Here is a 121,896-nt window from a genome sequence, read left to right as displayed (position 1 = left end):
ATAAAAAAATTAAGGATGATGTTCACAATAAGGCTGTTAACTTAATTGAGCTGTTGAAAATTTCTAGCTGAAACATTTTTCCTTTGCTGCTGTCACTTGTCTCCTGTATTCCTTGGTCTCTTCTGGGGTAGCAGACAATTTCATGTATGACTGTCACTCTTTCCTTGTGTCGCCTTTCCTCTTGAATTCATATTCTTCCTTTGCTAACGAAATAAAAATTGCTTAGAGGATCCCCTCCCCCCATTTTACGATAATCTGTTTTATCTCTCTGTGGCATTTTCCCTTTTTTTTGATAGCTCTTTCATTTTTCTGCTTTTCTTCTTTGGCCTTTTATTTGGCATTGCTTTTTTCTTCTTGTGCGCAGGGAAGTCAGTGATTTTTCATACATTCTGCTATTTCTTTTCAAGTTGCCCTGTCTCTGCTCTCTGTTTCTCTTTCTTTTCGTCCTCTCAGAACTTCTTTTCTGTCTCTGATCTTTTCCTCACTCCTTTCCTTATTCTTTTTCAAGTTTTCCAATAGACCCATCTTTCCCCCTTATAATGATTTCTTTTTTCCCTTTCTTACTTCTTTTATTCTCACTTGGTTCTTTAAAGAGTAGCATGATTTGGAGGTTTTAACCATTGTCGAGGAAGGACACACCCTCTGCCTCTGCCTACCTAACAGCAGCAAAAGAGGTGCTGGCTTTGAGCTCCTGTCCTGCCAACTTGGTCTAGGGATGACAGGCACGTGGGGCCTTCCTTTTTAGCCTGTATGCAGTTGATAGCTGCTTACACTCGTCTTCAAAACATGGAAAGTGTCTCCATGGTGGAGTGACCTACTCAACTTTTCACATTCACGGTCACATACCTTAGTTTTTCCTCAAGTGTGGATGAGGTGACCGAGGCAGAGGCAGGAGGAGGAAGCTTCCCAAGACCCCTCCATCCTGAAGAAAATCCACAGACAGGCCCCGAGGGGACAGGAACCCGGAAGTCTGAGCTTCTGCCTGCCCAGGGAGGCTGGTGTCCTGTGCATGTCCTGCAGCTTGCCCTTCAGCAGACGGTGCTCCTGGCTCTTCTTCCTTGTCCTCCTCGTCCTCATTCTCATCCTTGTCCTCATCTTCATTGCCGTCGTCCTCCTCCTTCTCTCCTCCTCTTTACTGGGTTGACAGCTCAGAAGAGGTATTTCCCACAGAGCATCATTTGATGTGAGAGCTATTGCAATAGGGCTTCCCACTGACCTTGTTAATTCCACACTGGTACCCCCCAGTGAGGGAGGATGAGATTCTACTCTGTGACTGGTGAGGCAAGACTATTCATTTTCACAGATCCTTCTGGAACATGGGATGCTGTCTAGGGGTACTGGTCCTAGAATTAAGAGGCAGAAGAGTAGTGAAGAGAAGTAAAGCAGTGAGCTTGTTGGACATGAAAGTACAACAATACAGACTCTGTAGAGAAGGGTCTCAGAGCCAGAGACCCTTGACGTCCCCCAGGGAAGTGTCCTTTATGCTTTATTCCTGTCCTTGCACCCCAGGACATGCTTCTTCAAGGACATCCTCTCTGTTCTGGCTGGGCTGAGCCCTTTGTCCCAAATTCTGGCCCTTGTCATGCTCAAGAATGTCTGGATTGTTCAATATTGTTAAAGAGTAGAGTGCCATCTACCCAGCAAGGCTAGCCAAGACCTCATTTTAAGAAAATCTAAACCAGAGTTGGAAGAAACTAGGAAGACTTACTTATGCAGACTTAACTTTCCCCCAAGCCGCCGACTCCCGCAAGGGCCTTGCGTCATTTTCAGGGAAGACAGTATTGGGAATTGGACAGCAGAAAGAATGTTAGGCTATTGCAGTCCACCATTGTGACTTCACCAACACTTGGCAAAAGCATAATTAACCCCAAATCCCCAAGCCAGGCCATGCTGGGCTCAGCCTTCCATGGGCAAAAGTCCTTTTATATCTCCTCCTGAGCACCATTGTCATCTTAATTGTTAGTTGACTTGCTTCTTGGTCTATTAAGTTAGGACAAATGAGGTATTGGTTCTACAGCGGAAGGACTATATTTTTCTCCCTTTCTGGGGGGCAATTTTTATCTTCAATGTACTTTCCAAACGTGAACTAATCAATCTACTTGACAGTATCCCATTGACCACTGGTACATGTTATATGTTCGTCAATGCTTACATATTTTTTATTGCTTTAATATTTAATTTCTGTTTCTTTGCTTACACGGACAGGGTGTTCTGTGTTCCACACATGACTCTCAGAGCCTGGGAATCCATCCTCTCCCAGGGTAATTGGTATAATGCACACTTCCTTGTGTGCGTTCTCTTCCACGTGCCTATAAGGAATTACATCTGCCAGTTTCCTGGTCCCATATGTAGTCTTGTGAAATTTTCACAGTTTCCTCTGCATCAGTGGCACAATATTTCATTACTGAAAGAACTTAGCGTCCTGTGTGATCCTGAGGATTTTGTTATAAACAGTCTCTTGTTACATCTTGGCATCCATCTATGAGTTTGAATAATTGAACAAATATGTCTCCTTGACCTTCTCTCCTCTTTTGGAGCCAATGTCGATTCTGTTCTAAAATAATATAGCTAACAGAATTTCACATTTGGCTCTGAGTAATGCATGGGAAGAATATTAAAAGTGAGTATCTCTGGTTAGGGAGATTACTGATGACTCTGATTTTATTCTTGGACTTCTCTGTGTTTTCCATCTTTTCTACAAAGACCAAGCATTGCTGTGCTTTTTCTTTTTTTTTTTTTTAACTGCTGGTACTTGGGCTTGAACTCAGGGCCAGGACAATGTCTCTTTTCACTCAAGACTGGTGCTGTTCCATTTGAATCACAGTTCCCTTTCCTGCTTTTGTTTTTCTGGTTAATGGGAGATAGTCTCCTGGACTTTCCCTGACTGGGCAGGCGTTAAACCTTGATTCTCAGACCTCAGACCCCTGAGCAGCTAGGATTACAGGAGCCATTGCTTTTGTAATTAGAAATTTTATATAATGTGCATAAATGTTCACAGAATTTTATCCAAGCCAGAAGAGACTTGCTAAATTCTCATTTCTCATATACTTCTTTCAAACTATTATGGAGCTGGGCACTGGTGGATCATGCCTGTCATCCTAGCTTCTCAAGAGGGTAAGATCTGAGGATCACAGTTGGAAGCCAGCTGGGGACAGGAAAGTCTATGGTACTCTTATTTCCAATTAACCACCCAAAAGTCAGGAGTGAAACTGTAGTTCAAGTGGTAGAGCACCAGCCTTGAGTGAAAAACTTCAGGGACAGTGTCCAGGGCCCAAGTACCAGCTCCAAGATTGGCACACACAATACCAACTCCTCCCTCCCTAAAACCCATGTAAAACACAAAACAATAACAAATCTACTAGGGAGCAATCCACATGTGCTAATAAAATATGCAAAAAAAGAGAACATAGTCTCCCCTTCAGAGATTGATAGTGATTATCATCAGCCTTGGACTCCACTCATCCACTCGGTCCCATTGCAGTTTGCCAGCATTTCATTCCATTGATTTTTTTTTTTCTCTACAAGTTTCAGTGGATCCAAAATGTCACCCTTGAGTTTCTTCTAAACTCTTGGGTGATGCTCATTTCTTTCCAGAGACTATTCAATTTTGGGAGAGCAAATTGTGGCAGAACACTTGCTGACTCAACCCAGAACAGGTAGCTTATTTATTGCTATTTGATTTTGGACCTGTGACTGATCTCCTTCAAAAGTTAATTTACAAACGACAATGTCACTAATGCTTTCCTTTATAAACGGATTCATTCTGCAATCTCCTTTACAGACCTGCATGACTTTTTTTATATCCTGACCATCAATCAATTGGTCTTATTGATTCTTTTGCTGTCTTTCTGTCTTCTAGGCTTCTGATAAAGATTTTTTTTAATGATGATAAAGATTTTATAACTGGAATTGGTTGCTTAGAAATGTTCACCAATTCTTTTTTTTAGCCTTATGTATTTTTTTACTTATATCTGTTCTTCTAGTATGATATTTCTTCTGTTTTTTTTTTTTCATTTGGCCACATTTGCTTTTATTATATTGCTCTTTAAAACAATATCTTTTCTTCTTAAACTTCACTTAAAAAAAGAATACAGTTTTGTTGTTATTTTTTGTTGAAGTTATTTTTGCATCATGGCTTACAGTTTTCCTAGGTTTCCAAAATGCGTTTTATGAAATTCTTGAACTTTCAGTTATTGTTTCAATTTTCTTACTTTTTTTTACTGATGCTATTTTTGCATCATTTTCTTTCTCTAAATTAGGGCCCATATATCCCTAATATATTTATATATCTATATATCTATATAATACTGATATATGGGAAGTAAGTGTGTGTGTATATATGTGTGTATGTGTGTATATATACACTATATATGTTATAGTTTACTACTCTTTGATTTAGGTCTTTAAGTATGACTGTGATTATACCATATTTTCTTTTCCCTCAAATTTTTGCAACTTGTTTTTGTTTAAGATGTCCTAAAATATGAAGACTATATACACCACATTCTTCCTCTGCAGTCTTTCTGTTTGGCAGCAAGAGACTAGCTGGTTCCATACATGCTAATTATATGACAGCCCTTGATCATCGCCAAGTGCTTCCATATGGCCATTTGGTCTGGTAAGTCTTTAATGTTTATTTGACACAGTTTCGCATAATGGAGTGGTCTCTTACCATCTCTCCCATCTATTAGTTCTTAGATTAGGGCATTCTTGTTTTATTACCCTTGTTGATTTCAGATATGTGTTCTATCCCTTTTCTGATGGCTTTGTGTCCATCTTGAATAGCCTTGTATATTGTTTCAACTATTTTCTTCCATTCATTTCTTAATTTTAAACTTTGGGAAACTCAAAAAATATCTTTTAACAGCTTGGTGCTATTTTACCTCAGATGGCAGCCTACTTTCTCTCTACATAGGCTCTATTTATCCCCAAACATATCCTGGTTCTTGACAAATCTACAAATCTCTTCTTTCAACTTGTCTATATTTTCAGACCCTGGGAATCTGCTTATCTCTAAAATCCTTCAAAGAATTTACTTCAGGAGTTTGGACTAAAGTCACTTGCCTTATAACTTAACTTTTGCTCAGGCAGAATTCAAACTGACTTCATAGAGTTGTTAGCAATTTACCCTCCCTGACACCAGCCATCTGTTGGATGGACATGACCATGGATTAGGACAGACGCTTGAGCACATGGAACGGGGTCCACACAGCCTATTTATGAGCTAACCTAACGACTCTCATCCCATAAACTCACTTTCCCTGTTCAGCAGCATCTCTTGTTTGGCAGAGGTTTAGTTGGAGAAAGATGACTCTAGAATCCTCTTAGGAGTTGGATTCTAAATAAAATCCAATTTCCATTCTCACTATTTAGATATATATTTTTTCCTCCATTGGCATGGTGAAAACAGCTCTGAAATAAGTTTTAAGAAATTTGAACTTTTATTCTGGCTCTATGACTTTAGCCAAGGGAGTTGGACTACCTAGAGCTTAAGTGGACAAACAAAGACTTTTCAGTGGTTGATCTTCAAGACATTATAACATGCAGAGTCTGTATAGTCTCTATGAGAAACGATGATACACCCCTGTTTTGATATTTGGTACATGTCATTTCTGGGACATGACACTTAGATATGAAGCAAAGTGTTGCTGTGGTTTGGATGTTTGCCTCCACTCAAACTCTTTCTGATACTTAATTGCTGTGGGATGGTCACTGGAGTATTGACCTTGGAAGATGATTAGGTCAAAAAGACTTGGTCTCCTTGGTAAAATTAGCAACATTACATAAGGAACGTCTCTCCTCTTACTGTCTGCTCTCCATTTTCTACAGCCATGGGATGTGGGAACAGCCGGTTCTTACCAGGTATCAGCTTCTAGGTCTTGACCATCTCAGTCTCCGGAACTGTGATCCTATAGATTTCTGCTCATTTTAAATTACCCAATCTATATTTCATTTCTTTCATTAAACACAAGGAAAATACAGAAGAAATCACACTTACATTCAATGGGATTCCATTTACATTTGGCTCCGGGATTTCTGTTGGTAGAAATGAGATGATTAATTTGAGAACTATGATTAAGACACTCCATGAGGGTGAAGTAATTAAAATGGGGAACATGGGCTCCTTTTGCACCATGTCTCCCACACCTGGAGTGCCTGGCGTGTGGTGCTCAGCCTCTGTCCCACAGTGAACTGCAGGACTCCAGCGGCACTTTTGAAACTCACAGTGGTGAGCCTCGCTTCAGTCTTCACTAGTCTGCCATGTTGATGGCCTGCACATCTCTACACCCCTGGCTGCTTACTTTTGACTTTCTGAGTCTGGACTTTGGACCCTCTCCTGGCTGTCTGCTACCCATTAATACTACATGCTACCCACTGATACTACATATAGGAAGCTTCCAGAACTTAGCTCAGAATGACCTCCAACTTGAAAATTTGTTAACACTAAGACTCATCTAACACCCAGTTCTATGTCTATGAAAATATATACTAGGTTATATGCATATTATGTAAACATCTTGCTAAAGCAAAGTTTCACAAGAGAGGATTGAAATGGTGTAACTCCTCCAAACAAATCACTCACAGTTGAACTAAGTGAATACTGGGAAGCGGAGATATGTTCTCAGGAGTGGGGGAGGTCTCTAGTAAGAGGAAAGGTGAGAGAATAAAGTCATATTCAACGTAGGTAGGTGAACACGTCAGCAGGAGACTTGGGGGGATGGGCGGGGCCGGGCGAGACGTGCAGAATGCTAGAAGGAGCAGCATCGATCAGGGTGCATTGCACTCGTCCATGGATAGGATGACCTGAAACTCCTTTGCCAGCTCCCTTCGCAAACAGTTCTAGAAACCTGGTTTGTAATGATGCCCCACTTAGTTTATTTTCAAACACCACACAGAACAGAAATCCCGAATCAAATGTGCTTTCCTAAAATGCAGGTACGTCTAGGCATTCATGTCCTCATGGGTCAGGACAGAATCTGTCCACAGGCAGGACCTGGGAAGGCGCCCACCTCAATAGACAATTTCAGACATTTGCTCCTAAGGTATAAGGAAGTGGACCGTACTGTGCCCCCACTCCAGGTGAACTTTAAATGTAAAGTAGAATAGAGGGGAGCAAGACATGGCTGTTTATTTTGATACTGGAGGATACGGATTACAAGTGATGATGTGTACTTCTACTTTTGTGGTGGTTGTTTGTTTTGTGCCAGTCCTAGGGCTTACACTTGGACCCAGGGCACAATTCCATGCTGATTTGCTGAAGGCTAGCATTCTACCACTTGAACCATAGCTCTACTTCTGATGTTTTTTTTAGTGGTTAATTTGAGATCAGAGTCTCAAGGAAAAGGATATTCCTTCCCCAGGCTGGCTTTGAACCTGGATCCTCAGATCTCAGCCTCCTGAGTAGCTAGGATGACAGAGGAGAGCCTCCAGTGTCGGGCTAAACTTCCATTTTCTGTGGACCCATGTGCCCAACTACCACAGGCAGCACCGCAGGCTCGCCATTCAGTCGTAGCATGTGGAAAGTGCATGAGAGCTTCTGTCTTTCATAGGCCAGGGCTGAACTGCCCAGCTCCAGTCTCAATATGGCAAAGCAAGGCTCAAGTCTCAGAAGAGAGTAAATGAGTGAAGAGAGATTGGACAGCTATTTCTCACCTCGCCCTCTTCCTTCCCCAGGTCAGGATCCTCCTGGTCTCTTCCTCTCTTGTCTCTTCCTCTCTCTTCCATTGCATAGTTCACTGGTCAACTCCTGAGCAGTTGTGTTCTCTGTGTTGAGCACAGAGATTGTCACTCAGGTCCAATATTAATAGGCAGTTACTGTGGCAGGAATTCCGATAACACACATCATTCTTTTAAATTTTCTTATGACAGAAAAGTGGAAAATTGGAGTAAGAATTATCCACAGATGCATCAACTGCATCTAATAACTAGTGACAATCTGCCGTATTTGTATATCTCTTTTATTTTTCTTTTTGGTGGAAGTGTTTTAAACCCGGTTACAGATACAATGCCATTATTCTCCTAAATGTTTCCATATGTACCTTCTTCTAAAAAAAAAAAAAGGACATTTACCACACAATTGTACAGTCATTATCATTCTTGACAAAATCTAATACCCAGCTATAATCAAAATCCCTCAATTCTCCCCAATGAATGTCCTTTATAGCTCATTTGCTTACGCCAGAATCAAATTGAATGTCACATTAGGTTATAATTTTTCTTAAATATCTTTTAATATAGAAAAACACTGATATTGCTTTTAGAAGAAAATCATAACATTGTCCCTCTGCCCAGTTGTGGGCATTGTCATGCTTGAGAAGCAGGTACGTTATCGTAGCCACTCTACAGGACCCTTTTGTGTAGGTTACTTATGAAGTAGGTAGGGTCTCCCTTTATGCCCTGCTGGCGTGGTCTATGGCCCTTCTGTTTCTGCTCCTCCCTGTGGCTGCATATCAGGTAGCTCTATCTCTTCTGTCTCCCTCTCTCCACTTTTCAAGTAGCTGGGTTTACAACCTGGAGCTATCATGATTGGCTAAGATATTAGCTTTTGAAGAGACAGAACTATCCTTCATAATATCCCTCCTACAGCTGTCTGATAGCCTCCTGGGGTGTCATTTAACCTTTGTCTCTATCCCCTGGAATGGAGCCATTGCAGCGATGAATCATGTGGTTGGGCAAATGAGTCAGTCTTCTGGTATCTTGGTTTCCTAGTCAGGGTCATGATTCTTGCCTCACAAGTATGTTATAAGGATGGATAAATTAATGATTTCCTGTATTTGTCAAACCCCCTCTAAGAGGATAAATAGGACGTCTACAAAATTGCTGCTCTGGTGGGACTTAGGCGAATCAAATGAAAGAATAGGTGAAATGTAAGGCCTGGTTCTAGCCCATAACCAAAGATCAGAAACATGATTTTCTTTGTTCTCCTTTGTACCGCAGTGCCCAGGACTGGTTCTCACCGGGCACCGTGGAGCCAATGACAAACTTGAATTTGAACTGTCAGTGAGGATACCTGAGGGGTCACAGGGAGCACCACAGGGAGGGGCAGAGACAAATACATATAGACTATGTACTATATATCATATAGTATGTTGTATATATTACATATGTACTATATATATACACACACGACCATTTCAGCAACTCGTCTGATTTTTTTCTCCCCTGCTATTCTAATGTCTTTTCCACATTTGCTTTGTCTGCCCATTTTGACGGCAAGATTCTTGCGGACAGCACGGCTGTTTATACACTTTACCCTCCATGGTAGAGTAGTCATAACTCACCTTTAGGGAATACTGAGGCTGGAGTTCCAATAATGGCCCCCTGAGCACCCTGAGCACCTCCGTGTGGGTCAGCATTTCCCCACTGCTGATGGGCACGCAACTTCCACAGCAGATACGCCTGCCGCCCTCCTTTACGTTTTGCATTTGGGTCACACGTTGCTGTTCCATACCTTCGAGCATTTTCTTTTTTTCTTTTTCTAAAGGAGCTGACTGAGCAAACACATGAAGATGTTTTTCATTTCCTTTATGGAGCATAATGCTTTCGTTCATGAACACAATAACACGGTCATCACACATACACTTACAGTGTTGTGGTGGTGGTGTGCTCAGCCGCACTCCCTGCCAGCCCAGAAGCTCGAGTTCTCCCTTCCATTCTCACCTAAATGATGGACACAATAAAAAAAAAGAGTTTTCAAGCAAGGTAAATACAAATACAATTTCCTACATGGCTTTTTTTTTGCCAGTCCTGGTACTTGAACTCAGGCACTGTCCCTGAGCTTCTGTTGCTCAAGGCTAGCACTCTACCACTTGAGCCACAGCGCCACTTCTGGCTTTTCCTGCTTATGGAATCGAACCCAGGGCCTCATGCATGCAAGGCAAGCACTCTACCACTGAGCCACCTTCCCAGCCCCAAGGTAAATACCATTTCATCCCAGCATCACATCTTTCCCCTCCTCTTTCTCCCCTCACCCCTTCTTCTTCTTTCTCCTCTTCCTCTTCCTCCTTCTTCCTCTTTTTCTTTTTGTTTTAAATTCCTTTCCTTTTACTCTAGGTGACTCACCTTGATATGCCCAAAGTTGTCCTCTGGTGGGACTAACAGCCTTGCTCCTTGATGAGCTATAACAACAGCTCTAAATGCATCTCCTGTAACATACCTCTGTGATTTGCAAAGACAAGAATAAATCAAAGCAAGGAAGAGATGCCAAGTTAAGCCAGAAGCTAAATGTTACATCGTGTAGAGCGAGGCTGGGGGAAGGCAGGGCCTGCTTTTCCTGGCAGCACAATATCTTTGTGCTCGTTACCTCTGCCACAGCCCCATTAAAACAATCATTCTGAATCTGTGGGAAATTGTCACCTTTTTCTTTCCTGCCACAGCAGCTGGTATTGGAGGCTGCAGACATTGCTCATTCCCTTCCCTTCAAGGTTCTTCACACACACACACACACACACACACACACACACACACACACACACACACACACACACACACACACAGATGCTTAATTTATTTAAAAAAAAAATAAAGTGTCAGTTTACCCTCAGGCTCAGCACAGGCTGAGGGTAAAAAAAGGAAAGGAGGGAGGGAAGGAAAGATAAATACCTCTAGGTGAACTGGCACCGGCTGTAATTCTGCCTTCACTCTGTTGCTTTGATGTTCACACCACATTAATCACGCAGGATGGGGGGAGGCATTTCAAAAACTTAAGCAATTTTGAAACAAAGACGCGCCATTTTCAGAAGCCAGTAGCATGGCTTTACTGTGAGATTCTTTCTGAGTACCAAGGGCGAATTTGCAAACCAGCGCTCCCGATGGGGAGAGTACAGGTAATGGATGTCAGGGTCAGGAACAGGTGGGTGAGGTGACAAGACATAGAAGAACAGGTAGAAGAGGAGCCATGGCCCGCTGTCCTCTCCCACTCAGCTGAGCACACAGCTGGACCAGGCCTTCCCATTCCCCAGAAGCCTTTCCTGTTTCTGGGCTCCTGGAGGGGTTCAGACAACAGATGGACAGTCTTTAAACAGCTCCATCTCCCGCTCTCAGAGCCACGATGCCCATGGGCACCTGTGGGCTTCTGCTCCCGAGAGCCCAGCTCTGCTCGGACTTGCTTGTCTTACTGCTCTGACTTGCTCACCACCTTTACACTGCTGTCCCTGCAGTCCGTGGCAACCTGATGATGAAGCCACGTTCTACCCTCGACCCAGCATGCGCGCTCTCCGCTCGCTGCATCTTGCTGGGCACTGCCCATCTCCACGAGAAGCCCGCACTCTCACATCCACCCTGACGTCCGAAGGAAATAAATAACAGAAGCAGAGTAAATGCTTCAGCACTTAATATGGTGTGACTGTGCCCAATGTATGAGTACTAGCAAAGAATAGCTTCATGGATTGGAGTATTAGGGGCAATCCTCCTACAAACCTGAATCCCAGAATGATTGAGAGTTGTGTATGCATGGCTCCTTCCCCTACTTTCTGTGTGTTGAGGGACAATAGGAATAGGACAGGTGAAGACAATCTGAGTCTTTTTCACTGTAGGCTTCTGGAAAGTCTTAAGACATCCCTCATGGGGGCTGGGAAGGTGGCTCAGTGGTAGGGTGCTTGCCTTGCATGCATGAGGCCCTGGGCTCAATTCCATAAGCAGAGAAAGCCAGAAGTGGCGCTGTGGCTCAAGTGGTAGAGCGCTCGCCTTGAGTTGAAGAACTGAGGGACAGTGCCCAGGTCCAGAGTTAAGGCCCCACGACAGGCAAAAAAAAAAAAAAAAAAAAAGATACCCCTCATTGAGAGAAAATCCAGGCTTCCATTGGCCAGTGTATAAAAATTCACCTATAACTTGCAGGGTAGATTCACACGATGCAAATGGCGATAAATGGTGCTCACAGCAGCTCTGACTTCATCTGGAATGTCAAGGCCTCTCTGCTGGGTGAGCTCACCTATCACAGGTTCTAGGGCTCAGGACATGGACATCGTCTGTGTATGGAGGGGGCATGAATCTACTTACCATGGGCCTATGGAGTAAGTTCTTTCTTTCCATTGGTATATATATATATATATATATGTATATGTATATGTATATGTATATGTATATGTATATGTATATGTATATGTATATGTATATGTATATATGTATATAGTTTGAACTCAGGTCTTCACACTGGCCAGGCCAGCACTCAGCCATGCTTCCAGCTCTGTCTTTCACGGTCTGTTTTCAGGTGAGGGTCTTGCTTTCCACCTATCATATACAATCTACCTACTCTAGCCTTTAGTAGTTGCTGGAATCAGAGTATCGCCACTGTGTCCGGTTTCCCTTTGTGGAGATGGAGTCTGGTGGACTTTTTTGTCCAGGTGGGCCTGGAATCACCAAACGCCTCTCAATCTCAGCATGACAGTGCATCAGCTAGAATTTTCTAATCACTTTCAAACTCTTTGTCCAATATTTATTTGTGTCATCTTGATGTTGGCTTTCTTATTCTAGCTAAGGTTTTCTAGTTCTTTGTAAGACAAAAAAAATCTGAATTATATGTACATTTTGAGTAAAACATTAGTCCTATTTAGATCTTCTATTTTTGCCAGCAGTTAGCAGGTGTAGGTTCAGAATACATATCCTGGCTTGCTTTTGTGGCTTGTGGCTCAAATACCATTTTAGCTTTCAAAGACTTTGCAGTGCTATTTTGGTATGTTCCACTTGCGTGTAACCCAGCGGCCCATCTGAATCTCGGAAAATCCTGCTTTCTAGAGTTCAAGTCTCAAATCATTGGCTCTGTTGGCTTGAGTTGAGCACATACTGTCCACCCAGGATTTAAGAATCCTGTCCTTCATTTCCCTTCTCTCTATAATCATCTGCAATAGATGCACACTCTCTCCAGCTCCTGCAGGTGTTTCCTGAGTATAGGGTAGAAATGGCTGACAGGTCTCCACTGCCTTTGAGGGCAGTGGGAGGATGGGGAATAGCAAAGAACTTATAGCTCATGGTAGCAGGGATGGATAGGATGAATTGTTTAATCATTTTCCTTGTGAAGGTCTGAGATATTATTTTTTTAGAATTATTTATTTGCACCTTGCATTCTTAATACTATTCTTACACTGTAAGCAATTTTTAAGAGGTACGTTGGATTTCTTTTTGTGTGCTGGTGCTGGGGTTTGGACTCAGGGCTTGGGAGCTATACCTAAGCTTTTGTGCTCAAGGTTAGTGTTCTACTACTTGAGTCACAGTTCCACTTCCAGCTTTTTTTTTTTGCTGGTTAACTGGAGATAAGAGTCTCATGGACTTTCCTGTGTGAACTGGCTTCAAACTGTGATCCTCAGATCTCAGCCTCCTGAACAGCTAGGATTATAGGTGTGAGCCACCAGCTCTTGCCTTGGTGCATTTGACTTTTGAGGTACATTGGCTGGGGACATGGAAAGTGCAACTCATGATTATTATATAAATATGCAACAATGGTGTTCTTTTTCTGAATTGGGGGTTTGCTTCATTGAATTACTATATTGAGATGGCATTATTATTAAGCTGTTGTCTTGGAGACCAATCAGGAGTTTTTATTTTAATTTGCAGGTGTTTGAAGTTGACAGAATTCTTAAAACAGCGTTTCTTTGATCAGTTTGGGAAGAAGAACTGGGAGAAAGCAACTTGGATAGCTGCAGATTTTCTTAGGCAAATTAATAAGGAGAGGAATTTAATTGAAGCATATAAAAAGACAGAAAATATTTAGCACATTAACAGCTAGTAGGTGCATACTAAGAGACTCCAGATCATTTGGTAATTTGGTGACCTTGTTACATACTCAAGCAGGGTCTCTCCATCTTGGAGAAGGGTCTTTTGGTTAGTGTGGTGAGTAGGACTTGATTCATGCCAGTGGCTGACTTTTTCCTGAATAGACTGCAGTTTGCCTGACATTCTGTAAGACATAAGCAATGGCATTATCCTAAAATTTCCACTGTATAGTCCATGGTTGCTGAAATGTTTCCCAGAAGAGATGAAACAAATGCAATGATGAGACAGTGGCCAGGCACAGGATTGGAAGTGAGAGATGAGGATCAAAAGGACCCAGAAATGACATTTTTAATGGTTCTAGCTCATGCACTTTGGTAGATAATATGGGCACGAATGAAGTGAGATGAACCTAATGAATAGTAATATTGTAAAGTGCCTATGTTTAAGTCTGATTTGCTTATTCCACTTCCCAAGGTGACGTAAGCCAGTCGAATGTGTCAGACTGCAAAAAAAATGGGAGAAGTCTATGCTATAACTTTAATCTGTGAACAGATGATGTTTGAAGCCACAAGACTGTGTGATATTGTTGAAGGGGAGAGGAGAGAAGGTGACCTGTGAGCAAGTTCTAAGACAGGGCAGCACTTTCAAATTGGCCACGGGAGACTGGGAGAAAAGCACGGAGATGGCGACGGCACAGAAGTCAAAAGAAGGCATTGTTTCCAAAATAGAGAGTTGGCCGCCCATTTCAATGCCAGCTCAGAATACAAAGGAGTTACATTTGGGATCTTGGATGGAGGTTATGTGGACGTTGGAAATAGACCTCATTGTTGGCGGGAACAGTCTATTCTCTGTTGGAACTGAAGAATCGGAGCCTCACATTTAATTGACAAAGGGAATCAAAGTCTGGCAGTGAATCCACAGGGAGATGCATTTATATTTTCTCCCCCGCCCAATTAGCTGGAGGGAACCAAGATATCAGGTAGAGAATGGAGAAGGGCTCAGGAAATCTAACAAACCATCTACTCTTCACTTCCTACTTGTTCTATACCCTGTTCCTTTTTCTGAGCAAACCACAGAGGGTGGCTACGATATCAAGTACTCAGGCCAAAATCTGGTCCAAGCAGAATGTTTTGAAGAATCATCATTCAAAATGGCCCCAGGGCTGGGATGTAGCTCAGGGACACAGTGCTTGCCTGGTATGTGTAAGATCCTGGGTTCTATCTCTACTTCCAGAAGAAAACATAATGGCTCTAATATAGACACAACTCAATGCCCATCTGTTAATAACTAGAGAACATAAAATGTGGCATCTTTATACAGGGGAATATTGTTTGATAAAAATGAAGAAATAAACTGCAAGTACTTGCTATGCTATTGATGTCATGAGGGTATTACAGGAAGTGAAGTAAGATTGCCATAGATGACCACATATTGTACAATTCCATTTACATGCTATCTCCAGAATAGGACAACCAACAGAGACAGAAAGCAGAGTGGAGTTTCCTAGGCTGGGGACAGTGGGAAAAGTGGGGTGTGACTACTAACAGAGAAGGGCTTTCTTCTTGAGAAGATAAAGGTGTTGTAGAAATGACTGTCACAAAAGTTACCTAACTCTGTGAATATTCCAGAATGGTTGAATGGTAAGCTTTAAGTGCGTTAATTTTGTGGTATGTGGATTATATCTCAATCAAACTGTCACAGTAAAAGGAGGTGGAGAAGGAAGAGAGAGAGTGAGCAAGAGAACCATGTTGAGAAAGAGGTGGGACAACATGGTCTTGTAGATGGTGGGGAGAAACAGCTCACAATTTATTCACAATATAAAAGAACCAATAAAATGCCTGGGCAAAGATGACTAATAGGAAGTGAGAATTCAAAGCAACGATGAAAAGAGGCCACAAAGCAACAACAACAAACCCACAACGACCGTGCAGAGAGGAACAAAGTAACTCAACCTAGTAGAAATCACAAAGCAGGTAATTTCTCATTATCCCTTCTTGTTATGGAGGAATTGTTGAGAACATTAACTTAATAAGATACAGGGAGAGAGAGAAAAGAAGAAAGGAGGAAGAGGAGGAGAAGGAGGAAGAAGAGGAGGAGAAGGAGAAGGGAGGAGGGAGGGAGGGAAGGAGGGAGGGAGGGAAGAAAGTATTAACAACCAAACAGAACAAAAGAAACAATACTCACAGAGAGATCCAAAGGGACATGACAGGTCTCCAGCAGTAAAGCAATCTCAAAGCATCATCTTCACATAGCTAATTTAAAATCTGTAAACAGGAAGGAACAGAATAGAAGCTACTGAGAGCCAAATTTCAAGTCCAAATCCCTCTACTGAAATCCCCAAACCCAAGAAACTATGAAAACTGAGAGTATTTTTTTATCTTATAACTCATTTGATTGCATAATTTTGGGCTTTGAACAGATGTGGGGTTATTTATAATTTTTGTTTATTCAATTTAACTTGAATATTCATATTTCTAGTATTCACTGACACAATATTAATGCTTTTAATACTGCCCAGATCATACTGGGAATATTATGCAACATGGAATATGCATTTGTTATTTGCTAACATATGAAATTATTTTGAATTTCAAAATACATCTGGCTCCAGGGATTGCAGAAAGAGATTTTTGGGCCAATAATAAATTAGGAAGAATGAGCATGGAAACAAAAGAGACAAAAAGATTACAACAGCTGGGAAGATAAGTAAAATGGGGAAAAAAAGTGGTAAAGGATCCAGTAAAAATAATTGAAATGTGCTTATAAAGACCTAAGATGCAAAAAATTTCTTGAAGTGAAGAAAAGAAAGGTTCCAAGTTCACACTGTAATAGAGGAAAAATTTATGTGAAATATCCAATATCCAAAAGTTTTCAATTTCAAAGATAAAAAAAGAAGAATTATTTGGTTATCCCATCCAAGAAAGCAATTTAGTTACAAAGGAGAGAGGGTGAACTTGACCTCATATTTCAGTATAGCAATCGTCCTGACAGAAAACACTCATCCTCAAGGTCTGAGCAGAAGAAAATCTGGTCCAAGAACTCTGGATCTAGTCAAACACCAATCGGGTAAAAAAACAAAACAAAACAACCATTACAGACTACCCTCAAATATGAATTAGAGAAAAGGGCTGAACACTTGTGAGAACTTGTTCAAACTGCTTGCCTATCTGAAAAATTAGAAGCTTAGGTTCAATGAAAACAAGAATGGCGCAGTTATCTAGAATGGGGCGGGGTGAGCAATGAGCCATTTAAGGTTACCTCTTTTGATTTACTTCCAGAGTGTAGCAAAGGCTACCTTCCATAGTTCTTCTATCCTTTCACGAATGGGAAGCCCTTAGATGCCGGCCTTCCAGTGCCATCTTCTCCTCCTGCACATTTCCTTCATCCAGTGTTTTACTCTGGAAAACTTTCCTTTCCAATGCCCACCTTCCTTTTCTTTTGCAGTCAGTGGTCAGAGATTTTCGACACAACAGTTTTCCGTTCCTGTGCTCTTCACAGCTCACTGCATTCCATTAGTTGAATTTCCGCGGTGTATGCATATCCTATGGTAGTTATTACAGAGAAAGAGATTTTTGTTTTATTTTCTTGGTAAATATCTATATTGGGCCTTAATTTATTTTTATTTTTTTGGCAGTACATGGCTTTGAGCTCAGGGCTTCTTGATTGTCAGACAGGTTGTCTACCCCTTGAGCCACATACCCAACCCTTTCGGCTTTTTTTTTTTTTAAAATAGGGTCCTGCACTGATGCCCAAACCAGCCTGCACTATGATCCTCCTATGTATGCTTCCTTAATAGCTATGATGACAGGACTGTACCACTACAACCTACTTTGTACTGATTGAGATGGGTTCTTCCAAATATTTTTGAGGCCAAGCTGGCTTTCAATCCCGATTCTTTGACTCCCTGCTTCCTGAGTAACTAGAATTACAAGTGTGAGCCACCACAACTGGGCATGCTTGCACTTTTGAATACTAATTTCGTAAGTAAAAACTTCTTTGATATTTGTGTTCTCTCAGCAGTTTTTACACGGGGCTTTTGGTCTCAGCATTTGGTTACATTGTGGTCTCTTGTAGCTACGTCCATTTTTTTGCATCTGGCTGGGGCCTTTTATTTCAAGATGATTCTTTGGGACATGACTTTCCTTCCCTTCATCTCCTCTCTTCTGATCTCTCCTTTCCTCCTCTCCCCCCCCTTCTCCTTTTCTTTCCCTTTCTTTCTTTCTTTTTTCTTTCTTTCTTTTCTTTTTTCTTCTTTCTTTCTTTCTTCTTTCTTTCTTGCTTTCTTTCTTTCTTGCTTTCTTTCATCACACTTTGGCTTTTTTTTTTTTTTTAACAATTTCCTTTTGATGGCTACCTTAGGCCAAGCTGATATAGTTAGCATGCTTCATATTCACACTGAGGAGACTGACACTCCTGCTTGTTTGAAAATGTCACTCATTTTCTCATTTTTTTAGGTCATCTTGATAATTTTTGTTCAATAGATTTGTAGGTCTGCTATATTTTTGTTTCTATTGTGAATGACAATGAACAATTTCTTTTTTACACATATTTCTGATTTAGTTATTGCTGCATTAAGGAGATTTATTTACTGACACACATATATGTCAGTATATGCATGGACAAATGGCACTGTCATAGAATGTTGGAAAGCAGTCCTAAAGGTTGAGCGGGCCACGTGTAATGTCACATTTGCTAATCCCAGTTACCCAGGAGGCAGAGCTTAGAAGTATCACAGTTTGAAGCCAGCTTGGGTCAGGAGTTTATAAGATCATATCTTAACAAAATAAGCTGGGAACGGCATGTGCTTCCAGCCCCAAGCTACATGGAGGCTGGAGGTAGGTAAATGTCTTCCCTGGTCAACCTCAGGCAAATCCCTTCCCTTTCCAGTCCCAAATACTGGGAGACCCTATCTAAAAAACAAAACAAAAAAATAGTTCAAAAATCCTCCTCCAAGCATGTCATATTGCAACTCCTTTGTACAACTACTTTAATAAAAATCATTTGAAAAGAGGTAAAACAAAAAAAAAAGTCCAAATGCAAACAGAGTTGAAGGTATGTCCTAAGTGATAAATTTCTTGCCCCCAAATTGCAAGGATTGTCAACACCAGTGGCTCATGCCTGTAATCCTAGCCACTCAGGAGGCTGAGATCTGAGGATTGCTGTTCAAGGCCAGCCTGAGCAGAAGAGTCCATGAGTCACTTAACCACCAAAAAGCCAGAAGTGGAGCTGTGGGTTCAAGTGGTAGAGCACTAAGCTTGAGTGAAAAAGCTCAAAGACAGTACCCAGGCCCCAAGTTCAAGCCCCAGAACTGCACGCACCCATGCGAGCACACACACACACACACACACACACACACACACACACACACACACACACACACACACACACACACACACACACACACACAAAGTTCAAGGCCCTAAAGTCATACAACAGTACAACCACCACCAAAAACCAAAACAGAAAACCTTAAAATAACATCCCCAAAGGTTGAGAAAGAAGTTTCAAAATAAATTTTTATTTTATTATACAAATTTTATTCTATCAGACAGACAAAAATGAGATGATCAGAGTATATTTATTTTCAAATACACAGGGAAAGAAAAGTAATAATTAAATATAACCAAAGGATAAAAACCTTTAATACATTTCATTTTCTAGTTAAAGGTTAGATTTGACTGCAGAAATTTCTAGTTATAAAGGCTGAGTCAAATTTAAATTAAGAAATAATTACATATAGTGATTAGGCAAATTAAAATTAGAGTTTGCTGGAGGTGTGGTTTAATCTAATGATTTGTTGATTCACCTAACACCTGAAGTCCTAGGTTCAAACCTCAGTAAAGCCAAAAAAAAGAAAAGAAAACCCAAACTAATAAACAGATAAAAAATAAAAAGAACTCCAACGTTGTAGAGTTTGAATAATATGCATCAAACAATAGTTAAAGATAATGAGAAATTCCAGTGCAGAGGTAATAGAAATAATTTTTGAGATGTCACTGTACATATCCAATTTTTGCTTTCAGCATATTTCAAAATACACTTTAGAAATTATACAATTGATATCTATGTAGGATGACTATGTGAAATATGCGATCAGTTCAAGATTTAGAAATATTTGGAAGAACAGAAGTGGCTGCCTGATTTTGTAAAAGCATATTATGTCAGACCAACTTAATTCTCTTGTATGACAGAATGACAGTCCACAAAGATAAGAAGCATTTGAAAACCACAATGTATTTTAATTGCAGTAGATGCCTTTGCCATTGTATATGGAGTGTAATTTCAAAGCTAAGGAAGTATGGTGTGATATCTGTTTTCAGTGACTGGCTGTCATTAAATGATCCCTGGCTAGACACTGATATTTCCAGGCAGTCACAGAAATTTCTATAAGTTTTTCCAAGTCAATAACTTGAATGGAAACCATAGTAAGAGATTTGATTAGGTCTGAATGTTTAACTAAGCTTATGTATTGGTATTGGTATGTGTGGCTAAAGTTGAAATATTAGAAAGTAAAATTTAAACACATTAATCAAAACCGCTAGAGAAAACTATAAGGTTGTGAAACATACTCGGGCAACCACATGCTATAAAAGATGTATTCGACAGGAAAGAAAAGAAAATCTTACTTGTGCTATGGGGCAGACGCTGAGGTTCAAGTGTTAAGATGATGGGAAGCTAGAATGTGATAGTAATGAAAACTAGTTGTTAAAAGAGGGAATAAGGAATCAATGAAGAAAGGGAAGGAGGGAAGGAAAGGTGGCAAACATTTTTGTTATTTATTTCATGTATGTATTCACTTTTTATGTATAGGCATACAACATTTGAGGAAGCCAGTCTCTCCTAACACTAGTCATGCTTCCGTTAGCATCACCATATTTAGTCAACACATTAACAACGAATGTGAAGGAAGGAGATTTGGAAAGGCAGGAATAATAGCAGCAGGACTAGAATCTACATGCTAGCCTGAGAGGGGTTAGTATTAAAATTTAGTATTGTTTTGACCAGACAAGAGCTAAGAAGGCATAGTTTCATGATCTGGGCCTGGACGCTGTCCCTCAGCTCTTCAGCTCAAGGCAAACGCTCTACCGCTGAAGCCACAGCACCACTTCTGGCTTTTTTCTGCTTTTGTGGTGCTGAGGAATTGAACCCAGGGCCTCATGCATGCAAGGCAAGCACTCTACCACTGAGCCACCTCCCCAGATCGGTTTCATGATCATTTTTGAGTATGTGAAGATTCTTTATGAAAGATCTCCTTGTTGATGACTTCTCTGCTTTATAGATGATGATAAGAACACACAGGACTTAAGTCTAAAGCAGTCCAGAGCAGATTTTTACACAAGGCAGATATCTTCCCTATCAAAACAAAGTCATCTGTGAAATATTCATAAAGGATCTTTAATCCAAGCAGCAATATGCATGTAATGTTCAGTATGAAACTATGTTTGGAAAGGACTCCTGTTAGAGGTAGTAAACTATATTGCGGAGACCAAAATCTGCCCTATCTCCTGATTTTGGATGGCTCCAGGAGCTCACTATGATTTTGCATTTTAAATGGATAAAGAGAAATGTTTCATGGCAATCTACCTCCTCCCCCCAATCCTATGACATTGAACTCAGTCACACTCAATTGTTGATGTTCTTGCTTGTGGCTATGTTGGCTCTATGCATAGCAGAGTTGAGCAGTTGAGATGGAGATCTGAAACCGATGAGTTCCGTTTACTTCTAGAGGGTCAAAGTTTCTGACCCCTGACCTGGACAATTGCAGACACTTACGCCATGCTGGGGGTTGACTGCGGTGTCTAGAAGCTTTCCTTGTTGTAATAAAAATGAACACCCCTGGGGTCAGCTGATGAATATAAGCAGCACATCTTTTGAAGTATCTTGGACAAGGCTTTGGGGCCACAGAAGAACACGCCGATGTTACTGCTGCAGAGGGGGTAGAGAAAGGAGAGAGGGTTACCTAGGGTGAGGCTGGCCAGAGCTAAAAGAGAATTGTCATATCAGGTTAGAGGCTACTCATTTGCCTATCTTCATCTACTTGCTTCTGTCTTTTTTCTCTTCCCACTTTCACACAAAACTCTGTCCAAGGTTACCAGAATCCTGTTATTTCAGAATTACAAGTTAGGGGAGCCAAATGGCTTGAGGCTGGAAGAGTCTGCTATTGTTAGGTGTTGCCTGGATGTGTCAACAGGTAACCTTGATTAGCATCTCCTCAGACCTAAGACTAGAATAACTAGAATGTCCCTAGCAGACAGCAGGAATAGCACCTGTGTACTGGTGACATTCCTTTGCTGAAGGAATGAACGAATGGTTGTGGTGATTGTTATCTTCAGTCCTGAAAGGTAGGTCTTAACTAGGGAATGTATAAAACAAAAGATTAGGATTACTTCCAACATTCCATGGCCAGCAAAATGAGATAATTTATTCAGAAGGATTTTAAAAGAGCTAGTTATTACTAATATCTTCTTCAACTCTACCTTTTTTAAAAAAAATAGATAATCAAATTTTATACTAAAGGCATAGCAACTGATTTGTTTCTCCTGTTAGAATTAGGACCAAAGGAAAATGATATTGCTGAAAAGTGATCGTGCAAATATTGGCATCCCTAATTATGAAATTTCAGAGAGATATTTTGGCATACAGTGACTGTATCCTGACACTGCATATATCCAAATGCCACGGGGGCACTGGTGCAGGGTTCAGCTTGTCCCTTGAAGTGGGAATGCATCTGTCCTGTCAGGCAGAAGACCTTATATCTTGTATGAACATTTCTATTCCTTGTAGCATCCCTTTCCAGTCTCTGGCATAGACGCAATTAGTTTCTCTGGTCTAGATCAAAAGTTCTCAAAACTTTCTTCTGAATAAAATCATCCAGGCCGATTGTTAACGTGTTGAATTCTTGGCTCAAATCCAAGTAGTGCCTATTCAGCAAGGAGCCCCATGGATATTGAGGTCTCTGATCTTGGGAACCACTGTCCAGGATCAGCCCACGAGCCTGTGTCCCTTCAGACCTGGAGTTAGCTGGGACGGGCCAAGCAGCCCAGTGCATCTTGGCTTCTACCACAGCACAGCTTCCTGTTGTGTATCATAGCTGCACTGGAATGTGGGTCCTAAGATCATAATACCCAGAGCAGACGTTGATAATTCCATCACCTCTCAAACCGCCTCCAAAAGAACGCTCTGAATGACTGTTTTCAGACATAGTCCCATGCCGAAGGCTGAGAAAATCCTTTTTTTTTCCTTTGCAGAATTATTTCCTACTGAAAAAGCAAGTTTCAGGTGTCTAAGGGAGCAAGAGGCAACGGTGAAGGGTGTCTTTGGTTCTGCCGCTTGGTTGCTGGGTAACTTTGGACACATTAATTATCTTCTTGAAGCCCCCACTGACTCATGAAAGAAGTGGGAGCACCTCATAACACCTCAGTGAGGATGAAACCTGCTGCTGCTGGGCCTGCCTGGGCCTCCTGCCCGGCCCCTGGGGGAGCTCCGTCTTGGTTCGCTTGAGCCTTTATCCTACGTGATGTCTGCCGGTTTCTGTCTGCTTGGTGAAGCTGAGCAGGAGATAGGAAGTGGGGTCTTAACCCATAGGCCCTCATCGACTTCCTGGGATGAGCACTGTCTCTTGAGCTCTGGCCTGAAGCATTGGGAGTGATAGCTGGGTCAGGGGAGACTCTTTCCCTGCGCGGAAAATCACACCTTTGCTTTGTGTTTGTTGTCCATGTTCAAAGATGCTGCTATGGAGGTGATACTTTTCCATTAGCGTGGATGTCACCAAAGAGATGGCCACGGGGCCATTCCCATCAGGCCAAAGACTGCTTTCTCCTTTGCAGCCACAGTCACGGTTTGCGGGAGCTGATGGTGCTCTTTGATGCTCTGCCTTTAAGACCCCATTTCAAAGGATTCTGACTGCCGGCGGCCAGGTAGACCGCGGTGTCTCCAGCCGGTCACAGCTCCCCTGCCTCTTTGAAGCTGGGACATTACACAGCACGGTCAAGTACAGGGTCCATACTGTCATGGTTGGGTAATCACCAAAGCGTCTCACAAAGATCCTCCATTGTTTACTCAGCTGTGGCCAACAGTCAGCCCGACAGCTCTCTGTCCATCCCTGGTGCTCACCCTCTCCGACATATGTGATCTCTACCGTGGAGATTCCTCATGGCAAATGCACCTGGTGAACCACAGAGCTGCATGTCCAAGCAATGTGGTTAAGGTCCAGATTTAGCAGATTTAAATTCAAATGTGGTTAAGGTCCAGATTTCGCAGATTTAAATTTTTTTTAAAAAATTCTTTTATGCTACAATGGAGAAGTGCAACGGAATCCTAATGGGGTTGATAAAGAAAAAAAATTCTTCTATAAAATTTAATCACCCACGATTGCTTAGAATTAGGAAAAAAAAAAGATTCTCAGCAAAAGAAATATAAAACGTGAAGTGCTATTTATCCTCCAGTTTATGGCCTGCAGGCTGCAGAACCGGCATGTGCAAGGAGCTGCAGCCCGGACAGAGCTCATGGCATTGATCGGTCTGGGCTCCTGACTCTGACAGGAGAGGAATGAGTTTCACATGGCTGCAAAGATGGTGAACGCTCCCAGCATTATTTTTAGCACTGATAAATAATACAGAAAAATCCTCCGTCCTTCCCTCTATTTGCTAAATAACTACGATGCTTTCCTCTGTGGGTTTGGTGCATTTTTCAAAAACAGTTCAGCGATGCCAGGCATAAAAGACATCCAAAATATCACCCATCAGGAGATTTCAGCACAGCAGATCTATGGGCGTGTGGGTGTGCCCAGGAGTAATCTCACCACCTCGCTGCATTCCCAGGCTCTGCTGCCCTGAGCTCCACTCTTTAAATTGTATGTTTGTTTTTATGTGTTGGCTTTTATGCTTGGTAAGTTATAACCCTGTAGGGGCAAACCCTAAACCCCATTTAAAAAAAAATCAAATTACTTTATACCCTGAGTGCATTCTGCAAATAAAATCGATACCCAGAAGCTTCCTGTGGATTTATAGAAGCTTAGGAGGAAGGCACAAAGAGCCACAAACTCTGTTTCAGACAATGGACACAATTTCTGGTTAATCTTTCCTGGTGAATGTTTTTCATGTGAGATACCTCCAAATGACTTATCATGTCATTTCATTTTATGTAACACTCCTCCTCCCCCTTCCCTTCCTCTCCTCCTCCTCCCCTTCCTCTTCCTCCTCCTCCTCCTCCTCCTCCTCCTCTTCCTCCTCCTCCTCTTCTTCCTCCTCCTCCTCCTCCTCCTCCTCCTCCTCCTCCTCCTCCTTCCTCCTTCTCCTCCTCCTCCTCCTCCACTTCCTCCTCCTCCTCCTCCTTCTCCTCCTCCTCCTCCTCCTCCTCCTCCTCCTCCTCCTCCTCCTCCTCCTCCTTCTCCTCCTCCTCCTCCTCCTCCTTCCTCCTTCTCCTCCTCCTCCTCCTCCTCCTCCTCCTCCTCCTCCTCCTTCTCCTCCTCCTCCTTCCTCCTTCTCCTCCTCCTCCTCCTCCACTTCCTCCTCCTCCTCCTCCTTCACTACCATGGAGCCCAGCTCATCTTGGCTTCTATTGCAGCATGGCCTTCTGTTGGAATGTGGGTTCTAAGATCATAATACCCAGAGCATAAGTTGATGGTTTCATCACCTTTCAAACTAGCTCCAAAAGAACTCTCTGAGCGGCTGTTTTCAAACATATTCCCATGGCTAAGTTTGAGAGAGTCCTTTTTTGGCAGAATTATTTCCTACTGAAAATTACAACTTGAATCAAATTTCAGGTGCCTAAGGGAGCAAGAGGCAACGGCGAAGGGTGTCTGTCTCTGGTTCTGCCGCTCAGTTGCTGGGTAATTTTGGACACATTAGTTATCTTCTTGAAGTCCCCATTGGTGATGATTTTGCTGGTTAGCTTTGCCTTTTTTTTTTCAACCCAACTCCTGGTCAATGTGTCGTAGCCTGTTATATTACTTTTCTGTGTTTAGTCTGTTTCTTAGGAGCTGTTACCATCCTTTACTATGCTCATAGGATGCTTTCCTGTTTCTTTTCACCATCCCCATCTTTCTTGTCAGGCAGAGCTGTGTAGTTCCCAGATTCCACCCCTGATACATCATGCTTCTGCTGCCTATGGTGGCCAGTGGGCTAGGCTCTGACATACATGGGTAAAATGGCTACCCTCAAGAAGCAAGGAGAAAAGGGAAAGCAGTTGGCTTGTAGTGTTGGATGACAGATCAAAGGAGAGCGATTCTTTTCTTTTGGTCAACCCTGTCCTAAACCCTCAACACCAAAATATGTAAGTACAACATATATATATATATATATACAACATATATATATAAGTAATGGAATTAATTCAGCATCCTGCATAAGGAATAATTTGATGGATAATATCTGCAAAGAAACTTTGTGGGGATAAAGGCAAATACAACTCTCTAATTATTTACTTACACATATAACACCTCCTACCACAAACCAAGTAGTTCTGGTAATTTTTGTTGACTTTTCACTTGGTCGGAACCAGAGAGCAGTGACCATATGCTGACAAGATTCCTCTCCTCAGTTATGGCAGCTTTGCTTTCCTCATGATGCTATCGTTTATAATGCGTGACGTTTTCATTTTATCTATTTCTTTAAATGTTTTGAACATTTTACTCCTATAATGAATTCTTAGGATATCCTGTTAGATAAAGGACCCTGAATGCTATAATCAGAATGTTAATTTCTTAAAAATATCCATTTAACATCACTTTGCACAGATGCACGTACAAATGAGAACTCAAGGGTGTGCACACAAGCAAATGTGGTTCCAGATGGACACATTTACTCAATTCAGCAGAAAGGTATTTTTACATTTCTGAAAACAATGGGTGGTCTAAAATACTTTCATGCAATATGGACTAGAAGCCCCAGTCACATGGTAAGTCAACACCTTCTTTAGCTCTGGGTTGGGTGGCACAGCTCTAATAAAGGGCGGGACTCACCCATTCTTTAAAAAAATAACTTTCTTCAAGATAAAAGAGACTCTCCTATTCAAGTTAGGGAAAACTCAAAGTTTTTTTTATGTAATTAATTACATAAAGTTCACACCTAGGAGGTGTGGTGAAATTAATAGCAATTAAGTCAAAAGTAGCAAACTATAAATATTACCTGCAGGAAAGAGCAAAGACTGAAGCCCTGTGGAAAAAACCTGTTAGTCAATTAGCCAGAGAGAGCTGATGTACAAATTCTCCAGGGTGAGTATATGTGCAATGTGTGTTTGTCAAAAAGTAGCTGGATGTGACAAAGCTATATTTATTTTCATTCTGTCTGCCTTCTTGGAAATAATTTCCTGATTTCTGAACACGTGTTTAAAGGTTAGGAGCATATTGAGAATGCTTACAAAAAAAAAAAAAAAGAAATACAACTTCCATTTTGGTATAAGACACATTTCAATACATTAATAAGACAAGTGTAAAAGCACATATTTAATTAGCCTTTTATATTTTAATTGGGAGAATGACTTTCATTGTATGAGTAAAGTACTTTTCTGGAGTGTACAACTGTAGAAATATGCAATAATTGTTATGTGCTATATGAGTTTTTGCCTAACAATAATATACCTAGTTTTTTTCAGATATCAGCTATTTGCTGGTCATCTTTTAAAACTTATTTGTGTTTTTTAAAATTACAGCCAATATAATTACCAAAATTAATTACAAATATAAACAATAGAATAATTTTTTTGTTTTTTTTTTTGCTTCTAGTCTTTGATCTATTTTTAATTTTTCTTCCCTCTCCCTTATTTGTATTCATTTCGATGCTATCAATTTGTTTCTCTATTACTGTTATTTTTGCAATTTTCTGGTTTCTTCAGAGCTTGCCCGGTTCTCTTTGATCTGCTTCCCTTCAAGCCTTATTTTGGGTGCTGTTTTTCATGTCCTATAAAAAATGTTGTTTTGCCCCCTCTTCACTCTCTTCTTTTGATTTAACTCTATCTTTTTAGAACAAGACTGAACTCCAGCTTTGAGCGAACAGGTAAATGTTTTTACAAGTGAAAAATCCTAAGAATGCTTGGCTTTCTGCTGAGGAGCAGAAATGGTTGAGAGAATGCTTCAAAGACCCTCAAGAACAAAGGAGTTTCTCTGAGACCAGGAACAAATTCACCCATTCCTCCTGCCCTATCTGTGCCAAGAGATAGGAGCTAATGGCAGAACAGGCCTGCCTTATGAGAGTAGCCAAGTGGGCTTCGAAACAAACATCTCCTTGACATAATAAGGGGAAAACATACTGTTTATCTCTTTAATAACCGTCTTGAGGAAAATTAATGTTCCTTTGTCCTTTGTACCGAACAGTAATTGGATTGTGTGTTTCATTTCTATCTGGACAAAGGCCAGGATATTGAAATACTTTTCAATATTAGATTTTCTAGTTTAAAAAATTAGATTTTATTGGCATTCTCTTTCCGAGATTTCTTCATTAAAAGCTTCATTAAACATAAATCTCCTTTTATGCAGCAGAAATCAAAAATTATCTGGAGGAGGTCATTTAAAAAGTCTTGTGGAAGGGCAGGGCGAAGCTTTTTACTGGTGGCTTGTCTTTTTCTAGGGATGCACTAATGGCTGACTTTGTCTGGATAGGTCCAATCTTAATTACATGGGAGCTTAAAGTTTGGTGACAAGTTGCTGGGTTCCAGAGTGCTCCTTGCAATGGGGAGGATGCATCAACTGTCTTGGTTCTTTCTGTGGCATCACACCCTAAAGCCCTTTTCTTCCTGGGAGGATCTGAAGTCATCCCGAGGGAGGGGGAAAGGGAGGGGGAGGGGGGGAGGACTGACTCCCATCCAGAGGAGGTGGAGTTCTCAGCTACTGTGCTGAGAAACCCAACTGGCCACTTGTGTGCTCTCATGGTGGCTTTGGAGCAGGGACAAACGCACAAGGGAGTGCCAGAGATTCCATTTGCCCAGCTTAAAACTGCCTCCTACTTCTCACTCCCTGAAAGTGTTGGATGGACTCCCCTCTCAACCCTGCAAAATATTGTTTTCTGGGAAGAGCTTATGCCAGCTCAGTTTGACCCTCTGTCTCTTGACACTTTTTTTTCTTTCTGTTTTTTTTCTTTTTTTGGCTCACTTTTTCTGAGGAAAGAGAGATAATTAAATGGTTTGGTTTGAAAGGTCTTCCCCACTGAGCCGCAAGCCTCATGTAAAACAAAAATAAACAAATACAATATGAAATGGCACTAAGGGCTCATCACCATAAAGAATGAGACTATCAGAATGGAAAACAAAGGTCAAGACGTCCATGTTAAAAGCCTACAACGTGGGAAAATTAATTTGTGGTAATGAAAAATGGAGTGTCCAGGATTTATCAAAAAAATACTTTCTACCAAAGGAGAAAATAGGAACAGAAAAACCCAGTCGTCACATGAGCTTGTTTCTTCCCTAGGCTGCGTGTCCAGGAATCTTGAGTTTCTTCCTGGAAACTCCTGGTTGGGGACACTGCTTCTTGGGCAGACTGCTGGGCCCAGTTACTGTGTAACTGGTCTTTCGAGCTAAACATGTCAAACATGGTACTCCTGAGAGTTCCATGCTCACTACCAAGCAATTCCTATAAGCAATGCCCATGCTAATGAGCAAGAACTCCATTCTAGCCCGGCTCAGACCTCACAGCCAATCTGTCAGCAGCTCATGTCAGCTCAACCTTCAAGAGATGACTAGAATCCATCTGCTTCTCACCACAGCTGCCCCATTAACAGCCACCAAGCTACCACCTCTGCTATCTCCTTGTGGGCCTCTCCTTTGGCCTGGCCCTTACAATCTATTCTTTTGTGGCAGTTAGGAATAATTCTACAGCACTCCTGGGGTGAGCCTATGAAGTTTCATTCCTTTGGGAACAGAATCCAAGGTCTTAGGATATCTGCATTTCTCCCTCATCACCTCTCCTAAACGCCACTTCCTGCAGTTCTTCCTCTCTGTCCCATCACTGGACCTCTTGATTCATGCTAGGAATAATGTCCTCTACCTCAGGTCCCAAGACATGCCTGTGCCTATATGGTATATATTTCATTTTCTTCAGATCTTTTCTTAAATATAGAGAGTGTTCTTTTATGAAGACACTATCAGGACCTATGGATGCCAGTTCAGGTCAAAGACCAATGTAGACATGATAGCAGTGCAAACGGTCTGGCTGAGTGCTGTGTATTTCACCAAGCCCTTCAACATTCTGTGCATTTAAAACAATGATAGAAGCAAGCTTTGCAAATGGATATCATTATCCATGTTTCACAGTGAGGCACCAAAGTTCAAAAACAGCTCCCTTGTTCAAGGTCATAGCGTGAGAGATACTTCTAGGATCAGCAGCAAGTATATGCTTTATTCTGGTCTTGGTGCCTCAGAACAAGTGTTTTTCCTTCTCTCCATTAAAGGTTATTATATAATAAAAAATAATACTAAGGATTGAAATGGCTGGAATGACAGCAGCTACACTATAGACTACTGTGTGGAAAGCACTTTACACTTTACAGTCACTCACTGGATAGAATCCTCATAGTTAAGGGCTCTTACTGGCAGTTTGGAGAGTTAGGGAGACCGAGTCAGTGGCAGGACAGATCGCCAGCAACAATGGCAGAGCCAGGATTCATACTTAGGTAGCTGGGCTCTAGGTTGGTTCTAAACCAGTACCTACATGTCTGCTTTGCTAGACACTGCAGAATTGGAGAGAAGGGAGGTTTCGAGTTGGGTAATTAGAGACCAACTGCATTTGCTAAAGAGTTTTTGAAGACATATGTTGTTGAAGAAATACCATCTTTAAATTGAGGTTAAGTGTGAACATTTTCGACGTAATTGGCGAGCGTCAGAAGCTGTCAGCCAGTGAAGAAGGGGTTTGTGCTTCCTGAAATAGACCAGGGCCGCCATCTTTCCTAAGGTGGGTATTCTGTCTTACCCAGCATGCACAGTGCCTAGGGCAGATCCACTTCCCTTTGGGTGGCGGCTTGCCCCTCTCCACTCTGGGCCCCTGCAGGCAGAGGAGAGAGCTTGCCTTGCTCACCTGGGGTGATTGTAGGCGATCTGCCTGAACTCCTCGTTCCAGTTGGGCCTCCCATAGAAGGTTTTCTGCCGCAGGCCTGTAATCGCATCTGTGCTTCCATCCCAGTGTAAAGCGATGTGAATAGCCTAAAATAAGATTGGTGGTATCAGATGACATTTAGTTAAACAAAAAAAAGGAACCTTCTATAAATACTGGATGAAACACTTCGCTCATTTGTAGATTTAATAGATTGTTTCTGTGAGGCTGGAAATGCACTGTTGGCTGGTAATTGCCAGCAATGCTCACCTGTCTCCCAACCGGCCTTATTGGAATGAAGGAACTCCCTCCACGTAGTAAGTATGGGATGGTATGAGCCTTGAGGAATGTCTTTCTTTGAAAGAACAAGAGGCATATAATAAATGTGGTTAAGGATACACAATGTGAAACAGCTTCCTTTTTCCTTGCTGTCAAACCTGTCAAAACTGAGCATGTACCTGCTGTCCTTGTACACCTGTGAGTAAAGCCCAGGGATTTGCGAAGGCAAATGTCCAGAAGGCAGTGGACTTCACAGTTATACCTGTTTACTGGGTTGAAGCCATTTGATTTTCTGTCCTTAGAGGACTGGCAGGATCCCTGCCCTGCCCCCCAGATACTAAAGCCCACGAATACTCAGGTATTTTGTATAAAATGATGGAATATTTGCACATTATGGACACACATACATCTTAAATCCTATAGGATTATCTAGCACACATGATCATGCAATGTAAACACCATGCAAACAGTCTCTACATAAATGACAAGGGGAGGCAGGTGCGGTGGTGCACACCTGTAATCCTAGCTATTCAGAAGGCTGAGAGCTGAGGATCATGATTTAAAGCTAGCAGGGAAGTCAGAGAGACTCTTATCTCCAATAGATTACTCAAAAACATAAAATAAAATAAAAGGCCAGAAGTGGAGCTATGGCTCAAGTGGTAGACTGCTAGCATTGAGCAAAAGAAGCTTCAAGAAATATGTGTGGCAGAGAGGATCTGGTGTCTGGTTGGAGCTCTGTGCCCAACTGTTTGTCTGTACATAAAATGAATCCATGCAGGTATCATGTGACTAGTGGTCACTAAGTAAGAGTCTGGGGCCTATGAACGCTGCGGAGCATGTCTTATGCTTTCATCGTGCTGAGCTGCTGGTGAATTCTTGTAACTCCCTTCTTCTTTTGTACTGGAGGTTATGTGTCCCACACCACCCTGAGAGTCTCTGTCAGCTCTTCTCTCCTTTTTTGAGCCTTGGCCGGTCAATTTGCTACTATTGCTTATCCCGACGGTTTGGGTAACAGACCATGGGGGCGGCTCCTGCTCTTTCCTGCTGAGAGACTGATTTGCCTACATGCCTTGTGCATCATCTAAGCAGCAGCCACGGCCAAGCACAGGTAAAACAATGGATGTTGTCCTGAAGGGGAGGAGACAATGGTAAACTGGTATTTTCCGAAATCCGGGCCCCAGGAAGTTGCTGTCAGGTCAATCAGACCAAGGTAGGGGCCTTATTCTTGGAAAAGCATTTGGGAAGAGGACTCCATAAAAAGACAGGTTTTAGAAGATGGCAGAAGGCTTGGAGGACGTGTCCAAGAGGGACCAGTAAACAAAGATGTGGAAGCATAAAAGTGTCCAGCACGAGGGACATCAGTTAGCCCTGGGCCACGGGAACATGATGGGCCTGCACAGAGCCAGATTGGGTTGGGAAGGGCTATAAAGTACTTGCTAAGAAGTTTGGACATCATTTCATGGGATTAAAAAGGCCTCCCTACTTCTGCTTGTGGTCCTGCCAATCACTGATGTTCAAACATTTGGAATTATATTTGTTCCATATTTCTCAGCCCACTGTTCAATTAATCTCCAAACCCTTTTGATTTGCCCTTCATAATACCTCTTCCATCTGTCCCTTCTGTCCCTGTCATTTTGCCACTTTGAGGTGGTTGAATTCAGTTTAACAATTTCTAAAACAGCCCCTTGCTTGATTTACTGACAGAATGTACCAATTATTTTTCACTTAAATGTTGAGACAAGTGATTTCCTGCCTGAAATTTGGGAATCTAAAGAATTTCTCACATGTCACAGGAAAAAAAAAGGAAGAAGATATCTATTTTAATTTACTTGTATTCAGAAAATAAAATATTTTATGCCCTACTCTTGCTAATGGCAGAGAAAAGGGAAGGCAAGGCTGTGTTGTCTCTGCTAAGAACACCCAGGTCTTAGAACTCCCAAATGCTCAGGAATGGCGCAGTCGGCATGAGCTCAATGTACCTTCAATGCAGAGGAGTAAGTACAGTGCTAGAAATGAAGAGGCAGAAACCGGGTCTATCACACCACATGGGTTATCAGTCAAAAAAAATCCCACTTGAATAAGGAAAATGTTTGTTTGGAAAACATAATTAACACTATATAATTCATTAAGATGTTTTAAGCCTAGCTCCCAAGAAACCAATATTTCAAATTATCCCACAGGATTAAATATTTAAGGGGAACTGCAAATGAGACCATAAAAATTCATAAAGCTACTGAAAATCTGAAGCAAAGTCTTATTCATTTAAAGAAGCACAGAGTCGAATTATAGCAATGTTCTATAAGGGCACGTGTGTGTGTGTGTGTGTGTGTGTGTGTGTGTGTGTGCATGTGTGTGAACACACAGAGCATTCACTTGTAAATATGACGATTAATGCAGATCTCCTGGGCTCACACACATTTCCCTTAAAAAGCAAATCAATGATAGTGGCTACAGTAGTGCTGATTGGAATATACATTTCATGATTTAGAAACCACTTCATTGTTAGTGCCAATATCTGAGGAGCTAAACTGGATTCAGATGCAATATTCATCAGGTTCATCAGGACTGTAGTTGATGTGTTCATACACATTATTTTTGGAAGAGTCATTTCATTAATCCAGTGCCCTGTGGACAGAACATCTGCCCTGAAAGAAGAGCATCTTGACCTTGAATAAATAAACACATATGCATATAATGTTAAAAAGAGAGAAATCTATAGAGAAATCATGTATCCTCAATGATTTTGTGTAGATGCCGACATACTTTTCAACACAAAACCATTAATATAAACATTCGAGAATCCTTTCTGTTGCATTCTGAGCAGCTCAAAGCATAGAACTAGAACCAATTAGGAGCTCAACAGATGATACAACCAGTTAAGAATATTCACTGGGTCACTCAAAATGGCAAATGCAAATTTATTTGGAATGTCCAATCTCTGGATTGTCTTCTAATATCTAATCTGTTTATCTTCATTTCTATTCCACATTAAGATTATTGTAGGTCCTTTGATTGTTACAATTTACATAGTTGCTTCTAATTTACTTTTATTTCATTCTCTTTGTTTGCCCCCTAAGAACATTAAAATAATTCTTTTATGCTACTGGGTATTACAGATCTCATTATCGGAACTGGCTCTTCTCACTATTAAGCAAGCCAGTAATAATGCTCATTGTCAGAGGTTTATCGATACCTGATTTTCATCCCAGCCAGTAAGAAATATATGATAACTCAGAAAGTGAGTTTTCCCTTGTTCACTCATTCGTGTTTCCAGTGAGACTAGAAGATCAGCAAACCATTCGAATGCTCTCGCTTCCCGGCAGACCCAGTAGAAATACACCTGTCAAGAAAGAAGGCAGGAGGAACGATCAGTCCTTCTTCCCACAATGCACCCATAATCGCAGACTACTTTATCTCCATTAAATTATTTGAGCCCAAATGGGCACTTCTGCAAAATAACATGCTTTTCTCTGCCAGTGAACAAACTGTCACACTGTGATTTTGGAGGAAAAAAAAAATCACATTGTGTTTGAAAGGAGCCAGCGTGAATGGCCAGAGTCAGGGGCCTGTGGACTGCGCCAAGACTTCCAGATGAGGCACCGCTCACCGTGGTGCTGGCTGTGCTTCAGCTGAACAAGATGAAGAATCGCTCCTTGCTGAGCCTTTCAGGGCTCCCCAAAGGGCCTGCACGGCTAGACCAGCCCCCTCCACCGTTACTTATGACCTAAAGCTCGGGATTTCAGCTCTCTTCTCCAGAGACGTGAACGGCTCGGGCACAAATCCACGTCACCAGCCGTGGCCTCTGCAAAAAGGAGATTATGGTCACTGAGGAATCAAGCCACACAGGCCAGAGATTTCCTCTCCTTAGTGTCCAAGAAAGCTGCAGAACTGGGGGCTGGGCTCAAGTGTCGACTATTTAGTGAAATATTGCCCAGAAAGACTTTTTTTTTTCTTTTTTAAATGTACTGTATTGAGCAAATAGCAGGTGACAAAAAGTAGTTTTGGTTTGCTTCATTTTGTGGTTTGAATTGCAGACTACAGGAGATGAATCTGCTAATTCTTTGGATTATTATTATTATTATTTTAACATTTCTATCTCCTGCCATCGGTGGTGCTTTCTAGAACCTTCTCTCCAAAGAGAGGTCCCTAGGGCTCAGCCACATCTGTGGGAGGGCTGGTGTTGGCTCTAGGCCCTGCCTGGTGTCTCCCAACCTGGAAACATCTCCCAAAGCTTTCCTCGCACTCCCTCTGCCAGCCTGCATCCAGCTCACAATCACAAAATCAGATTTATAGGTGAGATTGAACAAATAGATCACATTCAGGAGGAAAAGGAAATCCACAGCATGCATTTGAAGGCTCAGCATCTTGCCTGTTCTCTTCAGGTTTTCTGTAGGAATTTGTGATACTACTTGTCAGGAAGAACAAATACTGGTAAAAAAAAAAAAATAGGACCTATCTCTGTCAAGAATTAGAGGCTGTATTTTGTTCTTTTTTTTTTGGTTGGTCGTGGGGCCTGAACTCTGGGCCTGGGCGCTGTCCCTCAGCTCTTCAGCTCAAGGCTAGCGCTCTACCACTTGAGCCACAGTGCCACTTCCGGCTTTTTTTCTTTTTGCTTATGTGGTGCTGAGATCGAACCCAGGGCCTCATGCATGCAAGGCAAGCGCTTTACCACTGAGCCATCTTCCCAGCCCAGAGGCTGTATTTTTGTTGGACAGCCTCTGATCAAAGGTCACGGAAAATAGTCATCTGAGGACAAATGGTTCTTCTGTCCCTTAGCATGATGTCTAGCCTTCTTGCCCCCTTTTTCCCTGCCCCCCCCACTCCCCTCCTCCCCCCCCCCCAAAAAAAAAGTACAATGTCTTCTTTCTGGGTCTCAAACCTTTTTGGAGATTATGCAGCCCTCCAAGCAGTGGGTTTTCAATTCAGAGCAGAGCCAAGGGTTCCCTCTGATGAGACCCTCCCCCCACCCCCAAGGTCCAGGCAGGAGGATGGACTATCAGGCCCTTCTACTCAATCACTGGTTTCTCAATCACTGGTTTACAAAGGCGGAGTGAGTGTTTACCATGTGTCACCAGCACGCTACACCATGGACAATAAAAGTGAGTAAGAAAGACAAGTAAAAACAGTCCCCATTCTCATGGAGTTTGCATCAGAGAGAGAGAAGAAAGATGAGGCACAAACGCCTAGAATACAGAACAAGTCAGATGGTGGTTAAGTGCTGAGCAGAAACATAAAGTGGGCTGGGGAGGGCTGGAGTCCAAGGGCAGTGCAGTGGGAAGAGGACTCGAGTACCAGTCAAGGTGCAGGTGATGGAATCAAGCGAGTAGAGTGCAGAGGTCCTGGGTGCCCCGCCCAGGAGACCCACGTGTCTGGAGCTCCCTGGAGTGAGAACAGGAAGGAGAGGATAAGGGACACTAGGGCGCCTCCTGCAGAATGAATGGGGGGGGGGTCACCACTGGCTTTTACTCTGAAGGAGCTGTGATACCCAGCTGTGGTAGAAAGGAGTGGAAGGGAAGAGTCTGTCGAGAGCTGAGGCCTGGGGAAGGGTCTACTTGGCTGCTGTGTTGACCCTGGGGGTTTGTGGGAGGAAGACTTGGGGCCTAAGGAAGCTGGTTGGATCACTGATGTTGGCAAGGAATACTACTGCCCGCTTTCTTTTCCCTTTCTGAGGCATTCATTCTAGATTCTTCTTCCTTTGCTCCTGGTAGAAATGGAAAACCTGTTGACAAAATTGAACACCGAGGTCCCTTCTACACCCTCTACCACTTCCTGTCTGATAAGTTGTCTTATCTCAGAACATTAAACACACACCACTGATTTGTTTATTTCTGACCCTTAAAGGAAAACACCTAAAATACAGCCACACATGAATGATATGCCAAACATTTGTTTAATAAAACTTCCTAATTTTCAAGCCAGTTCCGGCCTTCCTCGCTTGGAATTCTCCATGCTTGAATCTTTCTCTTTTCAAATAGCAACGATGCCTCTCCTTAACTTCCTGGTGACATAGCCGTGTGTTAGTGTTCTTAGGGTTGGCTAGGACTTTTATATTCTTTGTTTCCTTGTAACAGTTGTGTGAGTTTTTCCTCCATAATTGACTTACGGGTGACACCAGCAGCTTTGGTGCAAGAAACTAAGGAGGAAAAATGGTTAGGCCCAGTAGAAGTGCTTCCAGCAGAAAAAGAAAAAAAAAAGACTTTGAACAGAAGAAAGAGGTATTTACGGCCTCGCTTTCATCTTTTCAATGGTGGGGGACGCTCCCCGTGAAGGGACACAGGATTTCCACCTCTCTATTTCGCCGGCAGAAAGGACCTGGTCCATGGTATGACAAGCGTTCCAGACAATAGGCGGCAATGCTATGATCTGTGCGTTCCAACCCTCACCCCACTTTAGTCTCCCCAAATAAAGGAAACCCTAAAATCTGAAAGCATGGCTTTCAGAATTCTGCAGCAGATATCAGAGGCCCCAAAATACCTCAGGTTACTTTTAAAGATTTTTATTAAACAGAAAGTCATCCTCGGTAAGATAAAGTTCTGAATTTCCACCGTAACAAAAGTTACCCCGCATTCCTATGGAGATAGCACATGGACTCTGCAATGAGGGTCTCTCTGTAGGGGGCCCGGCTCGGCACAGCCCTATATTGGGACTTTGTTCCCAGGTAGTGATGCTGTGGGAGGCCCAGTGGGAGCTTGCAGTGCTGCGCTTGACCGGCATGTCACAGCTCATTCCCAGCGTCTCCAAAGGCTGAGAGCTCCTCATTAGCTTATGGAGATCATGGGGATCTGGAGTCAGGAGGAAATGGAGCCATGCCCCTCCTCCTTCTCCTCCTCTTCCTCTATGTGTGTGTGTGTGTGTGTGTGTGTGTGTGTGTGTGTGTGTGTGTGTGTGTGTGTATGTGTGTGTGTATCTGACAGAGAGAGAGACAGAGAGACAGAGACAGAGAGAAGAAGAACTGGGGCTTGAACTCAGGGCCAGGGAGCAGTCCCTTAACTCTTACTCAAGGCTAGTGCTCTACCACTTGAGCTATAGCTCCACTTCTGGCTTTTTGGTGGTTAACTATGGATAAGAGTTTCATAGGCTATTCTGCCAGGGCTGGTTTCGAACTGTGATCCTCAGATTCAGCCTCCTGAGTAGCCAGGCTTACAGGCATGGGCGACTGGTACCTGGCTGTGCAACTTCTTGATAAAAAGAATTATAGAAAATTAAAAAAGAAAGAATAGCTGCTGATGTATTTTATTGCTAGGGCTCACGGATTCTTCAATCCGGACTTAGTACTCCCTGGCTATTTTATCTCTAAAGCTGGGAGAGGCATCCACAGATGCAGGCAGAGGATACTACATAAAGAGGTAGTTCTTTATATCCCCAATTGGGAAAACAGTGGGTATGTCCTTATTTATGTTTCGGAACCACTGCAAAGAGCGAGTGTCCATAAGACACAGATGTAGGATGGAGCATGACATGCTCATCACATACTCTGTTACTTATTCCGTGGAAGCAGGACAGGATATTTAAATTGAGCCTAGATTATCATACGTGGAAAATGCCCCTAAACACAGGACAACTCTCGAGGTTATTGTGATTCCGAAGGGGTATGGCTCACTGAAACATTTAGCCAACGTCTGACAGATGCGTGAAGTGCCGAGGAGATGGGAAGATGGTTGCTGCTGAGGATATTCTTCTCACTGCTGTTTGTGGCAACAACATATAACGAGGGCGAGGAGCTGATCTTGTGAGAGGGACCTGGCTTGGTCTGCGCTTTGCTGCTCACTCCTGGAGTATAGAGGTGGTGGCTACTGAATGAGATAAGGCAAGGCCAGAGTTGGGTTCCTCTAGCACTGGTCTCCAGATGGGAATTTCAGCACTGACCTTAATGACTTAGTCCGTAGAGAAGATCCCTTTCCTAAGGCAAGTGAACTCTGGGCCTTGTGTGCACTGAACCCAAGGGCAGGCTTTTTACTGGAACGGGCCTGTGGCTGCTGTGGGAACTCCCTCCCGACGGGCAGCCCAGCTCTGCGTCCCGCCTAGCACAAAAGATCCAGAATGAGCAGGAGCTCGACACCAGCATGGGCCCAGACACTGCAGAGGGACTCATCACTACGCTCCATAAAAGAACGTTCTCTCTGAAAGGATACAGACTGCGCACCATCTTTAGAAGATGTACTACATCCACAATAAAGGGCTGTGATTAGTGTCCTCGTTTTTATTTTGTTATGATTATCCTGGTCATCCTGGATGAATTGAACAGCATCCAAGAAACAAATACAAGAAAAAAAAATATTTCTTCTTATCGAGAAGTCCCCTGAGGGTGTAAAGGCTCTGGTTTCTAAAGCAGCAAAATAGTAAGATGGCTCTACACCACTGCAGAGTAGTTTTCATCCTTCAGTTTTTCTCAAAGCCATTATCCTCAGTGTTAACTATTTCATGACACTATTTCTCCTTTGCCTTGTGGCTGAGGACTTTTGTGTCTGCTCCAATCGCAGTTCATAACCATTGCTGGACAGCTGAAGAATTCAGAACTAGTAGGATGATTAAATAGATTGTGAGCTAGCCATGGTATGGAGTAGAATAAAAGTCACGGAATAAAGTGAAATAGATCATTAGGTGTTGACCCGGACAGTATTCTAAGCCACGTTATAATGGAACCCAAAGCCAATTTGTAATCTCTCTTTCTCTCTCTCTGTCCACAGCATGCTTGCGTATAGATGCGCACACATACACATTGTCAAAAGACCTCCTGTATAAGTGCATACATCTATGAATGTAAAGGCATTGTGAGGAATGGAAAGAGACCACTCACTTGTTTTCTGAGGGACCAAGTTGGGGAGAGGTTAGATTGGCAGAAGGATAGAAATGAAGAGAGGATTTTATTCAAGAGTTTACCATGGAGACGGTAATCACTAATAGCTTATGTGGCTAATAAACCAAGATACTGACAGTATTAAGACCAGCCACCTTCCATAGGGCAACAGTAAGTCCTCATGGGGTCCTGAAGGTACTTGAGGTCACCTAATGAAAGAGGGTAGGCCTGTGTCCTTAGGACAAGCGAATGTGGCCTCTCTCACCCAGCTCAATTAATTATGGCGCTCGGTGGCTAGGAGAGATGATCCGTTCTGGGATGGCCAGAGCTCCAGGGCAGGGGGAAAGTGAGAGTAAATAATTTCTCAGAGTAAACCGATTAAATTAAATGCATTTTTCATTCATTAGAAAAGAGAGCGAGCCCTTCTTTGTTTTATTAATATCCTTAAGTAGAGTATGGATTTTTGTCTTCCTTGACCTCTTTCCCTGGTTCCCAATGGCCTTTGCTGTCTGTTTATTTGAATTATCTGTTTATTATATTAGGTTAGGAACCCAAAGGCCATTTTTGCCTGGGACTTGCTATAAATACCCATTACCATGGTTATCTATTATTGAACTGATGACGAGAGACAATTTATGAAGAAATTAGATGATCTCAGTTTTTCTATAATCTATTTTATTGTCGTCTGCAGATTACATATGCAGTTAAGAAAATGAAACACATCTCCTCGCTGGCTGCTCCCTCAGTTCCTTCTACCCGCCGAGATACCAGCGAGAAGGAAAACGTGTAAGCCAATATATTTATGTCAGCAATCCGCCCCCTCCCTCCCCATTCACACACACCTATTTCATTCATCATTTTGACACTTTGCACAAGCAAACTGTCCTACTTTTTTTTCAAGAGCTCTTTTCACAAATTGAGTGTGATGTAGAATTAATCATACTCGTTAGGCAGGAGCCGGAGGACTTTTATGGCTATAGGGCATTCACGCCCCTCAGCAGTGGATTCTGCCATGCTGTATCAGAGAGCCCTCAACCACTGCTCCCCCCTCCCTTACCCCTCCCTCAGCCCAGAGGGGCACAGGTTCTCATCTGTCTCCAAGTCAGGGAAGTGAACTCTTACTTCAATGTGGAAAAGATCTCGTTAATGCAACACAACATCTCTCCACTTCATTTTCCCCCAGCAAATAATCATCCTTGCTATTCTGCCTCCTTGAGAAGTTTCCTCCTACCTATATCCCTCCCTCCTTCCCTACCCACTCTTATATCATGGAAAACAAAAGATAGCAACAAAGAAAATTTAAGATACCAGCTTCAAATAGAAAGTACTGCTTCTGACCTAGTATTAGTTATGTGCTGCGTTTTCCTTACAAGTTTTTTTTTTTTTTTTTTTTTTTTTTTTTTTTTTAGCATGATATAGCACAGGAAAAAAGTAACGAAAAACTGTTTGAAGTTGTCATCATGGAGCAATATTTTCTTTTCTTTTTTGACTTGCAACTGGAGACTGGTGCATGCAAATGTATGCCTTTATGCCAACCTGCGTTTTACACTTGGAGGAAAAAAATCCTAGCTAATTGCAGTTAATCGTTTACCCTTGAAATTCCAGCTCTGAGCTCCTATGCTGTTTTCCTCTCCTCCTTGTTACCAAAGAGAACAATCTGGTAACTGTAGCTCAGACCTGAAAATGTGAAGATATTGGTGGGTAAATATGCATTGCTTTGCTCTACCGCACTTTCAAAGTTATATAGATGCTGACAGTTTAGTGGAAGGAATAGTATTTATATCTCAAAAGCATGTGGGCGGCCTGACAAATATTAGTTACATAAGTCTAATGATAGCTGCACATGCATGCTCACAAAGTTGCTTCAAAGGAGAGAAAGTTCCTCAACTTGTCTTTCTGTAGGCAGACTCTCAGGAATTGGGTCTTAAATGTAATTCTCAGCCTAAACTTTCAGTAGCATGAAAACTTCCACTTCTTTCATGAGAGAGCTTTGAAGTGGAAATCAGAAACATGCTCTGGTCCTGAGCAGGTGACCCCCCCCCCAGCTCATGCGCAGACAGTAATGACCACATCCCGAGGAGCCATGCTCAAAGAATTCAGTCGATGAGGGGAAAGTGACTATGTTGTGAATCTTAATACAAGAAGACACATGATCATGTGATAGCATGTGAGCTGGTTGTTGTAAGTCAGCAATAGAACTTTCGGGGGTTAGTAGGGGAGAGCCTGGCTCATGGTAGGTGCTGAGCCCCTTCTATAAGTGGGCAGACGGCAGATGGAATGACAGAGCTCAGAGGGCTGAGCAGGCCCTATGAGTCACAACACAGCTTTGCTCTGAGATCCAGACATGGGAAAGGCTGGCTGTTCTGCTTGCTTTGTTAAACTTACTGCAGTGTAGAGAAAAGAAGATGGGCTCTGCTATTCCCAGGACCTAGATTCAAGTTGAATTCTAACATTTATTAGATTTTTGCTTCAGGTTTCTCAATGAAATATGAGCGTGTCCTGTGACAATCCAATAAGATGATTTTTTAAATCATTCGTACAAACTCTGTGGTAGGCCCCAGTTTCCTTATCTGTAAAATGGGAATGAGAATGTCAAACACCTTTACAAGATAGCAGGGATGGCACTTGTGAAATGCCGTGCTTCTGGCTCCTTGGTGGTAGATACTAGTAGGAGTACTCGGGATCTACTTGTTCCCAATTGAGCACGGATCTAATATGCCCATTATCGGGGAACAGGAAGCCCCGCCTGGAGAATGACCCTAACCACTGATGATGAAGCTTTATTGGGGGTACTTATACTCTAGGGTGAGCAGAATTGAGTTTCTCTGACTAGAAATCACACAGTCTTCCTACCAGGATGACTAAGCTCAGTAGGCTATGGGCATCATGTCCACTGTGTGTGGAAAAAAGAAGAAAAGGAGAAGGACTTGGGTTTGAATCCTGATTCTGCCTTGTACTACTTGTGCATTTTCAGGAACTTGCTTTTACTCTTTCTAAAGTTTTCTAAACTCCAGTTCCTTATCTAGAGACAAGGATTTGCTTATTTTACAACATTAACTAAGATAAAATCAAATAGAAAAGAAAACAGCATCTCAGGACCTCATGAAAATAGTGGTCTGAGAATCACGAAATACTAGGATAGAGGAGAAGTCCTGGAGTCTGGCATCACCTGGGGTCATGGGTAAAGAACAGTTCTGTGGTTAAGTAAGCTTGGAGAGAGGAGTGGACTGAGACTGCATGATGTTCTTTTCTGCCGAGCTGATAGAACAAGTGAGTAGAAAACATAACTCCCTATGAACAGGATGTGAGCGAAGCATTTCTTAGCTCCATCCGAGCACAGATTTCTCTTTAGGAGATCATGTCACAAGACGAATGCTTCAGAGGATGCACACAGGGCATTGTGTGAGCTGAATCTAGCATCTTCTAGCCAGGCTCTGGTGGCTCATAATTCCAGCTACTCAGAAAGCTGAGATCTGAGGAGCGCAGTTCAAAGCCAGCCTGGGTAGGAAAGTTCACGAGACTCCTATCTCCAATGAACCACCAGAATAACAGAAGTGGCACTGTGGCTCAAAGTGGTAGAGCGCTAGCCTTGAGCAAAAGAGCTCAGGAACAGTTGCCCAGGCCCCAATTTAAGGCCCCATGACCCAAAAAACCAAACAACCAACCAAATAAATATCCAGCATCTTCTGATGGAGAAGGAACTGCAGCCAAAGGGTGGCAGAGAAGATGTAGCAGGAGAAGACCAGACATTTTAGTTCCTAATGTTTACCCACTTTGTGTGACCACGGCCCCACATTTGTGCCTGATACTCATCCTAAGGCATCAGAAAAATGCTACACACCAAAGTATGGTGCTTGGCAAGCTAAATACTTTGAGCTAAAGGAGAACTAACATCTTCCTGCCCTTGTACTCCCCCACCTCCAATTTCACCTCCCTTTTCCTCGCAAAAGGCAGGGCAGGGCTTTCTCTGCAATTTTCTTGTCCCAGATTTTCTAGAATATAAGTTGCAGGAAGAGAAACTAGAGCTGACTCCACCATCTGGGCCTAGCGCAGTTATCCTAAGTTTCTGTCTGTTCTTTGTGTCCATTCATCTCCCCTGAATATTATTTATTTTTTCTTTAGAGTTGCCTTCAGCCTTCATCTTTCTCTCCTCTGTGAAGTGGGTGTAAGTTCCAGCCATCTGTCTCTCCTTTGAGTCTTGTGTTTGTGTGGCTCCCATGAGCTTGTACATCCATACATTTGTACACCTTTCCTCCTGTTCATCTGTCTCTTGTCAGTTTGTTGTATGGACGCCAATGACTAAACCTTCTGGGGATGGAAGTTCCTTTTCCCTCAACAGGGTCAAAGTTTGGGATGGAGTTTTTGGATAGGAGAAAGGAAGAAAGAAATCTTAGAGACATCTAGTCAGCAAAGACAAAACAACCAAAGGGAGATTTAAAGTTGGACACCAACATCATCATCAGAGAGCCAACGAATCCCAGTGCTGTGTAGAAGAGGAAGGTGTGGAATTGAATGGTAGCAACCACAGTATTGAGCTAGGGCAGCTGCGGGGAGGGCTGACCGTTAACGTGACTGACAGCCGCCCAGTCACACAGCATTTGCAGCCTGTCCACATTTTATTGAGATGAGCAATTACATGTCCTGTAATGGCAATGAAGCAATAAAATTTATGTCTTGTCATCTTTAACAAGATTAGACATAACCCTTCTCATAAATGTAATACTGAACAGAGATTTTTAAGAACGTAAGTATAGTTAAGGATCCTTGAGTTTATCCCCCATAGTTAATTAACAATCCTCCTCAAGAATTGGTAGTTGATAGACAGATGGACATTGGACCTTTCACTCCATGCACGGGTGAACTAACGGCTTCCCCGTACCTTGCTCAGTCCCGGTGGGTTCCATGACTCACAACATTCGTACCACATGGATTTCAGAAGAGAAGCAAAGGGGGTCACTCCTATTCCCGCTGCCACGCACACACTCACAGAGTAGTGAAACACGTCTGTGAGAGCAGCTCCAAACGGCCCATCCACGGCCAGCCTGCAAGCACACAGAGCAGTCCGATTGACCTTCACATCACCTTGTGCCTCCCTCCTCCTCCCCGACCTGTGCATTGTACAGTGTTGGTGAGTGCATGCACAAGTGATTGACTATGAGTGTAAAAGTGACAGGACATCGCCTGCTATCTCCTGCTATGGCTCACACCACCCCCACAAGGCCAACTCTGTGGAGGGTTTCTGGGTCCTTGCTTTGGCTCCAAGGACCCTGATGCCCAGGGAGAACCCTTTCTGCAGCCTCTTGCCCCAGCTCCATTCAGAGGCAAAAAGCAGGGGCTCTGAGGGTGGTTTAGATGGCTGGCTGGTTTCTTTCTTTTTCTTTTTCAAATGAAAAGTTCCCTGTTTTCATTTGTTTGGTCACACATGTTTTTGTATGTTTGTAGAATTTTAGTCTAATGGAAGCCATTTCTTTGGAATAAATACACTTTAAAAAAAATAATTTGTCAGTTCCACTATGTAAGACTCACTAGTTTAGCTGATATTAATGCAGAAAATCTGTCATCCTGAGGCCGCGGGTTGAGAAGATGTTTTGTCTTGCTTCGAGTAAAATTTTCTTCATAAGGATAAAGCGTATTCTTTGATTAAGTAAGGTAGGCTGTAACATGGTTCTTTCTTTGTGGACTGACTCTGTCTCTTTTCCATCTCTCAGTCTCCCAGATTAACTTTTTTTCCCCCCTAAGTGTATAGTACCACCTCCTGCCACAGGACCTTTGCTTGTCACCATCTTTTCACTTGCAATACTCTGCCCTAATTTCTCCCTCTCTCTCCTGACATGATTGATAGTTACCCTTTGGTTAGAGCCTATTCAATTTTTATTTCACTGAGAATTTTCTTCTGGATCTTAGACTAGATCAATCCTCTCCTATGATTTATAGCACAATGTACCCTTTCTTACCTTGTTGTCATCTTCTCCTGTGTATATTTATGTGTGTGTGTGCGTGTGTGCATACTCACACGCATGAGTTAAATTATAGCTGTCTTGATTTTTAACCTACTGGGTCTTTTCAAGTGGGAGGTAGACTTGTCTTTGCTCACTAATGGATCCCGGTACCTTTCTTGCTACCGAGCATGGAGTTATTCAATAACAATTCGTTGAATCAATTGTAAAGGGAATGTTTAAAGTATTTCAGTCAGCTGAATGTCTTAAATAACTATTCCAAAAAGTACACATTTACATATGAACAAAGATATGCTAATTAAAAGGTTTCTAAGTTATTCATAACTTTTCCCAAAGGAGTTCCTGGGGAAGGCACCTGAGGTTGGCCCGTGTGGGTTTTACTATGCGTTCATGAAAGTTCAACTGGGTTTCTTTTTAAATATTCTGTAGTTCAGACTTCCTAATAATTCAAATGAACTCTCCTCAAGTTAAGCTTAATTAATAAGCCATTATTACATATTGATATATGGAAATGGAGGAATAAAAATAAAAGGTCATTAACCACAAATGGTGGTATCTTAGGCCCACTGTAGATGATTTTTACAAATAATCAGATAAAGGAAATTGGGAGAGGGAGAGAGAAACAAAGACTGCCTGTGAATTAAAATGTATTCGTGTTGATTATTTTTATAATTAGTCATCATCGGGATTTACTTGACCCCAATTTTAAAGTAATATCAATTAAATCCAAAGGAGAATTCTATCACAAAACCCACAGAAATACCTGAAAACATTTGATATATTTAGAGTTGAGATTCCTTTTTCCTGTTTTGTGGAAAAGTGATTGTAGTCTGATGATATTAAGGGGCAGGGCCACTAGTTCTATTTTGGGGCAGTGTGAGATGGTTTTTTTTTCTTTCTCATGAATAACTGAACTTTGTATCCTCTGAGAAACTCCCAGGAGGTCAGTTATGGAAAGAGATACTCTGTGTGTGTGTGTGTGTGTGTGTGTGTGTGTGCATATCAACATTCTTGAGATTAGGCATTTACATTGCATTATGATCTTTGAAGTTCAGATACATTGCTTACTTCTTTCTATCAAAAAAAAAAGGAGGGGGCTGGGAAGGTGGCTCAGTGGTAGAGCGCTTGCCTTGCATGCCTGAGGCCCAGGGTTCGATTCCTCAGCACCACATAAGCAAAAAGAAAAAAGCCGGAAGTGGCGCTGTGGCTCAAGTGGTAGAGCGCTAGCCTTGAGCTGAAGAGCTGAGGGACAGCGCCCAGGCCCAGAGTTCAGGCCCCACGACTGGACCAAAAAAAAAAAAAAAGGAGGAAAGGTCTCAGTGGAATAGTTTGCTGATTTGAGTTTTCTACTGAAGTTCTCAAGGCAGTACTGATGACTTGCATAGATGGTAGAAGTAGGAATCTCTTGATGCCTCTTTTGAAATTCTTTTAAAAGTTGTTCTCACATTTCTTGTGTGTGTGTGTGTGTGTGTGTGTGTGTGTGTGTGTGTGGGTATGTGTGTGTGTCCTTGATTTTTCTGGAGTTCTAAACATAAGCTTCCTGTGCACTTGGGTGGTCCTGCAGTCTGAGACTTAGGACTTGGCCTTGGGCCAATGTTTACTGATATGGGCCAAGAACTGGTCATTCACACTGGGATTTTGGTCATGTCCTTAGGCCTTTTCATACGGTGATATTGCGGGCTGAAGGATGGATGATATCTCCTGGTTAACATGTGAGTTTACTTGGAAATAGGGTTGCAGAGATAAAAAAAATGAAGTTAAGATATGGCTATATGAAATAGTGTGGGCCCTGAATGCCCAATATTTTTAGCAGAAAGCATCCATCTTCTGAAGACCAACCTTTACAAATACAATCTGTGACAGAAAAGAGCTCAGAGTTGTCTGACTCATGGCAGGCTGCACATAATTAGACAGGAGCTGCTTTTGGAACTGGAAAGCAAACTGTTCCTTCTCTCTGGATCATCGCCTACTTTTGTTGAACATTTGTTTTTTTTTCTTTTACAGAAATGTACTTGCTTCTCTTGAATGTCTCCTAAATTATACATATTATGTAGATTTTTACATTTAAAAAAAAAAAGACTGAAACTTACAACCTAGCATGAAGATACTGCCAAATTTGGTCAAATATCTATGCATCCAAGTATTTCACTATTTGCAATATTGCAACTGAGACATAAAAATGAGAAGGGTAGCTGGGTGCTGGTTGCTCATGCCTGTAATTGTAGCTATTCAGGAGGCTGAGATCTGAGGACCACGGTTCAAAGCCAACCTGGGTAGGAAACACTGTGAAACTCTTATTTCCACCAAAAGGCCCAAATTGGAGCTGTAGATCATCTGGAAGAGCATTAGCATTGAGCACAAAAGCTCTAGGACAGCGGTCAGGCCCTGAATTCAAGCCTGACTGGTGGGGAGTGGGGCGGAGGGAGGGAGAGGTGGTTCTAACCTTGGCAGGCTGCAAAGATCTTTGAGAGCTGATCCCTCAGTCCCAAAGGCCTTCAATAAAGCTCCTGTCCAGTCTCCTGCTGCCCGGATGTGCACACTGAAGAAGTCCTCTTGCGGGGCTGAGGTGAGCGTGAAGGGGTGCCATTCCAGTGGGGAGATAGCTGGGCACTGGATGAAGATGTATTGTCCTGGCGCCATCTTGAAATCACGCTTCTTCATGTGAAGTTCGAGGACTGCTGATGGGTGACTTATCACCTACAGGAGAGCAAGGCAGCTACTGGTAATTTTTTATTTAGAGTAATAAAAACACAGTCTTTATTTCATTCCATTAATTTTAACTCAGTTGTGTTTTTACTTTTAGCTATAGTTTCCTGAGACAATTGGCTATGAGTGGCCAATAACTGCTGCTACCACTTTCATGCCTGGATTTGTTTTTTTGGGGGGGTCTGGTCGTGGGGCCTGAACTCTGGGCCTGGGCGCTGTCCCTCAGCTCTTCAGCTCAAGGCTAGTGCTCTACCACTTGAGCCACATCATGCCTGGATTTGTAACTTGAGCAAGAATGAAGTTCATTCTCTGTTTGACATTGAGTTACCATACCCATGTGCAATGTGGTACCCAAGATGAGATTCTATCCCTCAAATGACCAAGCTTTCCATAGCTCATTTAGCCAGTTTCAGGAGATATATGCTGGTCTATATGAGTATCACTTAATTATTATATGAGTCTCTGTGAATTAACCCCAGTATTTCTTCATGGTGAGTGGACAACAGTCTTCTAACTCACTGGGAATGGGCTCTGAGAAACTTTTTTCTTGGCTAGTTGTTTATCCAAAGAAAGCACTAATTTTCCTCTGTAGACTTCCATCTTGTTTTCTGAAAAAGCTTCCATGTCTCTGTGTCTTCTATTAGGGGCAAGAGGCACAAGAGAGGAACATCTAACATCTCCATCCTGCCATATTAATCTTTAGTTCTAGGCTTCTCCCTTCTGGTAGTTGTTCTAACACTGCTCTTAAATGGTTTCCCTAGTAACAGTTCTAGGTGTCCACATATTTTCTAGCCTGGCTTTTGATGCAGGCTGGTATCTTTCTGTACTTAAACACAATAATATCGAGTCACATGAATGCAGAATATGACTTTCTATATATCTACTGTTATGAAGACAGTATTTTGTTAAAATTGTATTCGAAAATACAAGTGCCGTTAGTAGTTTAGGGTTGGTAAGCAGAGAGCTGCTGCTTATACATTTAAAAAGTTGGGGGTGGTAGTGGAGGGCTTGTTGTTTTTGGTTGTTGTTGTTATCCTAGATAAACATTCTTCTTCTGTCTATTCCTGTCTTCTTCCATTGTGATGTAAAAACCAAAGAGCCACAGGAACAAATATCAACATGGAGCAATACTACCATGTATATCTTTCTTCTCCATGGTGACCCCCACTATGTGTCTTTATGTGGTATAGGAGTTATTACTTTGTGCAATGCAAAGCATTTTTACTTCTACTTCCTTTCCCTTCTCAGAGAGAAACCAGGACAAAGAGGAATACTGATAACTCCAGCTCTCTATTACAAACCTTGAACAGAAGTCTGTGTACTGGTTGGTAGCCCTGATCCCTGCCGTCACTAAAATTAGTCACTCTACAAAGATGCTCAGGATACAAGCAATTATTAGAACAGAAGATGAGCCTCTAAATTACAGACCGTTCTGCAATAAAAATGGCAAATTAAAAACTTGGGCTAATAAAAATTTTTCATCTGCATTCAGGCTTTTATTCAGACATAAAGCTACACGCATACCTTGGTGATGACAACTTCTTGTTGAAATCGCCAGAACCTAATTATTCTTTCACATGCATACAAGACCACAGGGCCTAAAACCCATTTCCAGGCCTGCAGAGAGCAGCAGAGAGAGAAAGGAGAAGGAAATGAAAACGGATTCCAAATATTTTCAATTTGAACCAAATCGATACATAACATGATGGGGTTTAGACATTTTCCTTTAACTTGGGTCCAGTTATCAACAACAAAGATGTCTTCTTGTATTAAATACTATAACATTCAATTACTCCTTGAAGCCTACAAGCTTATTTAAGAGATTAAACTCTCCTATATTGGTTTTTATGCTTACTTGATCAATGATGCCTTTATGTAATTAGAAATAATTGAATTTGCAAAGAAATAAGAAAGCAGATTGATGTTTATGTTATATATGATAGGATCGTAAATGCTCCCCAACTCAGCCAAAGTTAAAGGCTTATAAAACAGCTGTACTCAGTGAACACAGGACATGAAAAATTAAATTAAAAAACATGTTTCAAGTAGTTTTTTTCAGAACTGAGGCATCTGCGAATTCCTACCCTCCGTGTGCCCTACATACAGGAATTCCCCAGTGTTTGGTGAAATATGAAATTATTTTTTTCTTGTCAGTCCTGGGGCTTGAACTCAGGGCCTGGGAGCTGTCCCTGAACTTTTCTGCTCAAGGCTAGCACTCTGCCACTTTGAGCCACAGCGGCACTTCTGGTTTTCTGGTGGTTAATTAGAGATTGGAGTCTCACAGACATTCCTGCCCGGGCTGGCTTTTAATTATGATCTTCAGATCTCAGCCTCCTGAGTAGCTAGAATTACAGGCAGTGAGCCACCAGTGCCTGGTAATAGTGAAAATCTTCATGCTCCATAAATCAGTTACTATGCCCTCCTTCCAAGAGTGTACTCTGCATTAGCGCTGACCAACTGGCCAGCAGCATGCTCTCATACTAGGCGCTATGACAATACAAGATGCCTTCCTTAGTAAAGGGGATGAATGGGGCCTCAAAATACTTAAAAACCTAAATTTGGTCTGATCTGCAGCAATCCCACAAGGCATATGATATTCCCTTTATTCCCTGGAAGAGGAAACTAAGGCTCGGGAAGAGCAAATCACTCTTCTAGGACCATCAAAGGACTAAGGTATTCAAGTGAGATGAGAACTCAGACATGTCTGTCCTCCTGGGCTTTGTTCTCAGGATTTCAGGCTACCTCTCTGGAACACTTATATTCTGCAAAAAGAACCATGCTTCTTTCTTTCCAACACAAACTTTGGTCCTAAGGCTTATGTTATAAAACATTATACACTCAGGAACCATTGAATGTTAGGATGTCAGGGGTTCTTGGATATCTAGCATCATTCTTAGAGAAAACTCTTCCCTGCTGGGAACAGGTCGACATTGCCCTGGGGAGGGAGGCCCAGGGCTGGACCTCAGGCTTTTGAGAATGTCACTGCAGGTCTTCTTCAGTATCCTAAACCCTCCATGACCTTACTCCTCCAATAGGATCTTGGGAGGGGTTTTACTTATTTCAGTTGGAATTCTCTGAATCTTCACCCATGGTCCCATTGTGTCCCTACCAGTATCCAGCTCATCTTTTCAGTGGATAGCTAACAAGTCCTTTAGCTGTATTTTTTTTTTTTTTGGCTTCTTTTGAGTTCCCCTCTTGCCTTTTCTGTTTCTGTTTTTGTTCATGTCAACCCGAGTTTGCATGGTATCTCTTCCTATGGATATCAACACTTTTCTGCTTCTTTCCTGGGCACCTCGTGTTTGCCAGGTAAAAGCCAGGATTTATGCAGGCAAGGCAAAGCAACTTGACCCACTTACTCTTTAATGCTTCAGTGGAGTTACACAGCATGTTCTGAATAACACTGAATATCAAACCTTCTGCCCACCTAGGCTGGGTGAGGCAGAGAAGATAATCAAAGTGAGGTATAAGATAGGGAGGGATAGAAGGATGGGGCTGGACCAAAGAAATGAAGTCTGAACTTCTTTAGGCTTGAATGAACCAGATGGTGTTGTAAGAAATGGCCTGAATCATTATACAAGTCCTAACAAGAATGCAGTTCATGTGTTTTTTTCAAATAGCCCTCCAGACCGATTTGAAAACCACCTTCTGGACACCACATGCTTCATGTTGGTATGTCAAATCAGCCATGAGCCCCGATTTTCCCATGTGGAGAAAATGGAAGGGGAATCTTTTCTTTCTATGATTCATCAGGAAGGAGAATAATACCTATTCATTCCTTGGCTTTGCTCCAGAAGGAGATAGCATGTTTTATTTATTCTACAACATTCTGAGAGCACTTGGAAATAAGGGAGTGAGGATAGGTCAGGCCAAAGATGAGCACAAGGACACTAGCTCAGCCACAGTGATCAGATCAGATGCGCAGGAACAGAGGTGGAGGACCCCAGGAGCAGCCTGCTGCAGGGGGAAACACAGCTTTGGGTTGGGGCTACCATTTTCAGCCTGTGTCTTCAGTCACATCTCAAGCTTTAGTACATTTAAATTGTCTGATTTGAAGAAAAAAAATAAATGTCTGATTTGTAAAATGAGACGTGATTGGAGGAAATTGTTATTCAAGTCTGTTCTAAGCTCTTATTCTCATGGACAGTAGCAGAAATTGGTTCTGGAAGGAAGTCAGGGATCCAAGGAGGATGCTCTGGGGCATGGCCATGGAATTCGGAGCTCTTGGTTCTTGAGATGGTTTTGCTCTCTGTAACCACAGGTAAGAATCTGGAATTCTAAGGACTTCAATGTCTCCATCTCTTAAAGAAAGGGGCAGAATCCTTTAGAACCCATGTTTCTTTAATACTAACACACTGTGTGGATTCTGAGCTTTCTTTTTTCCCCCTTTTTCAAAATTGCTCAGGAAGTCCTGCTACAGTGAGTATTTTATGACAGAAATAAAACTATGTTGATTTAAAAGCGGCAGTAATGAAACTTGTTTCCTCCACTTTCACTCCTGGTTTTTCATTCCTTTCAGAAAATAAGAACATGCTGCCTTTGATTTTATTTTATGTGTCTGTTTATGAATAGCCTCTTTTGCTAGACAATAACATCTCCCGAGGCAGGCCCCACGCCTCTGAGTCTTGTGTCTGCTGGAATGTAGGCCGGTCATAGCCTTGGTCAAAATTCACCAAGTTTGCTCTACATGAATTAAAACTCCAATCTCATTCCTTAGTAATTAATTTAAAAAACCCTCAGCTTTATGTAAGGTCTGCACATTATTATTTGTGGATGTTGCAGTTAAGTACAATATGATGTTTCCTTGGGCAAAGAGGACCAGGCATCTTTGGAGGCTGGATTGTGAGCGATCCTGGACTCTGTGTGTGTAGTCGTGCATTTTGGTAGGAAGGTGAGTCAGGTGTGGGTTGAAGGTCCTTTGGTCATTTTCTACAAGGTGATGCATGAAGCACCATTGGGCATCCTGTGAACCCACCATTGAAGGTGAATGGACAATATTCTATCCATGGGAACACCATGAACATGCACCGAGTTAAGAGCGATGAAGAGGAAGAAATGGAGTCTTGCAAAGAGCAGGTGGGAGCTGTGCAGAGGAGCTGTCCTTGGGATGCCTTTCCAGCTCAGTGTCTCTGCAACATCAGAGAGAACGCTGCACAGTGCAGCCAAGCGGTAACTGCACAGCCCACACACGCTTCGGATCAGGATCCATTAAAAATAATGGAAAGGAGTGACACCAGGAGTTTGGGTGTGTGAGGAGGTGTAGCAGGGGAGAGTTAACGGAGAGATGGGCAAGTTCCCGTCTCTTAATGATAATTAATGTCAGCATAAGCAGCTGGGAACAGGCCCTGGTCTGTATTCATGAGGTGTGGGAGCGTATTGATTTTTTTATGGAGATGCTGTAGCTGAAAATTTTAGAGAGACATTCATGTTCTTCATTAATATGCAGGGTGGATAGTGGCTACTGCGAGTTGAGTTTTAAGGCAGAGACAATCTATATTGGCCATTAAAAGAATCACAGTCTAATAGGCATATCTATTTTGTTTCTCTTGGTCTTAAACATTTCTCCTCGCAGTTTCACCCTGGAAATCTACTGTTTAATATATTTGAGGGTTTAATAAAAGCAATTATTTATATTCTTCCTTACCATTATGTACTATTACCTATTATATTATATTGTTGCTTTGCTTTGCTTTTTATTTTTTTGGTGATCCTGGGGATTGAACCCAGATCCAAGAGCATGAGAGGCAAGAACTCTATGGATTAGCTACATTTCCAGCCTGCCATGTTTAAATGACACTACTTTTGGGGTCTTGTCTCCTTATAGTTTTAATCTTTAGGCTTTCTTTCAAGTTTCAGTACTCTGCCTTAAAAGTTGGCGCTGTTCTGAGGTGCTGAGATACTAGAAGAGACCAAATAGGATAATGATTTCTACTTATCTACCACTTCCCATAATGAATGCTACACAATCCAGAAAGTCTTTATTTTTGTGTGTGTGTGCCAGTACTGGTACTGGCTTTACTATTTAAGCCACTGCTTTGCTTCCAGCTTTTCGATAGTTAATTGTTGATAACAAGGTCTCACAGAGTTTCTGCCCAAGCTAGCTTCAAAATGAAATCTTCTGATCTCAGCCTTCTGAGTAGCTGGGATCACAGAAGTGAGCCACCTAACTTTGGAGATTTATGTTCATCATCATTTATTCAACTTCATTAAATCTGTTCTTGGCTAACATGGTTATTATTTTAGCTATAAGCACTCAACAAGAGCAAAAAGTGAATGCACTGGACACTCTGACTTTTTTTTGTTGTTGTTGGTGGTGGTGGTTGTGGGACTTGAACCCTGGGCCTGGGCACTGTCCCTCAATTCTTCAGCTCAAGAAGAGTGCTCTACCACTTGAGCCACAGTGCCACTTCCGGTTTTCTGAATGGTTTATTGGAGATTAGAGTCTCACAGACTTTTCCTGCCCGGGCTGGCTTTGAACCGAAATGCTCAGATCTCAGCCTCCTGAGTAGTTAGGATTTCAGGCATGAGACGCTGATACCTGGCATGACACTCTGATTTTTGAACCTCCCAAAAATTGTAGAAAGAAACAAGGGAATCATACAGATAGCACATGGTCCTCATTTAGTATTTAACTTACTCTGAGGCAGAGAAGCAATCCTTATAATCCTCAATGTGAAGAAGGCAGTTTTGTGTATGTGTGTGTGTGGGGTGACAGGTAGAGGGGTGTTGGGGTGCAGAGATGGTAAGCCATGAGGCTACCTCCTCAGAGTTATTACTGTGCTGTTCTGAACCTCTACAATATCAGACATCCATATTTAAATGAAAGTAAAAAAAATACACCTCAAAGCTGGATAGAGTGCTTTTGGCAGTCAATCGCTTTTAAAATTATCCATAACTTGATTTCTCCATTAGCACACTTAATAAAGAGTTGGCTTTGTCTAGTGGTGACATGGGCAGTTCTTTTATCAAGCATATAAAGGCTCTAGTATTTTAACTGTAGGGACAGTTATTTTTAAGAGCTCCTGATGGTTCATTCTTACCGATGGTTCTTTGCCAGAAAATTGAGGCACAGGGCACGGGGCAGTAGCATTCCATTCAGTGTAGTAGCTCCTACAGAACGTGGCATTGTGTAGCAACAGACTCTCTGGAGTTTGGCCTCGAATAATCCGACTTATTTAAAAGAAAAAAAAAACAGAACAACAACAACAAAAACCCCAAAGCCACAAAAATGTTAAACTAGTTTTTACAGTCTTGTTAGACAACCACCCTACTCTGCATTGATATTCTACAGTGAGTTCAGGAATAACACTTCCATTTCTTGAAACTTGGGCTGTCAGTCATTTCCCTCAACATCTTTAAAAATAGGCATTTAAAAAGCTTTGGATAACTTTGAAGATCCCGGAAAAGAAGTACCCCTCTGTGGTATCCTGTGTTAAATGGAAAGTGTCTATATTAGAGAATTCATAATGAAGGAAATTGTTTGAACACATCCTTTTGTAGACTGTTGAATTTAATTAGGTTTCATCTTGTCCTGATTGCTGATTTGGGCTAATTGGCTAACTTTGTACTATTTGGTTCTTTTTTATTTTTTTTCCAGATTGATTTAACTTCCACGCTTCTTGGTTTGTTTCTGAGCACTTAGAAGTTTTCAAGGGAAGGAGGCAGCACAAGTGCCCCCTGAAGAATGGTATTTTTTCCCCCATGACCACTAGTAGACTTAGTGTTTGACAGGGTCAATATAGGTCACTGTGGAGTGTGTCTTTGAGGCTGTCTTGATGAATTTAAGAGTGGAAAGAGAAGCCAGCCTGCATGAATGGAGAACTGGATCCAGAGTCCTGTAATCCTTCTGTATTATGTTTGCTACAAATGCTAGAAGTGACCTCTGACAAAATCGCTTGGTACACACTCCCAGTGGCCTAACAACAGAGGCCCAGGCATCGAGCCATGGGATCTGGGAGTTGCTCAATTCCCAGGTGTTTAGGAATCTGATGCACTGATTTCTTTTGACAAATGATACATTCACAGACTGGAGAGGCTTAGAAGTCCATGGACTAATAATGTCCTGGGTGGTCTGTGGAGTAAATAATGGTCCCCTCTGCCTGGCATGGGAGGAAGGGACACTACTGCCTTGAAAACAGCCTGATGTCAGCCAGAAATGACATGCTGGCCCTGCCCCAGTAATGTTGTATGTATGCCATCCACCTTGCTCGTATCCTTTTGAGTTAAAACTGTCTGTGAATCTACAATGTACGGAGGGGGTCAAGATCCAGGAAAGGGGAAATATGAGCGAAAATCAGAGGACTTCATACCTCTTATATCCTCTGTTTCTATGCAACAGGCAACATTTCCTGTATTATCAAAACAGTCCTTAGATAATTCCACAAATAGACTGTTCTAAAATGCTTTAAAACACATTTTAATGTCTTCAGCTACACCATCTCCTAATAGGTAAATCAGTGAGCTTTAACACATTCCAATAATCCTACTTTTACTTGCCATTTTGTATGCAATTTGCAAATTGCCTTTGCTGTAAACAAGAGCTGTAGAATGCTTCAAGCTGAGAAAATTAAATGAAGCCTTTGTCTCGAAATAAGTCTTTCAAGTAGGTTAAAATAACCAAGTAGCTTAAAATTTTTATTTTGGGTAAGATTGTTTGAATATTAAAAAAAAGTCTCTAACAAAACACTATCCACTGCAATCCTCTTATGTGTCTACCGTGTACCAGGGGTGAATGCAAAGGATCAGGTAGATGCAGATAATTTCTGTGATGAGGACTTTGAGGCACAAAGTTTGATAGAGTTTGATAGAGTCTCACAAATGTTCCGGGAGGAGGCGAGGGGGACCAAAAGGGGGACCAGGGCAGAAAGGCAGGACTGACCAGCTCTGGGGTGGAATATTGGGGCCAGTGTGTACCCTGATCACTCCAAGCCCAAAAAGGGAGAGTGAGCTACCCATACCCTAAAGAGCTAATTGCTGAAAGAAAAATGGAAAGAAAGCCTTTAGCCAGGTATCAGCTGTAGCATTGTGAAAGTTGACTGACGTAAGTATAATAATACTTGGCGGAGCGAGGGCAGTCTTTGAAGGTAAAATACACCCCCAGGAGAAATTCTTCTTTACATTATGTGTGTTCTGATAAGCTGAGGGCTGGTGTGTGTGTGTGTGTGTGTGTGTGTGTGTGTGTGCGCGCGCGCGCACGTACATGTGCATGCACAGGTGCATGCTCACACGTGCATGCACAGGTGCATATGTGTGTGAGCATGCACACATGAAGCCTTTAATGAGGCACACATAGTGGCCATGGAGAAGTAAGACCCCAGAAGTAAGACCGCCTTCTAAAAGTGGAGGTGACTCCTACAGGGACAGACTTTGGGTAGGGAAGTTGACTTGATGTAGTGAAAATCCCCAAGCACTTCTGTAGGGCTCCGTGTCCCACCTGGAGCCCCCGAGGCTTAGCCTTCACAACAAGGCCCTTCTGGATCCATAGCCCTTCATGCTCATCAGAGACAAGGGGGAGAACTGAGACTGGAAGGAGCTTTGCTAGCACAGGAAGATCAGAATGAACTGTGGCCAAACCAAGCCAGTGTTTTCAAGGTTGCTGGCTACATTCTTGCAGGGAACAGGATGTTTAACTGACAGAAATGTAAGGCCACATTCTCCCAGGGATTGTTAAGAACAGAGGCTGGCTGTCTAAAAACGTGTGCCTGGGTCTGAATCTGTCATTCATGTACCTGGGTGTTGAGTGTCTTGCTTTATTTACCCTGGGAGCTTCCAGGATCTCCTCCTGAAATGGAACTATACCACTTCTGCTAGACAGGACCATGGTCAGGTCAAGAGGATCATTTATTCCATGTGCTTTGAAAGCAGTAGCAGAATAACTGGAAGAGATAAGCAATGAGACAATTCATTGCTATTAGTTAATATTAAAGATTGGAAAGCATTCTATTAGTGGGAGAGCATATCATCCATCTTCAAATACTTTGGGTTCCAGTCCAACTTCTGATCAAAGGATGACAGCATCAGGCAGGGGTGGATAGGTAGAACAGAATCCTACAGGATTTCTGAGCACAGAGGAATGAATCCGAGAGCGCATGGGGAAACTGAGACTCAAAATACTCGAGTTTTTCTTGGTTTCTCTGATGAGTGGCAGAGCTGATCTGGAGCCGTTCTGACTGGCCATCTCACACCCTGTGCTGCCTTGTTGATGATTTTGCTTAAGCCCAGGTGAAATTTGGGCGGGTGTCAAAAACTGATCTGACTGATCTCACATAAACAAGGGTGCAGAAACAGGTAGTGAATGAGAGACAGTTCTGCTGTCATCCTGCATCCATTCAAATTCCAGACTCTTATAAACATGTCAAGACTCGCTAACAGAGTCAGCCAGGAAAAATAAATATGATACTTCTCCATCAACACAGTTCATTTTCTATGAGGAGAATAAGCTTGCGCGAGTAGGTGTGCACTTTCCACATATAATGTGTCCTTCAGTCGCGACATGTTGGGTCTCTCCGTCAAAAGGACTTCCTAAGATTATTTTAAGATAAAAGTGTTCACACATCGAATACAGCTTGTACTTACCCTGCTCCATGGAGAGTCAGACTGATAAAGAAGACAATGAAGGTCTGGTGTGTATACCAGAATAACTCATAATAGGACCGTCGGATGAACTCGGTAGATGAGGTCATAATCAAGATCAAAGCCAGAGACATCAGCAGACCAGTAATTCCTGCCATTGTTGTTAGCAACACAGTGGCTGGAATCTAAGAGAAATGAACACCAGGACATTAATATCTTAGTACATTTCCAAAAATTTTGGAGTGTTTTACCAGAAACCTGTTAGCCTCCACACGATGTCATCTTATCTTACTGTTGACATTTGTCTTACCAAATTCTCTAACCTACCATGCCAATATTTGAATTCTTTTTCTGTCTTCATAAATTAATTCTCAAGTCCAAGTTCTCATATTGGATTGCAATTAGAACAAAATATAACAAGAACATTTTAAGTTAAAATGGTTCAGAGTAACCTGGAGTTTTCAACTTGTAGCTTTTCAAATAAAAATGTGGATCACCATGATTAATTGCATTTTAGCGTTAATAAACACTTTTTTTTGAGAGGTCTCTTAGGGGCATTGTTAATAAAGCAACTGCACACTCGGTTCCCCTGGTAGTTCTCTTGTTCTTGTGTTTTAAGGGAAAGGACATGACTTAACATTTCTTTCATACAACATTGGGGAGCGGTGGGGGGGGGGTTGGAATAAGTTTTAGTAAATCCTAGGTGATCAATAAATATACAGAGATACTCTTACTAGATAGCTATTTCCTGAAGGCCAACATTCAGACCCACGAGCACAAGAGACAGCTAACCACCTCTTTAGAATATGATCCTATACATTTCATTTTCATTGTGACTTTCCATATTCTTGCCTGATCATTAGTATTCACACATTGTGCTTCTATCACTGAGCCGGCCGTGAGCTCAATAAACTCGCACACTACATCTTTTGTCCGTAAAACCTCATTAATTTGGGCTGCTTTGAGATCTGGAGGTAATTTGGGCAGGGATGTCTTCATTGTTTATTTTTTCTTCATAGAGTAGAGAGTGGAAATAAAATTGCAAGGGCTATGTCTAAATATTTAAAAGATTTTTTTTGCAAGTACACTCAGGCATTTTAGAAATCCATTTACAGCATATGATGTGCTAATTTCAAATCATTCTCTTTTTTTTTTTGGCTATTAAAGCAAATCTCCACTTTGCTTTTCCTGCAATGCATTTATAGACTGGTTTGAGTTGTAATGAATCCTTTAATAATCCCAGCACATCTCTTTCATTTTGCTCTACAGTATATACTTTGTGTTATTGATACCCATCTTTCTCCAAGTATCCCAAATTAGAGGGTTCTCTCAGCATAATTAGTACCCACATAACATATTGCTTCTAAAATTTTGCAATAACTGTCTTGGGAGTAGCCTAATTATCTTGGTAAATTGGTTTAAAAGTTATTTGTATTAAATACTATTTATTATATAGTCTTTTAAAAAAATGTTGAGGTAGGTAAATTTTCTAGAGACTTAGTGGGAGGAAAGTATTAACCCCAGCAGGTGCCTAGCTAAGTGCTGTGGTTCAACTTAAATCATATCAAACACATTCCCACACGCTCAGGGCATCTGTAGCTTTGACTTATGGCTGTGAAATCTGTGCTCACAATTTCTGTCCATTAAGGACAGGTAGCTCAATTTGATCAATGACCTGATTCTGAAGACCATGTTGAGATCATTAGGAGATCTGAAAGATCAAACTTTGGATTTTCTTCCCCTCAATAAAATTGTATGAACAAAATGGCCATTTATAGGCATGATAATGGGGAAATTTCTATTGCTGGGGTGTCAGGCCTTAATACTTTCCTTGGACAATATAGATTGTCCAATCACTGTGTGATAAACACATTCCAACCCAGTACTGTATGGGACAAGGCTTTGCTTATCCACAAAGAAAGAAGTAGGAGGGTTGAGAAGGAATATCTGGGCAGAATGCTGAGGTTTCAGATTTGGTTTTATTTTTATTTCCCAAAGGCACTGCCACTCTGTATACCTAGCTAATTGGCATTAATGATGTCACCGGCCAGGCAGGGCTCATTATAAAATTAGCTTCTTTGGCTAGTATCTGATTTGGCAAACCAGCTATTCACATGTGTGCCAAGTGTGAGGTGTAGGAGAAGAGCTCCAGAAAACAATTTGCAAATTGAAAATGAAGACATCAAATCTGTAATTCCTGGATCTGGATAGCACTTCACCTGCTTTCTGAGTCTAATATCAGTGAGAGAGAGAGAGAGAAAAAAAAGATCTTGAGCTGCTTTTAAAATGTAAAATATTAGAGGTTTTAGAGGTTATTGCATTTCTTAAGTACCACATGATACATTTTTGCTATAAATTAATTAAGAGGCATATATTTTTTTCCCTTTGCTCCTAACCTCTCAGCAACATTAATGGTAGAAAAGATAACTTTAGAAAAAAGGTGAAATGGATACTGGTAGAAACTTCCTCTCTCTGGATCCTACATTAAAATCCTGATAAAGGAATGGGAAAAAGGAACTGGTTAGCATGCCAGGACTCACCGCGTGGAAGGTCCGCACAGGGCTGAGGTAGGTCTCATTTGGGGTGTTCCCAAGTTTGGCAAGTGCAGCTACAAGTCCTTGGGCATCCTCTGACTGGCTCCACTGGTAGCGTTCCAAGTTGAATAAATGTGCCACAGTGTGGATGGCTGGCAAGGAGGAAGATGAAGAGGCACCATTGGACATGCACTGCATAAATTCCATCCCCTGGTATTTTCTGGGGGAAAAATACTATACTGCTAGGCACAAGTTTCTCTGTTCTGGTTTATGTAATCCCCAAGGAAATGAGATTTGTCCAGTATCTTTCCAAGTGTCTTGAGCAGGGTAGATCAAATGATCCTTTAAATTATCCTAAGAAACAAAGGAATTGCCCAGCCGCCCTAACTTAATTTTAAATATATAATTGTTCCAAATGAAATAAATCTGGTGGTATCAGAACATAATCGTAGCTTAGATATAATTCGTAGGGAAAGAAGTGATATCAGTAGACACACAAAGCTTTCTGAAGAATTTAGGAAGCAGCATTCTAGATCACTGTTCATGAGAGGCACCAACATGCATTTGAAATATGGATGAGGCTACGAAGGAGATGCTGATTTCGTTTTCTCTCATGCATTGTGCTTCCAGCTCCTTCCTTTCTACATTTTAGCACTGTATATATTATTCCCCCTCACATCCACACATTCACATATATTTGCATGTGCTCTTCCTGCTCTATCCAAGTAACCCAGCACATAGGGCATCAAGTATACCCTCTCTTGAGTCTTCAGGATGAAACTGCATGACCTAATTCTGAGAACTGCTGGTGTCTAAACTCCAGGGGAAAAGGACAAGCTTAGGGACAGAGCATCCTCTGGCCTGAGCCTTCCGTGTCTGGAGCTACTTTTTCCTGTCCTGTGACATCTACTTGGCAAACAGTCAGAACCCCACTGGGCAGCCAACTGGGAATCTGATTCAAATGCGGACTGAGGAGCCATTCCAGGGTGTTGGCAGTTTCCCACTGACAACCACATTTTCATGTTTTTGTGCATTCACAGTGAGAGGTAGCACAGTCTGCATAAGTTGTGGTGGGTCTGAGGAGCCTCGCTGTCCCCTGTGGGGTGAGGTGCAGAGGAAGGAGAGGAAAACAAGATCAACAGAAACTTGGGAGCCTATTAGCTGTCATTTTGGAACCTGTGGTCAGAGTGGTTATGTTTATTGACAAATGCTATCTTGTACTAAACAGGATTTCTCTCTCTGTCATTTCATTTCCTTCTATCAGACACATCCACTTTTCTGTCTTGAAAAGTTCTGTTTCTGCTGCATGACTCAGTTCGGAAGTAATTCATTACACATTCTTCATTTCTATAGATACACATGGTATTTTGATGATGCATTTCTCACAATTATTGCTATGAGTATTTCTGTGTGTTTGTATTCCCCAAGGATATGAACTGACTCCTTAAGACTCATTCATCTCGGAAGTCTCAACACCTAGCACACCTGCTTAGCACCAGTAAGTGTTTAATAATTATTTGCTATCTGACAGTGAGGTTATAGAAAGGCAGGTAGGATAAAGAATGGCCCAGAGAGTCAATTGATTTTATATTGGCTGGAGTTATATGCTAATATATATATATATGCATATATATATATATATATATATTTCTGGTATAGTTTTCTTCATCCCTGAAGTTAAGAATCAAGTCAGATAGACTTCTAATTAGGACCCACCAAATAAAACAAAACCCAGGATTTGGTTTCTGTATCTGTGATTGTTCATGCTCTTCTTAATGAGCCCAGTAAGCTTCACATCCAAGAGATACTGTATTTTCTCTTTAGGTGCTGCCAGTTTTGATTGTGAGATTCCACCACCTAAAAGTTCACGTACTGGAAACTGGGTCATCAATGTGGTAAGGTTGAGAAATGAGAGGTGGAGTCCCTTGGGAGGTCCACAGGCCCCTCCCTCTGCCAGACTTCCTGTCTCTCTGTGGCTCACCCCTCCCTCCCCACCATTCCCACTCCCCCCCCCTCCCCCCCGCCATCCCCCCTCGTCCCCTCCCCCATCCCACAGTCTCGTGCCCTTGACAGGTCTGATGTCAGGCCTTTTGGAATTTTCACCTCTAAAGTTGTTAGGTAACAGATTTCTTTATAAAATACCCAGCCTCAGGTATTTCTTTATACTAACAGAAAACTGACAGGTACTCTGTCAATATAGGTAGCCTTGTCTGGAGAGGGGCTGACTTGTGTAGTCTGAACTATCAAAGCCTACCTAGCAGCCATATTTCCCAATACGGCCCACGTAAAATGGAAACCATTTGGTAAATTAACAAAGGTACTCTCTACAACTCCTGTTTGCTATGCTTAAATAATTATCCCCAAGTCTTAAAAACAGGTAATTTTTTTCATAAGCTAACGTGCATTGAATGCTTACTATTCATCAGGTATTGTCATAAAGGTTGTAGGTTAGCTTAGCAAATTGTTTTCCTCAGATGTTATCTTAGCTCTGTTTCACCAAATCAGTATTTAAAATGTTAATGGTAAAAGTAAGGTGATTCAGGGGCCCATTTTTTGACACATGGCTTCTTCTGACTAGCTGAAAATCGCAAACCTTACTGTTTACTTACAATTAGGTTCTCTTATGACCTTGGATAGAAGTCTGTGAATGGCAGAGTCAAGTTATACCTAAGGATACTGGCTGATGGTGGCATTTGGGGTCCTCATTGTTGGCTGGCACAGAAGTAAATTGACATTCTCCTCCCCAACCTCACTTCTTTGCACCTCGCTTTCTATGATTCCCCATCCACGGAGCCAGGGACTGGTGCCATCCCCACTTTACAGGGATAACAACTCAGCTTCAGATTTAAACCGAGGGACTCATTTACTATGGCATGATTCACATGTGATAGAAAGAGAGGCAGAATGAATTAATTCCTTTTTATTATTATTCAATGCCTATAACATCTTTTTCCTTGTGCCTTGTTGATTATAATCTGTTTTCTATTGCATTGATTTCCACAGGAGATTTTGATGCTGTTCAACTAAATTTAAGTAAGTGGAATGAATGGACAAAAATATTGAACTATTTATTTATCCTTAATGCCAGTTCTCTCTTAATAGAACTAGAGCTATCAATGAAATAGAGGAAGAAAGCTAAGAATTTTTTAAGAGGTAGCTCTGAGGGACTGTACAGTGTCTTTTTCATATGCTTTAAAATCTGTATCTTAAATATCCCTTTGCTAAGAGCTTTGTTTTTTACAAAGCACAAGGTGGAAAATGGAATATTTTATCTCTGGGAATCTTCAAGTGAAAACTGCCTCTTTCCACTTTCTCTAACCACTTTATTTTCCTCTTAGATCTGATTATAATTTAATTTTGATCTTGACTCAGAGCTAAGGCACACCAACACACCAGCTATGAAATCTAGACTTGTTGGGGCCTGATTGATAGATACCAGGAGAGACATTGTTTTTCTCCTTTTTGTAGAAATTATGTGTTTTCTTTTCTTTACACATTTTACTCTTTTTAATATGAATAACCATGTGATTCCATGTCATGGTGATCGGTTTATCAGAGATGTGATCAAAGCTGATATGGTTGGTTTTTCTCTTGTTGAGTCATTACGATCATTCCATGCTGTTAGCGTGGATGTTGGAATGGAGGAGAAAGGATACTGAAGTGGATACTCCTTAGTTACCTAGCTCTTTTCAGTTTCTGACTTCTCATCTGCAAAATGGTTAGACTGGATAAAACTACATGATCCTAGTTTTCTTTCATTCGAGTTACAACTGCATCCAACAACAATCTGTAGGCTAATATGAAAATAATGCAAACGTGAATTTTAAGTTTCAACTTGTTTTCAAAATTAACACTGCTTTAAATGCAGCTCTTTGGTCTTGCAGTAAATCCAGTGCCATGGACTAGGTAGGTGAATTCTTTCTGGTGTCTGACAGATATGGCGTCAAGCATTCTGCTGTACTCTTAAAGAACTCAAGATCTCTATTTCCATTACCTAATATGCCATGCTAAAAGGTTAGATGAGATCCTTTCTCTCTCTCTCTCTCTCTCTCTCTCTCTTTCCCTCCCTCCCTCCCTCCTCCCTCCCTCCCTTTCTCCTCCCTCCCTCTCCCTCCCTCTCCCTCTTTCTCCCCCCCCCCCCCTCGTCTCTTTTGTTCTCATATTAGGCTCGAACTCAGGGCCTGGGAGCTGTCAACTTTTTTTGTTCTAACATTTGAGCCATACCTCCACTTCAAGCTTTTGTAGTGATTAATTGGAGATTCAAGTCTCACAATTTTCCTGCCCAGGCTGGCTCTGAACTGAGATTCTTAGAGCTTAGCCTCTTGAGTGCTAGAATTACAGGTGTGAACCACTGATGCCAGGCTTGAATCTCTCTACAATTTTATTTCTCACCAAAAGAGAACAACGATCCTGGGAACACTATACAGACACATTTGATGGCTGTGTGAACTTCTGAGTTCAAACAAGGAGCTTTTAATTGAAGAGCAAACAGCAAAATCATAAAGACTACAATTAGAGCCAGTTGCCCTAAAAAAGTTCCCGTTGCTTCTTTCTTTGCTTCTTAGTTTTCTGAAGATCAAAGGAAGAATAATTGAGGGGAATCTTGGAAATGTAGTCAGCGCTTGCTGTCTCTCTGTCTGGCTGTCAGTGATAACAGATACTCTGGAGCCAGTCATCTAATTAAGCAGCTTTTGGATACACGTTCCCAGAGTTTGGTTGCAGTGTTTTCAAACATGTGGTCTGGTAGAAGACCCATTGGTCTGGTACCTTGTAATGCACCATACCTTTGAAAATCGCATTAAATCTGGTTGGGCAGAACTTGGCGTAGAGCTTCTTGGTGCTTCCAGCATCTCCAGCAGATTTGTTTGTTTGTTATTGTGGGAGAGGAAGAGTCAGATGCTAAGGACTGTGTTGCCCTTTATCTCAGGGCCTTCAAACTTTTCCCTTCTCAGCGCCTTTATTCAGAGCTCTCTCCTTTCCACTTGCCTGTGTTCTGCTTATTGATGTTTGCGAACTAATTTTAGTCACTCATCAGGAGCTGCACTCAGGGTAATTGCACACCCCTGAAACCTGGCAGACACAAGCCACAGAATTTTCTGGAAAGAGCGGCCTGGGTCACTATTTACAGCCTTTTATTTTGATGGCAACTCAGACTTTTCAATTGGAGGGCTCTTCAAGGTCTACTGTGGACCAGGGAATCCAGAAAGATCCACATTAGTAAGAATGTAGAGGCTGTGAAGCGATGATTTTTTTTTATACATATAGCAGTGAGGTTACAGGTCTCTGAAAATGATTTATGAGTGGTTGGAGAATGCTGGGCAGCTCTTCTCATAGGCAGGCAAGCAGGAAGGCAGGAAGCCAAGAGAAGGCTCCTGTCGCTGCTGCATTTTCTGTGGTGCCCTTGATTACAGATACAATTGTTTTGCCTCTTCTCTCCTCCTCCCTAGCCTACTTCTCCCAGACTCTAATTACATTCTGTAATGATCTGACCAATTAGAGCCTGCAGTTCAACTTCTAGTGAGGGGACGGGTGAGAAATTAGAGGTTGGCATGCAAAGTTCTCTGTGGATGTACTTCTTCCAAGGTTACACACCTCTATTAAGCCAGCCGGCTATTTGAAAAGCAGCAGTAATGGGCGAGGCTAATAAAATAAGCTCTGGGACACTGCAACTGCTCCCCCAGTGACTATACCAGAAAGCACACAGTGTGAAAAGCAAGGTATTTCTATGAGACGAGGAGTTAGGAATTTCTTTTCTTTTCTTTCTCTCTAAAAGCTTAGTTGCCAGCCACATTTCTTAGTTCAAGTGAAATGCAATAATTGTTTTGTCAAGGGTTGGGAGAAATAGAGGTTTCTTCCCACCCTCCTGTCTTCTCTGGGACTAGAAACCACTGCAGTGTGGTTGGCTGGCTGCCATGGGGGTGTGGCCAGGGACACTGTGTTCTCAGGTGCCTCTTCTGGCCCTTGCCCCAGGGGAGGCTGGGAACCTGGCAGAACAGCAGGGGTTCAGGAGGAAGCAGGCTGGATGTTGTCTAAGGGGAAGAGGTATCTTGATTCCTCTGGCTGCAGCAGAACGTGGATATCTTATCCAGAATGACTGGTATCATTTGGGATCAAGTCAATGCCCAAACTCTCTCCTGTGCTCCTCAGAGTGCTCCCACTCTCAGAATAGCTCATGCACTGACATCTTGCACCTTTCTAAGCAATTCCTTCCAACTCTCTTGCCTCCTGGCTGGATTCCATGCTTCTGTGTTTGACCAGATGTGTGGGGGCGATCTGTTCGGTGCCAGACAGTATGGAAGCCAAGCTGAAACAGGCACAGAGGCCTCTGAGTCACAGTTGTTACCCTGTAGGAGGCCGTGCCATCTGAGCCCAGAGGGAAGAGCAAGGTCTGGGGAAAGCGGGCTGAGCAGTGGGTTCTGAACATGGTGGCACCTTACTCAGGGGAATGGAGGCGTGGTGGAGCATATCAGATGCTCGAGCAAAGGTACAGAAGGCTCTGGATCCTGTCCAAGGGGGGAAAGGAAGTAGATGTGGCAAGAGATGGGTGGGCAAGGGCAGTAGGAGCAGGACCAGGGACGAGGCTGGCAGAGGCTCCATACAGTCTGAGGAGACGGCATTTGATTTTTCTTTTTCTGATTTGCTTATGAATTTGTTTATTTGTGAGTACAATGTCACCCCTTCCACCATTCTCTGCCATTTCTTCCATGCTCTCACTCATCCTCCCAGTGTATCTAGTTGCATTTCATCTTATCGGCAATGGCCTGATATGTTATAGGTTTCCAAGTTGGCCCAGTCTGACAATAATCTACACATCTCCCAGAGACTGATAAACTGTACTGCTGCTCTTTTCATTCCAGAGGGCCTAAGGAATTAAATCTGAGACCACCCGGCCAACTAGTTGCAGGGTTGTGAAATAACCTGGTCATCTGATTCTAGTCAACTGTTGCCTGCACTGAATTATCCTCCTTAAAACAGTGTTCCTTTGAGAAGGCCAGAGGTCTTATCAGGATACCTCACACATGGGAGACATTTGGTATGCATTGTAGATGGATTTGTATTATTGATATATGATTATATGAAAAGAAATATACCTACTTATAGGCTTGAGGAGAAACTATTTCCTTTAGACTTCTTTTTCTGAGGAATGTGATGTTATTTTCCCCTGTTTTCTCTGTAATAGTTTTACAACCTTCTCTTAAGAGTCCAGTTCTGGCTTTAAGCTATAGTGTAGTGTATATGATAAAATCCTTTTTTTTTTTTTTTGGTTATTTTTACTATGCTATAGATCTTTTTTTAAATGCCAGAATGAAGGATCCTTATAGTTCTCTCTCTCTCTCTCTCTTTTTTTTTTTGGTCCGGTCGTGGGGTCTGAACTCTGGGCCTGGACGCTGTCCTTCAGCTCTTCAGCTCAAGGCTAGTGCTCTACCACTTGAGCCACAGCGCCACTTACGGTTTTTTATTTTTTGCTTATGTGGTGCTGAGGAATCGAACCCAGGGCCTCATGCATGCAAGGCAAGCGCTCTACCACTGAGCCACCTTCCCAGCCCCTTTATAGTTCTAAAGGAAGCTCTGAAGCGTCTTTGCCTTCTCTGATGAGATAACCAAAGGCCTTTCCAGCCTCTGGTGGGACACTGAGATTCAATACCCTTGGGAGACTGTAATTCAGATTTTAGATAACGTTAAGGTTTGGAAATGACTTCCATTTCTGAGCTGAAACGTGCTTCCTCAGAAAGAGTGCTTCAAAGTCCCCATTTCATATGCCCGCACCCCATCTTGAAAGGCCTTAGGTCATGGTGTCTTCCCTCTCATTTCCTGACAAATCCCTGAGACCTTCTGCAAAGTATTTCTGGGGTTGGTTTAATCTGGCGTTGAAGACAGCCATTGGGGGGGCTCTTCCTTCATGTCTCATTGCACACTCGGGGGCTCTTCCTTCATGTCTCATTGCACACTCAAACTTGTGTTAATTGGCACTCGGGCACTGTCTGTCATGTCTTGTTGCTTAATTAAATTCACATTTGTTTTGAGTGTTCCTTTTACTCTGCTATTTTTTATGCTTGAGAGGATAAAAACAAACGTGGAAAACACTTTATAGTTAAATGAGTTTGAGGGAAATAGTCCTGAATCATAACTTTTTATTGTTCTGGGAGCCTTTTATTTCAGTCTTTGTTTCCTGGCAAAGCCAAGTTTATTGTTGCCTCTCTTCCATTCTTCTTCACAGGAGTCTAACCTTTGACTTAGATGATAATTTTTACTTGGATTAGAAGTATATTAATAACAGTAACCCTTTCACGTTAGTAAAATTCATATCTACCCAGATCCTTTTATAGCTTCTAGCTTACTGCTGTTCAGAACCTAGTTCACCTAATCTTTATTTCCTGTTTTGTTTTTCTTTTTACTGTCTCTGAAACCACTTGACAGTCATTTTCCTGTGACCGTGAGTGAAATTTTGAGCATAGGTCAATTTTATTTCTGACGTAAATTGTATTGAATAATAAAAGTGTTCATTTTTCAAGTAGGTTGTTTACAAGTTACTTACAAATGAAAAGAAAATGTCATTATCTTTTCTTTGATAGATTGAGGTCTTGGTGTGGAAAAACTATAGGAGTATGAGTCAGAAATGAAAAAAACCCTCATTTGTATAAATGGAGTTTATGCTATTGGATGGAGTTTATACAATTGTTTTTAAACCCAGGAAGAGAATTAGGGGTGGATTACAAAAAAACATTAGATCTTATAAACAATATAAGTTAAACATTAAATATCATAGCTTAATAGTTTAATTCTAAGTGAAGCTATAAGTTAAATATTAGATATGATAAACAAACTATAACTTAAACATTAGACATTAGAAATCAGTAAGTACTTACTTGCGTGAACAGCTATTGCATAGGCAAGCAGCTTGTGGAACTTGAGTGTTTTGTCTAGTTGCCTTCTCCACGGACCTCTGCAGCACTAGTGTAACAAAAAAATAACTAATTGAAGTCAGGAAACAAGAAAGCAAGCAAATAAACAAAATCCCAGTGTAGAGCTGTCAGAGGAATGGCAGTATGAAGAGAGCTAAGAGAGGAGGACTCAGTCTCTGCCTTTGTGTTGGTTAGGGTAGGGCTATTGGACCAAAGTTAGTGGCAAGGAATCAAACAGCAAAACAAAAGGTTGTTACTTGCTTTGCTGAAAGTTTAAGCCAATAAAAAATGACGGAATGAATCGTTCTCTGGCTGTCACTCAAAACTCAAATAAACCCTCTGATATCCTTGCTTCACTGAGCTTCTTTACTAGAAATGACGAAGGTGGTACTTCCATCCATGTGTCTCATGTAAGCTGTAACTTATTCCCAACTGCACCAAGAAAGGCAGATCACACATTTATATCCAATATTGATTGCATGATGATTCCATAGTAGATGACTTGCTCTGGTAAAGTTGATGGAAAGTCCCTTTTGGTATCTGATCTCCTGTTTGACAGGAAGCACAGGTAAGTACTCAGCACAGGGAAAATCAATATGATTGTCTCATTAGGGCTGGAAGATGTTAAAATCAGCAGACTGAAGTCTGTGACTGTGACTGTGGTGAGAACTCGGATAAGAACTTGGGTAAGAACTCAAGATGGCAGTAAGAACTCAGGTGTGGCTGAGTAGCACTGGTCTCAACTGCTTATTTGTCTCCCTTCAATAAGAAATGGAATTGGCTTGAGCTGTTACAATGCTCCCATCTCCATGGGGAAATGGGAAACAGGTTGAACCGCGAGTGCGATGTCATGTGGGACATCCATGGCAGAAGTCAAGGTCAAATTAGATGCACTGATTTTCCCCTGCTAACCAGTTTAAGTAGGATTACTGGCTGTTTATTAGTAAAATACTCTTCGTTTTCAAGAGTACTTACACAAGAAGGTTAGAACAACTGAGGTTCTTGCAAACATTTTAATACTTACGGTACTTGTTCCTCTCATGAAGGAGATAAGGTTCCGGCTGACGGGTAACAGAATTAACATGCAGTTAAAGTTGAGGCACACTGCAGACGCTCGTGCCCATGCCAGCGCTGACTGTCCGTGGGGAAAGATACAGAAAGGAGACACAGTGAAAAGAAGAATTCAGTGACAACGGAATGCATTTCTTTTCTGAAACAATGATGCGCTCAACTCTACTTACACCCAGGATAACTCGTGTATAAAGGAAAGACTCATCTTCTTCATACCAACGGAAGGTGTCCGTAAACAGAAAGACATTCATTGCCAGCCAGGAGAGCTAGGGCAGAGAGAAAAGGGAGGTATCAGTATAGTCTTCAACCTTTCCTCTTGGGATGATTCTTCTTACAAAATGGATTGGAAAGCTGCTTCATATTGATCAGAGTAACTCCATGTATTTATGTTATTCCTCACAGACCAGTCTTTCATGGTGAGAGACGATTACAGAGGGTGAGAGACGATTAACTTTATGAAAAGATTTCAAACACATATACGTCAACTTTGGGTCGGGTGAAGAACAGTTTGTTTGACAAGAATGGCAAGGAGGAACTCTAGAAAAATTCCATTCCATACGCTAATTCCAAGACTTTATTTGATTTACAGAAATACACATGACACAGTCATGAACTACTTGACTTTAAAAATAATTTAAAAAATAAACTCAATTAGCAAACAACTTCTCCCGGTCCTCTAAGGGTAAATTAAATAGATCTACTGAATGTTTGCTACCAAGTTTTCATGTTTTAACTAGTCATTTCCCCATTTTTAATGTTACTCTACAACTTATCCTAAAACATCAGTATTTTAAAATAGGATACATGTATGGGAAGCACAATGACTGAAACAATACTTACCAGCACTAGGATGGGTGTGGTTTCCTTCAGAAGCCAGTGCGCCATCCTGACGCTTTTCCCCTATGCGTTCAGTAGTATGATTGCTTATTCCTTTCCCTCAGCTGAGCCTGGATGTTGCATGCTTAGTAAGGAGTTCCGTACTACATTGTCTCATCTTTTTTTGTTGGGAAGCACCTCTGGGGAGCTGCTCTCTAGGAATTTCTAATTAGGGCGTTCGTGCCAAAGGCACGTCACCAAGCTGACATGCTTCATGACCTGGGTAAATACCAGGCAAGTCTCTGTCTAATGATTCCTCTCTTCAAAGATTTCATAAGAAAGGAAAGCTCATTTTTATTAAATTGTCTTCATGTACTTTCTAGCCCATTCATTTTCTACATGATTGCAGTCAAGATGATAATGAGCCTGGGTGTAAATCTGAGGAGTAAACCAACTTTTTCTTCATACAGCGAAGTGCTTTCACCCTTCCTTTCTCTACTTTGATTATTTTTACTTCTTCTCCCTTTCAAAACATTCTCTATAGAGGATAGGTAGTGAGAGCTAAATAAATATGGATGAAACAGTCTTTTAGAATCTGGTATAAGAGATTCTAAAAGATCACAAGTAGGAAAACATTTGTAAGTCTAAAATTATGACTATAAGAGAGTCAGCTTTCTTGTATGAAAATGAGGGGCTAATACTCATTTCTTGCCCTAATTCTACTGGCAAACCCAGGTAGCAAGTGAGGACACCTAGCCACACATAAGCCTGGTCATTTTCTGATTTTTGTGTAAGTCATAGTTACTATTGTAGGCATACATATCTCCCAATTAAGTCACTTTTGGGGGGTTATTTTGGGCCTAAATACTTCATGCATTTTTTTAGATAATGAAACTGAAGACAAGAGAGATGAGTCATCTGGATAGTTGTTTAAGCAACTATGTGTTTACATAGAGTGGGTCTATTTAGTTGTACAAAAAGAACTTTACATTTAGAAAAAACTGATAGGAATGATTATTGTAAATACTTGTTAACTCATACTTGTTCAGGTACTTTGTTAAGAATGATTTCAGCATTGTCCAGCTGAATTTACTGAGATACAGGTAGACACCGTGAGCTCCAGTACAATGCTATGGAACAAGCTCAAAGTTAGTTGATGAAGGAGGAGCGGGGCTGGGAATCCAGCTCTTTCTGACCACAAAGTCCTTATTTTTAAATAGTATCCTAAGCTACTTTATTTAGGAAATACTAGTATATGGATTTTTGCATCAACACTTACTTAATGGGTAGATACAAATGATACATCTATACATTAGACATATTTAAGTTATAGAAATTCACTTTATTGATTATAAAGGATGTTGTTTAATGTGCTTAAGTATACTATTTCTATATAATACCAATGAGCAACTGAAAAGTTATCCAGCAGTATTGCTCCTGTATTTATGATTTTATAAATGTGTGGATCTGTAATATCTTGAGGACAGCTATGGCTTGAATGCATTCCCTGCTTCTTGGAAGCTTGATCCACAATGAGGCGATCTAGTCCTCATGAGAGGATGAGGTCGTGACTCATGCACAGATCAGTGCTATAATCTGCAGAGCTGGTTCCTTGTGAAAGGATAAATTCTGCTCTCTTTGCACTCACTCTCCTACGCAAGCTCTCTGTGGTCTGATGAGGAAGGAAGGCCATTACCAGATGCGAGAGAATTGATCTTGGACTTCTCAGCCTCCAATTTACTTGCGGAAGTAAATTTCTGTTTTTATAAATTACCTAGTCTCCAGGATTCAATTACAGTAGCACGATATGGACTTAAGTGAGGGGAGACGTGGCACGTTAAAGCAATTAGTGATCAGCAAGGGTCAGCTAGTACCCAGGGACTACCACCACAGCTGTGAGCACTTCTTTAAGTATTGTTTTTTTAAAGGGGGAGACCGCTAGCACTGGGGCTTGAACTCAGGGCCTCACATTCTTTCTTGGATTATTTTTTGCTTAAGGACAACACTCTACCACTTGAGCCACAGCTCTACTATAAGCACTTCTTTAAACAAACCAATCCAGAGTTCATAAATTCTCATGCTTTAAGCCTGTTTTCTCTCTGCACTGAATTATTTAGGTCCAGTGCCAACATCACTGATGAGTTTATAATACTGGAATCAGACTTTCTAAGATCCAAGATATCACCGCTTACCTCAGACTCCAAAGTCTCAGTCTAATCTCTGGGATCCTTCATAGAAGCACTCAGTTTTATAAACAAGACATTAAGTTGCTCTTGTTATTTGTTAATTTACCTGGTGAAATCTCAGGGATGTATAACACGGCCATAGGTCTGCCTCGGTTTCCACTCCACTGAAGAATCACAACTGAAATCAAGAAACATCTTTAAATCAGGTCCCAAGATATCAGAGCATCATAACATTTATAAAATAGAACATACATGATGACTACAATGGTATAATTTATTTGTTCATTTTTTCCAATTATCCATTGACATTATACAGATCACATTTTAAACCAAGACAGTCATTTCCAAAGGACAAATTTAATGGGGTGGCATTTAAGGATGAAAGGGAGTGAACAGAATCTACTGAAATAATGTAAATGCCCAGAATTTCATCTATTTTTATCTAATTGTTTTCATTGCTAACAGTGCCCATCTTACTTCTCAGAATTTTCTCAGAACAAAAATGATGAAATTTGAAATGTTTGTTTCCAAGGTACCAAACACTGTTCTAATGAAATGATTATACTCATTGGCTCTTCTAGATAATGTGGACGTTCCCTTCCCCCAACAGCCCTCCTTCCCCCCACATAAAGCTCACTAATAACAAAAAGCATAGGGAAAGAAAAACAAATAGGTTTACAAAACAGATGGATAACTTGTGGATGTGGATGTAAATGCCTTAATTATCCTACATTCCAGGGATAAATCTACTCCGATGTATTTCAATTCTTAATTGGTCAGTTGACCCAGCAATAAAATGCTTTGATCTCCAAGGCTGAGATTGATCACTGGCTAGCTTTTGTTGCTACACCCTGAAAAATCTCCATTCCCTATAGTCATAGAATTCAGAGCACAAAAACAGCATTGTCAAATTATCATCTTCTGAGCGTTCAACATGCCCTTGCCTTTACCTGAAAGCAGATGTAAACATTGGTGTATTTAGATGAAAAGAAAAAAAAAGTTAACCCACACAACCCCAAGTTTTATTCGATTATTTTGAGGAGCATTTTTTGTAGTAATAATGTAATGATATTAGGTAGATCAGATGTTAAGTAAATTCCACTTTTTTTTTTTTTTTTTTTTTAAGTCCAGTCGTGGGACCTGAACTCTGGGCCTGAGTGTTGTCCCTCAGCTCTTCAGCTCAAAGCTAGCGCTCTACCACTTGAGCCACTTCCGGCTTTTTTTTTTCTGCTTATGTGGTGCTGAAGAATCGAACCCAGGGCCTCATGCATGCAAGGCAAGCACTCTACTACTGAGCCACCTTCCCAGCCCACACTGTGTTCTCTTAATAACATCATTATTGTTTTACAGTGGCTTGTATCACTGATTTCATCCACAGTACTTGGTCCAAGTGTTGTCTGTTCCCTCACCTGGGGCACAAGTCTTTCATTTATTCCATGGCCACAATTCCAAATGAAAGGCGGCCCTGTGTGCCGAGGCCTCAGGCAGGGTAGGGACCTGAGGTCTAGCTCCATTATGTGCCTGATCTGTGTGTAATAACTAAGAAATCAGTTAGAGGCAGGTGCAGGGGCAGGTGCAGTGCAGGTTGTACACCTGAGGTCTCCTGACAACCTGAAGATCTCGCCCTCCCTCCAAACGTGGTCTATCAACCCCCAGATTTCCATGTTGGGCTAGCTTCATGCTCTCCTGCTTTCATCTTCCCAGTCCCTCACACACATTTGGAACATGCTACCTCCTTCCATGTATCAAGTCATTAAAGCCCTTCCTGCCTGTGCCTGGGTTACAGGAAGCTCCCAGTTCATGGGAGAGCAGGGTGAGGAATGCCTCATTTCTAACCCCAAAGACACTAAGCAGCACAGTTCATTACATTCTATTTTGCCAATTTTGACTTTTTGGCTTAGTAATAAAGTGAAAGCCAGAATTATCCTGCTCTTTAAATGTGACATATTACTTCTGTACACATTAGGGGTTAGTTCAATAATACATAGAGAACCACTTTCATTTCTCTGCCCCTCAGCACGGAAGATGGGTCTGGACAAGTCTCTACACACATCCGGTGGCAGGAATTTTCCAGCGGGTGGTAGTGTTCATTAAAGCTTAAAAGGGAAAGGGAAGTTCTTCTTCGCAGGTAGTGGTGAATCATTTAGCTTCTGAGTTCAGGGAAATTTAAAGTTGAAGAAGGCTAGTCTAGAAATTCCCCTTTTGCATATCCAAGCTGTTCATCTCTCAAAAGTCAAAGTGGATGCCAGAATTCCATAGATTTCATTTTTCAAGATGAACATTCATATTTGAACATATTTCAAGCCAGATGGTTTACAGTTCATGTATTTGTTGGCGTTTTCCTGCCACAACAACTAAATATTGAAGACACATATTTGTGATGAGGAGAGCACTTCCAACTATGCGTTCCTGCTGCTCACCGCCCTGCTCATCCCTCAGCCTCCCCCTGCCACTCCCCACCCCCTGCTACAAGGAAGAAAACTCTAGTCAGAACGGTGAAGTACATCCATTTGATTTAATAGACAAAAGACAGGTAAAATAACAGAAAACAACTTTCCTGCAAAAAATTGTTTTTTCTTGTAAAGTCATGAATTTTTTTTGTAGCAAATAAGAGAGAAGATGAATGCCTTTTAGACAATTCTGTTTACTTTTAATCCTTGTGGTACTTTCAGTGTTAGGATCCTCAAACTGTGACTTGTGTGATCAGAGTGTAGAAAAAGAGCAGGAAGTCAAACACAGGTTTAGTATTTGTTTTTTAATGAACCCATCAGATACAAAAATGTCAGCTGGAAAAAGGATTGCTCACTTGTACTGAAGAATGCGATGTCACTCAACACGCCCCATCCTCTGGTATCTTTTTCATGATGAAACTATTTGTTGTTCGTTTAGCATTTCACATACAATGGATCATTTATTCTACCTGATTTTCAAGTATTTGTCTTATTAATATTCTAAGGATTCATTTTATTTCAAGAATAGGCCATTGGGAACTGAATCAAAAACTAATTACAAAATTTATTTTAAATAGGAAAAAAGCACTTATCTAGCAACGTAACTATATAACAGCACAGGTCATAAGCACACAGAAAGATAGTAACTTTTTTATTTAAGATCTGGTTTTTAGAAGCTCATATTTTGACTAAAAGTTGCCCAGAAATGAGGGATTTTTTTCTTTTCAAGAATGGAGAGGATTTTAGGGATTATGTAGTGTCATTTTCTTGTTCCAAGGAGGAAACAGAGACCAGTGAGCTTCAGGTCTAGGTTAAGTTCACATTGCTGGTTAGTGGGAACAGGAAGCTGGATTTGGGTGTTCGATTCCAGGAGCTATTTTGTTCTAGCACTACACTTCTGGTTTTGTGTCTCTGCAGTTTGGAGATGACAGGAATGAGAGGAAAGAAATAAGCAAAAAGCTTGATTTTAGACAAAGGGGCCTGCGAAATGCTAACAGGGAAGATGTTACCATTCTCCAAAAGCCTGGAAAACAGCTATTTTTGAAGAGCCTTCAGGTACTAGGAATTTCATGTGTTATATATATCATTTGTGTTATATAATTCTCACACACCTAAGCTCTACTGAGTAAAGACCACAGACAGAGTTATAAGCATACCAGGCCAATCCTCAGTTCTGCGTCTGCCTGCCTGGTCATGTCATTTTTAAGACAGATGCACAGATGCTCAGTGACAAGTAGTGATGACAAGTTCCCTTATCTGCATGAATGCTCCTGTTTCGATTGGCATCCAGAGCTAGAGGCATTTTATGATGGCCTGGCTGATTAACTTGAACCAATAAAAAAAATGTTATTTAGACTGGCTAGAGCCATTAAGCTGTGTTTCAGTCCCTTGGAAAGAGTAGATCAGTCATCGAGTACCGCTCTACCTTCCTGCACTGACAGCACCGCTCCTCAGAGAGTGTAGATTTAATGTCAAATGTTGAAAAGTTATACTTAGAATGTGAATTTTCGCAAGGGAAGGATATGATTTTTGTAGGACAGTTGACCCGAAGAAATGACTTGTTTCTGGTAGATAATTTAAAACAAAATTTCTTTTCAGTTTTTTTTTTCTACTTCCATATTTTTAACAATTCTTTTAGCCAAGGGGAGAAAATAATGTCCCAAAGCCCAGTTGAAGTACTTTTCAGAAGATGGATCTTCAACAAAGATAATGAACTCCTATAAGTAGTTTGGAAATTGGGTATATTGGTATATAATTGCCTTGGTGCCTGCTTGTATCACTATTCTCTAGCCATGTGGTCTCATCACTACCAGATTTTTTTTTTTTGGTTGGTTGTGGGTCTTGAACTCTGGGTCGGGGCGCTGTCTCTCAGCTCTTCAGCTCAAGGCTAGTGTTCTACCACTTGAGCCACAGCCCCACTTCTGGTTTTCTGGTGGTTAATTGGAGATAAGAGTCTTACAGACTTTCTTGCCCGGGCTGGCTTTGAATCACGATCTTCAGATCTCAGCCTCCTGAGTAGCTAGGATTGCAGGCGTGAGCCACTGGTGCCTGGCTCATCACTACCAGATTATCTGTCATTAGAATCTGTCAATGCTCCAAATCTACAACATCTAACTAGAACCCAGTTTTCAGTTCACAGTCCTTTCCAGATGAGGGCCTATGGATTTCATAGGTTGATCATATGGTTGTACCTCAGTTTCATTAATAGCTTAACATCAATCATGATTAAGTTTGGAATTTGTAGGATAGACTGGAAAAGTCTGGTAAGAGTTGATGCTCTAGGCTTGAATCGGAAGAAGACCTCAGTTTTTGCTTGTAGGTCTTCACCTGTTGGCGTGAGACTCAGTGCATTATGAGAGTGATCTGTTTTGCCAAAGGCTGCTGATTTGTCAATCAACTCTAAAACATACCTTAGTGTAATGTCTAGACTGTTCATTGGCCAAACAACCTGGCACCATATTTTAACCAAGTTTCTATCACAATCTGTTGCCTTGTAAACAAACCCCTTCAAGAATCTTCTGCAAGATTTCTATACCTCAAATAATTTCACCCTTGCTTGGAGGGTGCTAAAACATGAGGTAGCTCAGGAAACAGCAGTGTCATCAGCAGGTAGAAATGGAAGATAAGAGGATATAAGCACTGAACAATCATTTGAAATTTAATCAAGAAGAAAAGGATGTGAAGGGTCCCTCAGGAAGGGGGACCAGCAATGACAACAGTCACTAAACTAGAGGGCCCTCAGAGAACTACCACAGGAGAAGTAGTCAGGGCCTGACCACTGAGGGCAATTTATCAGTGTCATAGAGCTGTTTTATCAAATCACCACAAAGATGGAAGCTTAAAAAATGTTTAGAGAGGTCAGAAGTCCCAAGAGTTCTACTTCTGTAAGTTTCAGAATCTCTTCCATGATACTCTAGAAGCTTCTGGTGGCTGTTGATAATCCTGGGTGTGTGAGTTATAGTTCTGGCAGTGTGGCAAGCCAAGTATTTGAGATAATCAATGTATCAGGAAGAAAGGTTTAGTTTAGCTCTTGGTTTCATAAGTTTTAGTCCATGGTCATTTGGCCATGCTACGTTGGGGCTCTGGGAAGGAAGCATGTCATGTCAGGAACATGTGTGAGAGGAGGGAGGAGGAGAGGAAAGGAGGAGAGAAGGAAGGGGAGAGAAGGGAGAGGAGAGTAGAGAGTAGAGAGGGAGTTGAAGTACTTATATCCCCCCTCCCGCAATGATCTGACTTCCTTGCAGCAGGCTCTACTCCTCAAGTGTATGCCACCTTCTGATATCACTGCAGACTGGAGAGTAAGCCCTTTGTATGTGAGCCTTTGACAAATATTTAAGATTCAAACCTTCACATCTGACTTAGGGCTGGGTAATAGCAATCTCTGGCTTTATCTTCAAGTAGCCTCTCTCTCTTTCTCTCTCTCTGTTCTTTCTCTTCTATTCCTTGTGGGATCAGTCATCATCATATTTAAGTTTGCCCTTATCTAAGAAGATATAACTTAGAAATATCTTCATTATAGCTGCCAAGACTCTTATTCTTAATAGGGTCCATTCTGAGAGCCCCAGTAGACATATCATGCTGGGGGGGGGGACCACTATTACCTTCAGCATGATCTTGTAAGCAAACATTAACTCTGAGTCTGAGCACTCAGGGATGGTAGGTGTGGATCCCAGGACCTGTGGCTGTCAGTTAAAAGGGCCAGGACACCTGCTGTAGACCAAGAAACCATGGTAAAGACCCATCTGCAGGAGGCAGCCTCTGTTTAGCTCCAAAGGAATGCGGGCCAACATAATTCTCCCTTTTAATTTTTGAAGGAAACTAAGAAACTCCGTTTCTGGAATGTTACATGAAATCTTCCTACAAGGACCATGTAAACTCAGGAAACACATCTGCAGGCTGAAAATGTCTCCTAGATATCAAGTTATGGATTACCACTATAAGGGAGAGTAAGTCCTGTGAGAGCATGAAATACAGGGGAACTTACCCTAAATTGTTACAGACTAAGATGACCTTGGAATCAGAGTGGAGGATGAACTGGCAGAGTGAACTTGGAATCTGGAAGACAAGGTAGAAGCCCATTCACTGCAATAAACTGGGAGGGGGCACAGGAAAGGGGACTCTGGGACTGGCAGTCCTCAGTTTATCTCTGAGCCCCTGGTGAACAGTTACTGAATGAAAGCATGAATTAAGGGACACTTAGAAAATCTACAGCATGGAACAATAAAATTTACAGAGGCCCAAATTCTTCTTATGGAACTATTTCAAGCGTCTAAGAGTTTGTTTTTTTTTTTCCCCTTCTTTCAGTTATATCTAGCAAGCAGCACTTTGCTTTAATTTTCAAATGAAAAATATAACCATATACATAACTAATTAAATTAATATAGCTTATTATGACAAAAATAATTTCTTTTAACTTTGTAGACAGCTCCACATTTTATATTAAGCTGCTAATACTCATAACCATATGATTTCAAAATCAGCCAAGCTTGAAAAATTATTGTCTCCGACATTCCCAGTGATCAAAGCAACCTCAATTATAATATTATATTAACCAAGCTAAAAAACAGTATTACAATTTCTAACCTCCCTGAACTGTAATTAGTCATCTAGCTATGTACCCAAATTTATTTGATATATTTTCATAGTTAATTAATTATGATTTATTTTAAAAGTATTCCATTTATAAGACTTTGCTCTCCTTAGCCTACAAATCAAATTGCTGAGGTACAAATTTAATTTTTAAATGTCTTCTTCAAAATACGGGGAAAAACGGGTGAAAATGATACCATTCCTTCTCTCTCCGCATTTTGACTTTGAAGAACAAGTGGAGGTGAAGTTTGCCAAACCTGGTAATTTAACACAAAATGATATGAAAAGTCTAGAAGTTTCCTTTAGAAGAAATGACCAAACAGTGAATATTTAAGAGTCACAACTGAACAAATGTCTGACGCATACCAGGAGAACCTCCCAAACTCGGAGGATAGCTGCTACAGGGATCCATACTTACATTAATGACACATGACCTGGAAAGTGACAGAACATTCCCCTTGGTTCACTGAAAGCTAATGTCCAATGTCAAAATACAACAGAACAGAGATTCAGTGTTTAAAAGTTGTTAGAAGTAACCACTGGAAATTAAACTGGACGAACTCAAGTGGTTTGTGAAAAATCACATGACTCAAGCTTCCAGATTTAAAAAAAGAAATGAAGTTAGTTATTCAGATGTGGACAATTACCGCAATGCCCAGATGAGGGAAGAAGTCCTCAAGGTTTTGTTCTTTCTGGACTGAGTGCCCATATCCATAGCCATTCTCTTCTGGAGACTTCTGGTCATAGGACTGGTCTCAATAGGGGCAAGGAACAACATCAGTCCTTAAAACATAAAAAAATGCCAGTTATAATACTTTAAAATATTAAGAAATATATAACCAGATTCATGACAAAAAAGGCACAATTTCAGTCACCCAAATGTAGAAGGCATACAAGTATGAGTAGCAGTGAGCAGAGCGCCAGGATAGGAATCTATCCATCAGAAAGTCCAGAAGCTAAATCACCCCCCGGCATACTTAAAAGATGGTACCAAGCCAGGCACCGGTGGCTCATGCCTATAATCCTAGCTACTCAGGAGGCTGAGATCTGAGGATCGTGGTTCAAAGCCAGCCCTGGCAGGAAAGTCCGTGAGACTCTTATCTCCAATAAACCACTAGAAAACCAGAAGTGGTGCTGCGGCTCAAGTGGTAGAGCGCTCGCCTTGAGCTGAAGAGCTGAGGGACAGTGCCTAGGCCCAGAGTTCAAGTCCCACAATCAACAACAACAACAAAAAAATGGTACTATATTTGCCACCCAAGTCTGTCTGCTTTTGGGGCTCACAACAAAGTACCCTAGACTGTGTAAATTTTAAGGGAGAGAGGCTTATTTTGGCTTACAGTTCTGCAGGTCTAAAGATAAGGGATTGCATCTGGTGATGGTCTTGCTGCTAAGGTTCTGAGAAGGATCAAGCCAGCTCTTGTGAGACATAGAGCATGTGTGCATATGTGTATCCCTGTCACTTCTGGTCTCTCCATTTTCTCATCAGTCACCAGGTTACAACCACAGGGGACCTACCACAATCTCACCCAACATAATCACTTCCTCCCAACACCATAATACCTTCCATTGTGCAGGAGCAAAGGCAGCCTTCGAGGACACTCTGAACGATACCCAACCCCAGCACTACCTGATGGAAGGAACCATAAAAAGAAAAGCCTCACTATGTTTTTAAAATACGAAAGGGTAAAGTTTCACTTGTAAGCAGACTGACTTATTCCTTATTGTGAGAAGTGGAACTACCTGCAGATCTAACTCTAAATTTGTACTGAAGGTATATGCAATACAGAGTCACAAATTAATGTTAAAATGGTTCATAAGTAATGAGCTTCTTAGGCTCCTCACAGAAGCAGTGGTAAATGTCCCATAGCAGGTAAAGCTCTACTATTGAGTTTCTTGTAACATGAACTAATATACAGAAATTTTAGTAAGTGCAAGGCCCAATGCAAAGCAAGAAGATAATAAATTGGGCAATTACTCTCCAAATAGTTTGAAATAATAGAGCAATAACTATTCATTCCAGGCAGGAATTATTTCAAGTATTTAAAGGATGTAATTTCTCTAAATTTTGAGATCTACTTTTTGTAGAACAAAAAGAGCTTAACCATACTTTTTAATGATAATATCCTTGTGAGTATTGTGTGTATTAATGGGTAAAGGAATGTGTATGTTAGTGTCTTTGAGGACCAAGGTTTTCAGTGTGGGGGGAAAAAGGGATAGAAATGTAAGAACACTATAATTACAGATTTGAATTAGAATTATCAGTTAAAAAAACCTCATATTTTATTTAAAACATGAGTTTATAGTTATATTTGCTGAAAAGGTCAAGAGAAAAATAAGAATGTCAAAATAAAAAAAAAAAACAAATTACATTGGCTAGCTCTGAGAAGCAGCAGCCACACTGGTTGGAACATGGATGAAAGGGAATTTAGCTTTATTAATAATCAGAAAATACAAGTTGTTGAGGGAAAAGAAGTAGACTTACTCATCTTAAAATGGAAAACTGTATTGAGTTGGCACAGAGATGGGAAAGGGGAATATTTAGTGGTGTGCAATTGATTTGGATATAGGTACACTCTACTGCCCAGCAGTTTAGCTAGGTACTTGCCTTAAAGAAACTCCTAACAGGTGTCTCTAAGGAATGACGTATCCAAATTTTATTGCAGCCTTTAAGAAAGTAAAATCCTTTACACTGCTTCATGTCCATGAACAGGAGAATGGCATTCTGAGCTGTCTTCACTCCTATTTTTACCTGCATGATTCTTTTTTTTTTTGGGTCCAGTCGTGGGGCCTGAACTCTGGGCCTGGGCACTGTCCCTCAGCTCTTCAGCTCAAGGCTAGTGCTCTACCACTTGAGCCACAGCGCCACTTCTGGCTTTTTTTTTCTTATGTGGTGCTGAGGAATCGAACCCAGGGCCTTAGGCATGCAAGGCAAGCGCTCTACCACTGAGCCACCTTCCCAGCTCCACTTGCATGATTCTTAATCAAACTCATTTCTCCTCACCTGTGTTTTGCCACTGATTTGGTGGATAAAATGATGTGTTCTTCCTTCTTCCCCCATGACTTTTTGTGATTATATGTTGATAGTTTGTTAATTGGCTTTCAGACCCGGAGACAAAATCACTTGGGAAAATCAACTCAAAGGAAGCAGGGTTTACTGGCTCCCAGTTTCAGAGGTTCTGCCCACATGCGCTCTGTTGTCTTGTGCCCACAGCCGACTCATGACACAGGACGGAGGGCGTGCGGGAACAGAGCTACTCACTTCATGGCAGCCAAGAAGCAACCTGCTGGGGGAGAAGGGATGGGGACAAAGTGTACTCCTCAAGGCCTCCCTCAGCAACCCACTTTCTCCAGCCACTTCCTTGCCTACTATATGTAGTTTCTGTCGCCTCCCAATAGAGATTTATGAATCTATGAGTAGATTAATCCATCCATGAGATCAGAACCCTCTTGAGCCAATCATCTCCCCAAAGCCCTACCTCCGAACACAACTGCACTGGAAAACAAGCCTTGAAAATGTGAGGTTGTTAGGATATCTCAAATCAAAGCCATAACAGGTAGGTTCTTATGGATCCTTGAACAGGAAGACATTAATTGGAAATGTGAAATCACAGAGCTTGCTTTGGGGGAAGCTCTTTATATAGTAATCCAAGGCTCCAAAGAAAGAAGAAACATGATGGGTGAGTGGAGAGGTGTATTTCTGAAGCAGTAGCTGGGCTATTCAAAGGATGAGTGAATTGGTCTGGACTCCAGAAGCAACACCCTTTCAACATGAAGTTCTAAGTCAGGGTCTCCATTTTCTATTTGAAATCAAGGAATCACTGGGCAACTCTTTTATCAAAGACAGGTCATCACCATTAAAATATTTTAAAAGTATATATGGCCATTTAAAGAGAGCCCTATTGTTGACTTTGGATAGGAATGTGATGAGACTATTTTCTTCCTTCATGATTGCATGTTAATTAAATATTCTGATTGCATTACATTGTGATTACATATTCCTTTGCTTCAGTCTTTCCAAAGGCAGCATTTTAGATGATCTTGAAGTCGTCTCTCATAAATTATCACTTAATAAAAGAGAAGAAGCGTAGCCAATTATAATTAAGTGTTCAAGAGCTAACGAGTTTTTAAAATTTTTTTCTTTCTTTTTCAAAAATAAATTCTGGGAAATTTGTGCAGCCTTGTATTCTGAGAAGCTAAAAAAAAAAAACCTATAGCAACCGAACAATGACATTGTTAAATAAATGAGGTGCAAAATTTGATTTACCTTAATATTGTTACAGTCTGGTGGGGAAAGCCCACAATATTCTTCATCCTGTCACTTACAAATTAAAAAAAGAACCCGCTGTTTACTTGGATTCTGGAACATTCTGGCTATCAGTGCAACCTCAGATACTGGGAAGGATACCAGCTCTTTGGTGTTTAGGTGTGTGTGAGTGTTTGCACACATGCGCACACGTGGTGATATATCTGTGTTCTCCTAGGGGACGGATGTGTCTTGTGTGGGGCCTGGGCACCTTGTGCCATGGAAATGAATTTCAGTTCCGGTGAAATGATAAGACAGGGCGGCTGGAGAGATTTTTCTGCTCAATTGTCTTGAATAATTAACAAACTTTCACTTATCGGCAATTCAGAACTCTTTATCATGCAGCTAATTTAGGAGAAAGTTCTAAACTTTTGGTAATTGCTCTACTAAATCATTATTTGGGTTTATGTCATTGTATCTGTTCATTTTGGGGTCACTTAGGAAGGGAGGATGCGCCATTCCGGTTCAGGGGTAGTTTAACCAAAATTAATTATCTGTCTAGAAGTTGATCTGCAATATGCTGAATCTGGGCCTCGAATGTCTGCAGTGTGTGGAAGGCCAGATAAATGGATAATTTTGCATGTTTATAGCATGATGAGTGTGAGTACTCTGCTTGAAATGACAAAATAGTTACGTTTGTGTTGTCTTTAAAAAAAAAGTTTAATTCTTGGGTAGGGTGTCACTGTGAAGACCAGACTGGCCTTGACCTTGTGGTCCTCCTGCCTCAGTCAACCAAGTGCTGAGATTATAGGATGTACCACGATGCCTGGCTATTACCTTTCAATGTTCACTTGCGTGGGTCTCTTTGGTTTGTGTAACTATAGAGGTTATTATCGGGTGATCCTGTGTTGCTGGCCATTGTGTTTTTGTGGCGGAGGTTGATGCTTTACAAATGGGAGGCAGCAAAGTTGGGCACATAGTCAACTGGAGCTTATAAGTTTTGGCTCTGCTTTTACCAGTTAGCTTACCTTGGATAACCCTGATTTAATTTTTGCTGGAATACTAAACTTTACAGGTTCCAAAGTCAAATGGGAAAAAAATAGGCTGATTGTAAGCATTCTTACACGTAAGTTAACTACAGGCCACCCCTCCCCCTGCTCCCCAATGAGAAGAAGCAGATATTTTGAAAAGCTGCTCACCTTACATTTGTTTGGATAACAGGTAAGGAGACAAGGTGTCTAGGGGGTTTCTCAACTCTAGTTTACCATCCGGGACATGGCAGTCAGTCTTAGTAGATATACCTACCATAAGCTTTAGTTCCATTAAATTAGCTGCTCCTAGGTCTTCTGTTTTTACAAATTTGCACTGACATTTCTTTCCTTCCTTCCTCCTTTCCTTGCTTGCTTGCTTCCTTCCTCCTTTCCCTCCCTCCTCCGTTGTCCAAGACCAGAACTTGAACTTGGTATGCTTTCACTCAGCTGCAAGGCAACCACCTGAGCCACGCCACCAACCCCTACGTTGACATCTTTAGGTTTCCTGTTCTCTGCTTCCATCTGGATACTCTCAATCATCTTCCCTATCTATTTAAATCAAATCCACTTTTTAAGATCTAGAATTCAAGGAGTATCTCTTCCATGCAAGTTTTCTTCAACTTTAGCCAATACCCGAGTCTGTGTTTCCTAGGAAATATTATTATCTACATTCAAAAATGTAAGTGGGTGACTAGCAATAATAGAGCACATTAATTAAGTGCATGAACTTCAAGGCCACAGTGGTCAGTGACTCTTGCTGTTACATGATGGCTTGGGTGATACTCTGGTCTGGATGTTCCCGCTCATCTCTCCCAGTTCCGACATTGAAATTCTTCCCCCCAGAAGGAGACCGTGTCAAGGAATGGGAGGGGTGGGGAGAGGGGATGGAACATCTGTGAAGAGAATTTATGCCTTTCTAAAAGAGGCCCCCAGGGAGCTCTCTTACCTTCCTTAGCCTTTCCACCATGTTCGAGTGGAAAGAAAGTTGTCCGAGAGGCAGAGACCCTCACAGCCATTGGCTCCTTAATTTTCAACTTTTTGGACCCTAGAACGGTGGGAAATAAATTTCTGTGGTTTATAAGCTACCAGTATATAGTACTTTGCCATAGCAGCCTGAATGGATGAAGACAGCCTAGTTAATTAACTGCTTTGAGCTGAGCTTTTCTCAGCTGTACCACTGAGATTTCAATAACAATGAATATAAATAAAGTACAGTGAACAGTATATAAAATAATGCATGTAAAATACTTAGCACTTTGCCTGACACACAGTAAGCGCTTATTAAATGTTGGGTAACATTACCTTTATTACAAAATGTCTGTTTATCTTGGTGTTCTCCTGGTGTTGTTTTACATTTGCATGCTCTGGCCTCCCAGAAACAATATCATTACCTCAAGGACAGGAAAAGCATTCAGCACATTTGGCAAATTACTGAATATTCAATGAATGCTGAATGAATAGGTAGTGTCATAATTTCATAATTTTTTGTACTTCTCTTTCAGTAGTTAATACAATATCAGGCCCATACTAGATATGGAATAAATACTACTTGAGTGTTTTGAGACTATTAAAAAAATCAATGTGGGGTATGATGTCATGATTTTTTAATTGAATAGAACTACAAATATAATCAAAGAGATTTTCTTTAAAATTTCCGGATCGATTTCGGTGCCTTTTCTGGATATCATCAGTATCTGCATAGATACATTCACCTAGAAATCTGTACTTCCTTCCCATGCATAAACACCATTGCTAGGACTACAAGGATGGAAACCTCCAGTTTATGTAGAACACAGATTTCCTTTTTTCCTTTCGCTGTCTCTTTCTTTCTTCCTTTTGTCCTCTCTTCCTTCTGCTCTCTCTCTTTTCTTTTATGCCTTCCAATCCACAAATGCTGCCCCATGCCTATGAAATGCATGGCAGTGTGCCAGCATTGAGATCCAATGAGAACTTCCATAGAAGACTCAGCGAGGAACAAGATAACAACCACCGTCTCGTACAATTCAGAGGAGAATCCAGACCAATGGACAGACAATTAACAAGCACAAGGAGAGAAGAAAACATTGTTTGGGGGCCAACATGGGGACCACTAATTTCAGGTTCATTATAACATTTCTTGTCATTCTAGATACATTCTAGATATAATGCTGAGTTAATATGAGGAACATATCATAGTGACCTTCAGTCTAGAAGATGTGGGACAAAATTAGTCTGTGGAGCATCTTTTTTTCTCCTGATGTTATCTATCTCATTTTGTTGAAATATAGTACACAATTACTTGGAACTAGTGCCTATAAAAGTCCATAAAACCAACTGACCTTTCAAGATATAGTAAAGGTAAAAGGTCGCTGTCATTACCCTCTATGAATTACCACATTATCAATACATTAGACTTAGAGGTAAAATAATGTGAAGTTTACTTAAAGAAATGACATCAGATAATGAAGTCATTCTTTAGCCTTTCAGAAACAGGACTCTAAAATACCTCCAAATGTTCACATTGTGTTGGATTTTGGATTGTCATCTTTGCTTTTATAACCAGAGATTTCCTTATGCATTGATATGAGTCATTTTCTCCACATAGTGTATGTAGAGTCATTTGTCACCCTGACATTAAAAACATGACACAAATGGATAATGACCGAGGCAGCAAGGCCAAGATGACAAAATGTACACAGACGTTTTGTTTATCTGTATGCTTCATTTCATTGTCAAGCATACTTACGTCTTATTTAATGTTTCTATGAGTACCATGAAGTAAATGTTCCTGCACTTCGTAAATATACTCCACATTGTTATTTCAAGAGAGTATCCATTAATGAATCTGACTTATTAAAAAGGAATGGCTACATATGTACTTGTGCTGTCACCCGTGTGACAAACTACAAACTTGGCATCGTTACAGAAGCCATTTGTGGAAAATGAAATAATTGCACTGGTGCTTTAAATTACAAGAGGAGTTCTCATTGGAACCAAAGACTGTTAACATGGGTTTCTTCATTAAGGACTTGTCAGCCTTTGCTTTCTGCTCTGAGATGACATTTAGATATCTGTAAATCCATTTTCATAAGAAATGGAAGGCAATTGATGAAGGCTACTGGAAGAGAACTTGCAAGTCTGCTGAAGTTGTCAGTGGCAGAGTTGAGAACAGAACAGTCCTGGATCAAATCTTAGCTAGGTATTCACAGTCTTTGCATTCTAAGTGAAAAACAAGAAAGTCCAGCAAACAACACATCAAAAAAGATTAACTTCTGGGTTTGAGAAACTGTAAGAAATCACTTCTATGAAAGACCAATAAAAATGAAACAACAAAACCCAGAAATGCAAAGTGGTTAGCACTATACATCACACACAAGCTGATTTGGGTTTTAACTAGTTTCATATATAGATAGATAGATATAGATAGTGATATAAATGTATATATATACATATACACATATACATACATACACATATAGACATATATTTGTACTATATATATGTGTGTATATACATGTATATATTCTCTTATAGTGATCATGAGGAGATCTTTCAAATGACCACTCAAGGATGTCAATTTCCTGCACAATTATCTTCTTCATTAACTTTTCCTTTCTGAGGTCTTGGTTATTTGCAATTAACCATGGCCCAAAGATATTACATGGAAATTCCCTCCCCTATCTCCAAAGTCACAAGTATCAATCAATGCATGCTGAAATCTCAGTCCATCCTGCTCTGTCCCTCTCCGCATCCACCCCTTGGCCAGTGGATCTATTTGCATCTGCTCCTTGTCTTCTGGTCACTTAGTAACCGCTCAGTGATCTGCTTGATTGTGCTTGTGTTTAAGGAGCCTATGTTTCTCTCAATAATGTCCTGGATAGACAAGAGTAGTATTGCCAAAGAGGCATAAAGCATGGAAGGAAGGTTCACTTTGGAAGTGTGGGGCAACTCCAGAGCCCACAGGAAAAGATGGTGTATAGGGTTTGGTACTATGTGTGGAGGGTGTTGGAATATAGCTCCTATGGGTAAGAGTAGCTATGCACAACTGCTTTGGTTTACTGGGAGTGATGCAGAAATGGTGTGTCTGGTAGAGAGCTCATTGTAGCAGAAGATGGGCCTGACTTCTCAGTGGTTTTATCTAATATTGGTTTGCCTGTCTGCTTACACGTTTCCATCTGCTGATATACAATAAAGGTGCTGGACTAGATTGTCTTTTAAGGTTACTTCTATTCCTGGTGTTCTGAAAGGAAGGAAATAGAATGTCAATGTAGATTTGCAATTATAGAAAACCGCTCCTTTTTCTATGGCGTAATAGTATGTTTACCCAGACAGGTTCTTGTTCACACATTTGTAGAATTGCTTTTTGCTGATGGGAAAATCTGACATCTTAGGAATATGCAAAACTACAGTCTATTTTAAACAATTAAATAATAGCTCTGTGTTTTGCTATTGTGTTTGCATTTGGAGTAAAATAGTTATTTAATCTGTATAACAATTGGAAGCTAATGATGGTTAAATCACCTAATACTGCTTGATCTCAGTGCATATTAATCTGAAATTTAACTCCATTTGCATTAATGTCACTAGGCACTTGTATTGGATGTCTTCTAGAAAATGATTTAAAAACATTCTGACATCAAATCCTTCTTGAGTTCGGAAGCTGAATTTCAAAGGACAAGAAATTTTCATAGAAGATCATAAATCTACTCTAAAGAAACTTCTGTTTCCTTAGATTCTAGAGTTTGGGTTATGCTTGCAAAAACAATTATACTAATAAAAATGTCTAAGCAGAAGATGAGAGGAAGGAGCAAGTACATTAGGAACCAAAACGAGATTCTGGTTTTGCTTAACAGACAGAGAGGAATAGACACCTCACTGACATTCACCATTATTAAAACACAAGATTAATGCAGTTCCTAATCAGAAGGCTAAGTGCAGAGAAGAAAAGTGCCCAACCGTCGTCCATCTCAATGGATATGCCTCCAACTTGCAAATCCCAACAATCCATAAAAAATACATGATGTTATTAGATGGTAGAGGCTGGCAATATATTGTCCATAACTTATTTATATAAGGCTGTCCTGAGAAGCAATGTTTAAGTGCTGGCTAGGCAGACAGGAGGTAGAGCTTGAGTGGTTGTTTACTGAGTCTGAGGGTAATCAACAAGCAAATACTTCTGCAAGAGACAAAACTTGGGACATCTTCAGCCCTCTGTCATTATCTTGGAGATTAGTTCTCAGTTTCCCTCTAAGTTTTATATTGATCTGAGTTTACATTGTTCTCACCAAATCAAAGTGGTGTCATTTCTTTGTCTAAATGTTATACTTGGTTCTTCTTTGCCAGTGTCACACTAAGAGATGTCACCAAAAGTAGAAACTTGTCATTAGAGAACCATAGAGTGACGTAGAATTCTAAGGGCCACTGCTGTTTCTTTAGCTGGTTTGCTAGAACCACCTTAGGTTCGCATGGGATGTCAGTGGCCTCTTGAGGGGGAGGGAGTAGCTTGTCTAGGGATGATGTCCTGTGGTATTGACAAGAAACAGAATGGAAACCAAGATCAGCCACAGGGTTTTGAGTCTAGATACTCAGGGTCCTGGGCCTCTGACTGAGAGAACGTGGTTATGCTAATGCCTCGTGGGAGAAGGGCGGCTTGGTCAACACTAACAACTCACAGATACTCTGTTTTTCCACATTCTGTACATTTGTGTTTCCATGCCTGACTTAAGTTCTGTTTATGTAAAACTATTTTCACTTCTAAAGAAGAAGGAAGTGTACTGCTTTACAAATAAAAATTGGAATAAATATGACTTCAGTTTCTTCATAAGTAGTCAAAACAATGAGCAAGGGAGAGCTTATTGAAAAATTATATGGTTATTTTAGTAAAATACTCAAATCAGAGGTGGTCTCAATGCTCATCTCTTCATTATTATTATTATTATTATTTTGGCCAGTCCTGGGGTTTGATCTCAGGGCCTGGATATGGTCCATGAACTTTTTGCTCAAGGCTGATTCTCTACCAGTTGAGCCACAGCGCTACTTTTTTTTTTTTTTTTTTTTTTAATTTTTTTTGGGTCCGGTCGTGGGGCCTGAACTCTGGGCCTGGGTGCTGTCCCTCAGCTCTTCAGCTCAAGGCTAGCGCTATACCACTTGAGCCACAGCGCCACTTCCAGCTTTTTTTAAATTTTTGCTTATGTGGTGCTGGGGAATCGAACCCAGGGCCTCATGCATGCAAGGCAAGCGCTCTACCACTGAGCCACCTTCCCAGCCCATCACAGCTCTACTTTTAGCTTTTTGGTGAATAATTTCTTCGTAGGCTGGCTTCAAACTGTGATCCTCAGATCTCAGCCTTCTGAGTAGCTAGGATTACAGCCCTAAGCCATCGATGTCCAACTTCAGTCACTTTTTCAATTAAGGCCTAGCAGTTTCCTAGTAGCACATAACAGGGTGTCAATGAACTTTCAACATGAATGTGCTCCTTCAATATATTTGGTGAGGATAGCATGCATCTTTTCAGGTCATCAATTTATAGGGAAGTTAAGATCATTTCTTTTCCTGAGATACTATGCAATTGATTTCTCAAAGGTCACCAATGAACTCCTTCAAGTGAATTGAATTTTAAATTCAGTTTAGCCTTAAAGGGCATTGCGGTTCAATGGTCTAAATCAGGGATTAACAATTAGAATTCTGAACCCAGTGGTGTCTGGCATCTGATGACACGAGAGAGTTCATGGATATCCATCTTGAGCACCAGCTACAAGCTCCAGCTCCTGTTCAGATGCCCTTCCCCTGCACACGATGTGAAATATATCTGTTCCTTTGTACATTTCTCAGTACGCCTTGAGAATTTTAAGGTTATTGTACTTTGTAACTTAATATGATTTATTCCAATAAGTAAATTAGAACACTGCTTCCCTGTTGAATTCAGTTGCATGTGAACAGGTAAATTTTAACCCAAAGTACCCATGGAAATTATACTTACGAATAAATGGCTATAGAGTCTAGCTAGGGATAGGATATCTTAATTTGATAGGTTAGAGTTAAGATCCTGGATGGTGTATTTTATGAAATTTCCCTGGTGATTCAAACAAAGCAAACAATAGCCACTGGTGCGTACGTATGTGTGAGTGCCGAGCTACAAACATATACAAATTCATATTTTCACTTAACAATGCACCATGGACTCCTTATATCAGAGTTCACTTGGAGCTCATTCTTTTCAATGGCTAATCTGATCCATTAATTTGATGGGCATTTTTTTTAAAAAGAGCAAATTTCTTCTGTGCTTCTATTATTTTTATCTGCTGAGCGGCGCTAATTACAATACCTCCCTCATATTGTCATTGTGGGGATGTTACTATGGTAAAAAGCTCAGAGCCAGGTCTGTAGGCTAGCAGGTGTTATAAAGGGGATTGACACGCTCATCATTATTTTTAACCACAATCTGACAGTGGTCCTAGGAGATATTCAAGTGTGCATTAGAGTTTGTGCTAGTTTCAGTGGCAGTTGCATGAGAATCACATTTTTCCCCCGACTTTCATATGAGATGCCCTTTTGCAATTGAAGTGGACTGCAGCAGAATGAGGTGCAGCGTGATCGCGTCCCACAGGACGCGGGAGGAATGAGTTCTGATTTACTCTGCCACGAGGAGTAGGTGACTTTGAACAAGTTATCTGTAAATTCGGGGACTGAAATTCTCCTTGTCTAAAGTGAGGATGTTGAAAGGAAATGATCTCTTTTTGGAAACAAATAAACAAGCAACCAACCAGGTGCAGGTGGTACAGTTTCTTGCAGATGGTAAGTCCCGCGTGACAATGGACCTTGATGCTTCCTCCATGATGTGTGCCTGGGGCCTTGTCTACTTAGTAGACTCTCAATAAAATTTTATTCAGAAACTGCTTTTAGGAAGATGAGATGGTTCAAGATACAAAATGAACTCGGTCCAATGTGAGTCTTCATGCCTGTTTTTAGCTGATTATCTGTGTTCCCTCTCCAGAACCCCCTTAAGGAGTTAATTGTATACAAATGATTTAATTGAAAAACAAAAACAAAAATGGTAGATTCAAGGGAGATCTCAAATAGGGTAGGCAAACCCTTAGAAAGCCAAAATCAAAGTTCAGCCAAATAAAACATCAGGAAGCAGGTACTTGAAAGGGGTGGGGTGAGGTCAGGGGGAATGCGGTAGATGAATGAGAAATGCAGACAGCGGGTGATTTCGCTCAAGATACATTGTATTCATAAACGGCTTTGTTAAATGGCAACTCCTCTGTATAACTACTCAAAGGTAATAATTGTTTTTAAGTATCTTAGTTTTTGAACTTGGGGAAACATTTTAAAATAGATTTTAAACTTACTCTTAGCACATCAATGTTTATCTATTTATATTGCTGCATTAAGTACACAAACTAAAACACATCAAAATATATTCTGCCTAGGATACTTTCTTAAATTGAAGGAATGAGAGATTCATGAAAAATTCTCACACTTGAATTCTAAAGGGATACCAGACCTTGGAAGAAGTCTAGCTCATCTTAGGGAAACTAAATGTAGTATGCAGCTGAAAGGACATATATAATTGGAGGATCCTTTTCACATGCATAAATCAGGATGCATTTATTTCCTCCCTCCTTCCCTCTCTCCTTCCCTCCCTTCCTCCCTCCCTCCCTCCCTCCCTCCCTGTCTCCCTCCCTCCCTCCCTCCTTTCCTTCCTCCCTTCCTTCCTCCCTTCCTTCCTTCCTTCCTTCCTTCCTTCCTTCCTTCCTTCCTTCCTTCCTTCCTTCCTTCCTTGCATTTCTCTATTCCTCCCTCCCTCCCTCCCTCCCTCCCTCCCTCCCTTCCTTCCTTCCTTCCCTCCTTCCCTTCTTCCCTCCTTCCCTCCTTCCCTCCCTCCCATTTCCCTCTCTTCCTTCTTCCCTTCCTTCTTTCATTTTCTTATATGGCCCAGGCTGGCTTTGAACTTATGAACCTCCTGCCTCATCCCAGTGATAGGATTAGAGGAGTGTATCACCATGCTCAGAACTTTCATAGAGTAGCATAATTAGATGTAGTTATTTTATGCTTTGATAGCATTAGGATTTGTTGTACCACTAGATAAGAGAGTTAGGGATGTTGGAAGGTAAGAATATGAACTTGAACCTATCAGTTCTACTTCTTATGTGACCTTTTTGTTTTTGTGGGACTGGGGTTTGAACTCAGGGTTTTGCACTTATTAGGCTGGTGATCTACCACTTGAGCCATGCCTCTAGCCCTCTATTTGATAACTTGATGCTCTATGTGCACAGATTCTCGGTGTTTTATGTGTTTTGGCACCGAGAGGGCTCTGAAATAGAATGATTTTTTTATGCTGGAGTATGGAAGTTTTAAATGCCAAGTTTCATTTAATTAATTATACAATGAAACCCAAGCACATGTCTTAATCAGAAACATTGTGTGTATGGGGAAAGGTACAGAAACTAATGAATTACGATAAATAACAGAGAGTTTTCATCCAAAACCAGGGAAAGGTGCAACAGGCCAACCCATCTGGGAGCCTCTGGAGGGTAACAGCACCGTAAGCTTGACATTGCACAATATTTGACATACTGTGGTATTTGACATACAGTGAATCACTATTTACATTTTATCCAAAAACATTTACCTGGGAAAAGGTCATGACGTTAAATTTGGAGACATTTATAGCAATTGCCAAATGTTTACTATCTACATGAATGTCATGCTTCTCAGTCACAAGCAGGTTGATGTGCTAAATGTCAATTATTTCAACTTGTTTGATGGTAGCCCAGATTGCCAAGCAACATCAAAAGAGGCTTAATAAATATTATATACACCACCAACCATTAATCTTGCCCAGCAGAGGCTTGACTTTTAGGTATGGAGGATTTATGACCAGCAACAGCTTAGGGCATTAAAACTCAATTATTGTAGTCCTGGATGGCCACCCTGTCATTAGTCCTGGAAGCTGCTTTGCACTCCGCTGTCTCTCCTGTCACTGGTGAGCACACATTGGGGAGAGCAGGGTGATTGCAGGAACTAGCACTGAGGTGATCTTTTGTGCATCCTGGTCCTTTTTAGAATTGGTAGCAGTGGATCACCCCGAGTCATGTTAGTCAGAAACTTAACTGGTGCACCATTCTCACTGATTGTACAAGTACAGGGGTATTCACAACTGGGATGACTTTAAGAAGACAGGACAGGAATGTTCACAGTGATGCCAGAGGATACACAGGCTACATCAACGTGGGAGGGACATGCATACCTCAGCGAGGGACATGCAAACAGTTCCAGCAAGACTGACTGGTGCTAACGCTTGATGAGAGCACGTTTGAGCTTCTTTCTTTTTTTCTTTTTTTTTTTGGGTCTAGTTGTGGGCCTGAACTCTGGGCCTGGGTGCTGTCCCTCAGCTCTTCAGCTCAAGGCTAGCACTCTACCACTTGAGCCACAGCGCCACTGCTGGCTTTTTTTTTCTGCTTATGTGGTGCTGAGGAATCGAACCCAGGGCCTCATGCATGCAAGGCAAGCGCTCTACCACTGAGCCACCTTCCCAGCCCCCCTTACTTTTTCTTTACATAGCAAAATATGTGCCTATTTTGGAACAGGTGACCAAGGTCAGTATTCCAAAAAGTTAAGATACGTATACACATACATTTAAAATCTATTCATATATACATATGCACATACATATATTATACACAGAGATAATATACATATATACATATATTATATTCACCTACACATATTACATATACAATGTGTATATATTAGATATACACATATATGCACGTGCATATGTATATAGACACACCTATACACATACATTCATACACACATGTATGTGTTTGGAATTTTAGTTTGTGAATAACCTCAGGTTACTGGCTTATGATTGATACCATGTGGTGTGCATTTACTGAGTGGTACTGGATTTGAGTCAGGGTACTAGGCTCTAGTGTCAGAGATTTTGTTTTTGTCAGTCGTGGGCCTGAACTCTGGGCCTGGGCGCTGTCCCTCAGCTCTTCAGCTCAAGGCTAGCTCTCTACCACTTGTGAGCCAGAGCGCCTCTTGCTGAGGAATCGAACCCAGGGCCTCATTGCATGCGAGGCAAGCGCTCTACCACTGAGCCATCGTCCCAGCCCTAGTGTCAGAGATTACTAATAGTTAGGAAGCTGGTGGAATAGTTGATTAGGTAAATGGGGAAGAAGTCAAAACCCAACCCCTCATTCAAGAAGAAGGAGGCTCTATAAGCAGGGGTGAGGAAATCTGCACGCAGCCTTAGTTTAGGTCACAGTGGGCAGGTGGGATAGACTCCCTTGGAAGCTAGGGGCCAAGGCGTTCCAGGAGAGCCCACCAAGGACTCAGGGAAATCATCATGTTGGCCGGGAGGCAGGTACCATGGCTGCTTTTCTAAGTCAGGAGATTTTTAAAGAGAACGCGGGAGGCTGGCCCAGAGAGGTAGACTCTGAGCACTCTGCAAGAAGCTGCATTAGCAGGTGAGAGCTCAGCTTTTATTCTGGAAGTCAATGGATCTGCTGGAGTTCTTTCAACGGATCCTGCTTGGAAATATTAACACAGTAAAGCAAGGAGAGCAAGAATGCATTAGTGGAAGAAGAGAAAACGAGAGGGATATACAGAGGGGCTGGGATGAGGGCAATCAGGGGCAGGGAGACATACTGTTTAACTTCATTAAGTTACTTTGTTTTCAGCGCTGGGAATGGAGCCTGGGGCTGCTTACATATCAGGCCAGTGCTCTACCACTGTGCCATATCCCCAGCCCACTTGTCTTATTTCAACAGTTTCTGGCAAAAGCAATCAGAGGGCAATGGCTAGCCTTCCCAGGAGACCTTGAAGTCCCCATCCATAAGAAGGACTCGGGTCCTTTCCCGATAGAGGGTGCAGAGCTCATGTTCCCTCCATCCATCCATACCTCAAAGAGATGTCTAGAAATGAACTCAAAGAATGGGTCAGAAGTTTTCTTCCTTTTGAACATGTGAACATTCACAGGAGAATGCCAAGGGTAAGCCTGTCATTTCCCAGATGCAAATGGCGCTTGGTGGAGCTGATTTACAGCTTATTCTGAACAGGTTGAGTCATCTTCTGAGACAACTAGCTTAAGCAAGTCTTCCAGCTTGAAAGGCTTATTTTAGAATCTGAGGCATATTGTTATAATTCTCCAGGACTGGCCATAGGCTAGACAAATAAACTTTGCTCACCATTTATCTGTAATTTTAAGCTGACACTAAGAATTACACATACATAAATGGTACAGTGTAATACCACAATACATGTATTCAATGTATAACAACCAGACACATTCATCACCTTAAACATTTAGCATTTTCTTTGTTGTTTGGACCATTCAAAATATTCTTACTAGCTATTTTGAATATGCAATTAACTGTGTCAACAATAATTATTATCCTACCATTGTATAGAACATTAGAAGTTATTGCTCCTGTCCTATTACACTCCCATACCTTTTAATCAATCTCTCTCCCACATCATTTCAGCTTCTACAGCTATTTTTTCCTTCCTTCCTTCCTTCCTTCCTTCCTTCCTTCCTTCCTTCCTTCCTTCCTTCCTTCCTTCCTTCCTTCCTTCCTTTTGTTTATAAGCATTTTGAACTTATGGCCTAGTGCTTGCTAGACAGGTGCTTTGCCACCTGAGACATGCCTCCAGGCCTTTCTGATTTAATTAGTTTTTCAGATAGAGACTTTCTCCTCCCAGCAATCCTATCTTTGCCTCAGCTGGAATAACAGACCTATAGCACCACATTTGCTGAGACAGGATCTCAGTAACATGGTTCCTGGGCTAGCCTCAAACCATGATCCTCCTATCTCTACCCCCCAAGCAGCCATTGTAATGAGTTATTGTGTCTAAGCCACACCTATTGTCTTCTTAAGAGTCAAAAGCAGTACTTCTCAGCTGTCAAGATCTCACTGTTTTCCAACTAGGTCAGAGGCGATTGGATTACATCGAATGATGTCATCAGAAGCGACAGTCCTGTTACAGTCACTTAGTAGTCCAAATTTGCACATCAGATTTTTCAAGGATCACCTAATAGGGGCTTAGGGGAAGTATTACAGGTAAGAGATGGGAAGTAGAGCAAGCTGGGCAGGGATGGAAAGAAGGCTTGAAATTACTTCAGGAACTAGCACCTTACATTTATATTTGCTTGGTGTCTTGTAGTCAAGCAGATGGATGGACAGGGAAACTGCACGTTCACCTTATAATCAAAGCAACCAATGCCCTCACTCTGACCTGGGCTGGCACGGTGGGATATGCAATGACCTTAAATGTTCTTTTCAAGTTTTGATAGGTTTAAAGTGTAGAGTTATAATTGATGTTCAGAACATTAGAAGTATTGGAAGCCACAGATTGCTTTTTTCCTCCATTAGAACAACAACAAAACATACATCTTTACAAATACAGAGAGGTTTAACGCACCAGAGCTTGCGGTTTCCTGAGGGCTGAGTGGCCTGGGTTCTTTTCATCGGTAGATAGGATTTAGATATGGATTGTGTGCCTGGGCTCAGGTGACATTTTAAAGTCTCCCAACGTTGAGATCTTTACCCCCAAGAATACAGGGGATGATAAGAAGATCATATTAAGGATTTGTGCCTAAAGAAAGTGGCTGATGGAGCTCCAGGGGTGCAATCGGTTAGCGCGCGGTACTTATAAGAAAGTGGCTGAAATCCCTCCATATGCTTTCGATGTCTTAGCTAAGGGATGAATTGGAGGGGTTGACAGAAGGACAGGAATATACAGTGTACCAAGAGGAAGTATAGCGAGAAATAATGCCGTGGCATCTTACTAAAGGAAACTGGGGATCTGAATTAGAAACTTTTTTTTTTTAAATTAGAGCTTCAAAATCTAATGTGTTTTGGCACCGTCTCCCCAGGGCAGCGTGGAAGGCCCTTTGAAGAGCTTCGTGTAGCCAGGGCTGGAACGATTTAAGCAACGTGCCCTTTAGAGATTTAAAAGGCTTTTTTCTTTTTCTTTTCTTTTTTTTTTCTGCAGAGGACAGGGGAGGACTGTACAATGTCTTTTTAACACAAAATATTTTGATGTGAGGGGTTTTCCCTTCATTTCCACCCCCTCCCTCCGACTATTTCTTCTGTAAACAGACTGCAGGCAGATCAGGCTTAGTCATGTCTATGCCACACAGCCAGCTTATTAAGAGAAATCAGCTGGGAATCTCTGAAACAGATCTGCTCCTGTAGTGGGGGTTGGAGGGAGTAGCATGAGAGCAGCTATGTCTTAGGGTAATGTTCTGCCACCTTTCCTCTTGGACACTGGTTTGGGAAAAGCCTAGGTGTTTTTCTCTTCTCTTCTTGCCTATGCTAGTGCTTCAGACTTGTGTCAACTGGCCATCAGCTCAGTTAGCGTTGGGCATAGGAGGACAAGCCTAGCCCCGCTCTGAATGGTTGGAGTTTGGTGGTTCCCGAAACCAATCCAGTCTACTCACATCTCTACTTTCTCTTATCCCAGGATCACATCTGCCCTTTGCTCTTCAGACAAGTCCATCTTCTAGCCTAATCTCTTCTTAATCAGAAATGCCACCTCTAAAATAGAGAGGTAGCAAATGGGAGTATCTGAGTGATAGTAAGAGCCAACTACCCTTCAATCCGTCAGAGCAGTAGATTCATCTGGTTGTGAAGAAGCTTGGCTGTAAAACTTAGGAAAATGTTCCAGGAATGTTCCAGGACTCAAACTTTTTTTCCCCTCAGAACTCAAATTCTACAGGTGTAAATTAAAAATACACTTTGTCTTCTAGAATACCACCAGGATCTGAAGTAATGATATATGTGTAGGTGTTGCTCTATGTTAATGTTAGTTTCTATTGTTAATAAAGTAAATCATACTTTGGACCAATGTATATACAGTGGCTTTTCAGAGAGTAGGAAAGGGATGGAGAGAGCATTTCTCTGGGGTTGTAGTAGATAGAGGGAAATGGAAGAGGTAACATTGATCAAGATGCACTGTACACATAAACTGATGTGTTAAATCAAAACCCTTTGTAAACTACTTAAAAATAAATATGTTTTGCTGGGGTGCTAGTGGCTCACATCCTAGCTACTCAGGAGGCTGAGATCTGAGGATCAAGGTTCAAAGCCAGGCGGGGCCGTAAAGTCCGTGAGACTCTTATCTCTAATAAACCACCAGAAACCTGGAAGTGGTGCTGTGGCTCGAGTGGTACAGCGCTCCCCTTGAGCTGAAGAGCCCAGGGACAGTGCTCAGGCCCAGAGTTCAAGCCTGATGACCGACCAAAAAAAAAAAAACTTTTTAAAAGAGAAAAGAAAGACCTGGATTCTAAAGGAGGGAAGGATGCTTGCTGTGTTATCTCTGAAACCTAGAAAAGACTTGAGAGGGCCGTGAGCCTTCTTTCTGGGCAAGTGAGGGGAAAGTGGGAGCTTGATTCAAGATTTGGTAAATGTTGGCAAGAAGAATTCTGGAGTCTACGTATAGGCACTGGGAGGGAGGGGAAAGGGGGACTGACTTAAGAATTAATTTTGAGGAGTTTCCTCTGAGAGCAGCTGTTACGAGCTGACTTACGTCCCTTTCCCAAGTTCATCTGTTGTAATCCTAACCCCATGCGATTTCATTTGGGAGCTGGGTCTTTAAAGAGATGATTAAATTAAAATAAGGTTAATAGAGTGGGCTTTATTATGACTGATTTCCTTATCAAAAGAGAACATTTGGCTGCAGCAAAGTACAGAGGCTAGACCATATGAAGACACAGAAAGAAGAGAGCCAGCCCAACGGCAAGAAGAGAGGTCTCAGAAGAGACTTAGCAGGCCACCATTCCGTCTTAGACCATTAGGCTCCAGAATTGCTCACGAAGCCACCCCTCCTGGGATGCACTGTTAGAGGAACTGAGCAGACAAGCCTAGGGCTGGCGTGGCTCTTTATTCTCAGCCTGCAGATCCCTGTTCTGCCTCCCCATGGCCAGCCTTCTTCAGGAGCTGGAGACTTCCTCCCTTCCCAGTCAGCTGAATATCTGGTGGAGATGTGCTCTTCCCCACCCCACCTCCCATGACCTTTTAAGATCCACAACCATACAAAGGACTATCACAACTCAGTAACAGGAAGACAAGTAACCCCTTTAACAAGCACACAGTATTCAAGTTCTCCAAGTAAAGTAGATCAGTGGCTTCGAAGGGCATGAAAGGCTGACCAACAGAAATTGTTTTTTGAAAAATATATAAATTAAAGCTATAGTGAGATGCCATCTTATATTCACTAGGATGGCTACAATGCAACAGCAAGACAGCCAAGAGTTGGTGAGGATCTACAGACACTGCTCGCAAAACATGAATGTGTATAGCCAATTTAGAAACCATTTTTTGGCAGTCCCTCAAAGTGTTAACCATCCCATATAATCTATCACTCCACTGGTAGATATATATTCAGAAGACATGAAAGCGCAGCCACACAAAAATTTGCACATGAATGATTAGCATTATTCATAAAAGCCAAAAAGTGGAAACAGCCCAAATGCCCATAAATTGATGAACGGGCAAATAAAATATGGTGATTCATACCTTGGAAACTTATTCAGCCATAAAAAGGAAGGCAATGCTCATACATGCTATTACATGGGTGATCTTTAAAAAAAGTATATAATAAAGTCAGTCATGAAATCTTGTGTGATTTACACACACACACACACACACACACACACACACACACACACACAGAGTTAAAATAAATCTATGGTGGCAGAAAGAAATTAATAGTTGTCAGGGACTGAAATGTGGAAGATAGGAAAGAGACAGATAATAGCTAAGGCTTTCTTTGGGGAATGAGGAAAACCCTCTAAACAGATAGTAAGAAATGGTTGATCACTTTGTGAACGTATTGAAAAAAATGAAAGTATTGCATTCTACATTTCAAATGGGTGCATTTTTATATGAAAATCTGATATAAATGCTTAGGGATTTTTATGATGATATTGGGCTTTAAACATAGGGCCTCAAACTTGCTTGGCAGTTACCCTACCAGCTAAGACCATAGCCCGTCCCCCCACCCCCAGCCCTTTTTGCTTGGGTTACTTTTCAGACAGGGTCTCAGACTTTTGCTGGAGGTCAGCCTCTGACCACAATCCTATATTTGCCTCTCATATAGCTGGGGCCACAGGCACATAGTACCAACAGGCCAAGCCTGTTGGTTGACTCAGGGGTCTTGCTAACTTTCTGCTTGGACTGCCTTCAAACTGCAGGCCTTGGAACTCAACCTCCTAACTATTCGTGTTGTATTACCATTCCTAGGCCTAAATGCTAATAGTTCAGATGCAGTTTCCAGTCCCATCCTCCATTCCGCACCACTGCATTCCTCTTTTTGGGCCATTCAGACATCACCTTACACTGTTCCTTGATGTCCCCTCCCCTATGGGAGGGCCAGATGCAGCCTGCTCTGCTGGTCCTCATATCCCCATGGATGGACTGTGCAGATAATGTGTCAGAACCACCTTGCAGTACCCAGGGGACCTGAACATTGTGCCTGCTTGCTTTAAAGTCACCAACGGAAACTTCTTGTGAGAAACCTGTTAAATACTTAGACCCAGTAAAGGTATTGCTCTGAGGGTTCCCTGAGCCCCTGACGTGTGTGTGTGTGTGTGTGTGTGTATGGTCTGTGAGCATTCTGTGTAACACCTCCAGGACCCATAAGTAATGAAATCATTATTTCCATCTGGTGCTTCTTCTAATTGTTGAAGAGGTACCCTCCATCTTTAAGATGTGCGTTGCACCAGGGTCACATCAAAATAAAGCTGTGTGTGATCTCACACAATTAGTAGACATGACTAAAGGCTCAGTGAGTGATTTATCAAGTCTCTGGTTTTCAGAAGATGACTTATGTATAAAAAGAAATATTCTGAAAATGTTTTATTGGTATGAATTGCCATAAGACACTGTAAAATTCCCTTCTTTGGGAGACCTTTTCAAATAGGAAAAGTTCTTATCTGCTTGAGATGATTTTGATGTTGTCCTTTTTGCAACTTGGAGGGAAGATTACATGACATTTAGCCTTAAAGCTTCTCTCTGAGTTTGCCCTTTTCTGATGTCTAGGTGCAATTTTAAAAGTAAACTGACTCGGTAGGAAAATAACTTGTATCCTCCTCTAAACTTCTCTGGTATCCCTTTGTTGGAGTCCATATGTTATAAGTGAGATATCACATTCTTTATGGTCAGAGTGAACATTCTCTGGTTGGGCCGGTAGGCTCCAGAGAGTCCTTGTCTGGTGGGTGCTCTCTAGGGGAGAGCAGCATATTTCTCTATCCTGGTGGTGGTGGTTGTTAATGATGAGGATGATGATATAATACTGAACAGAAACAGGATCCTTTTCTTCAAAAATACATACATTTGGAGGAAGGTAATTGGTGAATTTGTTACTGTACATTCATATTAAGCAAGTGCAATGTCAAACAAAAAGCTATAAGAGAAGTTATATGAAAAGTTAAGTTCTATAGCTGACCTTGAAATGAGCTTTCTCCTTGGGAGTATTTCTCGCTTCAAGAGAGCAGACAAGTAAATGTGATGATTCAACAACTCCACATCACCCTAGAGAGACCCTTGCTGCTCTTTCCTAACATTCTTAGAGTTTGTTCATTTAGTTTCCTCTAAGTGACCTCATATTCAGTTAGAGCATCATCTTCGCAAAGCATGATTTAAATAAAATCTTCAGTTTAGACTTAGCCAGGAATTTTATTCTCCAAGGGATGTGACCTTCCTTAGCTGAGACGTAATGAGAAAGATCTTTTAAGAGGAGCAGGCCCTTGTGCTGGGCAAGGTGTAAATGTTAACCTATCTTCTCCACAAGCCCCCAGTAACTTTGTGTTCGTTGACTCACAGAATAATTCAAAGAAAGTCTTGCAAGTTCTACTGTTTGTTGTGCTGGCCTTGACATTGTAGTCATACTGTAAAAGAGTCAAAAAATTCAGGAGGGAACATTTGTTTAAGCTGGCAATGATATTGTTATTTCCTTCAGTTATTGAATAATTGAAAAGGAATCAAATAGCAAAGTTTCAATTATTCATCAAGTTATTTCATTTGCGAGACTAATGTCTATGGGCAAATAGCTGACACTTGAATTAAAAACTAGCAGCATCTCCGTAGGTTGCTTCCTGGGTCATCATTGCTTAAGACCTTAAATACTCTTGTTCATCAGCAGCAGCAGGGAGAACATAGTGTTTCTATTCCTTTTCTATTTCTGTCATAAATAACTGGGGGTTTAGCCTCAAAACCCTGAGCATTTATGATCTCATAGTTCTGTAGGTCTCTAGGTACCGTGTAGCTCCTTTTGGCTTTGGCTTAGAGTTTTCTAAGGCGGATGCTTCTGGAATCTTGTGATGACTCCACTTCTAAGTTGATAGCGGTTGTCGGCCAAGTCCAGTTCCACGTGGAATTTCTCCATTTCCTCTCCGGCTGTCATGGGGAGCTGTCAGCTCTGTGACATTGCCTCTTCTGAGTTCCACACTGAGGTCCTGCAGCAAGGCAGATCCACAGTGGCCCTTCTCTTGTCGCTAATCTCTCTGGTTTCCTGGTTGAAGCTTCTCCCCTGCCATTAGCTGGAAAGACATTCAATTCTGCTTCCTTTTAAGCATTCATGTGTTTACATCAGGTTCACTCAGATAATTCATGTTAAAGTTTGGAGCTTAATGTACGTGTACTAACTTCCTTTGACCATGTTTGCAACACACTTCAGGCTCTGGGGAATTAAAACCTGGGCATTTCATGGAACTATCACTGCCTTATCACCACATTGTATAATAAGGTGATGCAAATATTTGGGCTTTAGGGTATTGGTTTAAAAGAATAAATGAATAAAATGGACAAAATGGTTGTAGGTATGTCCCCAGGTAGTTGCTAAACTTGAATGGAGGCAGTTCAGACTGTTTTTTTTTTTTTTTTTAAGAAACATTCTAGAAATTTTATTTTTCTAGAATTTGGGGCTCTGCAATTTCCCCTCCTAAAGCTCATTTCTAATCTTCCCTTCCATTCTAGAATTGTAAGCATGCAGCATATATTTTGATCATGCTAGGACATCAAAAATCAAGACCTATCCTATAGATTATACAAGTACTTTAGTTGGTAGAGTTAGAATGTACTCATACTACAGAGTTAGAACACAAGCCATCCTAACTAGAGACTCATCCTTCCTGTCATGGGATTCTGTCTTAAAGCCCCTTCACAGTGTGTATACAGCTGGACCATGCAGTCAGAATGCTGTGTTCTGAAATTCTACCTCTATCATGTCCTTTCTGACATTTCTGCTGTGTTTCACATCGGCAGCCCCTGGGGACTCGTGTTACATATTTGGTTATTTCAGCAAGACTCAGCCTCCTGTCGGCTTCTTCACTGTGTGTGATCCAATCCTCTATCGACAGCTTCAACCCTTTCCTGCTACATGGGAAGATATTTACCTGAAAATGTCACCTCCGTGTAAATGTTACAGCCGTCAAGAACTATTGAGGAGGCTGAGATTTTATCCTCTTTGCAAGGAAGTAAGTTTACCTGTCACAGTTTCCTAGCTTCTTGGGGAAGAGAGGAGGCTGAGGGGTCAGAGATGAAGGATATGATTGCCCAAGACCCAGCAGGAAGCCTGAAATTCTCCTTCACAGAGTTTTCTCGAGCAGCTTGCGATGACGTGGAGCCACCTGGCCAGCACGCCATGGCTGCAGAGCCTGAGTTTTTCAGGAGGCCCTCTGAGTCACAGGAGACTGCTCCCAAAGCTGGCCAACCTGTGTCAGCCCTGGGATCCACGCTTCTCCAGGCCTGTTTGGCTCTGTGAATGTCTCCAAAAGATGACATGTTTTAAAAAAAATACAACAAAAACTTGCTTATATTTCTGGTCTTAAGGCATCCAGAAATGCAAGAGACTCATGGCTAATTGTCTCCCAGTTACTTGCTGAGCGGAAGGAGAACATTGTCATAAAATTCCATGTATATCCTACAAAATTGAGAGAATTGAGGGGAGGGTGGCAGGGAATGATGAAGGAGGTGGCATCGATTCAGATGCACTGTATTCATAAGCTACTTTGTGGAACGGTAACTCCTTCATACAACCACTTAAAGATAATAAGAATATAATTAAAATTTTCCCTTTCCAGGTAAGTGGGTATGCCTGTCTGATGTAAACTACACTGGGTTTGCTTTTATTTAAAGCATAAATTGGAGCCACTTAAAATGAGCTAAAAGCATGTACACACAATTAATTATTTATCGAGCAAATTATGTATACATGTACACACATATACAAATAAACGCTTTCCGAGACACTATTATCAAAGAAGCAGTGAAGTACTCAATTGTTTTTAACATTTACCAAGCAGAACAAATGAAACAATATACCTATTTGCACGCATATTTTTAAGAAAAGGGTTCTCTGAGAAAATAAGCACTGTGTTAAGACAGCCTATCCAAAGTTAGTTTTTCCAAGTCTAAGAGTCCATAGCTCATCTATGATAACAGATTTCATGGTTTTTTTGGGGGGGAAGGGAGAGGGGTAACATCCTATTTACCATGTGTCTGTGTCCAATGAGAGTAACACAGTCAAGATTCAGAGAGGCCTGTATAAGAGAAAGCAACTTCTATGTTAGTAAATTTCATATTTGTCTAATTAATTTGATAATGAGCTCATGATTTTTTGGGGGTGTGCATGTATACATGCTCACACCCAACACCGAAAGCATGTGCAGAACACACTAAAGGAGACACCGCTTTAAGTTTATTAGGATGTAGATTTCCTAGCCTCTGTTTTTCCATATTCAGGACAAGCACTGCAAGTCTTGAAATGTGCTTTGAAATTGATTCATTCTACACAACACATGTTCAAATACTATGTTTTTATTGAGCTTGATTTTATCTGGATATGTCATTAATTTATTCACAGTGTCCTGCTGCTGCTGGGAGCTACTTATAAGGTCAGTCCCAGAAGCAGAGTTTCCTAGTGATGAGGAAAAGTGCTTAATGTACAGGATTGATGCCAATGAATTTGAAAGAAAATAAGGTAGGGGATGTCTATTCCAATTAGTGAATTTGTTTTCAAATTTTGACAAACTAGGCTAGAAGTGAAACTGTAAAAGGGTAAATATCTGACCCCAGTGCTGTTTTCATTATATTTAAAACCAAGGACACTGATTGTAAAGAAACAGAATGTTCTAATAATTCAAATGAGGTATGGAAAGCAACCAACACTGTTATTGGTGTAGGTACATCAAACTATTTAATAACTCACAGTGAATGACTTGAATTTCATAGGGTCTAGGCTTGAATGTATAGTTTTTCTTAGGTAGAACTGTTTAAAGAAATGTAAGTTTTTGCAATCTCATTAACTTTTTTATTTAATTCATTTACTTACTGACTTTAATATTTTAGAAAAATTCTGCCGATTTCAAAGCAGACTTCAACACAAATTTTTTATTTACAAAATATAGTTAAAAAGCAGTCATAATATTCAATGCACATCCTATGAAATTAAAACTGAGGGGAGGGGTTGGGCTGGGTGGGATGAGGGAGATGAAAGGGATCACATCAATGAAGATGTGCTGTATTCCTAAACTGATTTGTAGGATGCTACTACTTTAAAATGATAATAAAAAAGAAGAAAAATACTCTTCTGGGTTTTTACAGGACATGGAAAACAAAAACATGTAAAAAAAATGTGGACAACTATCAAATCACTTTAGATGTCACTGTTTTACAACGCTCTTTGGCCTTGAACATAAAGCTGTGACACATTTGGAGAAAAAAGAGGAAGGTGGGAAATTCACCACTAGAAACATCTACAACAGGCGGAGAGAGTCTATCCTCCTGTGTGGATCAAAGCATGATGCCCACAGGGGTAGAGGCCTACTGGGTTTGACCATCCTGGCTGCCCGGAGAAGGACACACCTGCTTGTACTAGCTGCTTCTCAACCCAAGGCAGATGGGTCGGTGAGCCTTCTAGATCTTTCTTCTCTGACCTGGGCAGAAGGAAGGCTTAAGAGAACGGCATTCTCTTTCCCTTCCACTAAGTGGGGGGGAAAAGTGGTTTCCTGCAACTATGTATGCAAGCCCACCATGTTTGGGTTGCATTTTCTTCAGAAAAATAACCAGCTGATAAAAATCGGGTCTCCTGCTTTGACGGGTATAAGTACCCTTTTCACACGCAATTCTACAACTACTTGTACTTCATATATCGAAAATGCATAGCTTTCTTGAGGAAACGAGCTGCTGAAGGAGGCCCATTTTGGGAAACCTTTTCTGAGAGCTCTCCTTTCACGCAATCATTTCAAGAACCGAGCCCAGTGATTTGGGCATCAAGGGTATTTATTCAATTTCTTTTCACACTGTATGTAAGAAATGAGAGTAATCATGCTCATTTTTTTTTCTATTTTCACGAGGTGATAAACTACTCCCTATTCAATATCCTCACAGCGTTGGCCTTGTATTGCTCCCAGTACTGCTGGGTGGAACTGTACTGTGCTCCTATTCAAACTTCCCTTTGGCTTCTTTTTTTTGTCTAAAAAAAAAAATCTTAAGAACTGCTGTTGAGGATTGGTTATGCTTCCTGGAACTTCTGATGAGAAAGAAAAACAAAAGTATGAATTGTTAGATACAGCTGGTTAGTCAAATGCCAAGTGGCAACGTTGTTCAGGCTAACTAGTAAATACATACGGGAGACCTCTCTGGGGAATACCCCGGAGGGCCAGGGTGAGGACAGAAGATGCAAAAGGGAAGCATCGGTTCCAGTCACATGGGACTCAGCTAAGAAGCACTATGTGTCATGGCAGAGGTAGTAGGAGAAGACGCCCCAGACAACTGGAAAGGTTCATCAGAACAACTGCCACTTCTGTTGATCTCTCTGGAAGCTGAGCAAATCACAAGTGGAATGTGTTACCTGTTTCTGTAGTCCTTCAACGTAGGGATGACAGTGTTTAAAGAAAGTATGAAGTGAGATCAAGGGGGGATATGCAGTCATAAAATTAAGAAAGTTTTGGGGAGGAGGTGGTATGGAAGGATTGAGGAGAACAATAAAAGGAGTGGCATTGATCAAGATACATTGTACTCTAAAACTGCTTTGCTGAACGGCAATTCCCTTGTATAGCTACTTAAAGACTGAAAAACAAAAAAGAACAAAAAAAGGAGAAAAAAGAATGTATGAAGTGATAGAGTAGCATTGTTACTATGGAGGAAAAGTTAGCTTCACAGGAAAGTTTCTGCAGGGCATTGCATGAAGGTACTTGTAAGCCAAGACTCTGAAAAAGAATTCTAATATGCTAATAATGTAAATTCCTCTTTCCAATTTATCAAACCGCTACTACCTTCATTCGATTATAAGAGAACTCTACCAAAATTCTTTCTTTTGATTTTCTTTTAATCAAATACAGCCAATGAGTCTATTCTTTGGAATCATATTATAACCGATTAGATCAAGTTATTTGTGAGAACAGACAACTTTCTTCTGCTAAAAAAGGCTCATGTGGTTTTGTACAATAATAAAATAAATTCAAACAGCCACATTTTCTGGTGACCCTTTCTAGAGTCCAGAATTTGTAGCAATTTATCATTTTTCCTAAAAGAACCGTTTGAGCCTCCTACATTGTAAGATGGCTGTTGAGGGAAAACTGTCTAACTGGCAAGTAAGACCAGCTGGCCATCTTCCGTGTAAAAGATGCTTTGTGTTTCTCTGCCGACTATTCATGGTCAAAGTCACTCCCCTTGAAGGCATTGAAGGAATTGAAGGCATCACTGGAGTTTCATTTTGTTATGTAGAGGAATTTATAAATTCTAGTTTAATCAATTTAGATGTAAAGCTTTGGGGACTTACCCGCCCTTGGCAGGAGTTACTAAATTACTCAGGACAATTTAGTTTCTCAGTATCAGATAACCAATCCTATGAATTTTTAATTTTTCCTCTTCAGATCTGTTTTTCTAGACCTTTCTGAAGAGTGACTGCATTAACGGTGTACACTTGGGAAATGATGCCTAGACTCTTACAACACCGTCAATTCAAAAACAAGAACTTCAGTAGTTTTTTGCCATGGTAGGTATATTGCTTTGCTATATCCAGGTATTTCATATCCTTTTAATCTCTTTATATACTTTTAGTCTTGGTATGGCATCATCATCTCGGATTATGGGATAGGAGTTCTCTAAATTTGCGTGTGTGCGCACACATGTGTGTGTTAGTACTGGGACTTAAAGTCAGGGCTTGGGTTCTGTCCCTGAGCTTGGTCAAGACTGGCACTCTATCACTTGAGCCTCATTGCCACTCACAGTTTTTTTCATAGTTATTGGAGATAATCATCTCTCCTTTCCTGCCTGATCTGTCTGTGAACCATGATCCTCAGATCTCAGTCTCCTGAATAGCCAGGGTTACAAGCATGGGTCACCTCTGTCCTGAATTCTTCATATTCTTAGCATGTTGGGAACAATACCTTCAGGGGATGGATTGCTGATTGGGAAGCAGAAGGCTAGGCTAGGGGATGCCTCCACACTGGAGCATGAATTTGGGATTTAAGTCTTTCATGTGAGACAGTCTTCTTTAAATGCCTGCCAGGTGGATTGGAAACCACTGATTCCTCCATCTGGATTCTTATATTCTCCCAGATGTTCAGCTACACGGCCGAACATTCTGAAAATCCAGTGCACCAGCCAACATCCACCTGCATCACCCTAAGTTTAATGCCTTGCCTAGAAGCTGCTGTGAGATTAGAGGTGCTTTTAAGTTATGGGACCAGTCTCCACATACCAGGGTCTAATCTGCCTTGCAGTTAAGTAGCAACAAGATGGTACTGCCTAGCTAGATATGCTAAATTCCTTGCATAGGTGGTGTTACAGTTCTACTCTAAATAAAGCAATCAATCAATATTTCTTCTCTGCTTACACTCCAATCTTCAGAACTGCTTGTTACGCTAGCTAGATGGATTTACTTAGAGCAGTGAAAGACATTCGGCTAGTCCATCCAATTTCTTGATTTATTTGCTATTGATGCATAAAATAAGCTTGTCTGTGAAATAGCTGGGTTGAAATTGCTGTTCTCATGCATTTTCATTGTTATTATTTGGCTAGACTGACTCTTGAGGGTCAAATTAAAGCTCATTCATCCAGAGCTACATGAGTGACAATGGATAGCTTCTTCAGTGAAAACCAGAACCTGTACCAAGAATAACAAAACTGTTGAAGGACCTTCAGATCACGCATGTGTGCAGCTACCACATATTTCTGAAAGCACAGCAGGAGCACCTATACGCATTGTTCATTTCAGCCATGTATTCGAATTTTAACACTTATATGCCTTTGTCACTAATAACAAGGAAGTAGAAGCCATAAGTCTGAGAAAGCAATGGCAGTAACTCATGTGGAATTTTCTAGAACTAATACTAATGAGGAGGACCCTATAGTTTTCTATCCCCTTACCATTGACAGAATATTCTTTGAGGCTATTATAGTTTCTGATAGAACGGCTTAGGATACTTTCCACAACTTAATCTACTTGCCGGGTATTTGGAGAATTAATCATTTTAAAATAAAAATTTTAGAGATGAGTGAGTATTCAGAAACACTTAAGTTCCTGTCTACTTTTCTTTCTTTCTTTTTTTTTTTGTCGGTCGTGGCACTTGAACTCTGGGCCTGGGCGCTGTCCCTCAGCTCTTCAGCTCAAGGCGAGTACTCTACCACTTGAGCTACAGCGCCGCTTCTGTTTTTTTTTTTTTTTTTTTTTCTGGTGGCTAGTTGGAGATAAGAGTTTCACGGACTTTCCTGCCCGGGCTGGCTTTGAACCATGATCCTTAGATCTCAGCCTCCTCGGTAGCTAGGATTACAGGCATGAGCTACCTGGCTCCTGTCTACTTTTCATACCTTTAATAAAGTAAAATTCTTTCCCCCAAATGATTAGACAGAGCTTTACAAAAGTTGCTTCCACAAAATACCAAACGTTCAACCAATTTCTAAAGGAAACAATATTGATCCAAGATATTACAGTTTCCAAAGTGTATGTTGTTACTAGTGGTAGTGGGGTTTGAACTCAGGGCATTGTACTTGCTAGACAAGGATACTTATACCACTCGAACCACACATCCTGGCTAAAATATGTTTGAAATTGTTTGACTCCTCCTACATAAAAAAGCAGAGTCCCTTTCGTTATGTGAGAAAGAATTCTAGAACAAGGTCTCCATTATATGGGCAATGAAATGAAGACTTACATATCCGAAGGACTTGCCTAAGGCTGCCATTTAATGCTAATTGACATTGCATTGTTCACCTTATTTCTCTCAGTCTACGATCTGTTTTTATGTCCTAAATCTCATTCAACAGGGATTCAGCATGAACAGCCATCTTCTTAGAGCTATGGTCCCCATGCTAAATATGCGTGTAAATTTTTGCCTCCTTTTTCCACTGGTAATTCTTGTTCCTTTCTCTTCTTTCCCTTATTCTTCTTTTTTGGGACTTTTTTCACTGCTGAGAAATTAAATTATTATCTTGGTGGTAACATTCAGTGGTAAATTCCTTCCAACCATTGACAATACTTACAGGATCTGGCTGAAATAGGATTTGTATAGTATATATTAAAAGCTGCTCAGGAATGTTACACTTACCTAATGACAGTTGAAGTAAAGGTGGTTCCATTACGTGCTGTGACTCTGAAATTTTTCAGACTTCATTTTCCTTTGTCCTTCACAAGTACACCTAGTATCATAAGATAAGGAAAAGGGAATGAAAAATTAATTTAAAAATAATTTTAGAGCTTCAAAATACTTGAGTATTTTGCATGTATCCAGTTAGAGTATTTTGTTCTTTAAGTTCAAATGATGTGATCTACAAAAAAATTGAGATAATCCCAACTGTTCCCGCATTTGTTTTGTTACAGGGATAAGAAGAGGCTTGTCACTCAAAATCAATCGTGGTATAAGGCAGTGCGTTCTAATTCTTCTGGTTGAGGGGCCAGTAGAAGACTATTCTCCTGGGTTAAAGAAAAGCGGTCTGACTCTGAGAAGTTTAAAGCTCCTGATCTGTAAGCATGTAATATTTGCTCTGCTTTTTTTTTTAACTGTCAGATATGCCTGGGCTATCAGCTTCTTATCCAGGATAAAGTAAGGATTTGACAACTAATGTCTGTCTTTTGATTGAGTAGAATGCTCCTCTCCCTATGAGCACACCAAGTTATGTACCTTAGCCATCTGTTAGAATAAACAAAACAACACCTGAGTAATAAGACAGATAGCATTCCAATATGGTGGTGATCTCCACAGACATTTCTCATCCTTGCGCTACTTCTAAGGTGGCTTTGCTGAAATACAGATAGCCAAGGGGGTCTTCACTGAGGGAGTCTCTTGAAGGTGGCTTTCTTCTCCTTTCTTTCATTTAATCTAAGAACTCTTCCAGTGTCTCCAAGTGTTACCCCTTTGCTATGCCTGGATCACAGTTACAAGTGTATTTTCTTGTATGACTATATGTTTTCCCTGGGCAAAATTGTCTGCATTTAGGATTTGGGGGCTCTACTATTTTTTTTTTATACCTAGGAAAAAATTTTTTACTTAAATGTTTGGATTGGGAACTTGCAACGTTCTTTACTTTCTGTTACCTTTGGCAATAAATTTAACTCCGCAACGACAAAGAGGCAAGTAACCTCCAGCATATCCATTTGTCACTGTATCATCTTGAGTAGCACACTTTAAACTTTTAAGCATATACATTTTTAAAAGATTTCCCTATAAATAGCTAATGGGGGAAATCTTAATGTATGAGCCTCCCAAGTCATCTGTCTCACTCGAGACTGGGAACAGAATTTGTCATCAAGGGGTCAGCTCACAGGGTTTTCTCTTCTGCATTTGAAAATGGCTGCAAAGGCAGGGCAAACAATGGCCTAGATGACTTCGGCAATCTGTATCTAAGAAACATAATCCTTTCATGTTTAAGAGAATAGAAGGTATCAGTGGGCACTGCCATAGAAGGCTTTGAGGACTCTAGATATGTAACTTAAAAAAAATCGGGGGGGAGGATTGGATGGGGGGGGACGGGGAAGGCTGGGAAGGGATGTGAAGGGTAAACAAAGGAGGAGGCTACAATGCTTGATAGGAAATGTACTCATTTTCTTGCCCATGTAATTGTAACCTCTCTGTACAGTATGTTCACACACACACACAAAAAATCCTATCATCCAACCCTGTCTTTCTACAAGTGAGACACACTGATATAGATGAAGATAGAAGTCGTGTGCTGTCATGTAATGGTTGGCTAAGAATCGATGCTCTTCGTAAGATTCAAACGAAATGAGGTTCAACAACCATGCATGCACTTGGAAGTCTTCACTGCCTTCTTCAGTGAGCGGTGGATGAGAAGGCTGGGGTGTGTATTTTCAAGCTCTGTTATTGCTCTTTCTTCACTTCATGGCTTCTTTTACAAACCAGTCCAGTCCAGGTTTTTATACTAAGGAGGATCACAGATCCTCTTTTTTTTTTTTTTTTGCTGGTCATGGGTCTGAACTTACGGCTGGGCACTGTCCCTCAGCTCTTCAGCTCAAGGCTAATGCTCTACCGCTTGAGCCACAGAGTCAGTTCTGGCTTTTTCTGCTTATGTGGTGCTGAGGAATCGAACCCAGGGCCTCATGCATGCAAGGCAAGCACTCTACCACTGGGCCACCTTCCCAGCCCCAGATCCTCTTTCTTGCTTCTCCTTCTAACCCTACATTACCAAAGATGGGGGACATACAATAGAATGGGTAGTGAAGATGTTTGACGTGGATTGGTTATAGGTTTCTACCTATTATGGTAGTAACAAAAAAACATTTCATTAACCAGACTTTCTTCCTTTACTTTTTTTTTATGCGAACTTAGCAAATGAATAGGTGCCAGGTGTTGACATTTTTAAACAGCATGCAAAAAGTTTTAGTGAAATATACACAAAAGACATGAAAGCAGAAGGGGACTATTTGGAAAGACCTAGGAGACCAGAAGAAGGGGAAAGGGAAGACCCATGGAAGTAACAAGGGGTAACTACGATCAAAGTACAGTAGAGGCATATATGAAAATACCCTAATGAAACCCATTATACATACAATTGTATACATATATACATACACAATATATATACAATTATATATACAAAGTATACAATACGCATATAGACAATTGATATATGCTAAAACCTAAAAGCTGAGAGTTGACCATTGAGTCACACCATATCTGGACCTCTATTTTGAAGGTATTCCCCTGGTTTTATTGAACGGTGATACAGATATATGTTTTAAATTTCTCAGTAATTAATTTTGAGATGAATTTTACAGAAAGTGTGACTTTTAGGTCTTTAAAAGAAATTTTGGCCAGGCACTGGTGGCTCATGCCTGTAATCCTAGCTACACAGGAGGCTGAGATCTGAAGATAGCAGTTCAAAGCCAGCCCGGGCAGGAAAGACTGTGAGACTCTTGTCTCCAATAAACCACCAGAAAACCAGAAGTGGCGCTGTGGCTCAAGTGGTAGAGTTACTAGTCTTGAGCTGAAGAGCTGAGGGACAGCACCCAGGCCTAGAGATCAAGCCCCAGAATTGGAAAAAAAAAGAAAAAAAGGAAGATAACTACTACAGCACTGTTTGTTGGAAAGACTAGCCTTCTTCCACTGAATTGGTTTTGTACATCTATTGACCCTATTTACTCAGTCTATTTCTGAGTTAGTTGTGCACTATTTCGAAATTACCGATTTATTTTTTTTAATCATGAATGAGTTTGGGATTTTGTGAAATACTTTTTTCTATGTAAATTGATATTATATTTTTGTTCTTTGGTGTCTGTTCCTATGGTGAATTACAACAGCTGACTTTTGAATGCTGGACTGCCTTGTATAACTGATCTAGCATAACTAGTTATAACATATAACTCTTACCATTTGGTTTGTTGGTATTTTGTTGAGAAATTTTGCATAAGGGGCTTTGGGAGTTGTAGATCCATTAATTATTTTTTTTTCCCCAGAGATCATCTTTGTTTGGAAGCTTTCTGGGCTCAATTATTATGACTGGGACAAAGTCTCCCTCCTGCTGCCTAATAATCTCAATAGTTGACACCTCTGAATGACAGGAAGGAGTGCTTGCCTTGTTTGCCTGATGCCCTTGGTTTGGGCTGACTCTATCCCCAGTAGTTCTGCCAGGATAGCTTTGATGTTGTATGTGAGACCTCCATCTTCTACTGTGTTTGGGGGTAAAATAATGCTGAGCCTGGGTCACCTCCATCTGTAGGGTGGGGCTTTATAAGAGGCCTCGATTTCAAATTGTTATGATATAATCTACATAACCTTCATTCTTGGGGTTCCAGGTCAGTATGCCTTTCTTTTTCCCAACTCTCAAGTTCTTTTACTTTCTCTGGCATTATTTCCAGGGTTTATCATCGTAGTTAGCATGGAGAAGCAGAGAGTGATATGCCTACACCTGTTCTCTTGTCTGGACAGAAAATCCTTTCATTAAAAAATGAAAAGTTAGGTGGCTAAATTCTCAAACAGAAAGTGGGCAACTCACCCGATACAATTCTGGGCCTCTTGCCTCCCTCTTTCATCTCTCTCCTCCCCTGCTGTTACCTAGGCTTTCTAGAAACCCACTGATTCTTAATTATGTGGAGGCAACCTCTCTCTCCAGCCTCCTACCTCTAGCTCTGCTCTAAGCAACCTTTGTCTGTCTCAAAGCCATCTGCAGGGGAAGTGGAACAAATGAGGCTTCTTTGGCCAGCACAAAAGCTAGGCAGGAGCACCCAGGGAAGGGCTCTTTCCTTTCACAGTCTCCATTATACTTTGAAGACATTCACTGTTTTATACAGCATCATCTGTCACCCCTATGCATTAACAGGAATGCAGATGGAGCCCTGGGCTCCACCTTTTGACCAAGCCTATGATCGTCTTAAAGGTGGGGATTATATCCCCAGTACCAAGCCAAGTGCCAAGTGCTGAAAGGCTCTGTAATAAATGTGTGTTAAGTGGTAGGAATAAAAGGCAGGCTGTTAGATGCTTTCTTCCATTCTGGGACTAGGTTCAGCATGACAATAATAGGTCTGGAGGGACTCTGGAGGTCAATTAGTTCATCATTCTGCTTCTGTCCAAGAACAGTGTGGGTAACTAGGTAGCTAGTCTGATTGTAAGTACTTTAAGAGAAAGGAAAATTACAGTTTCCTACAGTAATTCATTTCAGTGTTTAACAACTCTCACTGTCAGCAAGATTTTCTTTATATCTAGCCAGAATTTCCCACCTGGCATTCTTAAATCTTAGCAGGTAGAAATGGAAATCTGCAGCTAGGTTGTGAACAGTCTTTATTTCTTTAATTACTTTTGAGCAAGTGTTTGTAAGCTAACTTCTGTGTCTTGGTTCTTAGGTTATCCTTTAGTAAAAGGTGTATGCTTCACTTATTTCTGTCATTTGTCCCGGAACCACCAGTGCGCAGACACTGGGTCCTTCCTGTGGAATTGCAGGAATAGCATTGATGGTCTCAATCTGTAACCAGCATTCCTTACTAGCTTCCTTCTGCACGGACTCTAGAACTGACCACGTGACTTGCTTTGACTAATGGAGCAACTGCATATTAAATGTTATCAAAGACTTGAAGAAGCTTTTCGCTGTTCTCCCCGTTTCCTGTAGGTCATTAGGATGACTTGCCTAAAAGCTCCAGCACTCTTGCCTCTTTTTAAATATCTCGTCACACTAACTAGTCCAGGCCAATCTGCTGCTGGGATAAGAGACCCACATGGAGAAGAATCATACCAGCTGACTCTAGATATCAGAACTTGCTTAGTCAAGATCAGCTGATCCTATAGACATAACATATCATCAGTAGATACTGCACTTAAAAATACCTTCAAATAGTTGTACAAAGAGGTTTCAATTGAACATGTCCATTTGTAAGTACAATGCATCTTGATCAGTATCATCTCTACCTTCATTTTCTCTTTTCCTCCTGTTCAATCTCTCTCCTGAAGTTTCCTCATTCCATATTCATATACATGCATTTTTGGTGGTACTGAGGTTTGCTCTCAGAATCTTGTGCTTGCTAGGCTGCTACTCTACCACTGGGGCAGTACTTCCATCCCTGCTTTTTGTTGGGAGATAGAGTCTTGCAGACTTTTCTGCTTCGCAGAAAAAAACAACTGAATTGTAATACTCAGCCTTCTTAGTAACTGGGATTTCAGATGTGAACCACCAGTGCCCAGATAAACTATTAATGTCTCATGTGGATTATTTTCAACAAAAACTCACAGTAGCTGTTGGAAATAAAGTCAGTGGCAGTCCATTTCAAGGTGAGTCATTTGGCTCAGTGGAGGATAACCCACAGCTTACTTACATGGTGGCTTGTAGACACGAACAAGTTCATGCATGTGAAAAGGTCTCTAGGCAAACAGGGTCGCACAATATTAGAAAAGGGGGCAAGAATGGACTGCGATAAAAGGAGGAAGTAGGTACAGATTGGACATGACAGAAGGAACATACCCAGAAAAGCCTTCCTCCTGTCACAGGAGAACAAAAGAGGGAGGGGACAACCAAAACCTACTTTCAAAACTCAACCAATCCCAAGAGGTACATGTATTCACATGACCCAATAGGAGGCAATGTAGGCAATGCTCAGGAAAGACTGTATACCCCATTACAACTCACCCCTGAGGAACCAGGGGAAGAACCTTGTGCTTTAGGGAATCTACGCATCAGACAATCTTGCAAGACCTCATTGAAGCCTTGCTTTCTGTTGCATGTCACATCTCCAGACCCAACCCTTTTTGGGTTGGCAGTTTTGTTGCTCCCACAGTAGCCCTAGGAGGAGTCCCTGGTTCTATAGAACGTACCCTCAGCCATGGGTTCAGCTGGCTCCCTTGAATCATGTGAGCCTCTCCAACACTTGTGCTCCTGTGTTCTCTGTCCTGAATAGTTCACCAGCACAGACCGACTTGAACTACTGTGCTGCTTCAACATTTTGTTGACCAGGATTTGGGTTGTTTGTACATAGTTTGTATGTACCAGTATCATTTACTATTGTGTGATCCGCAATTTGTTTTTCAAATATTGTTTGAGCACTGTCCATTCCAAAAGTATAGTATATTATTATGAGATTATATTCAGGTTTATTACCATAAATAGGATAGTTCATAATAACAATATTCCCTTGAGAATTGACACAGTTTAAACATGATATTAATGAATCAAAATTTATACATTTAAGCCAGGCACCAGTGGCTTGCACATGTAAGCATAGATATTCAGGGTCTGAGATCTGAGGATAAAAGTTCAAAGTCAGCCTGGCAGAAAAGTCCCCATGAGACTCTTAGCTCAGTTCATCACTCAAAAGAAGTGCTGCTGTGGCTCAAGTGGTAGAGCACTAGCCTTGAGCACAAAGAGGCCCCGAGTTCAAGCCCACAACTGACAAAAAAAAAAACAAACTATAGGTTTAATCTTGTCTCACCAGCTATCTTATGAAATAGAAATCAATTGCATCAAACTATAATCTTTAGTAGGTCATATCTGTATAAATGCAGACCCTTTACAAAAGATAGGCAAAAAGCATTTGTATGGTTCAGTGCTAAAATTAGCCCAAATTGAGAGACAGACAGACACAGACACACACACACATACGCACACAAATAAACATACACCTTGGCAACTAGAATGTAAGAACACATTCCTATATGAACTTAGCAGCCTTTGGGAAATGAGTGGGTCATGGACATAGAGCTAGGATGAAAGTCTAAAATAGAGTACTGAGAGACGCACTGCTCTGTCTACTGTGTAAGGATACAAGAAGGCACGATTTAGAAGCCAGTAAGCAGTCTCACCAGATTCTAGTTTTGCTTTGATCGTAGATTTCCAGCTTCCATAAACATGAGGGAAAAATTCTGCTGTTTATAAACTACCCAGAAATGGTGTTTTGTTTTAGCAACTTTAAACATCTAATACAATATAAAGGTGATAATTAGTTATCTTTTCCTCATAACAATTTAACAGAATCATTCTTGAGAGTTATTTATATAACATACTAGCATACTAACTGAATAAAGTAAACACTTCAAAAGAGATGGCATGTCTCTGTCAAATGCTCAGATTTTCCTACTAACTGCACCAATTACCAAACATAAAA

At 41.3% G+C, this 121,896-nt stretch overlaps 1 protein-coding gene across 1 annotated transcript; it reads right to left on the bottom strand.

Moving 5' to 3' along the window:
• Window positions 1–17,159: 17,159 nt before the first annotated feature.
• Nox3 (NADPH oxidase 3) lies at window positions 17,160–72,425 on the bottom strand. The gene is made up of 14 exons (XM_042702091.1): window positions 72,381–72,425; window positions 71,711–71,806; window positions 71,494–71,604; window positions 70,434–70,518; window positions 61,573–61,718; window positions 59,036–59,217; window positions 55,501–55,630; window positions 49,988–50,080; window positions 48,201–48,454; window positions 44,680–44,842; window positions 34,197–34,343; window positions 30,710–30,834; window positions 21,481–21,633; window positions 17,160–17,249 (listed from the first exon to the last, which is right to left on the bottom strand). Exons 1-13 carry the CDS (start codon window positions 72,423–72,425, stop codon window positions 21,507–21,509), a joined length of 1,704 nt encoding a protein of 567 aa, XP_042558025.1. The 3' UTR covers window positions 17,160–17,249; window positions 21,481–21,506.
• Window positions 72,426–121,896: the final 49,471 nt, after the last annotated feature.

The sequence above is a fragment of the Dipodomys spectabilis genome, unplaced genomic scaffold, assembly GCF_019054845.1.
Source record: "Dipodomys spectabilis isolate Male_0828 unplaced genomic scaffold, ASM1905484v1 ptg000302l, whole genome shotgun sequence".
NCBI lineage: Eukaryota > Metazoa > Chordata > Mammalia > Rodentia > Heteromyidae > Dipodomys > Dipodomys spectabilis.
The sequence above is the reverse complement of the archived record's forward strand: the minus strand, read 5'-3'. Positions and strand labels throughout refer to the sequence as shown.

What these genes read in the sequence shown, in the direction of transcription:
- Nox3 (XM_042702091.1), bottom strand. Translation starts at nt 72,425, where the DNA reads ATGGCGCACTGGCTTCTGAAGGAAACCACACCCATCCTAGTGCTG. An exon ending in CCACACCCATCCTAGTGCTG is followed by an intron (nt 71,807 to 72,380) that starts GTAAGTATTGTT and finishes TCTCTGCCCTAG; the next exon opens with CTCTCCTGGCTGGCAATGAA. An exon ending in ATCGCCTACAATCACCCCAG is followed by an intron (nt 21,634 to 30,709) that starts GTGAGCAAGGCA and finishes CCCCCTCTGCAG; the next exon opens with CAGTAACATCGGCGTGTTCT.